The sequence below is a fragment of the Sceloporus occidentalis genome, unplaced genomic scaffold, assembly GCF_023333645.1.
Source record: "Sceloporus occidentalis isolate IW3139 unplaced genomic scaffold, rSceOcc1.0.p SCAF_11, whole genome shotgun sequence".
Classification (NCBI taxonomy): Eukaryota; Metazoa; Chordata; class Lepidosauria; order Squamata; family Phrynosomatidae; genus Sceloporus; species Sceloporus occidentalis.
In genome coordinates, this window is record NW_028316991.1 from 15,188,901 (window position 1) to 15,333,079 (window position 144,179).

Below are 144,179 nucleotides of genomic sequence, written 5' to 3' on the forward strand. Positions count from 1 at the left end.
TGTTGTTTTTTGGTTTTTTTTGCTATTTGACATTTGGTTAGTGAGGACCGAAAGAAAGCATATATTTAAAATATTTTATTGTCTTCTGTTTACACCAAGAAGAACCGATGGCGGAGCCCCTGCTGGCTGGTTTTACGGAACCATTGCAACAAACGTGGGATTGGTTTACACAAATTAAACACTGTTAAGGTAGACAAGGCTTCAGGGACAGATGGTATACAACTAAAGGTACTTAAGGAGCTAAGCCTATTAGCCAACAGATTGGCATAAAGCATATGTGGTGCCCATATTTAAAAGGGATCAAAAGTTCTGCCGGGCAACTACAGGCCAGTGAGCTTGACATCTGTATTATTTGTTTTATATAGCACCATAATATTCTGCAGAGCTGTACAATAGGAAATTATTCAAAGGGTTGTTAAAGGCATACAATCAAGAATACATCTCGAATCAGAATATAATTAGTAGAAGTCAGCATGGTTTTGTGAAAGACAATTCTTGTCAAACCAGAAGAAGAAGTCAGTATCAATATAGATCCAGGCAGTAGATGTACTCTATTTGGACTTTGCCGAGGCATTTGATACGGTTCCACACAAAAGGTTACCGTACAAGTTATCAGAAATAATATTAGGGGCAAATGTATGTACTTGTATTGGAAATTCTCTAAAATATCGAATGCAAAGAGTGTGAATGGTAAATTTTCAAACTGGTTATGGGTATTAATTGGGAGTACCCCAGGGGTCTGTACTGGGTCCACGTCCTTTTAATTAGTTTATAAATGATCTTGCATATTGTATTGAGAGCCATGTTTATTGTTTGCTGATGACACAAAATTAGGTAGAGTAATATAGTAACTCTGATGTTTCTTTTCTACAGAAGGGTTTACACAGAGTAACGTAAAGTTATGTACTATGGGAAAAATAATAATAATGCAACATATACTGTCATTTGTTGTCTCTCTGGGAAAAACTGCTAAGGAGAAGGATTTATGTTTAGTTGTAGAACAGACTTAGCAGCAGTGCACAATGCCAGTCAGCAGCTGTAAAGGCCAATAAGATATTGTCATATTTAAAAAGGGGCATTGAGTCATAGGAGGAGGATATCATCTTGCCTCTTTATATAGGTAAATGGTAAGACCTCACCTTGAATATGGGGTACAATTTGGGGCATCAGGACATTATGGAACTAGAAAAGATGCAAAGGATGGCTCTTTGCAAAAGATAGTTTCAAACTAGACCAAGGTAGTCTGTTGGGCAGACTAGATGGGCTGAAAAGTTTGTGTCTGCCATCACTTTCTACGTTTCTATGTTACAAATTTAATATGGGCATTGGAAGATCTTGGATAACATGTTTTACAAGGTGTTTTTTCAACCCTTTGGGCGACAATGTAGGGTCAGGGCGAGCCCCAGGCAGGCTTTAGTGGGTGGGGAGTGGGAAGGAGGTGGGCAGAACGTAGGCTGGGAGTGGGCACGGTGATGTACCCCTCCCTTGCCATGAGAAATAAGAAACTGGCCCAGAAAAGCAGGGCTTCAACAATAGACTCTGGGTCAAACAAGGTGAGTTTCTAGGTATGAATATAAGTCATTTTAATTATTGATGTTGCTATTCTATAATATTTAAGGAGGCATGAGAAAAGTTTAGGTCATAGTTTTATGAAGGTGTGATAAATGTTCCCAATCTATAGGGCAATTATAATGCAGATCATCAGTACAGGAAGGTATGATGTAAGTTTCCATGTTACATACATAAGGTATGTTTTTCAATGTACATGTATCATTTACTTTAACTTGTAAACACCATTCCATAGGTTCACTTAGTGTATAGAACTAAAACGTGACATATGTGCTTCCAGAAACTAGATTTGCCAGCTACAACATACACAGTTAATACGAAGTGCTGTGCAGAAAAAGCCACAATGTACGAGTGTAATGGAGATTCAAAACTAGGCTGGATGCCATCCAAAAGTGATCAGCAGACAGATGTTTTGAGAACTTAGAAAGGTTACTAGCATGAATGAAAACATATTTGCTTGTTAACTGTAAAACTAAACTCCCTTACAGCAACGCACAAGGGGTATTGTGTTTCTACGGTCTGCAATTGACATGGCTTTGATACAGAATTATTGCTTTTTTATTTTAAAACGAGAGTTGATCTGCAAATACAAATAAAAAATACTAAGAACAGTCGTTTATAATACCAAAAAAAGTGTAATACAATGCATGAAAAGAAGAAAAAAAAATTCATTATATTTAGGCACAAGAGACAACTTAGATGCCATCGTCTCAGTTAGCAGCAATATTTAAGGATAGCTGGTTGAGCCAGCATATGGTTGGTTTACATGGAAAGTATTTGACAAACTTACAATATTTCAAAATCCACAAACCATACCACTAATGTCATAGATGCAGGAAATGATTATATAGAAGCAGGCACAAGCCCATATTTCCTACCTTAATAAATCAGTGTAGTCATGTGTTTTTCCATGAATAATGGTTTACAAAGGCTCTATATTAGCAAATCCATCTATTTAATAGAAAAGATGTGGGTTTTGGAGGGGATAATTTGGGATAAATCTAGGTAAATGACCCAGTTAACATTTCAACCAAAAACACATTTGGAGAAGACTGCCAATCAAGGTAAACGTATACCATCCAGCTCTGACTAGGACATGCGTTCCAAAATGGTCAATGTAGATATCCTACAATAGGCCCGGACTGGGACAAAAAATAGGCCCGGGCATTTCAGACTGAGCAGCCCATTTTTATGAAAAAACATATATGTATATACATATACATAATACTTGGTCATTCAACATGGGAAGCCTGGTGCGACTAATCCTTGAAATAAATATTATAGAGTAAATAACACAATACCTTATCTTTTCCACTAAATTATTTCAGGGCCTTGAATGTTTTGTCCCGTGAAGTCACTACAAATTCAGGAGGGCGTTTTATCTCTGGATAAGTAAAAATGAAATAGTTCCTACTGTAAATTAAGGAATCAGATAACCAAATACACACCAGGACAGGCTTTTCCACACCAACACCAGACACACACACACCAGGCTCTGCCACACCGACACCCAAACACACACCAGGACAGGCTCTGCCACACCGACATCCAAACACACACACACCAGGACAGGCTCTGCCACACCAACCTCCAAACACACACACCAGGACAGTTAAAAAAAGAAATGGTTCAGCACTCAACTTCCAGGAAGCTGGGTGCTAGCAGCTAAAAAAGGGCAAAACAAAAACAGAAAGCATAACAAAAATAGCAACGTTTCGGCCAAACAGGGCCTTTTGAGCTTGACAAAGGCCCTATTTGGCCGAAACGTTGCTTTTTTGTTTTGCTTTCTTTGAATAAAGTAACCTAAGGATTGGAAGCTGACTGGAGTGCTGGGGTTCTTTTCTGTGTTCGTAGACACACCAGGACAGGCTCTGCCACACCAACACACACCCCAGGACAAACACACACCCCTGGACAGGCTCGGCCACACTGACACCCGAACACACACACTAGGACAGGCTCTGCCACACTGACACCCAGACACACACATCAGGACATGCTCTGCCACACTGACACCCAGACACACACACCAGGACAGGCTCTGGACAGGCACACCGACACCCACACACCAGGACAGGCTCTGTCACACCAACACCCATACACACACATACCAGGACAGGCTCTGCCACACCGACACCCACACACACACACCAGGACAGGCTCTGCCACACCGACACCCAAACACACACACACACACAGACACACACACACACACCAGGACAGGCTCTGCCACACCGACACCCAAACACACACACAACAGGACAGGCTCTGCCACACTGACACCCAATCACAAACACCAGGACAGGCTTTGCCACACTGACACCCGCATCCGGAGGGTTTCCACGGACGGTTTCACTCAGCCTGCCTTTGCCACCAAAACAGCCTGCCTGTGGCATCTTTGCCACCAAAACAGCCTTCCTGTGGCATCTTTGCCACCAAAACAGCCTGCCTGTGGCATCTTTGCCCCCCTTACACATCCATGCTACGACAGACACATATTCATTCACTTGTTCACAAATATTTATTCACTAATTCACAGATAATCATTCACTCATTCAGATATTCATTCATACATTGATACTCATTAATTCCCTCATTCAGATACTCATTTACATATACTCATTCACAAACATTCATTCACTAACTCCTTCACAGATACTCATTAATTGCCTCCCTCACCCCCTTACCTGAACTGATGATGTACGCGCCGCTCGCAGACTTCCGCGGATCTTCACAGGGGAAGCAGACGTGCAGCAGGGTCATGTGACGTACGTGACGTACATCACATGGCTCCGTTGGATTCCTGCGTCCCCCTGGCGGTAGAAGAGATGGTGCATGCGCGCGTCTGCCAGGTAAGTAGCGGGCCCGCTGCTAGAGTTGCGGGCCCGGTCGCAGTTGCTGCGGGCTTAAGGGGCAGGTGCCCCTTTTGCCCTGCGTTAAGGACGGCCGCTATTTTAAGGTAGGGGCCTGGAGCTGCAGCTTCATTAGCCCCTAAGTCAATCCGGCCCTGCCAGATGGCCAGTCCGGGCCTGTCCTACAAGAAAGGAGCACGCAACAGATCCCAGTTTGGAGAAAATATTGACTGTGCTTACTACAAACGATGCTCTAAAAAAGGCTACATATCTAATTGAAAGTAAAATGGAAAAATAATTAATAAGTGAATGGTCCCAATTCTGCAAATATGTAAGACTAATGATGATAGAGGGAGGACAGGCATTAGACAGTTCCAGTGTCCACTTTTTCCCTTACCACTGGTCATAGTTCAATCATACTTTTGATTAAATGTATGCATGCAAGTGATTTAGAGTCCTCCCTGGAACTAAATACAATATACATATCTCTGTGCATTATTTGATTGTGAAATAATTTATTTTTTACCCTTTACTCTGCTCAACATTTTATAGTTATGGTTGGTGGAGGAGGCTGTCTCATTCACTCCAATTGCTATTTTTTCATTTATTGTTAATACAAACACCCTCTAAAGTGGGGTGAGCAGACTGGCTGCTTTAATGGTTTAAGTTTTCCACGGTTATGTAGACTCCCATGTTACCTTGCCGCCTTAGACCTGATCTGGGGCAGCACTCACAGCCATGACCTGCGTTGCTGTCCTGATCTGATTAACAAAAATACAAAACATGTTTATAGAGAAGTTTAGGATTAGATTGAATCAGTCAGGATATGAGATATGGTTATTCCCAGTCCAAGCCCAAATGCCTTTGGAAAATATCCCACCCAAACATTACCTATTTATAGCAAATATTTATCGACAAAAACAGGACCATTATCTTTATAACCATTGTGATATTTTGCTACCATCCGTAATGGAAAAAAAAATACTTATTTTCTTTCCTATCACAGCAGTACCTTTGGTTGACCTAGAATATGAAAATAAACATAATAGCTGAATAGTTATTATTTATCTGTAATATTTATGCTGCCTTTTATACACCTCTTAGCTAGCAAGCATGTCCTGGAAAAAAAAAAACATACTAACTAGTAACACATCAAAATCCATACACTGCTAGAAACAACAGACAAGAAGAGGTTTCTCTCTCTAGTGTTCTTATTAACATAGGCAAGATTCAATAGCAAAAGTATGTGCACATCCCTCCTATTTCTTAAATTTAGATATTTCAGCCACATTCATTGCTCACAAGTGTATAAAATCAATTATATTTGCAGCCATGTTCATCTGCAAATGTTGGCAGTAGAATGGGTCATACTAATGAGTTCAAATGAGACAGTGTCACAGAATGGCAGCTTTGCCACAATACAATTACATTTCTGGCCTGCTAGATCTGCCCCAGTCCACTGTAAGTGATATTATTGTGAAGCAGGTCTATGAGTAACAACAACTCAGCCATGAAGCAGATAGATCACTCACACTCACAGAGCAAGGCTGCTGAGTGCTGAAGCATGGAGCACATAAAAATTGCACTCCATTGAACCATCACTCACTAGAGAGTTCCAAACTGCCCCTGGAAGCAACATCAGCACAAGCACTGTGTGTTAGGAGCTTCATGTAATGGTTTTCCAGGGCTGAGCAGCTGCCACAAGCCAAAGATAATTATGTGCAATGACAACTGTTGGCTGGAGTGGTATAAAGCACACCGCCACTGGACTCTGAATTAGAGGGAACATGTTCTCTGGAGTAACAAATCACTAATTCACCAACTAGATGTCTGATCGACATTACTTACCAGAATGCAAAGTGCCTACTGTAATTTTGGTTTGTGCCAGTCAAGTGTAAAGTTAATGCTACAGCATCCACAGACATTTTAGAAAATTGTATGCTTCCAGGTTTGTGGTACCGCCTTGGAGAAGGCCCTTTTCTCTTCCAGCATAACCGTGCCTCCGTGCACAAAGCAAGATCCATAAAGACAGTTGGAAACGTTTGGTGTGTAGAAACTCAATGACCTGCACAGAGCTGAAAAATTAGCCCCATTGAAAACCTTTGGGATAAATTGGAACCATGGCCATGGTTTTGGGCTAATAAAATGAAAGCACTTTGCTTTAGGAGACGACGCAATGCAATCCTCTCCCCGCATACCATTTTCATGCCACTCATTGTCTGATTAAATCAGTCAATCTGTGGCAGGAATACACTCCCACTGAAATTAATGCAAGCGCTTTCTGTGCATGCTCACAAGAGGTCTTATTAAAACCCTACCAGAACCCTTGATAAGCTAACACTGGATTTGACTGCAAGTATACCATGTGGGCACAGGCAGCAGGAGATGAGCTTGGGCAAGGAGCTGAGGGGCAGGGAAAGAGGCAAATGTATTTTGGGGAATCTATATAACCCCATGTATTTGAACCACATGGAAAAGTACCACTGGAACATCCCTTTAAGACTCAACTGTCTCACACAGAAAAAAAAATGTAATTGCTTAATGGAAGATATATCTATCTATATGTAAGAGTAACAAATGCACTGGTTTCAAATGGAAGAGCTCAGCCTGTGATGAGAAGCAGCAAGCGGGAGTTGATTGGATGCGAAGGGATGGTCCCCATATCTCTGTGCTTTAACACAGAAAGAAAGGAAGGGGAATAAATGATCACCCTGTCCATTGTATCCATGGTACCGCAGGCTTTATTATCTGGTAATCCAATCATCCCCATTGACAGATGGGTACTAGATATTAGACTTGTACAATTGGATTCATACGAATTGCAAATTTACAGAATTTCGGTGAATTTGGCGATTCGTACAAAGCCACGAAAATGAGGCCTGACCCCCTATGGTCAAAAACTAAGCAAAAAGCTCAGAATTTTTGTCCGAAATGCGTGGGCACACATTCACTCACACTCTCATTCTTGTTCACTCTCTAAATGTTTCCCTACCTTCTCCGCATCTTCTTTTTCTTAGTCTTTGGTCTTACCTTTTATCTTCTTCCTTCTCTACAATCTGCTGTTTAATTTGCTATCATCATCTGCATCTCCACAGACATAACCCGGTGGGAACCTATGCCAAAATGGTGGCGCTTTCAGGGACATGCTCTCCCCATCATTTTTGGTGAAAGTTGCTGCAGGATTATATCCACGAAGATGCAGCGGAAGATAGAAGATAGCAAAGAGAAGATAAATGATAAGATAATGCAGAATTGGTTGGCAGAGAAGGTAGGGAAACATTTAGAGAGCATGAGAGAGCGCGAATGAGAATAAGAGTATCACAGAGTGAATGAGAGTGAATGTGATCACTGGGCAACAAATTTTGTTTCCAAATTAAAACTTAAAATTTGTGGCCAAACCAAAGGTGCAGGGAACAAAATTTGTTGTTCTAAAACAAATGGGCCAAAAACCAACCGAAAAATTTACCAAGCGCTTTTGGTTCATTTTGCACATGTCCACTGGATATGTCAGAAACCAGACAAGATAATATTCCTCAAGGCTCAACCTTTTTGGTCATGAGTAGAAAGGCATTAATTATTTAGGTCTGCTATAACCAAGTAAATTAAAATTAATAAAACATTGAACGTGTACATTTCAGCAGCTGTTGCTAATATTTAAGTAGCATTTTTCAATTTGTAATGAATTGTAAGGAGTGCTGTCTATTTGCTTTATGCAGATTGTTTCCATTTCTCATCCATAAAATGCTATGTTAATGCAAATTAGCCTTGATCATCTTGCATTCCGATTTCAAATGGCCAGGTAACATGTTAAAAGAAAGTATTCCCAAGTTCCATTCTTGTACATGTTTTCTTTGAATAAAGACAGATTTGAGAGCTGACTAATGGATACCAGAAAACATAACTAATTAGAGAGAATAAGAGGGGGAAAAAAAAGAACACCTTGATACATAGTAAATAAGTTTATTATATGTAGCATCCCAGCACTATGTACAAATTATAACTGCTGTGTTATATGGAATATTAGACAGTATATTAGCTTTAACAGTTTATTATACAACTGTTTTAATAAGATGGGCGCCGAGAACAGACATCACCTAAACCATTTTACTATAAAATTCTGAACAATGTACAATGTAAAATCATAAAAATTAAAAAAGAAACCTGAAATTGTACTTCTATCTTTAAACTTAGTTTTTCTCCTTTACAGAAATATACACATAGTCCTCATTATATAGTGTCTTGCAATGCTTGAAGCAGATCCATGCCAAGATACTGGCTTTATTTCTTAAATATCCATTACCGTTAGTGGAATTGAAGAAAGAAAGAAAAAAAAAAAAAATGAAAGAAAAAAAAAATCTGACATCTACATCATTTCACTGATTCAACTCAGTGTTCCTCAGCCTTTTAAAGTTTCCAGATGAAAAATATTATAAATAAAACAAATAAGCTTGTGTATATATTCACAAGTTATTTGCAACCAATACTGTTAAAGCAGCCATTCTGCAGTTCGTTTGTGTGCAAGAGCAAGTAGCAGCTTTTGTGCACTTAGCGGGGAAAAAATGGGGGGGGGGGACTAAAATGTAACAAATTGTCTCTTTTTACTGGCTGGTTCTGTCAGTAGATAGGAAGACAATATGCTGCTCCTGTGCTCTTTCAAGCAACTTCTTTTTCTTTTTCTTGTTCCTTTTGTCCTTTTTCTTCATGGATCGCTTTCCTGAAACACATTGTAAAATAACAAATGTTAATGAAAAAGTGGAATATGAATATAAAAGCAAATCCAATATTGTCACATTACTCAAGGGCCATTTACATAGGTTGCAAAATAAAAAAGTTGCCACTGTCATTATTCACCAAAACTGATGGCTCTATCATAACCCTTTGTGTATGCGGACATAGACAAAGTCCACCATGTATTGTAAGTTCTGTTCTGATACTCCTACAATACCCAGATAGAAAGTATGATGAAAGATCTATACATAAAAATGAGCATATGTACAGCAGGCGTTTTATGTACAATTATACACAATTCTAATTCACAATTGGGATTGCTCAACAGTTTTTTCCATAGGGCACATATTAGTCTAAAATTATCAATACATACATACATTTTACAGTAGTTTTTTTTGTTTTCCCAGAAGCAGAAATGGTATTGTCATCAAGACATGCGGAGTATAAATACAATAAAAAAAAATATATTATAGGGCAACATGTGCAAATAAGGGAGCTAAAATTCATGAACTATTGTTCATCACACTCCTCCTGGGTTCCACAAGGGGGCACTCTCTCATTCTTACATCTGTGTTCATATTGTCTCATAACACTTAAAAAAATGTATATACTAGTTATGTTACCAAATTTTTGGTGAGACATACATTCATTAGTGATATAGTGATGCATATATATGGCAATGTATATGGCATGGGACTAAGCGAGTGCAATAAACATTTTATCCACAACAAATTTGTAATTTGTATAATAACTTGCCAGAATTGTTCATTCATTAGAAAAGATAAAACCAGAAAGAAGAGGTGTGTCTACACACAATGTACACATGTGGGAGACAACTAAACACACCAAAAAAATTCAACTTCTCCATTTGGTGCTAGCAGTGCAAGATGGAAAAAAAAATAAAGGGAGAGGGACACAATTTCATACATTTAAATTTAGTGAATAGACCCTTTTGTCTAAAATACTTAAGTGGGAAATGACAGGACAACTGCTGCCGTTTGAGCTTGTTGACTTCACAATTCCTTGTGCAGGTCCAGAGCCAGTGAGCTCCAGCTGTAGACAGGTTTGGGTGGTGCTGTATAATGTATATAGTTAAATCAGTGAGAATACTTCATAATGCATAATTCAGTGGGTGATAAGACTTTGGAGTGTCTGTCCAGCCCTTCTTGCTGCCTAGTGTTGGCCCTTCATAATGAATAGTAAAGTGAGGGAGTAGAAACCAAAACTGCCAGCTATCTATTAAACCCCAAAGTTATAAATGACTTAATTATCCAAGGATGGTCATTGTCTCCTTACAAAAAGTTACCTAGGGACACAAGCCAGCATTACAAGCCAGCACCTGGGTATATCAGATTATGCCATAACACTTGGATAGAAATATTGTTTTCCAAGACTGTGGGCAAAAGTTAAGTTATCTGCACCGATAAATTTCAGGGTTTTTTAATTTTTTTTTTATTAAGGACCATTTAAATGAAATGTCATATTTCGATGTATTGATAGGAATATAAATAGGCAAAGACCTTTCTAGCAAATAAGAACATTTTTAAACTTCATCTGGTGACCTGGAGGCGGCCATTGTTGTCAGTCATGTGATATTTTGAGTGACTTCCCTACTCAAACACCACACTGAGCCGATTCTTAGGCAATGCTGATGAAGTCAGTTATCCCACAGACCTTCATAAGTCAGAGTTTCGTGCTGGGTAATTAACAAAGAGCTATTCTATTCATTACCACAGACAGTATGATAAGAATCAGTGTGTTTGTCTAGTAGATTCGGCTAAGATAACAGAGCTAGAACACATATACAAATGACTAATATGAACCATCTGAAAACATTTTGCACAAACTAGAACTATTTAAAAAAAAAAAATAAAAAAAAAAGTTTCCAAAAAAAATAGTAATAAAAATGGTGGGAGCAACCCATTAACTGGCAAGTGGATGATCGATCCTATTTTCAGTGCCAAAAAATTCTAGATTTAAAGAAAAATAAATAAAAAAACATTCTTGTTTCTTATAAAAAAATACAGCAAAACATTTTCTTCCATACAGTTAGATTATATGAATATTTATGTAATATTCTTATTTACTTCTCATTATAAACACACATTCCTGAAAAAGATTTGAGAAAACATGTGCGTTCATAAAGAAATCTCCCTCCCAGCAAATCTTGAAAGCTGATCAATATTCTGCCTTTGTTATCTTATTCTGCGGTTTTCACTTTGGCGTACAAATTCATTTAACCTATCCAAAAATAAAGCGCCTAAAATGAACAATTATAGATATAGTATTTCATGTTGGTACATTAAAGTCACTTATTTATGTAATTTTTTTGGTCATGTACTAAAAAATAATACCTTGACATTTTTTGAGCAATTTGAAAATAAAGTAAATACAAACGATAAGGATTTCTGGCGCCTATGAGATTTGATTTCAGAGTAAGAAATTAGATTAGGCTCCATTAGCAAGTTGTGTGCATTGAAGAGGTTGCAAATAAGCGTATTTTATTTTTCGCTTCCATAAGATTCAGATATAGCTACGGTAAAGAAAAGAAAAAAAAAAAAGAAAAAAAAAAAAAGTCAAATTCAGTGTGCAATAAGTTATGTAACTCACTGCCTCTACTACCCAAAAAGCATCATGGAATAAAGCCTGCAATCCATTAGCATCAGTATAACAAACCATATCCAATTTTAACATAAGGTTCATCATGCACTTTAACACCCATATAAACAGCTGCTTTTAAAAAAAAAACAAAACAAAAACCAAAAAAAACCGTTACATGATCATGAACATAACCAATTCAGCGGCAACGCATGACATACTATACATGTACTGTGACAGCGCATGTGGATTAGTAGAACATTTAAAAAAAATAAAAGATCTCATGCCAACATGGGGAAAGGAATGATGAAGGGGTTTTCCTGACACAAGAAATTCTCATTCTGATGCCTTCATGGACCGCAATGTTTTTGTACCGACGATAAAAGAAAGTATGAAAAGAATCTACAGAAAGATTTCTTAATCTGTCTAAAGTATCAAGCCAAATTCCACTCTTCTGCCAGTATGTAATGCTTAACGCTGATTATTATTTTAGTTGTTGATTTAAAAATCAAGTGTGTGCAGCTGATTTATCATACATTATTCATTTACCAAGCTCCATATTTCATTAAATATGCGTACAGTGTATGAAACCGTGTGTGAACCAGGTGTTACCAAGATCAAAACATAACATGAGGATTCCATTTATGCCCAACTGTATTCAATTGGTAACATAGCTTTATCTAAAAAAAAAAAAAAAGCCCCAGAAGTCTACTGGTTAAGTCCCAGAAGGTGGGGCTATGCATAAATGAGGTGGGGCTAGCTGTGTGTGGGGTGGGGTAAACCCTAGATAGTCGTATGTGGGCAGGAACTCTGGGTCAATCCCAGAAGGCTTCCTGTTATGGCGCTGAGGGGTGGGGAGAAGGCTCTAGAGGGTTTTGACCAAGTTATCCAGAATAGTGTTTGTGTTATTGTACTTAATGATGATTCAATAAGTATGTATATAGCCTCTAACAGAACATCTAACAAATGTAATCTATTACTAAAATGGGAAACTCACCTTTATAGCTGTAGCTATACACCTACAGTTTGTATTTTTAATTTCTCAATTCCATGTAATTTACCATCGACTACATACCCCAAGTAGGTTGAAGTCTACGGCACAATGAAAACACACATATCTTATCAATTTTATGTCCTGAATTTAGCTCCCTACTCTTTACAAATACTTTTTGAATGCTTCAGCGCTTAAGTAAAACAATCTGCTCTTATTATATACAGAGTTTTGGTTTCTAATAAATTACGTATTTTACTCTGGAAACTTTAGCACATGGGTTTATTTAGAGTACTGAGCTGTAGGATTGAGAGAAAAAAAAAAAAAGTGTCAACTCCACTTTAAGTATAATTTTAGTTTTTTTTTTCTTTCTAGATGCCATTAAATAATAATAATCTAGTCCACTTACTGTTATTTTATACATTTGGAAAAGACGCTAATGAAAACAAAAAACTACAGCATACCGGAAGACATCAGAAATGCTTAGAAGCTCCTATTAAAATCACCTCTAACCCCCCACTTTTCTAAAATTTAGCAAATCGCTGTTCAAAGGCAGTAATTTGTTTCCAAATATGCCCTAAATTCACTTTACAGAGTAAATTATGTTATTTAAAATAATTCGGAGATATTTGCATTAATAAAATAATAGGAGTTTGCGCTTACATTTTGGATAAGTTCTCTCCCCGTTCCCCCCACCAAGTCCATTTACTTTTCACTGAAGACCCGCTAATCTAATTTCCATTAGCCTTTTCTAGAAACGATACACTGTAGGAGTTGAGTCATTCCCTACTGCATGCAGATCAATCACCTTCATAAACTAGCCTGCTGTTAAAGCCCGCTGAAACATTTTGGATAGGTAACAAATATTAAGTGCTTTGCTTAGGAAGCATTTATGGAGGCAAACAAAAAAATGGTTTTCATACAGCATCATGCCAACCTAACCCTGTAGCAGTTCTGCTTCCTGCTCAAGCTACCCGTATATCATTCCCAGTGTGAGCCAAAACACATTTAAACCTGAGTGCAAGGGAATTTGGAACAGTTTAAGTGATCTGTCTTGGTCATCTGATAATACGCATGTGTTACTTTGTGTCTGTGCACAAATAAAATCTGAAAAATCCATAAGAAAAAAAAAACAAAAAAACACCAGGTTAATGTGTTCTGATGCTTATCCTCTCCCTAAGAATTTCCAAGAACTGAATATATGCAAATCAAATTCCCGTATCCCATCTTCCAAAAACTCCTCCACTTTCACTTCTGCTTTTCTCAACAGCAGCAATAAAATAATGATTATTAGAACAGAGAGGTCTGTAAAGTGGAAGATGGTCCTACAGGGAAGGGTTTGTGGTTTTACAATAGAGAAGTTTTACTCCTTTTGTGGATTTTAAGGATAAACAAAAAATGCGTAGGATTGTGTTTGCATGAGGCCCTGGGACACCTTCACTGGTTTTGACTCCAATATGCACACCACCTATGGGAACTTCAAAAGTATAAATATAAAACACTTCAATATGAGCTTAAGATGACCTTGTACAACATCCAGCAGACAAACATGCACTGGATCCTTAATGGGGCGAGAAGTCCAGGTACACAGAAAGGGAAGTATCCACAAAATGAGCTCTTTGTGCATTTAATGTTGCTTGTGTTCTAACCACAAAAAGGTGAAACCTTAATTTTCAAAAATAACAGAATACTTAAGAACACATCAAAAACAGTGTTAACCATAAGAAAATCAGTGTTTAGAGTTTATTCACCAAGTTCACCCAACACACATAGGACAGTGCAAATAATGAGCTTGCTATTGTTCATGGAGACTCTAGGAGTCTACAATCTTACAAATTGTGTGCATATGTAAATATTTTTTACAGTCTAGCCCTCAGTCTAGTTATCTTGTTACACATCAATAACATTTGTTTTTGCTACAAACTAATTAGGACGATTAGTACTTAAATAGTTACCTTTTAGCACAAATTAGACATGGTCTACTAAAATGAAGACTGATTTTTTTTACCACATGCCAGAACTCTTGAATCTAAAAAGGTCCTACAAGGTTATGACCTTTTCTTGAACTTCTCAAGACAAGTTCTCAAATATGACATATTATAGGCTATTGGTCACATTTGATTTCAACTTCTCCAAACTTGCAACAGGATATGCTCTTGTCTAAATGACATCCAGCAGAGACAGACCCCAAGGGACATCTGAAGAAAAAGACCAGTTTTGTGCTTCTATTCGCACAGGAGCCTGTCAAAGGATCACTTAAGAAAAAACATCTGCAGTCCTACTCTGAAAAAGCAAAAATTGACAAATTAACCTTTTTGAACTGACCAGTCAGAACATGTTAACAACAACAAACAAGGTCTATAAAACATCCAACAGTTACGAGTTTAATTAAGCTTTGAGCGCCACCATACAGACCATCCAGTTTAAGCGCACGGAGGAAATAGAGTTTAAAAATCTCCTTGTTTTTAAACAAAAAGTAATATTCCATTTTATTCATTTTTCTAAGCTTTTATTTAGGGAAGATGTTTTTTGAGGGGGTTATCTCACAATAAATCAGCTGGCATTCTGCTCTCTACATCATCCATCATATCAAGCCACTCACCAAACCCTGTCGTCTTTACCAGCAACGCATCTCTTGAATTCATACTGCCTGCACACAAGTGACTACTAAAACAGCAAGAAATTCCCCAGTTATACGCGTTTCACCAATGGCACAGTTGGCTTTGTCATGATAGCAAACGTTCATGGGATGAAACAACATTTAAAGGTCCCTAAGTTACTGTTTATTGGTTCCATCAAGGGGGCTCCACTTGGGGCGATCCGTTATCCTTCTAATTAGTGCCCCCCTCGTTCATGCATCCCGCTTTCACCCTCTTCCAACAATCGTTATAGGAGGTAAATATAAATCTAAATGTACATATAAATGTAAACAGTAACACAAATGAAAAAGAATATCCTAGTGAATGTGATCTCCCAATGACATCATCAGTTACCATACTTAGTACCCTCCAACCTTATTAGTGTTCATCAAAAATCTTATGATTTTCTTATCAAGAAAACACACTCATATCCAGTCCCTTCAATTCAGAACAAACTACGGGTCTACTCTGTGGTGTGTCGCTAGAGAAGGGCGTCCAAATTTAGGATGGGCCAGAGTTTCTCTAAGATGGCCTTCACTACAGGCCAAGCCTCATCATACATGCCAACACATACATAATATATTATCATCCTTCCCCCGCAGATATGACTCTTAATAGGGTGTCAGCACGCAGGTCTCATCGGTAGGCTTTTTTAAACCATTTATTAGGATAGCCCTTAAATAGTGGTAAGAGGGGGTCTATGGAAGTGAAGTGATTTTATGCAGCAAGAGTGAAAAAAGGCACAAAAATCTTAATAAATGCAAAAAAAGAACATTTCTCCTTTTTGTATTAGGATAGCCCTTTTTTTGATGCAATATTTTTGCTTTTATGATGAAATTCTGCTCTTTTTGAGTGAATTGGGATGCAATCTTGCCATATGTTGTTTTTAATACATCAGCACTAGATTGTATAATCTTTAAATCCAGGAACACCAACTCATTCTGATCACTGATGTTAATCCTACTCCAAAATTCTTTGAATTGAGACAAATTACAATTTTTTGGAATTGTTCTTGAGAGCCAATCCAGAGCCGGTACCCAGCACTGAACAAAAACAAGAAGATACGAGACACAGAACTGGTCGGCAGAGAAGGTAGGGAGACATTCAGAGAGCAGGAGTGAAAGTGCCCGCTAATTCGGTACTGTTTGCTTAATTTTCTGCGAAATTACATTAAGTTTACAATTCAGAGGAATTTGGATGCACAAGACCAATAAATATACTATATAGTCACCATGGGAATTGTCAGTCACACTGGGTGTAGTTGTAGGCAAAAAAACTTTAAGGCCCATCCAGCTTGGCCAACAATTTCTGCTGTGACCAGTGATATGAATGAGTGCTGGGAGAGCTGGGCATGGAGAAGAGATTGTATGGTTAAAGGAGAATCAGGAATGGGATAGAACAGAGATAATCTTTAAGAAGAGGAATTCTCGCACATTTGCAGTTTTCATAAGCTCCCAAAAACTTTTTTTTCCCCCCAAGAAGCGCACTCACTGTTTCACCTCTCCCTCAACTAACAACTAGATTGCAGGAAAAGGGACCTTTTCTCTTTTTACCATTTTTTTTTACGGTTTGTGATTTTAAAATTCTGTTGTAACAGTGCTACGAAATCCGCTGGCGCTATATAAATAAATAAAATGATAGGGTTGGAAGGAGTTGTAGATGATCGAGAAGAGGGAAAAAGGAAAAAAATGGAGGAGAGAGAAACAATGAGGAGAAAGATTCTTGGGCACATCATTTAACATATGCTATTATAGATAGACATGTTTCCCTCAATACACAACCAACTATGAGCCAGGGGCGGGCTGGGCCGGGGGGCAGGGGGGCAATTGCCCCCCAGGCCGCCCTAAATCCGGGCCGGTGGGCCGGACGGACGACCGGCAGACAGGCATTCAATGCGGCTGCGGCCGCAAAGTTAAAAATTAAGCGGCCGCGAGCAGGATCGAATGCGGCCGTCATGCGTACCTGGCGGGGGAGGGAGGGGGGGGGGCGGTCCGCCCCGGCTGCCGCTCATCTGAGGGCTGCCACCATGCCGGCACGCCTCCAGAAACGGTGCGCGCGGCAACTGTGGCTGTGCGCCGGGACTTGATGTCAAATCCCGGCGCACAACACTGAAGCCACGCCCACCGTCTTCCGCGCTCGTGCACAGGACAGGAAGAAGAAGTAGAAGAAGAAGTAGAAGAAGATGAGGAGGAAGAGGAAAAGTGAGAGTGAAAGAGGAAAAGTGAGAGTGAAAGAAGAAAAGGTAGGAGAGAGTGGATTAGTAAATGTGTGAGAGTGATGGGTGTTATGCTGAATGTAAGTGTGTGAGAATGATGGGTGTTATGCTGAATGTAAGTGTGTGAGAGTGATGGGTGTTATGCTAAATGTAAGTGTGTGAGAGTGATGGGTGTTATGCTAAATGTAAGTGTGTGAGAGTGATGGGTGTTATGCTAAATGTAAGTGTGTGAGAGTGATGGGTGTTATGCTGAATGTAAGTGTGTGAGAGTGATGGGTGTTATGCTGAATGTAAGTGTGTGAGAGTGATGGGTGTTATGCTGAATGTAAGTGTGTGAGAGTGATGGGTGTTATGCTAAATGTAAGTGTGTGAGAGTGATGGGTGTTATGCTGAATGTAAGTGTGTGAGAGTGATGGGTGTTATGCTGAATGTAAGTGTGTGAGAGTGATGGGTGTTATGCTGAATGTAAGTGTGTGAGAGTGATGGGTGTTATGCTGAATGTAAGTGTGTGAGAGTGATGGGTGTTATGCTGAATGTTTGTGAATGAGGGTTTCAGATAGCATGGATGTGTAAGTGTTGGGGGATAGCTTGGCATAGGGAGTCCGTAATCACATTCCTTTCATGCCCAGATTCCAGCATGTTGTGGCTGCCTAGGCATGATAGGAGTGTGATTGCTGTTATAAATTATTTTTTGGTCCAACTTCGGTGTGTTAACACTTTTATTGGACAGAATAATTCAATGACAGTATTAATATATTTATATATATAATTGCAAACAGCAATCACACTCCTATCATGCTAAGTCAGCCAGCACATGCTAGAACCTAGGCATGATAGGATTGTGATTTATGTTGTTATATATATGTGTGTGTGTATATATATATATATATGTGTTAATATTATTGTTGATTTTTTTGTCTAATTTTGGTGTTACTTTTAATAAAGTATTTTAAAGGTTTTTTTTGTTTTTTTTTTCAGTTTTGGCCAAGTGAATGCTGAATTTTTAGTTTCAGTCCAGAATTTTCATTTCGGTGCATCCCTACTATATACTATGCCAGTCACTAAAGTGGTAAGCCTACACCACATCAATGTTTGGCTTAGTATATAGTGATAGGGGTTGTCAGTGTCTGGCTCAATGTATAGGCTCACATTGACGGTGGTGCTGCGTAATATGCTGTGCTAAGCATATAATGATAACAAATATGCTGTACCCCTGTCAATGTTTGCCTAACCATAGAAACTATGCAGTTTTAAAGTGTGTGTGTGGGGGGGGTGTCACATACAGGGTCTGCCACAGGTGCCAAATACTCTCGGTACCCCCCTGCATCATGCGGCTGTCAGACCCAATGGCCATGCCTCAGCTCCTCTTCCCACGTCTTAAAAGTGGTGGGATGAAGAGCTGAGGCATGCGGTGCGTGCACGCCGGCCACTTTAATTTCATTAGGCGCTGGTGGAGTGACTGCCGCACGACGGCCGCTTTCAATGTCGCTCGCAGCCGCTTTGATGGTGCAATGGGCCAGTTGACTAGACTTGCCCCCCAGGCCTTAGGCTGCCAGCCCTCCCCTGCTATGAGCAGTCGTCTTCTGACCACAATCACATTACTTGTGGCAGCTCAACCATTGTATCCTGAAGGAGGAAGTGAAAATGTTCCCCATAGGAGCCCATACCGTTCCAGATGCATTTCAAGTATGCACCTTTACCGTCAGTATTAGTTACCAAAAATGTCACAATGAAAAAAATATTAGGCGTAGGAAAAAATGAGTAGTGTTTTTTTTATGTACATGACCCCTCATTTACATGTATACTGTGTTATGAGTGTAGTTTTTTTATTCTATTAAAAGCAAATAATGCCACACAATGTTCTAATTCTTTTGTAATTAACTTTAACCTTACTTTTACAGAGGTTATGGATACAGGATTAGGTTTGTATTTATAAATATATTATAGCTAAATTCACATTGCAAGAGATATTATCCCAAAATATCAATATTTTACTTCTAGGATTACACAATCTCTTTATGAGTCTCATGATGTAGATTAACCCTTTTGATTAACACAATACATTTTATTTTTTTCTAGCCTTGAATCAGCTGAGCCTGTGCTTCTAAAGGCACACCCCCCCCATGTAATTATTTGTTTTCGCATTAAATCCAAATCAGTTTTACTTCTGGGATAATATCTTGATTCGCTCATTGGCTCTAACTATAGTCTAGTACAGGGGTGTCCAACCTGCGGCCCTCCAGCTTCTGCAGGACTACATCTCCCATAATGCTCCAGCTTCTGCAGGATGTAGTCCTGCAGAAGCTGGAGGGCCGCAGGTTGGACACCCCTAGTCTAGTAAAACACATCTAATAAGTCTAAACTATCGGTGAAGTACAGAGGTATGACAACTGACTCAACAACACAAACAGCAACTTGGCCAGAAGTCAAGATACTGAGGAGCGTCAGAGTCTCCCGTTCAACACTATCAAGATTCTACAACAGAATAAATTCTAGTTGAGTTTGCCGGTGGGTTTGATTTATTCAGAATCTATCCCACTTTTAGCATTGGAGCATTTTTTTTTTTAAAACTTGACCAAATAGAAATTGTAATAGAAAGAGATCAAGTAAACTTGAAATGTGGGAATTGCGTTAGTGCTGTTCCATTACAGCTGAATCGGCCCTCAATAATGAAGCCCACGGTGCTCAGAATGGGCCTTAGTGGGCCGTTGACTGTGTGCCGAGCAGGGATAGGTCCTGACGGCATTTTTTGAATGTGGGGGGAGGGGTTAATGGTGGGCTATTTAGGGGTTTGGCGCCAGTGGAGCAGTCTCCATTTTGTCTCACCTACCACTCACTGTTTGTCCCACCCTCCCTCCCTGTTCCTTTTGTGTGTTGTGTTCTTCTGGTGTGTGTTTGTCACGGTCGTGCGTAAGCTTACCAGGTATCTAGGGGGTTAATGCTGATGGGAGAGCATTGGTTTTGGGAGGTTTCCTGGTAGGTGGAACTGGGAACCTTAGGTTTGGGTTTGGGCATCTCGGTATGTCCTTCCCTGTGTGGTTCCTGGATAACCTGGTAAGCTTGGGATGGTTTACATGAAATGGTTAATGTTGAATTATGTTAATTTATGTTATTTATTGTTCTGTGTGTTGGTCATTGTCCTGTTAACGCACCTATTTTGGTTTTAGGTCTGCGTGGCATGGCCTGCATTTAAATAAATTTCGGCTGTGGCCTTTTACACCCAAAAAATCTAAGGTTGTCGTGTCTTTATTGGGTGAAAGGTTTGTGTGTTCTTGCAGGGGGCCTAGCCCGGGAGTAGAGGCTACTACAGTCACTAAACTGCCAAACAAATTCAGCAGCACCTTTTCCGAATAGAAGGGTTTTTAATCAAATGCTTCATGACAAAGTAGCATATAGTGAAAATCTTACTGTTGCTTTGTTTTTATAGTGGATTTTTTTTTTATTATAAAATGTGGTATAAAACACCATAAATACGACAGCAAGAACGTATTAAACAGTTCTTCCCAAAAAAATTCCAGCTAGCAACCAAGTCATCCAGATACAGGAGCTTATGAATACTATGAGCATTCAAGGACAAGATTCAGTTTTGGTCTACATAGAAAATATTGTTCTGTGTTCGGCATTCACATTAATCATCTTGAACAGGACTCGAGGAATTATATTCTTATGCCAAGTACTGGTACGGCTGTAGGAAATTCAAATAAGTGGGCTACGATATACCGTGTCTAATTAGTTTTTATATATTTTGCGCACCACATTACTGTTTAATTCTTAGAAAAGTAGTTAGCAGTCAATAAACATGTTATTTTACTTTGGCAGATGTGATCTGGAGCATAGACTAATTAGCTGGCTAACATACGGCATTTCTGTGATTTAACTGAGATTATGTCACTCGAAAAACACAGAAGAGGAAAATACATCAAGCCGTAGGAGGTTTAGACAACAATTCATTTCTCCACCTGTGTTTTCAAGTTGCCATTTTAAAAAATACTCCCCACACAGTTCAAGTCAAAAGGTCACCTATATGCCACTGTATGGAGGTCTGCAACCGTTCAAAGTAGAAAGCCAAACACACAAAACAAATAGAAGCTACAGCAGAGAGGTCATGAGTCTACCTAGCAATTCTGATTCACACAGCAACCTGTGTCCACCATGGGGCTATGCAATTAAAGAGGTGCTGCGACATTTGAAAGCAAGCCATTTTTTACTTTCAAGGTCTGATTTTGATGGCTCCGCCATCCGCATTACTCAAGACATAACCAGGGTAGTTCATTAAACCACGATCCCTCAAAAGACACACCATTAGGATCTTGCCATCAGCCTATGTAGTCTTATTATTCCTGAAGCTAGATAGTTTCTGTATAACCCAAAAAAGCAGCAATTTAACATGCAATGTGGCATCAAGATGGCGTCTCTCATATAAATATATATATATAAATAAAACAAAACAAAAAAATAACCTGCATTGATTTAATATTGAAATTAAAGTGGAAAGCAAAAAGGATATTCAAAAAGCAGCAACTAGTTAACTACCATGAGTTGCCTTTTAACACAACTTACCACTAACTCAAAAGAGACGGAATGTGCAAAATAAATAAAATAATGTTAATGGATGTTAATTCTGAGAATCTGAATGACTAGTAATTGCGATACAATCACATAACAAACATCTCAGTGAAACATTAAGATTTATGAAGGAGCCCATGGGTCAACAGAAATTATTTGGGGTCCTCATCATGAAGGAGCCATTCTCCAGACATAAATAACACTGCTTTTAATTGGTTAAAATAATATGACAACTGTATCTTTCAGCATGTATGGAGTTTTAGTATACGTTTGGCATCTGATACAACCAAGTTCACATTCATACAGCACAGTGGAGCTCGGTTGGGATGCCTGGGCTAACATTGTATGGAGACACAAGGAATGGGGCACAAAGTGGCCTGAAATCGACCGGTCACAGATAATCACACCCCATCCACTCAATTAAAGCATGTCCCAGTAGGATTTGTAATTAAATGTGCATAGCCAGAGCGTCAAGGCAGATATACATTTCCCAGATATAACAATGTACCCAGGGCCGGCCTTAGGGGTGTGCGACCTGTGCGGCCGCACAGGGCGCCATGGCAACAGGGGCGCCTGGCCAGGACTTAAATGAAAACATCATTTTTTTTTGTTTTGTTTGTTTTTTTTTAACTTTATTTAAATCCTCCATGTTAAATAAAGTTTTTTTAACTTTATTTAACATGTAGGATGTTAAATAAAGTTAAAACACATCAATTTAAGTCCCGGGCACGGAGAGTGAGAGGCACCGAGCGGTTGCTGAAAACTTCACGCGCAACCGATCGGCGCCCCTGCCCGGGACTTAAATTAAAGCATCAGTTTTTTTGTGTTGTTTTAACTTTATTTAACATCCAGAGCTGCAGAGCGAGAAGACGGACGCCTCCCGCTCCCACCGCAGGACTCAACAAGGTAAGTAAGGAAAACGAGCAGTAGGGAGGGGGGAAGGCAGTGATAAGGGTCGGGGGGCAGTGAGAAGGGGCAGGGGGGGCAGCAGTGAGATGAGGCAGAGGTGGTAGATAGTGAGAAAGGGGAGTTTTGTGCAATTTTTTTCCTTTCCTTGTTTTGGGATGGAGGGGGCGCCACAGGAGTAGTCCGCACAGGGCGCCAGAACACTTAAAGCCGGCTCTGAATGTACCCACATAAGGCTATTATCGTGAGGGGCCGGAAGCATTAAGATCTGATAGAAAATATGGATATCAGAGCAGACTTTGGTTTTTCATTTATTACATTGAATTATACTATAAAGCGATGCTGGAAAGGCTTCATTCAGCATATGTTAAATGTATTCTGCGCCTATTGACTTCTTCTGTCTACTATGTATACATGTCTGCTCTATTTTTAAAGCACTCCTCTATCACATAGCTCCCCAATTAATTATTTAGGCCTATCCGTAAAGTTCTAGTATAACATTTTATTTACATTTGTGTATATACCAAGCCATATGATGAAAATATGCACAATATACGTTAAGGCCTAAATATATTACCAGTCCGCCCAATGTAAGATACACATACATACATATATATATATATATATATATATATACACACACATACACATATATACATATATATATATATATATATATATATACACATATACTTATTTATTATTTTTCTAAAATACTAACAGCCACACAAAACTGCTTTAAAATTACATATTATGATGATCTACAAAAAAAAGTTTAGCTTTCAAATGTTGCTGGTAAACTATATAAATATCTGAAATATACAGATATAAAAACCCTTTCTGTGGAAAGGAAAGAAAACATTGTGATTAGCAAAGCCTGTACTCAAAACCTGGCCTAACATCTCTATTGGGTAATATTTTTCCAGAGATCAATTTCTTTTTATAACCTAGCTGTGACCTTATGTTTTTCTATAGATATTTCTAAGAATAGCACATCTGTTCTTCTTTACTGGAGTAACATGATATTTTGTACCCAATATAAATGTGTAGCCCCCTCAGGTTCATGGACCCTTGCCAAATAACTTCCTATAAGTATGGTTTTTTTCCTCGCAACGAAGTGTGCACGAGACAGAAGGTTTGGCTCTAGAAAGTGATTCTGGAAATTACCCGTCCTTCAATGAGCCTAGCATTTTTAAACCACACCTGGTGACCTTACAGATACTGGAACTAAAACATGCTAAGAGCGTATTCCAATCTTGTTACCGTTATCCCAGTCTACTATGAAGCGGGAGGTTTGGTTTTAAGATACATGGTTTGTACAGCGCAGGTGAATTATATAAGTTGGATATCTGGGGAAAAACTATAGCCCTCAATATGCATGTTTGTAAGCAGGATTAAGTTCTTCTCCAACCCGCCATTTGAAAGACATTGGCTAAACAAGTCCAGACATCTGACTAGTAACACTAGTTATCCAAGATGATAAATGTTCCCTTTATGACAGGAGGTGTGAGAATAACTATTACATCACTTAATTTACCAATACCCCTGTGACTAATTTTCTCAAGACTGTTGGTCTTGGTACCAACCAATGAAAGTTTTTGACATCTCCTGATAGGAACCAAGGAGGCCCTTTAATTAGCACAGGCAAGGTCAAATTAAGGAGCTTGGAGCCCTTATACAAAAAGGCCAAACTATTTTTCCATGTCAACACCAACATTTTATATATATAAAAAAAAAGGTTATTCCAGGTTTCTCTACACTCTTTCATGATGTCACCACATGTTCATATTAAGCATTGGCATCACAAAAAGTCACATATAATCCAAGGCCTGACCATGGCATGCCTACAGCCAACAAAGTGCCATTTGTTGTCACATTGGATGGGACTATTGGCAAGTGGCATATAACGCCTGATCCAGACTGCCCCATGCACATATAAATATAATATAGGGCACAGTATAATATTTCATATATCATACAACACAGAGTGTAAAAAACTAGGCTTCTCTAAACTGATCTAGAGATGCCATCAGCCATCACACTTCAAGACACTTTCTTGTTCCCTGGGAGTTGCACATCCATTGACCGAGCACACAAACCCATATAACATGGAGGGAAAGAAAAGGGAGGGCAGTGAAACAAAGTAAGAAGGCTTAACAGCCAGTGTACACTCCAACCTATAGCCTTGCCACTCTTCCTACATGGGTCACAGTAATCCAGAGTTTATGGGCAACACAGTTTGCAACTGTAGTTGAGCAGCTCAGGCTACTAAAATCAAGTCAAGTCTACCATAGGATGAATTACTCAGGGGCCCTGGAGTAATTTTTCATTGTGCCCCTTGGTCAATATGGCCCTGAGCACTGGTCACCAGAGGAGATCCTAAAAATACACTATTAGGTTTGCTTTAAAAAAAATAAAAAAATCAATGTTTCATATAGTCTTGAGTTTTAGCCTTGGAATTATGTTGAAACCCACATCTACCAAACAAATATACAATCAAAATCTTGATGGCAACGGAAAATCATTTTCTTCAACATTTCATGCGCTTTGTCAGTGTAATCTTTATTACGATACATGATGGTTTTAATGGCTCCAATAAAAACGGGACAGCATTGATACAGAACAAGCAGGTGCTGTTCTAAACGAGGAGGGAGAAGAATCAAAGAACTAGGTATGCTGGAAAAATATTTTGAATAGCAGACTTTGCCAAACACCCATCCCTTCAATGACCCAGCTTTTTGCTATGCCTCTTGGCTGTGCCTGCCGCTAGCAGGCACTTTATCTTCTAATCTTTCAGGGTGGTTTATGGATAAGCTTGCATGTTTTCTTCAATGAATTATATACGTGTCAAGTGTAATCTTGTAAAAAATAGAAGCAGACCACGTGTTGGTGTGGAATTGTAAAAATGTTACTTGACACTAAACTTGGCTACATGCTTTTAATTTGGTCAAAAATGAAAACAAAATCCCGTTTGGTATTTTAATCCTGTATGAGAATAATTAAGGAAGACTGAAATTTAAATACGAGATGGACTAAAAAAATAAAAAAATAAAAAAATCAGAAAACTGGATTAATCTAAAGAAAATACCTTAATTAAAGTATTCAGAGTACTCTTTGGGACTGTCAGAGAAAACTGTCCCTTTAAGATTTTGCCCAATTTGTCCATTTCCTCCCCAATGCCTAACGTTCTAGTATGAAAAACATAACCCTGAAACTACGCGTTGCTTTCTGACTGCAGAACGCTCTCACTATCTGTACATGTTTGTGCTAATGGATTTAATTCTGAAGAAAAATAATAAAGCTTTTAGTGGTTAAGATTAATGAATCCAGAGACATCGGTTAATTCATTAATTATTGCTATCTGCTATTAAGTTTGGCAAAGCGCACATTAAATTTGCGTAATTTTTTTTTTTTCTAGTGGAATCGTTCGTGTTGGTTTTAATAGTTGATCATCATGTAGCGAAGATCATAAAATGATTAGTTGGGGGCTGTACCAGATTTATGGAAAGAAACATTCTTAGACAAATTTCTAATTTATTAGGCACAGTATTCCTTGGCTCTGTACAAGAATACCGGATTCACGTAACTCTAGCATTAGTAGGAAGAATTTAAAAACACAGTCTAAAAGTAAAAAAAAGCCTGAGGCTGGAATTACAAGAGGTAATATTTTCAGTGGAGAAACTTAGAAGAAAAATAATATAAGAACCAAAGAAGCAAAACACGATAGTTGGAGTAACAAGTACAGAACGGCTATTACCTCCAGGGCAGTGTCTCGTTGCCATCTTGCATCTTCTGGATTCTGCAATGGTTGGACAAGGAATTGTATCTTTCGCAGGCTTCTTCACAATTTGTCTCGTTCTTGTTTCCAGACCCCATTTAAATCCGCAGGTTCTGTTATTTCTACTGCATACACCCCATTCACTCCAAGGTCCCACCTCACAGCCATCTAGAGATGAAGAACATTATTATTATGCAAGCATTTCAAGTATTATGGTAACTTAGGTCTTTAGGAACAATTCAAGCATATTTCAAAACTAAACCCAGAAATGATGGTTTACACATGTCTACCGTCTCACCGTCATTGAAATAGATTGAGAAAATAAAACAGACATACTGGGTATAATATATTAGCCACTCAAATTACCTACATTGTCCCAACAACTGGTTTAAAAAAAAATTGTCGGGTTACAGATTTGAATGATTAACCCCACGTTAAGTTGTGAGCCTGTACTTTGTCATGAAGTAGTTAATGGTATTTCTATAACAAAACGCATTTAACTACTAGAATGGAATAAGCAGTGGAGATGGCTACCTTCAGCGGCACACAGATAACCCAAGACTTATACATACCAAATGGTTATTAAAACACCCGTATGTAATATACCTTTCAGAGGAGGACTTTTATACATTTATTTATAAGAACACAAAATAAAATATTGCTTATGAGCCTACCAACCACACACTTTACATACACTTTCTTTGCATTTATTAAATGGCAATAACTTGTCATAACTAAACTAATTTGAAACCAAATAGGACTAATTGTGTTTTATTTTAAAGTACAATTATACTCTATTCGGCAATATAATTTGATTTATATTAATGCCATCATGCAACTAATTCTCTTAATGAGACCCCACTTACCCGGACATGATATTATTCCGGGAATACACAAGCGTATGGTATACGGAAAAAGCCACAGTAAATTCAAATCATTTATGTACTACAAATTATTTTCGGAATATTAAGCAGCTTAGAGGTTTTATAACGGGGCACATATATATATATAAAAAAAAAAATATTGCTCAATCTTTAACAAAAAGTAATTCTCTCTTGCTGTTCAATATATTTGGAACTCCCTACCACCGTATATTCACCAAGCTTCAACTCTGCAAATTCAAAATAAAGGAACACATTTTAATTAATGTAAAATCTACTTATTCTCCCGATTGTATCTGATTCTGTATATCTGCACACTCCTTACTACTAGACTGTAAGCTCTATAGTTTTAGCTATAGACTACCATACTTCTTATATGAATGCACTTTTATGCCGTCATGATCAAGTACCATGCATATCGGTTAGTACTTCAATAAAAACATGTTGGGGGAAAGTTGTCTATGTTTAAGGCGAATGATTAACGCAGGTATGAAGGTACCCATAAGAATGAACTAAGTTAAGTAGCTGCAAGGTTAGCCATCATTAGGAAATGGGACTTGTTTGGGGTGTAGGCCTTTTTCAGAAATTCAGTTGGGAAAGAATAAGGGTGTGAACACCAGGGCTGGGGGTACAGTTTGGGAAATTGACTAAAGTGTCATGTAAGGAAAACATAATTGGCTTCTGTCCATTTTAACTAGACATTGTAGCATGACCTCTCTGCTGTGAACTATTGGGGTTAATTAGCTAAAGTTTAAGTCGACAGTAGGGTGGAGCTGGCCCAGCACAATGTATAGTTTAATAAGCGAGCTGAAATTTCACTAGTTAAAATACACTTTATATAGGGCCATCTAAATTATTCTCGGAACTGAAGCTGGCTGGTGTTGGCCATTCATAAAGTCAAGTGAAGCCAGACAGAAAAACTCAACTCTCCTGCCAACTCCCACTTTGGTGAATAAAGCCCTATAACTTACCCACACACTCCATGGTATCATCCAGCGGTGCAAATCCTTCCGGGCATTCCTCAAAACAACGTCCTTTGTGGGAGTAAAAGCCAGCTTTGCATTTTGTGCAAAAATCTCTACTAAAACAAGAGTCACAATTGTCTATTCTGCACCCTAAACGGAAGAGAAAACATAAACGTGTTACAGGTTACTTAAATACGGCACTTTTAAAACATTTTAGCGCTGGTTTTCCACAAATATAAACGTCTGCAAGTTTGTACAAAGCAAGTCCAGGTCTCATTGGGTGGACCGTTTATACATGAAAGCAGTAACTTTATATAATATCTAGAATCAGACAGGGTCAGCCTTACGGTTTCTAGCACTCCGGGCGAGCTCTCTTGCACGTTCTTGTTGGGTGGGTGTCTTATACCAGCTGAACCACTTTGGAACACACTTTGAAATTTATTCCTGGAAACAGCGCCAGACTGGCGATGAGCAGGCTGCCCTGTCGCTTTAAGGCCAGCCGATGCCTGATGTGAGGCCGGTGGCTGGATACGTGCAGCCATTTTTATGCTAGAGAGGCAGATCAGGCGAGTGTGTGGTGCCAATGGCCAACTGCAAGATGGCAGGTTTGGGCCTGCCAGGAGTCACAACACAGCAGCAGTCTACTTTAATTTCTTCTTTTTTAGTGTAGGGCAAAACCCATATCGCATGACTTTTAAAATACAGTTTCTATGACAGACATTAAAGTTACAAGTCTTGCTAACCCAATGGTTTACCCGACACAATCGTATTACTTGGCTCTAAAAACATCCAAGACTGTATCTTCTTACAGTTCCTCAGATAATCCATAAAAGAGTAATACGTTTGTTTTATACATTTTCCAGTGGTTGTTATATTAAAAGCAAGCAATGCAGGAGAGTCAAACATATGTACAGACTAATATTTACAAATCCTACAGGGCCTGGAAAAGAATAGTTTAATAAAACAAAGAAATGTCATTCTTGTAATGTAATTGTAAAGTATTTTGGAAATCCAGTATACCAGAATGTGTACAAGAAAATATGTATATATGTGTAACTTCTACTTTATTAAACACAAAAAACGTATTTTCCTTTGTTGAGCTTTTTAATAATTTTTTATATATTTTTTTTTTTTTTTAAGGAAAGTTGAAAAATACAGAAACCCATTATGACCAAACGTCAAGGTAACATTAATATATTTCCAGTATTCCTTTGAAAGAAAAAAAATACATTTCAAAAGTAAGTGTTGTAGTGGAAAGAGAAAAAAAAAAAAAAACAGAATTAAATGTATACCTGTATATACAACGGAGACACTTTATAAATCAGGTACATTATGGGAAATGTGCAATTCATTTCTAACACACTACGTTTGGCACTACAAAACTCTCACCAGGCACAAAAATCTCACCAGCCATACGAGGTTGCATTAAGCATTTGGAACTCATTTACAGCATACAATACTAGGTCTTTTGGTCAGTTGTATAAATCACTCCTGTCTTATTGTGTCTGTGAAATATAGAACTTCTGAAATAACCATTTGCAAATCCCCCTGAGGGCCCTTCCAAGTCTGAGTATTTTCTTTACAAAAAAAAATTTTTTTACAAGGTCAACAGCCAAATATATGGGCAAATCCTCAAGCTCGTAACTCATCCTTTGGTCTTGTAAAGTTATTTTAGATCTGAAAACAAAACTTGAATCATCATTCCAGTCCAAATATTAATATGAAGTCATTTGACAGTCAATTATAAGCGCACAGTGGTGCCGCTAAGTATTTTTTTTCAAATCTGTGTTGACCGCAGAGACTAGAATTTATAGGACTTCTAGATAATTGGATTTTAAAGTGGATTTTTGGGAAATAATCCGAAATATATGTTAAGTAAACAATATTAATTTACGGGAAGCATTTTCTGCATAGTAATTTGTATGCATATTCACAGAAAAATGATAAATGTCCGAGTGGTAGAAGAATTCTAGGTCCTTAACATATGAACAAGTGAGGATGAAGAGTTTTAAAAAAGGACCAGTTTCTCCTCTGTTAATGGCAGAGTTGGTGTTTTGCAATATGAGGTCAATTCTTAGAAGGAATCACGTAGATTCAATTGGTGAATTATGCAGTAGGGCCATAAACAGACCATATCGCAAGTTACATCACTTGTCCTTCTAACAGAGGTTCCACATGTCAAAGACAGTGAGAATTCAAGATGTCTCATTGAAAAAAAAAATTCTCTCTGAATATAAAATACAAAGCTGTTTACAGGAATTTAGGTTAACCAACGAAAACCTGGTTTCGTCTCCAGTCGGTCCGGTAAACGTCCTTTATCTGCAGCCCTGGAAGATGTTGTTAGTCATGTGATATTGAACTTCCCAACACACCATACTGGTCGATTTATGGCAATGCCAGCGATGTTTTATCTATCGAATTAAGTCCTATCCTTTGTAGCCTTTCATTAGTCAGACGGTCCCTCTGTGTGACTAAGACTGAGGCTTTCCACCATATGCAACTAGGAACAAAATAAGGACTCGCTGCCTTTCTCTAGTAGCCTGGGCCCATACACAGAAAATATTTTAGAAACCTTTTTTAATGAGATACTAGTAATAAAAAAACATGGGTGGGAGTTCTTTAATATATCTCTACTACGAGGTTGGGTTATGTGCCGCAATGGGCTGGGCTATTTTTTAGTAATTGAGTACATTAAATAGAAGCAGAAGAAAATTTTGCATCATTTATTTGATTAGCTACACATTACCGTAGCTTTTTATAAAATATCACATTAACGGACACCAACCATCAGAAATTATTTGTTAAAGGATAAACTTGCACAGAATTGATAAGAAGTACAGACCATATACAAGAAATTATATAAATGATGTTGTAATGTGAGGTCTTGAACAAAGGTTTGGATTAGCCAGCTATGCCAAAACTGCAGCCACATCAAAGAAAAGCTTTTAAGATGATTGAACCAAAGTGACATAAAGACTTTTTATTAATACACCGTCTGGGATTTCTGGCAAGGCAGTATGATTTTAAAACAATTTATATATGTGTGTACACAGATTAAATTATATATATATTACTCAGCGACATTTTATCTGTTGAACTGCATTTTGCGAAATAGAGAGAGATGAGGTTTGGTTTTTGATGGTCCAGGAATGGTTGATCAGATGGTCACCATACCTGGGAGCTCTCCGGGTTTGACCTGGAGATTGCCGGGTGAGGGCTGCTCCTCTGGTTCAAGACCCGAATCCTCCGGGTCGCGGGAGCGGGGTCTTGACACGCCCCGCTACTCACCCATTTTTCCTTTAAACGGGGGTGTTTCAGTCCTGGCCGCAAGGGAAGCCTCCGGGTAGCCGGAGCCCAGAAATTCCCAGGAATGATGGTCACTTACCTCCCAGCTTCTGTCCCTGACATCCTGATTCACTAGGGGTAGAGCTTGGGAACTTGCAATATACATTCGGTATAGCGAGATTGCCAAAAAAGTAAGACAGACTTGGAGCTCGAGTGGAACAGAGTGGCAAAATCGGGACTGTCTTGCGCAAAGGGGGGCATTTGGGAGACATGTGGTCAAAACACATGGGTCTACTTTATTGTTATGAACAAACAAAAATGCATTACTATATTATTACACAGTAAAATTCTTGGTGGAGAGAAGGGTGGCATTAAAGTGTCATGCCAGACATCTTATGCACTTTAATATATAGGATAGCTGAGTGGTCCCTTTAAGTTTTTGTATGGTCCCCCGTTGTGAAAGCATGGCTGAAAACATCCATTAACGTGCGACACTTTATCTGTTGAACTGCATTTTTCAAAATAGAGAGATGATATTTGGTTTTTGATTTCCAGGAATGGTTTCCGGGAGGGAGGGGGCTTTTGCAAAATAGTAGCAATGCCCAAGGAGTGGGGCATGGGAAGAATACGGTGGAGCTACTATACCCTGCCAGTTCCAATGAGATGTGGCATCAAAATGATACGGCGTGCGGACACCGCCACCGTCATTGTTCATCACTGTAGATGCTGTAGTAGCCTCGCCTGTACACTACACATACAGACACACTTGTGAGTTTATTATTGTCGCCAGGGGTGGCAGGGCAACTTCTCCAAAAGAAGAACATTTCTATTTGTACAAGTTGAAGAATTGATGCTAAAAGCACTTTACTAAGAATTTTTCATTGATGGAGCTGCATGGGACACCGGAGTGTCCCTTTAAAAAAATAATTGGTAAATAAGCTCATTTCAATGAGCCAATTCAAAAAGTTTTTCACGAACGTCACACAGACCTAGTAACCATTAGGACAAACAATAGAGAGATATGTACAGCGACATGCCAGATCTCATGAGAAGATGTAAAAGATCAGAGTCTATGATAGGGATTTAAAATGCAAACAAATAAGGGTTTTATTTCCAGGGCTTCGGTATACATCAATAGCTTGTGAAGATCAGAAAACATTGGTGACAAAAAAACAATTATTGGACACAGTTCATGTAGTCTATGAAAGATGATGCAAACCACTTCAAAAACACATGACTTTGATGGGAAACATTATGCCGAGGCCTATCGGTTCTTTACGTAAATCTAGGGATAAAGAAAGGCTTTGTCAGATCTCTGATGAAACCTTGAAAATGGCATCGATGAAAGCATATAGCTAAAATTGGATATTCAATAACCAGACACATGAATATTCAGTTGCACATAATCAGTCCGAGTGGGGTAAAAATTAAACGAACACGCCAAAAAATATTTGGCAATGTAATCCATCATATATGTTACAGCTGTTTATTATTTGTGAGTTATACAAATGGATGAACACTGATCAAATGGCAGGTTCCACTTCTTTGACATTTTGTATTTTGAGTTAACTTTTAAGTTCTAAAAAAATCCATATTCTTATGGATTTAATTTGTTTTGAAGAATGTTCTAAATAAAATAGGGAACACGAACACAAAAAGCTAAACCGAAAACTTGAATAGGGAAATTGCATAGGAAATCCATGACGATAGGGTAAAGAGAGCCCACGGAATCACAGCGATTGCCGAAATATAACTCACATCATGCCCAGCCTAGAAGTTAAAGGGTAGTGAGAATTGTAATTCGGCAATATCTGGAGTCCTGCCAAATCCCTGGGGTATAGAGACAAAAACCAATGTAACCGAAAACCCCACTCCCTCAAAACTATATTGGAGACAAGTGTGCAGTAATGTGTACTACATAAAAGATATCACATTCAAAGAACAATAAATTTCACATTAGAACATTTCATCACATACTCAAAATATTTTAAGAAGCCATTTCAAGATTTACTGCTCAATGTAAATGTCCCAATGCAATTAATTTGGAAGAAGTCAAAATATATGATGTAGGATCAAAAACAAACATACGGAATAAATCTACTTACTTGAACATCTGTTCATGTCAGGAGCCCGGAGACCATAGTATCCGGGTGGGCAGGAATGCAAACATTCTCCGTACTGTCTCATTCCTTCTCTTCGCAGGAAGAAGAATAATTTGGGCTGACAACGGATACACCCATTGTCTTTTGAGCAAGAAAGGCAGCCTTTGCATATCGGATTAGATCCATAGCTGGCTGTAAAATAAAGAGAATTATACAGTTATTGATACACCTTTGAGACCTGCTTGGACACCACTAGGTTAATATCGCGTACAAACATCTAGTACTATCAGACCTATCTTTATATAGCATTTTTGGCACATTCTCAGATCATATAGATGCGTTTAGTAAAAGAATTAACAAAAAAATCCAGTACTGCACATAAAAACTCAAGATGCAGACAAGCTAGCCACTAAGGAAAAAAACACTACTGTAACCAGTAGCACATTGGGGTATGACAGCAAAAATTAAAAGAAAAACATATAAAAAAACTAACAAGAACATAAAATGTAGATTTGCTGCCAATGTTTTTGTCATCAGATATAACAGAAGTATAAACACATGCAATGGGGCTTTCCAACAAGACTTCATAATGACCCCATAAGCTTGGTGGTCAATATCATGAAATACAGCCTGGCAACAGCTAAAACTGCCCCAACAGTGCCAGTGAATTAGTGTTTATAATCCATCTCTTCAGCTGAAGCATTCTGAACCTTTCCATTCCAGAAAGATTTAACAGATTGTGGGTGAATTGTTATAGAGATACCAGATATTTCACATTGGTCCTAGAGAACATAGTGGCTCCAGTACTAGTGGGCCAGAACAAAGTGTTCAACAAAGGGTTAGAGTAATTTCTGAGAACATCTGTTGTCCCTCCTACAGGTATTATTACTATAAATTATTGTAGCAAAGTAACACTTGTTTTGTAATGATTGTATTGCACGCTCAAGAGCAGGTGAGCCCTCATAATGGAGACCATTACATACGACACATTGAATCAGGCTTGACTGGCTATCTGCCCAGTGGGCCACCGGCTGACATAGCCCTATACTCGCCCAATCTGTCTCTCCAGCTACTATCGGCTAACACTTCAAAATTTTTACTGCAGTTCATTAATGCTTCAGTTCCATTTTTGTTTTTCCGGCCCCAAAAAACTCGCACTCAAAGGGGTTTGGTTTGCACAAAAAAAGAGCTTCACTACTTATATCATCAATGACTATGTGCTTAAGGCACAAATGCATTGGGTACCACACTGTGTACACGTCTACTGCCGACTGAGCAATTGTAGGATGCTATTTGCATAAATAAAGAAGGATTTTTTTTACTGCCATCCGGTGAGCCCGCTGTCCTTTACTTTTTTGCTTCGCTATTTTGTGCTAAAAAAGATACACCGGGCTAATAATTAGTATCATTTAACGTTGTGCAAAACCTCAATGTCCGAGTTTTCTTCAAAAGAATACGGTCCTAGATCCTCATCTAACTCTGGAACAAAAGTTACATTTTTTTAACAGATAATCCCACTGTAGATTAGAACCAAAATTTATGCTTAAATGACTTTAACAGAGAATATGGATTGGATATTGTTTTTAAAAGATCAAAGTCCCCGGTAGATTCAGCCTGACATGCATATGGTGCCATATTAGAACAATCAAAGTTGATACAAATATTCACATATCTGGGACAAATTTAAGTGAATTCCATTACACTGTGAATCTAAGAAGATTAAAAGTGTACACAGGAAAATTATTCTGCCACTTGAATCTGCCAACATAGATATTTAACTTGCAGATTAGTAGGGGTTTCCACCTTCACCAATCCCAAAGTTTAACATAATAAATTGTTGTCGGCAATGTATCTCACATATTTAAACCTTTGAGCCAGGCCAATTTTTGTAGTTTTGCTATACTTACACTTTGGTAACAACCTTAGAAGCTGCGTGTGCGCCTCTTGAAGGAAAAAATAAATGGTAGCACAGCCTCCATAGTTCAGCGGCCAAAAAGTCTTCAAAATGATGTCATATTTCGGCACTCAGCAGTAAGGACAGCGGTGCGAGGGGAGGGCTGGCTGCTTCCAGCCCGGGATGCAAATAAAGCCTATTTGCCCCCTTGCCCCCTACATGCACGCTGACATACATATGTATGTATACTCACCCTAAAACAAACTTACACTAATACAAACATTCATGATAAGCCACTTCTACATACTCTCACTCTAACTAACATACATTAATTCATAAATACTGCCTCTCACCATCATCCCCTTACCTGACTCGCAGTTTGCATTCTGTGCAATCAGCCTCGTTTTTACTACAGGATCATCTAAAAAAAACTCTTGTTAGGTGACCCTGCTGTGGTTGCTTCCCCGGGTCGCTCCAAAATGGTTTACTAAATGCCGGGGCGAGAAGGCAATTGCGGAGGGGGCATCTGGTGACAAAACCGTAGCTTAAGCTTAGGGCAGTACAGACGGTAAATACATGACTGGTTAAAAAGGGACTAAAGGGCAATAGCTGTCATCACAACTTTTATTGTAACTAAACCTCCGTAAATTACCTACAGATCAATTTCTGTTCCTTAAGTTCTCTCGTTTTTCCTTACCTAGCCCTATCAAGAACTTAATATGGGAAGAAAATCAAGTAGACCATGTAAAAATAGCTACATGAAAACATGCATCACAAGATACACACTAATACTTTAAAGAAAACAAAAGAAGATCAACATGTATCAAAATGTACATACACAAAGCCATGGACTACATAGTCATTTGATCAGGTCTCCAATACTGCACCCATCACATCTTCCATCCAAGTTTTAACATGCTATAGGCTGCCTTTAAAAAATAAAAAAAATAAAAAACCTCTAGGAAAAATATATTATTTAGGCAAGCAGCGTTCTTGTGTTTATTTCTATGTGCTCTGTAGGGATTCCATTTTACTGCAATGCATATCAACAAGTGCTGTTTGATGCAAATGCCTCCAGTTACATTTCACAAACCACTGACAAAAGACAGCAATGCTGGCTAATTGTTCTGGGCCGTTTGCAAGTGTGAAAATAAATTCACTGGCAATCAAAACTTGAAATGGTGAAAAAGGGGGTCTGTTCTTCCCCAGATGCTTAGATTACTAGGTTTTGTAATGGATTTTCAAACACCTTTGTTGGCGAAAGTCAATAAACAATAAATGCAGTCATTTTTGGGGGCCGGGGGGGTGTACTTGTGCTCAACAAGCATTGTAGAACACAGTTCGCTTTTTGTAGGGAATAATAATTTATGGTAATACTCGGACACAGATTCCAAATATTAACCATTGAATAGCCCATCACAAAGATAATGGTCCTCATGAAAATCATTACTGAATTAATGCACTCTTATTGAAGCAGTGGTTCAACAGAGACCATCAACCCAACACCAACTGGAGTGAAGAGATCATTAAGTCAGAATAGACTATGAAGCTTGCTCCAGGCTGTGTGCCACCGAGAATCTGTCCATTCTACTTAAATACCCAGGAACCAGACTCTTAGAGTTCCCAAATATCCTTATGAGTCAACCTTTTCTATAATCATTCCTAGAAAAGCTGTGTATTTGACCTCAAGACTAAGTATGAAGGTTTCTTGCCATGCCCCTGGGGCAGCGTCTCTATCACAGCTATTAACCTTACAAAATTCTAGCTCACATTGCAAAGAAGAGGAAGAAAAAAAAAAGTTTAGACACTGAAGAAATGCACTAAACATTTATCTGTGGCTTTCTTTGTAAGGAACCTATAAAATATATTCTTACTGCCCTAGGCCTGACCCAACAGTGCCAGGATCAGAAGATAGCCCCACTGCACAGTGACACGCCAAGGTGAGCTGCCCTGGGCAAAATACATTTAAATATCTTGATTCTGTACTGTTAAGGAGCAGAAAAAGTATATTAGAAAAAACAAAAAGGGGTTGTAATTTTTGACCTGGTACCTTCTCCCCAACTTGTGGAAGATTACCGCTATGGAACAACAAAGCCCTGTCCCTCGGAAAAACAAGACAGTTGCGAGGTATATGTAAACCTCACATTAGCAAAAAAGCTATTTTCTATTTTGAGAAAATAGGTGAAACCATTTGCCTGGATGTACACAAAATTCTACACACTTCTATCACATGCATTATAAAATGCAGAGCCAATGAGCAAGAGTAAACAAGGTCTTCCTAAATACTAATGATGCAAATACACCTGTAATTCTGGAAAAAAAAGCCAAAGGCCTTCTGGAAAATCATGCATTATAATACTACATATTATATATTTACCATATAAATCATAGAAAGGCCTTCAGCTAAAAGTGCAGAAATACCTTTGAAATGAAACCAGAGCTTCCTTCTTTTATGGTGACATTACAAATGATGTCATGCATTAAAAGGAAAAAACACCTCCAGCTGAATCCCATTTGGAGATATACTGTTTCTCTTTCGTTTCTTATCAGTACAGATATTGATTTTCATTTCAAATAAAAGGAGTTGAGGTGGTGGTTGAGATAGATCTGATTAGCTATTCATACTGCAGCCGGTAGGTAAACCACTTCCATGTAGTCAACAATGTAGCAAAATATTACAACTACCGCTTTTTCTTACTTCATTTTGCATTGCGGACACTCAATGAAACCGTTTTCCCCATAGCTTTTAACAAGTTGCATCTCACTGAAGGACTCGATATTCCCCTCATATACCGGTAGTTAAATACGAAATTGCATTGATTTAGTCTGATTTCCAAAACAGGTTGTTGTAAGACGAACTTCTCAAGGTATGCATTTGCAAAAAGACAAAGGAGAACAAACAAACCAGTATTTGACTAGTCAGCGAAGTGAATCTTTTGATATCATTGCAAGTTGCCCACAACTTATGCTTTGATCAATCAACTCTGGCATAGTAGGGCAGCGTATGCATGGTCTTAAGATGGTTATAGTACATAATGAGTAGGGTGCCAAAAGGCGCTAGCTTGGAATGCCCACTGCCTTTATCTTCACTTGAGCTTCTACCCCGATAAAACCTGAAGTCATTTTTTCCTGGCTGTAAATAATCTAAAGTAAAAGATTTGGGGATATGAGTACTTATTGGGACAGTCTAATGTCTAATGTCCCATGTAGCTCAACAAAGAATGCATATTAAAGTACTTTGTAAGCACAACCGTTTTGTTTATCTACATGACTAATGAATGCATTTTAGGAGACAACACTTCCTACGTGGTGCCATTGAATGTATCGCCTACTAGAGAAGAGGGATTCTGCAGAATCCCCCCCCCTTGCATACGCAAGCAGGACTCATGAAAATGTAAAGTGTCTGGAGTATCCCTTTTAACTAAAGAAAACCAACAACCCATTCAACATATGTTACCATTCAACAAAACAGTGTTTTAACACTTAAAACTATTTGCACTGAGAAAGAGATACTAGGGTGTAAGTCCTTACAGATCAATTGATCAAAATGCTGTCAATGCACAAAAACATCCACTGACCTCATGGAGGTGGCAAGTTTTCCTTGAAAACTATCCAAGGAAGGGGGGAAAAGGGTATAGGGTTTTTAATACTATATCAAAGCGTCTAAGGCATAAGCAGAAATCAAAGACAAACAAACATTATTGGCATCTGGCTAGTTGATAAAAAAACATAGCCACCTGCCAGCAACTAGTCAACCCAACAGGCATTGCTGGCCGGAAAATCTAAGGTGCCAACACTTAAGCTGAAAAGTGTTAAAAAGGCTTTCTGCTTTTTCACAGCATCATTCAATAAAAAAACAAAACAAAAAAAACAAAACTAAAAGCAACAGTAGAGAAAGTAATTGCAAAAAGTCGTCAATGAGTGTTCAGCGCCAATATAAAAAAGCCCCAAACATTATTTGTTCCTCCGTGTTTTATGTAGGAAAATTTTATAAAAATGGTTCTTATAGTACTAATTAGATATTTTAGGCGTACTGCATTAGAGAAATAAAAAAAACCTATAATTTTCCAAGACATCTGCAAATTATTAACGCTAAAGACTGCAAAACATGGAGCCCAGTTTAAAATAGTAAGTTCAAAAGAAAAGATGGTCCTCCTATCCATGTTTGCAAAATAGATCAGACCACGAAGTAAGCAAAATAAATGAAATAAGTAGCTACTATTTTACCAGCTGCCGATGTAGTATATAGCAGAGCATAATCTAGTCTCCACATGTCAAACCTGGTAACTGCCAAGTCATATCTTCTGTAGGTCCTGAGTTCTCGGAGTTCATTCAGGCATCGCTTACCAACACTGATGCGTTAATCTCACGGGGTCAACTATTCAATAATTTACGGTGAGAAAAAAAAAAAAAAATGGTTCAAGTTAGTTGCTTGTACAGACCGTTTGCCATTTTGTTTTTCTCCATGCTGCATTTAGTTATCGAGATCATTCCAAAGAGAAGCCCAAACACCAAAGAGGAATAGCAACATGGCTGAAGCGCTCGAGGCCAGAGGAGATTGCCAAAGTAGTGGACTGTTTAGGCAGAAGAGTGGAAAGTATTTAAGGAAGGAGGGGGGCAGGAATAGAACCCCAGTTGTGTCCTAGATTACAAGCCACATTGAAGAGGGACATGGCGACCTGGCCCACCAGGACAGGCGTAACCATATCTATGTAGCATTAAGTTGGTTCTTGATTTATAAAACACCAACCAATCTATAAGCTGTGACTTTTTCAATATACAGAACCAATAATGTCAGCTACTAGTAAGCAAGAGTATATAATAAACAAAATGTCACCCCCCCTAAGCACTAGTTACAATAAGATTCTTACTTGTCTAAGCTGCAGAATATATGTAACATACAGAAAATGCAAGACCATATACCAGTAATAAGGGTAAGGCAACCAATCAAGTAAATAAACTGCATGAGACGGAGCCATCGTTTTATCCTTGTAAGTTTCTTATTATACACACCCCAAGTCCTCAACGCACTTCCTATTGGAAGAGTATGCAGGATCCTTGAGGAGCGGGCACTAATTGAGGCAAATGTAATGTGGGAAGAATTTTTGTAATACAATTTTAAAAATATTATGTTATCCTCAAGCCTCCAAATATACAAGATACTAGTAGTGTATTTGAGTTGATGTCCTTTTTTGTGTTTATTTTTTCTGTTTTTTTGCAGAACAGCCACTGTTTGTAAACGCTTAAGCCTCTTCACTCTACAACAATTAGGTTAAACAAAAAAGAAAAGGAGCGGGTGCCATACAGTATGCAAGCCGTTGTTAGTGCAGCTGACTTTTTAGTGTTAAATACCACACATTAAGTAAAAGCATCCTTGCATCTGTTAATTTGCAATCACATGCCTTTTTGACATTGGTTGGGATTAAGTATGCTTCTTGGCCAGCGGTGAGAATATCCTTGGTTGAGCTGAACATTTTCTGGGAACTGCGTAGGTCAGGCTTAGAAGTTTAAGCTTTATGTAAGTTTCACCAAATATTTTCATGTGTCCCATTAAATTAGGCGTTTAAAAAAAAAAAGTTTTTGGTTTTACAATTTAAATACCATTTGATAAGCATACACTTTTTATCATCAATATAGTAGGTATAATAGGAGGGAAAAGGGGTCTCTAAAGTAAGCCTTTCACCTTGCAAACTGTATATTAATTTATATTTTTATTTTATTTATATTAATATAAAAGGGCCAATTGTTAACATCTATTTGTGTATACTGGGGTTGCTGTTTAAGGGGCTCAAGAATTTGAGAGACCCTTTTACTGGGGTTCAACACAAGTGGTTTAACCCCAGCAAATGCAAGATGAGCATTAGTCCATCTTCAACCCTATAACATGGTTAATATTGTATCCCCACTCCACTGAGTTCCATATATTTAGTGATGGCCATCAAGTAGAAATGGTCCATGCCATCAAGTAGAGATGGTCCATGCCATCAAGTAGAGAAATTTGAAGGGGAGAGTGAGTAGGAACACAAAAGAATCACAAGAGCAGAAGAACAAAATAAAATGGAGTTAAACAATATAAGGAATCTGAATTTATTTGGGACTATGATGAAGTTAGAAAATCTCGCCTTCCATTCCCACACTCTCCACATCAAAAGCACAGAAAGCCTAGGACAACTAGACATTGTCTGAAAGTATATCTTCCCTTAAGGAGTAAGAAGGCAATGATCAAGACCTGAGGACAGAAGACTGTACCCTGAAAACCAGGGGATCCATTCACGGCACCGGTTGATGCAAACATCTCAGTTTGACAAGAAACTCCATTATACAAAAAACAGATTTATGAGGACTTCAGTGTACAATTAAGAAATAAATATGCTTTGAAGTTTGACAGATCCTCATGTATCAAAAGCTTTAAAAAATAATAAATCAAAACAAATTAGAAGCCGCAACTTCACTGAATAATAGTCCAGCAAGAAAGAGGCATTAACAAAGAAGACTACTTAAGTGTGTTGCAAACATGTTGAAAGTGTTCATTAACTTTTACATTCTAGTGCTTCTGGGGCAAATTCTTCTTCACACTTCAAACAATCAGAGATTCTTTAATGTAAAGAGCGTTTTTTAGCCTTATTTTAGGACTGCGTCACCATTTAGATGTCTGATTCATCGTAGAGGTCAATTCTTGTGATTGCTGGCAACAAGAGGAATGTTTAAAATTTTAGAGTTTTATTTAAAATGAACACCATAGCTTTATAAGAAATACTTCACATCAACGAGAGACTTAAGGTCCGATATATTTGTCAAATGTTACATGGCTAGGAAGTGATGTATCTTAACAAAAAAAAGGATACACAGAATTTTCCATATTTTATGTTCTTTGTAGAATAGAAAGTAGGAATTATAAACACACCGAGTGTGCTCATGATTTGTGTGACGGTCACTAGAGCAGTTGCCGTAGGTTGATAAAACCATATAGTTTCCAAAAAAAAATAAAAAAATAAATATAAACACAAAGGTCTCTAATTAGCCATAATGCCATTGTCCAAGTTCTTAAAAAAACAGAGGATTTGTAGCATGTCCAATAAATCTTAAAAGCCCTTGTATTCAATATTAGCAGCTATTAACAATCCTGTAGTTGTGCTGATGCTACTCTCTCACCTTGGGGAAACCATTTAGATATTATTCAGTTTGTCCTCCGAAAACATTAAATTTAGATTCACAAGTTTGAAAAATGTGTGAATACTTGCCTTCTTATATTAAAGAATACGGGGGCTCCAAGTCTGAGCAGGTTAGAGTGAACCTTCATAAAAGACACTGTTGATAATGATGACGGCTCAAACTAGAATCATCGTAAGCCTTACTACAATCTTACTAGATCTACAAAGATAACCTCAAAGTCAACCAAATATTTAGCCTCTTAGAGCTGTTAGTCCAGTTCTAACCTAGCAGATAGATGCATATTGTAGTAACAATAATATCCATTAATACAAAAACAAAAAAGTTTGGATTTACTTTATATAGAACAATCATAATTTCTTAATGTTCTAAATGCATTTTTCACAAATTCTCATATCACCGTTTGTTTTTTGCACGTGCTAGGATTTAATTATTTTTTTGTTTGCCTTCTTATCCAAATGCGGCTATTTCTTTAACTTTCACAATTTTTCCTTTATGTCCAATATTACAAGATATAGATATACAGATTATTGCTTTACATTTCAGAGTTAGCACTGAATGCATTGCTTTATCTACCAATTTTACGATGCATAAGAGGAAACACCAAATAAAATGATTTTAAAAGTATGATATATATGGGTTAAAAGCAAAGCATTCCCCGTGTATTAAACAGGGACTCTGCACAGCAGTAAAAGGTTAATAAAAACCCAACCCAAACTCAATAGAGTAAATGATGGCCAATATTTATTCGCGTTTAATACATAGCAAATTTAAAGAACATGTGTGGTAGACTCGTTTTCCACCATTTGTGTTCTGTGATTCAAACCAAACATTCGCCAGGTGAGCCTACAGTGGAGAAAAAAAAAAGTTGGCAATGACTAAATTAATTTAAAAAAAAAATAAAAAATCATGCTCCCTTTCCACTATTTAGGGGGGGGGGTCTCCTACTGCTCACCAGAGGTTACGAGAGGACCAGCCAGCCACCATAATTCTACGTTTCAGTACAGCGTTTAAATTGCCTTTGTATCCACTGATTTGTATTAGGTGGAAGCCAACGGATTCTGAAGTTATCAGTAGACTGACCACCCAATTGTAAGAGCGACACCGGTCACACGTAAGGACATCGATGTCTTATCAAGATAAACTATACGATGAATGGCTAGACTGAAACGGCAGTTCATTTTTTTCAGGAGGTATAATAGGGTCATTCACAGTTTGACCACAAAACAAGAGCACACTTAATGCATGCCAGCTGTAATCTCTCAGAACTAGTTTAATAAAACCTCTGCCATGCCACAAAAATAGTAAACCAAAACGCTGTAGCAACATGGCTCAGATCTATTTAAGTCCGTTTTATAGACACCCTTCTAACATTATTTCGTTAATGAATGCCTGCCAAGAACATTGTGGAAGGAACTGAATGGTCTGTAGTCAAAATCTTTTCAAATTAAAATGAGTTGCCCACGGTTGGTTTTCTACCTCTTAAGGCAAGAAATGTTTTACATCCAGGCCAAACCTTGACACTAGTTAAACAAAGGAGTTCATTGATCTTTTTCAATGATTTCCTTCCTGTTTAAAAAGAAACATTACAATATAAACACTTGCTGCTTTCTAGCAAGTTCTGGTGTGTATGGATTAATAGAAAAATATGTTCATTGTACTCGTTTTGGAATTGAAAAAAAATATATGCTAAAAAGGTAATTACACACACACACACACACTAAAATGGAAATAAATATTAAATACAAACAATTGAAATGTAATATTGCTAATATAAAAACTTATTTTTTATATGTTTTTGGTTAGTTTGCAAACATAATAAAACTTTACATTATACAATATTCATTTAGACTTTTCTTCTTTCCATAACGGTTATGAAAAAAAATAAATTATTATTATTATTAATAATAAATATGTATTAACAACTTTAGTGGGTTGGGGCTGGAAACTTACCCTGGCACATTCTGCTTGAATAGAAGTGACTAAAGCTACAATTCTGATATTGTCAGTGCAGAGTATGGCGTCAGCCCCAGACTAAGTGACAGAGAATTTGCCCATTCACCGAGGCTGTAAGATTGGCATAAAAACCCCTGAGGTCCGAGGTCAAACCCAGAGAATTCCCAGTTATACACTTCTGCGGCTAATTTTATGAGGCTCATGTAGTGGGCTAAAAAAGGTAAAAAGGGATAGCTCTTGCCAGACACATTCTATAGATGGTTCCAAATAAAAAAAGTAAAATTATCCAATGATGAATAACAAAACAACTATATAAACTGGGACTGGGCAACTGGTTATTTTCTTTACAAATATCAAGATAAACAGCACATGGTAACTATTACAACAGTAAAGTCAGTAAGTCAGTAGGTAGCATATTAAGTAGACGGTCACTTAGAAAAACCAGCAAAATCAAGTTTGTCTGCTCCCTGAATGAAACAATACAAAAACAGAATCTTGGGTTCATAATTATGTTTTTTTTTGTGTGTGTGTTTAACTAAGTAACGCAATAACAAAATGGAAGTTTTAACAAGATCTTTCAATCAGAGCTTAATTTTCCCCTAACCACAGAATTTGTTTGGCCACAGACCGCTGGTAACATAAGAGAAGCTGAAAAAATGGATTATCTAGCCCCTATACAATAAATGCAAAGAGAAGATCGAAGAGATCGACATGATCCGGTCATTGTCTAAATGTCACCTTAGGTCATTGTTGCGTTAGATACATAAGTTAAGGTGCAAAGTGATGCTTTTATTCCTAAATATAATGCTGACTAGATAGTATGGAACGCTTAAGGCGCCATTATCGTTACATATTTCACGGTGTGTGCGTCCGCATTATATTTTGGAATAAAAGCACTGCTTTGCGCCTATTCTGGACTCTATGGAAGTTCTTTCCTCATCCAGTTTTCCCGTTTGCCAATATCCAGGATAAGACAATGTCAGGAGCAAAGTCATCAGATGACGCTTAGGAATGTTGGATTTATTTCTGTTAGAAAACCTGTAAATGGCGGTGCTACCACAGAAGCAGCATATGAGGTTTCTTTTACCACAGTCGTCTTGTCATATTGCATTTAATAGCGGAATAATTTGTGTGCTTTTACTTGCCCCCCCCATCTCCCTACAATAATAATATGATATACTGGACAAATTCCAGGCCGTAGTTTAGTATTCATAATTACTAGCTATATACTACAGAAACTTCTAATGAGGTGTCATTAGCCACCTGCTTTCACAACTGAGACTGTTTCACACGAGAAGTGCAATGGGTGAAATGATTATTGAAAATTGGCTTTGGGTCATAAGCTTTACTTCAGAGAGATCTAGAATACAACCAGTTCTGTGAATAAAGCTCTCATCCCCTTGGGGGGAGGGGAAAAAATGCAAACCTTTTTAGAAGACGTTTTATAACCGAAACAGACATGCGCCACTAGCATTAGTTTGGATGTGTCCAATTAACTGTGCATCTCCCCAACATTTCAGGTGTCAAAATTAAGACCAGAGACATGGCCACCCGCCAGCCTTCCGTTGGAGCTACAATGGAGGTCTGTGCTGCAATTTCGAAGACCTACTTTGATTTTATACAACTCCCTGGGTCATTCAGAGGAGATAAGAGCATCCCCTTAATACGCCAACGATCCCTACTGCCCCACAAAACCAGGACCAAGGTGAACATGGAGCAATCACTTCAGGGCCCCAGAGCGGTAGAGCCCCTAATTTGTAGTATCCCAAGCTGCTCCACTGCGGTCATAACCTACAGCTTATAAAAACATGAAATGTTATGGAATAGTTTTACAAAATCAGAATTTTATATTATTGGAAAGTTTGTTCAAAATGAAACTTAACATCTGTCAGCTATTAAACTACTATTGGACATTGCTTTAATGGAAATTAAGGATTCCTTTTGGAATGTAAATGTCTTCAATTTCTGAATCAACTGATAACTGAGGACTTAACGGCTTAAATATTACAATTCTGAAAAGTCAAAAAGTGCAAAATGTACAATTATATAACAGAGGTTTACAACTCATCTTAGTATGTTAACAGAGAAGCTTAAGAGTTAAGGACTTGTTTATAATGTCTTTAATTAATGGCTGAAGGGAAAGCGATCGGATCAATTTGTCACCTGTGTGTACCTGGATTAAATGATGTGTGTGTTTTTTTAATGCACATCTATCATGAGCTATAACGATTCCATAAAAATAAGAATGAAATTACATTTTTCTTTTTCTAAGTGTGCATACCACTCACTGACTTGCTAAATCGGTCCTTTCGTTTAGAAGTGTTGGGCATTATAGTGTTAGAATGTAGGCCAGTAGATCATTTAAACTGTAAAAATGTATCAAACACTGATGTGCGGCGGTGAACAGAGTTGCATAAAGAAAAATGGCAGACAACAATCCTTTATAAAGGACTTCTTGTTTACTCATCATAGCCCGTAGTTCCACATTTTAAATTTGTTACAAATAATAATGGTTTATCCATGAAAAAGTACTTTGTAATAGTTTATTTTAGTTGATGAGCAACGAGACTTTAGTTCAAGTAGATACATGGCAACACTCAAGTTTGAACATTCAGTAAGACTTTAAAGCACTTCCAATATTTCTAATTTCAGTAACGCGCAAAGCAAGACAAGAACCCCCATAAATAAAATTAAACAAAGATAGAAAAATACAGAAAAAAAGAAGCACATACTAGAAGCCCATCTGGTCACTGCACAAATGTGAGATATGGAGCCCTTGCTTAGCCCAAGCTTTGTCAGGACTAATCCTTCTCAGGTGACGCTGCTTGTATACCACCACATTCAGTTGATCTCCTCAAATATTTTCCTTCCTCTCGTCCTTAAGCCTTCCAGAGAGATTTAAGTAGCACAAGCTAATGTATTTTATCCACTGAACATCAGATTACACCATGGCTCACTTGTTTTAGGAATGAATGAAGGACCAGGGGGGGGGGGGGCTTTACAATTATACAAACCTTACTTAGCTTTCACTTATAAGAAAATAAAAAGGGATATGATCCTTGGGTCATTAACAATCAGCAGTGCATATAGATTTTAATCTATACCATAATTTCTGGGAAATGTCCATTCTGTTGAGCAAGTCAAACGCTCTTAGGCTAAATACGTTATATTCTCAGTTTCTGCCATATTATATACATAGACACATGAAGAATAAAGACCAAATCATTATAGAAATATTCAGTTTAGGTTTTCTAGCATAATTACACAACCTAAAAATGTAGAAAAGGAAAGGGGTTCAGACAAACTATTAAATTAGAAATTCTGGGAAGTCAGCAGCAGTAGGACAGGTCCAAGAAATAACCAGAGCTTAGTATTGAACATGGACAACTTGTTTAACCCCCCCCTACCCCCCCAATAATAGGGTAATGAAATCATACCACAACGCAACATACTACTTCCTGTAACACATTGCAGTGTAAAACACGGGATGTGGGAAACTGCAAGAACACATGGCGGGAACACACTTTTCCCACAGCAGAATGTTGCCTTTTTTTCGACATTTAACATGTAAATGTTTTTGTCCACCTGTAGATAAGGGTGCCTGCATTAGCCATGTACGTTTTACATGTTTATACGTTACCAACAAGCTAAACGGCTGGTAACCCTACTGTGGGTATCAGTATAGGAAAGTAGTCAAGGTCATCCATTAGGAAGGACACCACAAAGGATGTAAAAAAAAAAAAATCAAAAAGTGTTAAATATATAGTATACGTTTTGGCAAATTAAGAAGGGAGGCCAGATCAAAGCTGCACAAATATCTTTAATATAGAGGAGAAATGGACATTACTTCTCCAAGCGGAATATCCTTCCAGCGGATGCTAATAGTATGAAGAGATTCTTATTGTACTACATAATGTACAGTTCCAAGATGTCTGACAGGACTACCCAACGATAGTATTTCCCTCTTATAATAATAGGTCGCATAGCAGAGGGGGAAAAAAAAGGTTCTCACTGTGTGTGTGTGGGGGGGGGGGGGGGAGTAGATATTAAATCACTAGGGTCCTAAATGGGAAAGTTGATCACTGACGGGAGACAAACAGTTTAGTCTATTAGGGTCATAAAAACAAATTTATGAACCACAGTATATAAATCAGACATTATTGCTTAGTGGTGACTTCACCGAGGCACGGACGAAACAGGCTAGGAAAATAAACAGAAAACTGGAAACTTTTTATATTTGATAGGTCAAACAATTTTACAAAAAATAAATAAATAAATTTACAAAAACGGAGTTTGAAGATACCTAAAATAATTTGTCCCCAGAGTTGTAAACAAGGCAATTTTTGGGAGGAGGTCACCCATTCATATAGTTTATATCTTCCAAATGTGACCTCTTTGGTGTCCAAATAAATTTGTCTTCTTTTCTACCCCTAAAAAGTATTTTAATCAACTCTCACAATAGTTATTGTGCATGTTTCCATTCTACAGCCATAAAAAGCATAATGAGAAAATGTATTTACAAATTAAAAATTAAATTGTAGCTTTAGTAGAAAAATAGTTTAGGTAGTGCCCAATTAACCCCCCCCCCCAAAAAAAAAATTTTAAACCGAAAAGAAACTTAAATCTATTCAGCCCATCTATTCTGACAATTATTCCTGCTGTAATCCAAAAAGATATGTTAACGTCGGCTTGCAATCTCAACCCAATTGCTCATTTTACCCTTACTGAACAAATAAAAAAAATAAAAAAAAATATTAATATTAAATCAGTAACATACAGTCACTACATAAACAATTGCAATATTAAATGGAACTTTATGTAAAAGCTTTTAATAGGAGTAAGAAGAAAAAAAAGTTTCATTGAAATTAGTCAAAAGAGCTCAAAGACAAACCTGCCATGGAAACTCAATTAGACTCGGGCAGTAAAAACTCGAGATCTGTTTATGTTGGACTTGGGCTACAATCCATAACAAGCCTCTCAACCATTTTGACGCAAAACCAGTTAAAGTTTAGATCGGTTTACCCTTCCTACAAAAGCTGTACAGAGTGATGTTAAAAAGCATTTTTACTATGTCCCGAAGAGTCAGACTAAACAACAGTAATAAAAAAACAAACTGATTAGAAAAGCTCAGTCAAAATTTACAGATCCCTTAGCTGTTCAGATTCATATCTGTGTCATCTTACTTGCGCTGAAAGTAACTGACTCATTTCCCATGAATGCTAGATGCAAGTAATGACTAATTTAATTTCCAGTGAAGCCAATGGACATACACCATTAAGTATCTTTATTACCATAGCGTATCGTCATTTTATTTGCAAAGCCCTTACGTCTTCTGCATACTCATGACAACATGTACTTCAAGGCAAAAAAAACAAAACAAACAAAACTAAAAAGATTATACAGAAAAAATAAAACAAATTAGACAGGGCTTCGTTATGACTTTTCCCCCCAGAAACAACGAGTCAATTACTAAATCATTCATTACAATTAGAATATCCATTTTTCTTTTTTCACTTTTCTTGGACTAAACTTTTTTCGGTATTAATAACAATTTATAAAGTGAAAAAAAAAAAAATCTCACCTGAAATAATGTGAAAAAATAAATTAACTTTCCACAAATACTGCAGCTGCCCAAAAAACACTGTTTGAAATGGCAATCAACAAATGTTGGGGCGCATGTACATAGGGAAAAAATTAAAAATAAAGCAATATTGTAAATAACAATGTGGTGTATGATGTGAATATTACTAACAAGCATGTAGTTAATCAGGCCCATCAGTGAGTTCTGTTTAAAAGAATCTTTTAATGGCTTCTTTAAAATCTGTGAGACAAAAACAGTGCAGTATCTCCTTATGTAGCTGATAAATAATCAAAATGCACTTACAGGAAGCTGAGGCATAACACAAAGTTTATGCAAAGCCGCTTAGTTCAAAAGAGTCCACAACGAAGGTCCAGGAGTTTTAATTTTGTTCATATTCTCAACACGTTTCGCCAATATTCAAAAGGATGAATACTACTTGTAGCAAGTGTTTGTAGCCATGCCTCCAACTTTCTTGGTTGAGTATCATCCCTTTAGTTTTCTCTTCTAAAGACACGGCCAGGATTGCCCACTGACGGGCGGTCCCGTTAACGTTGATGGGCTGCACCCTATAAAACCCCTGAGCTCCTTCATGTCGGCGCTCAGATTTTCTGAGACACTCTGTATGATACAATGTGTCCCCAGGTGTGAGCTGTGTTTGCCCCTCTCTTCTGCCCATTTACTGACCTCAGGTTGCCTATTGACCTTGCTTTTGGAACGCTGCCTGCCTACTGCCTACTGCCCATTTGACTTAGCCTCTCTCACCGCACCCGACATAGGCAGGGAGTAGGGCATGACCTGGAGATTGCAGGCCATGACCTGGAGAAGCGGCAGTATGAGTATGAGTGAGAAAAAGTCAGTGACAACACAAAAGGCATAATCCCTAGTTAGTAGGTGAAAATGCGGTATTGCTAAGACGAATAAAGGATATAATGTAAGAGATGGTAAAATAATCACTTCTCAGAGGCAGAGACAGGCAGTAGGAAATGAAATTATGATAGAGAAGACCTGAATATACAGCTTTGCCAAGAGAGGAGGTGTAAAAAGAACAGCGGACAGCCAACAGCTGATCTTTAAAAAGGTTCAACATCAAAAATTGTAAATGAAGAAAAAAAGTGCAATATACATTAATATACAAAAGGTGTTTTCTGTTCACTCTGACATCAGCCCTTCAAACCCATCAATAAACCTTGCATTACATCATTGAACACAAGGACAGCATGTCCTATGCATGCTCCGTCTCACAGCAGGGTAGACACATTTTAATAAAATCTTGTAGCTGAGCCATAGCGTGCATCTGAAAGCAAATAAATCCGTGCTCTATGAACCACTGCAGTGCTATATCGTTATTACATTGTAAAGATTTGTTTACATCTTGGGCGAATTTTCCTTAAAGCAGAAGAAATGTGTTGTTACCGAATTGCCATGGGTTACGGACATCTCATCGCCAATATCGGCTGCAAGGTCATCAAAAATAGCTTAATTAAAAAACGTTATACAACATGCAAAACCACTTTTAGTAAAAATTGCCTGTATATACAATTAACTCCTTACAGACTTTGGGTTTGTTCATCCCGGTCTGCTTTAAAACGAATTATACTTCTCACAAACCATCTAATGCCTCCTCAAAATTCACAAGCTGAACAAACACGTAATCTACATAGAATCCAAACCTGGTTGCCGTAACCAAGTCGTTGCCGACTTCCAAAGGACTTCTAAATGGAGGAAGCTCCGGTATATGTATCAAGTTGGTCTTTGGGGTCTTTTCTACTAATACACAGTATTAAAGGAAAGTCAACTCTGCACTCGGCCCAGGCTGATTCTATTCTAGAATACTTTTGTTTCAGCCTAAAACTTTGTTTTATACTTTTTTTTAGTATGAAACGCCCAAGTGTATGGATTGTTCGATTTACAAAAATACACTTCATGAAGGGACCTGTTGCAGTCACAGCTTTAAGCCCAATTACATTCTATAATTACAACAACCTATAATTTGAGCCCTTTGCTTGGTAATCAGTGTTTTGGAGACAATTAGAAGTTTCCTCTTTTCTTCTCCCCTCCACCATTACAAAAGACCGGCTCCACCAATCAACAACTGGGGAGAGATAACTTAAGGGGGGGGGGGGGGGGGTGATGAATAATTCTGCAGATCATGGGGGGGGGGGCTACCTTTCTCGGTGGTATATACATAAGGTGAATTTTATGGCAAATATATTTTTCAGTTTAATCTGTAAACATCTTTATAAGTTATTTTTATCGTATAGAACTGCAAAATATTGGACAGCTGCACTCTAAAGTGTAAATCAAATTCCAGAATATCCCGAATTCTCTCCAGTCTCTGATCATTCGTTTGGTTCTCCAAAAAGATGATGATAGTTGCTTTTAATACCACCATACCTGGGAACTCTCGGGGTTCAGCATAGCTTCCTTAGGTCAATACAGGGAAATTCCAGATGACAGGAGCAGGGTTGCGGCACATCCCACCTCCCCATTACAAATGGTACGTGACCCATGATGGTCGGCAGTACAGCCCACCGAGAGCGCCGAGACATCAGCGGTACATCCTACCCTCATCCCGCAAGAGAGGGCTTCAGGTAGCCGGAGCCAGAAAGTGCCCAGGTATGAATACCACCCCAGTTGCAAAAAAAGCAAGTATTATCACTGGCCTGAATGTAAGCTCTTTTTCCAAAAAAGTTATCAATATTAAAATGCGCCTACAGTATGTTTGGAACATTTTCTATCTGAGTATGACCAATATTTCGGGCAGCATGGTAATTTAATTCAATGTTACCGCTTGCAGAATCATCCAGGTAGTGACATAACAGTGGAAAATGTGAACAGCATTCCTGTACGTTTCCTAAAATACATCATATACATTAAATGCAGACTTTGATGTGCCATTAAGTAGTCATTGTGTATAGATTTATCCTCCTTACACTATACGCAGAGTCCAATAAAAGCCTCTGAAGTCAAATGGACTTTTCAGAAACACTCTAACATGAGGTAACATATGAAATCTAAGTCTTCTCTGAAAAATCCATATAGATTATTGTATGCGGTGCAATAACAGAGCTTGGTTTACAGGCACTTCAGCAAAACGTCTAAATGAGAGAGTAAGAAAGCAGTTCCCATGCAGTAAACCTTTGTGTTTGTGATTACCCGGTCCTTGGAGTGACAAGTTCACGATCGTACAATAAGCAGTCTTTGCATCGCTCCACCAGAAAAAGGATTTCTAGAAGAAACCAACCTTTGGAGTAACTGCGGACATCTAACAAGGATAAGACTTAAAGCATTGATGCATCTACCCAAGGTTCCCGGCCAGGCTGGGCATCTGACACATCGGGAAAATGACAATAGGCATTAAATGCCAGGACTGTCCCTAAAGTGCCAAAGCCACCCAGTCATCACCAGCCTGACCCTGCTAAAGGTTCAATTTGCAAGGAAAAAGAACCTTGAGACCACAACATTCTTTCCTTGGCGCATCAGTGATTCTGGTCCAAAATATCTCCCTGAAGAATATTTCTTACAAATCACAATCAATCTACTATAGTTAAGAGGTATAATACGGTTTATAGAATGATGCAACATAAACATTTACATTCTATTCATGAAGATCATATTTTAGCCTCTGTTTTTCCAAAAGAGAAAATAAAAAGAAAAATTCTTCCGGGTAGGCTATAAAATGATGAAAATTGCATTGGTGGCATCAAATAGTTGTATAGATTGCAAAATAGGACATTACATTTTAAACGCCAATATTTCAGATGCTTTTATTATCCGAACCTGGTGAAAATGCTGCAGCACTCCTCCCCCTCCACTGTTCATGTTTCAGCTGTGAGAGACAGCCAGTCAGTGGTAGGAAAACAGTGCCATTGAAATCGATGGGAGAATTCTCCCATTAGACCTCGCGCTAGAGCTAAACCACGGCAAGTATCGTGTGCAGGCGAGAAAAACAACATGGGAGCCTCATCTCGGACCTAGAACGGGCAGTATCGAGCGCATGCATACCGTGAGTAGGAGATGCACTTAGCCGAGGACCTTCTGTAAGCCGAGGACAGGGAAGAGTACCAAAAAAAAAACCCAAAAAAAGAGAAGATTCTGCTGAACCCCTCTATGTATTTGCATGAAATAATGATGAGATATAAGACTACCTCGTAGCTTTTTAATGTTTTGTTTCAAAAGGCAGCGCTAGTTACTTCATGGGAACCAACCCAGCCCTGCGGATATTGATGTAACAACGGCGATCTATACAGTGTACCATTTCAACCGATCTGTGGGTCTGTAGGAGCCAGACATCGGACACAAAACATCACCGGGTTAGAATCCTCATCACTCTCATCCAGCAGGAGCAGTCAGATTGTATCCTGGTCTAAAATGTATGGGGATATAGCCAATAAAAGAGGGATCTTCAGTGTACTTACTTATAATACACATTGATCCACAATACAAATACAAAACAAAAACAAAAAACACATCAAGTTTAATTTGCTTTTGTTATAAAATTCAATGACTTTCACACGGTTTATTGCAAACTTGGAGCGAATCTGTATAACTTAGACTGGTTATAAACAAACACTAGATAAGGGGGGGGGGACACACGCTTCTGCATCTTGTTAAATTGGTTTTTGAAGCAAAACATTAAATGAAGTTAAATGATCGATCTGATTTCCATTTCAGCCTGCATGCAATTGATTTCTACCGAGTAAAACAGTTGCCCTGCGCCAAAAGAGTTTTATTTCATTAAGAAAATTCTATTATGCCGCAACTGAGCTCATGTAATGGAGAGATCAGAACGCCAAAGACATTTTTGTGGCACATGCCCCAAAGTGATTAACCATAAACACATGGGATCTGGAAAGTTGTAGAATTCTAAGAATTATTTTATTCCTCGGTCACAATCAATAATATTAAAAAATTTAAAAAAAGGCTCTTAAACGATCAAGAGAAGCACGAGGTTTAATACGGATATGGTTAGTGATGTTATGGGTACTTTTGGCCAACTTAACCTCTAACCGTTTAAGGCATTCTACTAAAATCTGGTATCTCTTTATCCTCATCACCACAAACACAAACGCTAGGCAACGGTTTGTGAGAAGACATCAACATTTCTGGGTCACCAGAAAAAACAAGATTTAACATAATTGGGATCTTTCTATTAACCCTGTAAACTCAAGTAGCTTCTGAACCTGAATCAAGTTTAGTATAACTTCCCACTATTTCCATAAGCCCTATATAGCGTTTTTTTGTAAGAACGGCTATAACTGAGGGCCTTTAAGTTGCTGGTTTGGTAAATGGGCCTAGTAGGTGAAGTGGAGGCCATCGCGTGCATAACATTGATTTGATTCAAGCAAATATATAGCTGTACAGCAAATAAAAAGCCAACTTTTATCTTACACCAGGACTGAGCTTGAAACAAAAATTCTCCATATTTTTCAAACAAACCTATTTTTCGAGGGTGTTTCTGGTACAATATCATAATTGTTCACCTAAAGAGACTACATATAAGCTACCCAAGTACAACTCTGCATGACAAAAGCCGTAGATACAAACTAAAAAGGAGTCAGTGGCATCGAAGAATCCACAATGAGTTTGTGTTCGGTTGACAATGCTCAAATGTAACATTCATGCAAGGGAAAACATTGTTTCTAGGTGATTTTGTAGAAGACTTTTAATCTATTTTTTTTCCAGAAGTCTTTGACAACCTGCAGGTAATAATGTACAGCGCTACAGAATATGATGGTGCTATATACAATAAATAATAATAAAAATCTTGCTCTTTAATGAGTCTCCTCTTGTGGGCTTATTTGATTTGCGTTAATTGAAAGGTAGACCACGTACAGCACTCAGGTTCACATCTATTCTCGTCGGTTTACAGACTGTAACGGGGAGGTCTTCACGGTCACTAAATCCACCTATCCTTAAGTCGCCGACAACGTAACAGGTGTATTTCGTACCAAAAATTTTGTGAAAAAAAAAAAAGTCCACAGCATCTGCCCATATTAAAAAGAGGTGCAAAATAACATTTCTAGCATAAATATTGAGCCTTTGTTTGCTGGTAATGAGATGTCCAGCACAGAACCAATTCAGCTCATGTTGTAGTTAATCTACTTGTTCAATGTGGTAGGGGAGATCAATTAAAAGCAGCTTAAGTTATTGTAATGGGACAATTCACACAATTGGGAGCTAGATCTCTATTCAGCTCTTGAGCTCACAATACCCTTGCTAAGCTGGGTTGTAAAGCAGAAAGTACAACTATCATTCTGCACGGTCTAGCCAGAACTTTAAGTAGTTCCACATTTAATTAAAGACATAGTAAACCCTTTGTTGGGGCAGATTTTCAGGTCACTTTTAAGTAATGCAATCAAATTTGAGCTAGGAGGGAAAAAAAAAAAAAAAGAATTCTCCAAAACATCTGTTTGACCGACTTCAAAATGAAACCTGCTTTATAATCTAACGTATAAGTTACTCAAAACTTTACAAGACGCTAAATGTTTAAACCATTTTGCTGGTGCATTTTATGAGAGGCCGTGCAAGCTTTATTGTTCTCCAGAAAATATAGTTTAAAAAAAATAAAAAAAATAACACAGGTAGTAATGATCTTGCTAGTAAAAAGCTGTAGAATTAGACGCTGTTTAAGTAACATATTGAACATCCATTACAAAAAAAAAAAAAAAAAAAAGGTTTACAACAGAAAAACAAAATAAAATTTTCAAACATTAAAATTATAAAAAAAATACACTTGAAGATATTTTCCCAGAGATACATTACATGAAAATGTTTGGCTAGAATATGAAAAATAAATAAAAACTATACTGCTTTATAAAAAACATTCCTTAAGCAACCACTAAACACAAAAGCTACAATTGATTTAAATCAGCCTTAGATCGCTTTTAATTTTTTGTCCTTATTTATTTTAAAATGATGTTCTATTACCAAAATGCAAAATGTTTTGTTAAACTCGCTTGTGCATAATATTTTATTTAAAAAAAAGAAATAATTCTGTGGCAGCCATTTCTTATTAAATAGATCTTGAGTCAAAGTCAACACAAGACAATTCTTTCTACTACTGAAACTTAAAAAAAAAAAAAAAAAAAAAAAAAAGGTAGTCAAAGAGCAGTTAACATTATATAAAGAAAAGAAAAATAAAATTAGCAGAAAGGTGACTCTTAAAAGAAAAAAGGAGCTCCATTGACCATAATGCAAATTACACTTTACCAATATATCCCTTATTACTGTGATACAAGAAATTTATTCCAGAACCATATCCATATGGTAAAAGTGTGGCTCCTTTGCAGGATTTATGGCTGTAGAAAAACTTTCATATACCTATACCCCGCAACCCTTGTGAACGTCTAGAACAGGGACATTAGGGAATAATACTGAGATACTGTCCCAGCAAAATAGCTTATACTGCAACACAAGAAAAAAATGGCAACTGTCTAAATAGAATATTCAACACACGGAGTTACCACACCTTTAGCGTAAAGTTTATACCTTAAAAAACGTGTAGGATGGGGGGGAGCACCCAAGAAAATGTTTTAAGTCCCAATCTTGGCCACAGGCACTTATCAAATCAGGATTTTATGGAAAGACTGTGACCCCCTTAACCTAGGCTTAGTCAAACCATAACATATCTGAGTTTAAGTGCTAGATCATTAGGCACAGACAAATGACATTTGGGCATTACATGAGATTACGCTATAGGTACAAGCAACCACATGTACAATCACAGGATCAATAATTGGTTACGCGATCTGACTCTCCAGTGTGTTGCATTTTATTGTCCTTGGATTGTAGCCAGGAAGGTTGTAGCTATAAGTTACCATCATGCTAGCTTGAGAAGCTACAAAATTGGGAACACATTTTCTTGGAATCATCAAAATACTTCCAACTAAGACAAGAAAATGCAAGTTTGTATTGGAACGCTGGAGGACACGTGCGTTTAGTGCGCTTTGGTTTAAAAAGAATCCAACCAGGGCTAAAATAATAATAAAAAAATATTAGCCAACAGATCTCTAGTGTTTGCTAATCAATTTTATTGTGCGCTCAGAAAAGGCTTATAATAAAGAATATAAACAAGGTGGGGTGGGAATAAGGGATGTGGGGATGTACAGGAATTTGTATTGCAACCAATAATCCAATCAGCAGTTGAAAGATCACTTTTTTGCATAACCTCTACTGTATATAAGAGTCCAACAATGCAGTTCAGCGAGTAAACCTTGCAGATCATACATGATCTACAAACAAAAATCAGTTCAAACGGACCGACGTAAAACACTGCCCCTAGAGGCCAACACGCTAACTTACAAAATCAAAAAACTTGTCTAAGCTATGCTGCAGGGGCAAAGGCAAGAGAATATCAGTCATGTTGTCTGTTGTGTTATCATTTACCATAGACTACACACATTTATTACAACCATAATATATAAATCATCGATGTATATGGAGCCATCATATTCTGCAACACTTATAAAATAAGTTTATAGAACCACAAAACAGCTGAATTCACAGCATCCGAGCAGAATCACCTTTTTTCCAATTTCAAGACACGCAACGCTTACATGGGGCCTTTTTATCTTAGCAGGATTTGTATAAAGACAGCTATATGAACAAAAAAAGGGAAAACCCTTTAGACGGTAAGAGCAGGACCCTCTTCACCTCATCTCTTTGTCCTAGTCTGACAATTCTAGTGTTGCCATAACCTTTGAATGCATGGACTGTACGAAGCGCTGTGTAAATTGTTTGCACTACATAAAATAATAAAATGCGTCAGGTACATCTTAAAAGAACTAAGTCTTTGGACTGCATGGTGGAAACAGCAACATTTAAAATGCTGAAATATTAAAAAAAAAAAAAAAAAAAATCCTTTTTCTGAGAAAATCTACTAGTGATACAAACAGGATGAGAGCAAGAAGCTTGTCATCTCTTACACATCATGAAGAATGCATACCGTGCTTTGTTCATTTCTCCTTGCGCTCCTACTTTGTGGCTTCAGAAGCTACTTCAGAGCTATTGGTTGGTACATGACTAAAAGCAGAGCCAAGGAACATTAACTCTTCACTTTCAGGGCATATATTTTGGATTTATTAATTATTCAGTTCCTGTTGACCTCTGCTCACATCTTATTTGAAAGATAATTAAACACAATTAAGCCAACCAACACTCCTTATGTATTTGACTACTAATCTCATAACAAAAAACATTCAATGCCATAATCCTGTGGAACAGTCACAATAATTAGCACAAGGGTATGTTACAGTCTTGGAAGCAGAAGCAACCACTACAACCTATTTCTCACCCACTCAACTCGACTATACACCAAAATAAATAGAATTGCTTATATTTAAAGAGAAAATAATCAACAAGTGACTATCATTTTACATGTAGATATGTGTGAGGTTTCATCACACTATTTTCCACAGCTAAACATAGTTCCAACAATCCAAATCCTACTTGCACAATATATACTTGCACAAATATATATACACACACACACACGTTCTGGTGCAATCACTATATCAACCAAGCCGATACAGTTCTACACTGGAACTGGTAATTAGGTATTAACCCCCATGGTTTATCTTTAAAAACAAAACCCAAAAAAAAACAACTTCAGCATTAAAATAAAATTAGACAAACCTGAAATCTTGGCAATTAATTGTCAAAACTGGGTGTATAGTTAGTTTTAAAAAAAAAAAAATGTAATTTGTATAACCCTCTCACAATCAAAGTGTTAAAAATGCATTGTACGCCACACGATTTAGCCAATATATATATAAATATATATATATATATATATATATATATTTTTTTTTTTTTTTTTTTTTTTTTTTTAAAACACTTTGCTCTGGCATCATATTACCACAAGGGTTAACTCTTCTGGTTGCCAAAATATGATTTTCACAAGAACATTGATGTTCCTCACTGAATATCTAGGTTCCATAGCGGCTTCTTTATGATATGCATTTTACACTTAAAACATTGTATATCTGCCAAGACAGCCCTTGGTTTATGATAATGGATTATGCCAACCCCCCTGGTTTTATTGTGTACAGTCACGGGGAGCTCAAAACATATGAGCCGTATGTTCTCAAGGAGAACATGGTTAAATGAACACCCACATCGAATTAGTATTCTCCATGGTGGCTTTAACCAAGCAGACATACTTGGGTGTCTTCGACAGAAACGTGACTGCAATTCTTTCATTGATATTCCGTCATTTTTGTATTTTTAGAAAATGATCAGCAAGTGCATGGTAGCCTCTGAGCAGATAACACCCACAGGCATTTCTTGCAAGATGAAGTCATTTTTAGAGGAGAAAGACAGAAATGGGGTTGTGGAGAAGGCCGATGATGAGCAAACATGCTGCAGAGACCACACAATTAAGCGTCATGCCTAATGTACAAACCACGCTGACCCTCCAATCATTTGCGTGACCCCCATTTCGTGACAACCAGGAAAAACCCAGGATCTCACAAAAAAAAAACAATTAGCATATATCAGCTTGAACAAGTTATGTTAAAGATGAATATAGACCCAATTTAGAAAAAAAAACAAAACAAAAAAAAAACAAAACATTTTTATTCCATGGGGACCGCCAACACATTATATAAAACAAAAGTTATCCATAAGTACCATTATAGATCCCACTTTAAAATTATGGGAGAACAGAAGTGAGTCAGTGATTCAGAAGGGCAATACTTGATCGCCAGTAGGCAACCATATAATCCAACCAATCTACTGTTACACGTGGAAAGTAGTAGTATGTATGGCTGGCCACATAGTATAGTAGACACGTTCTTCATACTGTGAATGTTACGGCAGCTGAATTTGCGATTCCCATACACTATTATTCTGAAGACATCATTGAAATGAGAATATAAATGTTATATTTTAAGTGGAATACTGTGATTGGTCCATTTTTACCTTAAAAAAGGAACACTCCAGCCTGATTGTTCTATTATATGTTTATTGGAGCCCATTTTGCATGGACTCCAATACATTTTACTGCATGAAAATTGGTGTAGGCATTATTTAGTTATTGGAATTAGAAAGGGAGACATTTGTCTGATTTAACCCCTCCCCAGCTGCCTCTCATAAAAGCAGGCAGCATACAGCAGTATGCTTCTTGTAAAACTCATTCTAGTAAATGTGAGCTGAGCTTCATAAAAAAGTAGATCAGTAGCAGCACATTAATGCTGATGTTTTGCCACATACAGTACATTAGTTGCTGCTTCAGTAGGGTTGTTACTGGGCATGTGCAAGAAGTTTGCATACCAATGCCTCTTGGTTTCAGTAGAGGCAGCCACAGGGAAAAAAAAAAAAGAGACAGAAGTGTAATTTTTCCCAACTGCAGGAACTAAAAGAATGCCTGCTCCAAACTGCACACAGTACATATAAATGTCCATATAAAATTAACTCCTAACATCCATTAAAAATATAAAAAATACATTTTTTGGGTAAAACACTGTTCCTTTATAGATGTCCTGTGTGCTCTTTATAAATAAAAGCCATTACATTTGAGCAATCAAGAGTTATATTCCATAATGAAGATTTCAGGATTACTCTATCACTATGGATTCATGTTCAGCCTTCTAAAGATCAATAACCCCAAAGTACCCTGCAATGATCACATGGTATTATAATCTGATCGAGATTATATATACACACACACATATATATATATATATTACACACACGAGAAAGATGCTGCTATCATTTGAGATCTGCCTTATGTAGTCATCATCCAAATATACATTTGACGTATAAGGACTATCAATATTATAGGGCCAATAGTACCTGGTATCTGCTAGAGCCAGCTACTCATTAATAACCAAGCAACGTAGGAGTACAACTCCCATCACACTCAACTGGTGGCTGGGTGGGTACTATAGGAGTTAAAGTTCACAAGCACCGGTTGCTTACATCGACGCAGTTGCAAACTAACATGCAAATAGATATGCACTATATTTATCAATCAGGGTACCATGAAAAGCCCTCTTACCTCTTTTACTTCTCCTCCATCGGTTGCTCTGGCAGTGGCTGTAATCCACACAGTTCAGGATGATAAGAGCGAACGAAAACAATTTAAACTGCATTGTAACTATGCCAATTGATAATTGACACACCAAAAAATATATATAATGTATATTGTGTGTATTGGTCGCCAAATTCAGTATTCAGCTCCTTTAAAGGTCAGCACCAGGACAGTTCTTTGACATCATCAGGCGCAGAGCTTCTCAGAAATGAAGAATCTGGATTTAGAAATAAAAGGAGGAAAGTTGTAATCTTCAAAGTGTGGGCTAAAGGATGACAACCAGCTGAGCCACGATCAGGACACAGATCCACGCATTTCAATGGGATTTATTCAGTTAAGGTCATTAACACTTTGTAAACAGATTGCTGTCTAGTGCTAAATAGTCTTAAAGAAATAACAGGATGTAATTAAAATAGAACTCAGGTAAACTGATTAGCCCTTGAAATTACACCTGTCTTCTAAACCCTTTGCTCCATTAAATTGCATTAAGCGCTTGGAAGGGGACGGGGTGGTGGCAATAAAATAAATCGGATATTTTATGTATGCACATAGAAAAAACGCCATTATTAGCATATTAAATCGCTCTCAGCCCGAACATTACCAGGGGACCTTGCAATATATTGCTGTGCAAGACGTTGCAATCCTCACGGGTGCTTTAGGGGTTAAGTGCCAGAAAAGGGGGAGAGTAGATCGTACTGATCGGTCTTGGCAGTCAAGGAGTTAAAATATGAGTTTACCTTGAGTAGTAACTCAGCCGGGCTGAGTGTTTTCCGTTCAATAAGCCGCAGCCATCGATCTGCTCAAGGCACCCATCAGCTTGCACTCTAATGGCAACAAACACGTGAAGATTGTCCCCCCGATCGGTCCCACTCCCGGTCACTCCACCGCGACTCCGAATGCTTGGTGTGATCAGAACTAAAAATAAGCCCCCGCTTGATCGATCAAAGCGATTATCGGTTCTGCTGGAATCCTCACGAGGCTCTCTTTCCGAACTTCTCCATCTGGAGTCGCCGCCAAAGCCGAGGTAGCGGAGCTTGTCCCAGAACTTCTCGAGATCCTGCTGCTTTATACACTCAGATCACGCGTGACGTGGGGTCCCCCCTTGCAGCCCCTCTAGGACTACCCCGGTGCTGGCTGTGCTCGGGTCCTGGTGGCAGCTGTCCCCCGTGGAGATGTAGTGGAGCCCGTGGCAGGTTTGATGCTCTTGTAGTATGTAGGTGGTGCTGTGGTCCTCTCCACTCCAGCCAGTGAGTCTCCAACACAGCCTCCCCGAGGTCCTAAATAAGTCGAAGTCCTGTCTGCACTGATCCTCCTCCTTCCCTCCTTCCAATCCCATCACACATTCTCATCCAGCAGCCTTTCTCACCTAGATCATCTCCTAACCCAAGAACCTGGTGGGCTTTGTTACATCACTGTGATCTCCACCCCCCTGGCACCGAACTGGTTAATGTGCAGAATTTGTACGTTAACTTGGGTCCTTAACACAATCTGCAAAAATAAAAAGTGGTCCTAGGTCGGTACTTAACCCTTTTCAGTGTTAGTGGAGTAAGCTAACCCTTCTGGCACTGAAAGAGTGGCAGACTTAACCCTTCATATACTGTATAACAATTAAAATACCACTTTTTTTTTTTTTTAAACACGTGGGCTATGAAACTTTTTAAATCCCTATTTGGAGATCCATGTAAATAACAGGACAGGAATGCATTACTAAACTTCATATTTCAATAAACATCGCGATTTGCTGCAGTTTCCAATTTAAATAGAATTTTTGGAAGATTTCAGAAGAGACCAAAAAAAAAAAAAAGAAAAGAAATGTAAACAGATTTGTTGTGAAATTAAACTGTATGACAAAAATTTGGATGTTTAATCAGATTTTTGTTTAAAGGGGTTTCCAATTTACTAGATTTCTAAGAAACTAATGCTGAAATATTATTACATGAGCCATACTGGAGTTAGAAGAAACATTCTTTGAGTTATTACATATCTTCCTTCTATTAAGAGAGATTACAGTTTTACTATAACTGATGTAGTCAGCATTTCTGAAATCCCATGCAGAATTGATTAAGTGATAACACATAAAACTACATCCCAAAACCTTAGCCAGTATATTAACACTTTGCAAAGTTTTAAAATAAGTATTTTTAATGAGATCCCTTAGTGTATCTTTACAGCTAGGCTGGCTGAAGTGGTAGTGGGTAATTGGAATACCATCCTGGCAGAAGTGGTTGAGTTTCACATATTTAATGTTTGGACTTTAAATGCTTTATAATAAAGGAATAATTTTGCTGATTATTAAAGTGGTTGATGTGGCACAGGTCCTGCTATCCACTTTCTTTGTAAAATGGTGATTTTACAATAGATTTACTAAACAATCACAGAGGGGAAATTCACAGACCAAAAAAATATCCAAAGGGCTTTTATATATATATATCAATTTATTTTTGCATTTGAAGAAGACATCTGGAAACATTTTGAGAACTAATTATATATTTTATATATGAATATATTGTTGCATTATTAAAATGTTTTATTTGCCACATACTAAGAAAATATACGATTAATACATTGTAAAGCAAGCAAAGATAAACATTTTTGTAAAAAAAAAAAAAGTTAATATTCCCCTTAGTGATGTGTTCATTTCTTATTTTAATATAAAACTTCTATTCCAATTATTTAGCCCCCACCCCCAGCTCATAATCATATGCCCCAAAGTCTTACTGGAATCTTTTGACTCACCTGTATTCAAGCAAGGAGTTAAATTAAAATCTAGTGTCTCCAAATCAGTGTAGATGGTATGCCAGATATAGTGCCCACAGAATAATAATTGATCATTATTCTCTACTATATCACTATTCTCTTATGAAAATAGGCAGACTATATGGGTTAATTGGCTGCCAAACCCTTTTCAATGTAATGGTTTTCATATGCTTTATATTGCTTAGTAAGCTACAATACCACTGGAAGGAATGATATATATATATATACATACATATACATATATATATATATATATATTAACCTGAAGTGCTCAGATCCCATATAATAATAGTATCATTACATAGTCTTCTCTACCATGTTAACCACTAGAGGGTCTATACGCAAGGCAATAATGAGGCAGACTGAGGTTAAGCTGTTGGACCCTTTGCATGCATGGAAGCAATCTGCTTTAATTGTGTTCCCCAAGTCTGCAGCTTGGGATGTGTCAGAGTTACATGATTATAAAGGAACACCATATGAGATCTGTGTCTGCCTCATTCTTTTTTTCTCTCTCTATAATTGTACTCCGCTAAATGTTGTATTCCTTGTGCCTGAAATAACATTCTGCCTGCTGGACAATTCTATTCAATGTGACTCAGCTCAATGCCTAGTAATAATAATGCACTTAGTTTAAAGCACAGTGACACCCTCTCATCACTTCATTTGTTGGGTTCAATTAAGTTTTTCTTATTTTTATTTTAAATATTTTATTCTTTTATAGGCAGACCAAGCAAAATTAACTCTTTCAGTGCAAGATCGGTCAGTAACAGACAATATCAGCTTATAATAATATAATTGCATAGAAATACAGAAAAATGGTTCAGCGCTGGAAGTAGTCTTTGAACAGAGGTGGAGGCAGCAAACCGTGCTGGAAATCTCTCCTATCTGGCTTGAAGGTAGAATCTTTGGGATGTGGCGGTCGCGACTAAGGGTATGATGGCTGTAAGGGTCTTCCAATAATAACCAGGGGATGGAGATATGTAAAATGAAGAAAAAATGAAAAATAGTGCAGAACGTCTTATGGAGCCAAGGTGAATAATAACACTTATACTATATAGAGCTAAATATAGAATATATATATAATATGTTTCGCCCCAAAAATTGCTTTTTCAAAGTGTAATAGGCATTCTAAAGAAGAGGGAATATCACGAATATTTTGGGGGAAAAAGAAATGGAATGTGTCTTTTATCTGAAATCTCAGATTATTTAATATTGGAGTACATTTTTCTTCCAGTCTAAAAAAAGAGGGCAGATGTAAAACTCCCTGAAAATGATTTCAAGTTCAATGATTCCTGGTGAAGGTCATCAACTTATTTTTTGGGGAAAAAAAAGTTCTTGGGAAAATACTAATAGCGAATTCACCAGGCAGAGTACTTGGGGTCGAGGTGGTCCACGGTTTACCTGAGCTGTTGTTCATGTCACTAACACGTCATGTCTTGTGTCCGACCGACCTGCAAGCCCTTTATTTTTAAGATTTAAGTTTACAATCTGCATCCAAACCGGGATATCTGCTGAGATGTGCCAATGATAAGGAGCCATTGGGGCCAGAATGTCATTTAAGGGGAACTCCTACCATTATTATTATCCGTATCACACTACAAATAGGTCTTTAAAATGATTGTACTATTTTGAAAAACGTTCTAATTTCTAGATAACACAATATTTTCGGTTATCTCGGCCCAATCCACTAGACAAAGACCCTTACTCTTTTATTATACTGCTTTGTGGTAAAATAGAAAGGCTCAGTGTTAATCACCCAGCTGGACACTCATGCTAATAAAAAGCCTGTAGAAGAAAGAATTAAGCAGGACTTCATTAGCACTGCCATAAAGCGTAACCCCAGTGTGGTATTTGAGCAGCAAATCACCCAAAATATCACATGCCTCTAGGTTTACAGATAAAGGAAGTTTAATAGATCAAAATGAAACAAAAACCAAGTTTTCTTCAATGCTAAACTGATTTATTTTTAATGGAACTTCTAAGAGGAGCATTCATCATACCAATCTTAAAAATAGGACATTATTATTATTATTATTATTTATTGTTTTATATAGCGCCAACCATTTCCATAGGTCCAGAATATGGAAGATTCTGAGATTTTGAATTTCTGAATCCCAGCTTGGTCGTCTCATGACAGTGGGCCCATTTACATGCTCCTCGTCAGCCCTGTCATGACTCGTATGTGCCGGTGGTATGTTAGCTCGGTATATAGGCTATGATACAGAATGAAAACCTATCATGGGAATGAATAAACCCACATTAAATTAAATTTCAGTAAAATAGAACACTTGCTTCCCCTCCAAAAACATTACCTCTAGGTTAATCAGGCAGCGTAACAATAAACATATTGTATCTTCTCACAAAGCAGAAGACTGGCACATCGTTCGAATGTCATAATAGTACATGAGATACATTAGCTGCAGGCTTAATATTTCTGGCCCTAATCACAGTCGCAGAGCAGTCGGCAGTGAGAAGCTATTTTAATGACATGCTCCCAGTCCTAAGTAACAGTGATACGCATTTAACGTCCGGGTCGGCTTTACTATAACAATTGCAGAGGAAATTGTAGATTTAAAGATGCCAAAACTGCACGGTTCCCGTCTCGCAAATAATTTGCATTACAGCGATGCTTTATTACAATTGAATTTCATTTTAATTACACATTTTGTATAAATAATCAGCTAAATGAATCTCCTTCGTCAGATTTAAACCTGAATACAGACCTTATGAAACTCTGCTGAATATACTACAGCGCTATAACTGACGGCAGCGATACATTTATCCCAACGGCAAGATATGATATGGAAGTGAAAAGCCATACAGCACCGACAACAGGGTTATGACGATCATGTGTTAAGGTAATAACAGTTTTGGTTAACTTAATGACAGTAAGAATATATATATATATTTATTAGGTTTTAGATTTATTTCTTCTTTTTTCGCTTTTCCTATGGTATTTTTCAGGGCCATTTTTCCTTTATATATTTTATTGAGATACTACTTTGCATTATTTCAGAGTCATGAGTGCTACCAACTGGTTTGGACTGGCGATGACAAACCAGCCCTGGCAGTTTAATGGCAGCGGCCACCTGATGATGTAAACATGGCTGATGGCTATATAACCGTGGCCGCACGTTAAGTTTTTAAGCTCACGTAGCGTGCAACTGGGGATATCCAGCCGGCAGCCACATACTGCTGCGCCCGATCAGGGAATATGCAATTTACAAGACAAATATTATCCAATCAACAGGGTCTAGTTTGCCTTAGTATGCACCGTGTTAGTAAAATGTTTGTTCTGCACATTGTAAAGTGAAACATATCCATAATGCTTGTTAAAACCAAAGTCTTCCATCCGAGAAGGGACTATCTCATTGAAATAACAGCCTGCCCTGGTCACACATAATAACTTTGATCCTCCAACAGGTGAGCTACTTTAACATCACTAAAGTATTGGTGAATGTGCCCTTAAGAAATAAACAAATATGTTAACGAGCACTCCAGCCCTCTTTTCATGTTAAATATATATTGGAGTCAACTTGGCATAGACTGCACTTTACTGCATGCAAATAGGTAAAGACATTCTTTAGTTATTGGAGTTAGGAATGAGACCTGTTTGTCAGGTGACTCCTCCCCCAACTGCCCCTACGTCAAGCCGGGAGCATACCACAGTATGCTTCTTGCACATGCTCAGTAGAACTCCCCTTCGATCACATCTGTGCTTGTAATGAAGTCAATGGTGGGAGTATCAGCAGCCAATCACATGAATGATATCTAAGTGTTTTGCCGTCATTCATGTGAATAACTGCTGCTTCAGTTACATGCTACCGAGCATGGGGAATACATGTATATACTAACACGTGTAGGTTTCAGTAGGGTCAGACAGAGGAGGATAAATATGAGACAGCATGCTATTTTAACTGCAATAACTAAACAATGCATGCACCGATTTGAATGCAGTAATGGACTCCAACATATATATTAAAAAACAGAAATTCTATTTTGGGCCACTAGACTGTTCCATTAGCAACAATCTAACTAATGAGTCTATGGAATGTAATGACCCTTCATATTGAAGATCCTAGACTTCAATGGACATCGTTTTAGACAAATCCATTTACTTCCTCTTTTGTCTTCTATAAAGATAATTTATAAGACATCCTTAGGCGTTTTCCTGATTGGGTTGTATCTGGACCTGATGCGGTATGGAGAAAATGCTCATATTTCTTCTTCCACCTTACTAAAGAAAATGAATCTGTCAGATCTTCTCTGTCAACTCTTACAAAATCATAAACATCCTTATCATCTTAGCCTTCATCTTCCCTGATCTGGTAATGCTTGTCTAGAGCAGCTAATCTTTGTTATTATTCCCCACTGATAACTACTATATGAAAGGGTTTTCCTGTAGCTTGTATAGGTTTGTTTTATTGTTAGAAAATTTTCTTAGTCTGTCAATTCTAGTTTTTTCATACCCTTTGGCTCTTTATCAATAAAAAATAATAATAATAATAATAATAATAATGTATCTAAAGTTGATTCCCCCCCCAAAAAAATTCTCCAGTGTATAGTTAAGCAAACTGATTAATGGTTGCATATTAAAATAAGCAATGCATCTATGTATCTGAAGCCTACATTTTCCACATAAATGAGATCAGCTATATTAAAATCCTGTTCTTTGGCCTTGGAGGATTATTACCATACTTGGTAATTCTCCATGCTGGGGAGCAGCATGTGGCCACACCCATTCCCCACCCACATTCCACCTATTCATCGCCCACTTTTCCCCATTCCCCGCCCATATTACTTTCATTATTCACCATTATTACCTTGGTGGAATTACCAGCTCCATGAATTGGTCAGTTGGGGTATAATGTCCTTCTCTGAAGTTTGGCTGCTTAGCAATGTCCATACTGAAGTCATACTGAATAATGAAGGAAAAGTTGGAACTATAAAAAAAATGTGTTATTACCATGACTAGTAGCTGTGGTCTCATGAGTTCCATTGGAGATTCAAAGGATCCACTTTTGATTTAAATTGAATGCAAAGCACAGCTAATGTGCAGGATTAGTATTATGTTTGCCAGATTAAACCAGTACAATTAAGGAAACAAAATCAAAATAAACTTTAATTAACATTAAAGATATCATACATTATCTCCATTGAAAAGATGATTACATTGCAAAAATAAATTAACCTCTTATTGTTTAGTTAGATAATCAGAAACCTATGGGCTTGGCTCTCGTATATGCCTAAGGTAGCTCGGTCAGATATTCCAAGTAATGACTGTGCCTGGATTCAACAAGTCCCCAGTATAATATATACACAAATAGTAAAAACTTAAACCTTAATAGCAACATGGGTGGGCAATCAAAAGGTTACTGGTTGCTGTATGAACATGTAAGTACTCATATGCTACATGAAGCTGAGTTTGCAAGAGAATAACTACCCCTTTTATGCTAAGAAAATCCCCAAACAGTTAAAAGTACATGGTGCACATAGAAACCAAACAGGAATCTTAATTAAAGATTCCTTAAATGTATTTCAAGTTGCCAATTACACTAATCACTCCAGGGCACATAGAATTACACACTCTGTTACCAGTTTACAAACTATTTTGCAACCACTACTCCTAAATGGCTTTTTACAGTAAAGATGATGGTTAGGTATCGTTGGAGTTGGAGTTTAATGGCTTGATAATAACAAGTGGCTGCCATGTTTCCCAGACCTTTGATGAAAGAGCATTTGATGTGAATTCCTTTTTTATTTAAATATTCCAGATTTATTAGAGTTTGAGTCCTCTGCTCTTCCTTTACCAAAGGCATAGCCAGGACATTTCCTGTGAATATCCCTCAGATTGCAATGAACCCTACTACCAGACCAAGTATGAAGGATTGTGTTTGCTGACCGCGCATGACCCTCCAGTGCTAGAGATTGTCCATACCCTCGAAGGTCCATGGAGCAGCAGATTAATTTATGATGCAGCACAACAATGGCTTATATTACATACGAGCAACAGACAGCGACCTTTTACATTGGGTGCTGCCCTAGGAGTGACCCAAGGCATTGTCCCAAGCTGCCTGACGTCCTCATTACAGATCACCAGGATATGATGTCATATCCTAAAGACGCGCAGGAGTCTGGGCCTGCTCAGCACTGCCCTACATAATGTTAATGGGCTGGTTGGGGAGATACCCTTTGTAACCAGCCTGTCGAGTAGAGGTCCTGATCGACCAAGGGGGAGATCAAACGCGTAGTTGGGCTTCCTAGGCCAGAGGACGTTACTACCTAACGGAAGTAATTCTACTTAATAACGTAACAATGAAGAAACCATCATACATGTGCTTTGCGTAGGTCTCAGAATTAGGACTGGAATAATCTAAAATGTGACAGGTCCTCTTTAAACTAAAGGCTCAGTTTTTTGCTCTGCTGTGTCCACGATATGCCCTTCATAGATGTTAAAGCCGTTGATTTATTCAGCACAATTTTTTTTTATGTACAAAAGCAAAGAATAGTCCGTTGTGTCCTCTCTGTTCACTGTTCTATAATATATTATGCCACTTTATAAAAACATATGCATTTCCAAAACAGGAGCCAAGGATGACTTCATGTTCCTCAGATGTCAATACTCAAAAATAATAAGGATCAAAATAAAACCAGGGCGAGTTCTTCGCTTCCATGATGGCAGCCTGTGCACTTACATAATGATAAGTGTACTGTTGCGTTTCGATTTAGTAAGATGAGATAATGCTGATGGAAGCAGAATATATTTAAGCGATTATGTAATAATGTAGATGCATACGATCATGTTTCTATATAAACATTGCATAATGCTATCTGATTCTGGGTTTATTAAAACATGCAGTGCTCAGTTTGTTTAGACTATGTATACCTGTGCTGGTCATGTATTATATTATTATATGTCACGGGAATAAAAAACAATTTTTTTTTATTAGGATCGTCAACCAAATTATTTATGCTTTGCTTCTATAAAGAACTTGAGTGGTGTTACCACCTTTCAAAACTCTCCTGAAATAATAGTTCCAAGTGAGTTATTAAGGCTTTCCTGGCCTGAAATATTGTTACCATATAGAATCATGTTGTATTCCCCGAAATATTTCTCAATGCTAGTTAACGCCATACAACAAGAATATGAGATGCTCACCAAGAACAGACAGACGCTTCATGGCCTGCCATACGTTGAGTCTTCGCTTGGAATCATCTCCAATTTTAGCCCCCTTGTGCCATATTACAGAGGAAATATCTTTCTCTACATATTAGTCGGATCCCCACACATAAGAGCAGTCCAGAGCTTAGTTCTTAGTCTGCATCCCACTACCCTGATAACACAGTCCTGGTCCTTGTAAAACATGTGGCCACGCTGCTAAGCAGTTCTCAAGTAGTTTCAGTAAACCCTTCAAATAAATGCTTTGGCTTTATGGACTAAATGGCTTTCTTTCAGGAATAACTTTCGGTAGAGAATATTCACGGAGATACAGTATCAGTGCACCAGGGAACTCTCCGGGTTCTGCCCGGAGCCTCCAGGAGAAGCGCTTCTTCTGGGGTCACATGCCCCACTCCTCACCAATTGCCCCCTTAAACAGCGCCGTGTCTCATGGCGTGAGTGGGACCACTACCAACATCAGCTGACTGCCCACTGACATCCGCAAGACCTCCTGCCCACATCCCGCAAGGGGGGGGCTACATGTAGCTGGAGCCATCAAATTCCCAGGTATGAGTATCAGAATTTAAGAAATTGGAGATGGCCTCAGATGGCAAAATAATTTCAGCATAATATGTGTATGTATATTGAGTGGCAGCAAAAACTACAAAATTCTTGTATAAATCATCTCTGGATGTGTAAGGTATTAGACGTGTTTTTTTTTTCAAAGTTATCTAGAATGTAGAGGGCAGATTCCAGACGGCAAAGTCAAGTAGGATGTTAGACCAGAGAAAACAAATGAGCTGATTGTATAAAGTCCATTACGGGAAAACGTTTAAGAACATGCTCAAGACACATCTATCTTCCAAGGTAATCTGTTAGGGAGAGTCTGACTGTCAGGGATTCACGGCTCCCTCATTCCATATTCTCTATGCCCACCTAACATTATTTGTTATATTAACTAATAGTAATGCAAATAGAGCTGTCAGGGAGTGCAGACACTTTATTATATCAACCATTTCGGTTCAATAGATAATATATAGAAAACTCATAACCTGGAGAATCGAAGGTCTGTTATGTTGTAAATGCTGCTTAAAGTCCTTATTGCTGTTGATATACTGAGGGCCATCTGTGAAAATGCACGTAGCAAAAAAAACTCCTTCCCTAAATCTATAAATTAGAGAAGACATCTCTCACATATAGGATATAGTTCTTAATAAATTAGTGACATGCTAGAGTTGTAGTGACTGATACTGTAGAATGTACCATATAGCGGCTATGGCTAACACTAAGTCGAGAGGAGTCTTTATTCTAATCTATAAGGTCTGGCTGTTTGAATTAATTAATAAGCGTATATTTCAAGTAGTTAAATTTAACGAGCAACGTCTAACAATTGCAAATCTTTTTGCTCCCAACAAAACCCAACTAGCTTTTTGAGGAGCAGCCTTGAGAAACTGGAAAACACGAGACAATGTTGTTTACTTTTACGCAGGGATTTTAATATTTTTGCTGATGTTGACATCATGGTGTTGACATCATGGTTGGAAACGTCTAATGAAAAGCCAATATCTGCTATTTCAGATCTTGTTAATGGAGTTTGACCTATGGGCACGTACGACATGGTAGCAAGAAGGATTTAACTTTTTATTCATCAGAACACAATATTAATACTGAATTGATTATATTTTAGTGGACTAGAGCTTATTAGAGAACTTACTTTACTCTTGGGGGGGGGGGGTGTTCTAGTACATGCCCAGACCAAGCCCCAGTGCCGGCATCCTTTAGTTCCAAATTCTTATTAGGAGGTGAGGGTAGATGGAGACTGAATAAATCCCTTCTCAGCAACCCAGACATTGTTCCTAGGATGAAAAAGCATCTTAAGGAGTATTTCAGCCTCAATAACTCAATAACAAGGACAAGCATCAGTATTGTGCCCATAAGGCAGTGACTGGAGGCTTCTTCATCCAACTGGGTGCAAGACTGAAAATCTAGAAAAGTCCCACAAAATTATAACAAATGAAAGAAACAGCCCAGCAGCTGCTGAAGGCAAGGCATGAGTTGCTTTTACTACAAAAACTCAAACAAACATACTATACTAACCGTAACAAAGCTGGCAGATTGCTAGCGAGGGGCTTTAGGAAACGGACGTGCAGGGGAGGGTTCTTTACATAATGTCATCAGAGGGGGTCAGGAACCCATGGGACATATCCCAAGCATTTGCCTTATCATCGATCATTTTAAGGAAGATAGTAATGCTTACCAGCTATATAGGGCTGACATTAGCAACTCTCTAGATCAAGTAGAGCTCCCACAGGTGATTTGTTAAACAGAGATTTGTTAAACCCAATTTCTGAAGTAGAAGTTAAACAGCTGATAAAAACTCTGAAATCTTTTAAATCCCCAGCTCCGATGCCTTTTCGAATGCTTATTACAAAGTCTTTGGGGACTTGTTGCTCCCGCACCTAGTCAAAACACTAGTCTCATTCTCTCCTCGGGAGACTTGCCTGCAGGAATGCTAGAGGCTTACATTGTTACTTTACCAAAGCCAGGCAAGCCCCCCACATGTCCTGCCAATTTTAGACCAACCCCTCTCTCTCTCTCCTAAATGTTTATTTGAAACTATACACCAAAATCCTGGCTAATAGACTGAATGTTTTTCTTCCTTGATTCACAAGGACCAAGTTGGATTTATTCCTGGGAGACAGGCACCTGATAGAACTAGGAATGTTTTAGGTCTTATCTTGGCTCTGTGGAGTCAGGGTGGACAAGCGGTCTTAGCGTCCCTAGATGTTGAAAAAGCTTTTGACAGAATTATTTGGGACTTTATGAGAGAAACTTTAAAGCACTAGAACCTATCCAAGCAATTTTTGAAGGCAGTCAACGTTTTCTACACAAGACCCTGGGTGGAGAGTGTGTTACTCTAGTTTTGCTTCTCCCTGGTTTCAACTCTCCAGTGGCACCAGACAGGACTGGCCCCATACCCTTTGATTCTTGTGTTGGATATAGATACCATAGCCATTAGCTTGTACAAGCTAGGGCTGTTTTCAGATGATGTTTTGGTTGCAACTACACACCCAGAAAGCTCACTCTGTGCTCTTAATAAAACTATGGACGAGTAAGGTGGAGTCTCATATTACAAAAACAACATGTTGGCTTCATAGGAAAAGCCTATCTTGGTTTGGATGCTGTAACCAAAGATAAGGAGTCACTGCCTTGTGAATACCTGTAGAGGGGGTATAACACCGCAGAGCTAATACCTCTTCTGTGGAGCTGGACAGGGAGCGCAGAAACAGGAAGACACACAGGACTGGAACAAAGTCTGCAGATGGGTGGCACGGGGCTGACACACGCAGAGGAGACAGGAACATGGATATAGATGTGTGGCATCAGAGTGGAACACGCAGAGGAGACTGGAGCAAGTGATACATATGTACAATAATATAGCTGGATCCAGGTGGCAGATATGAGGTGGACCAGGGTCAGATGTCAGTGTGGTCAGTAGGCAAGCCAGGGTCAGCCACAGAGAATCTATCCCAATTGCTTGATCTGAAAGCAAGCTGGGTCAGGAACAGAAAATGTATCCAAATAGTGTTGTCAGGATGCAAGCCGGGTCAGCAACAGAAAATTAGCCAGAGAACCAAGGGTAAATATTCAAACGTAGTCAGCAATGGAACCAAGATCAGAACCCAGCCTCTAGCATGGAGGTCGATGCCTCTGCCAGCACTGCAAGACTTTATTTTGTGACCTGAATAAATATTGAAGTTTTAAATCTGGAGTTCTGTGGATTGTCCTGATGTGCGCTGCATTACAAGCACCAGAAAAAGGTTCTGGTCCAATGATGCCATTGGCCCCTAGAATTATAAGACCCTGTTTGGTACTTTGCACCAGAATTTCTATGGATGACCTCTATTGTATCCTTCTGAGAGAAGTATGTTTTAAGGACAATATTACCTTTTTGGGACCCTTAGCTTGCATGAAGCATTTCCAAGAACCAATTTCAATTACTCCACTTTTTTTTTTATTTAGTGCAGCTCCAGGAGTTAATCCCAGAGGTTCACACACCTGCTTTAAAAAATTGTGAGGGTTCTGCATTTCTTACTGGTATGTAAAAAACTTACCGTAAATTAGTTGTGCTAATAAACATTCAGCCTAATAACTCTCCAGCCTTTGTCATTCCAATGAGTCAGTTTGGTTCATAGCTGTTAACGCTTTTAATAGAACAGGCTAATCAGGAACAGAAGACACCCTCTAGGTATTCCCAACCCTATGGGATCTTCTTGTGAAAAAGTCAAACTGTTAGTTTATTATGTTGCAAATTTTTGTTGGTTTTGGTCACATACAGAATACAAAGTTAACCAAATACACAAATGATACGTACATTTATCATGCTTGTAAATATGACTCACAGGGTATATTAAACATGGACCATACTAAATCTTTACAGACTTCCAGGGCAGGGGAGGGAAATGAGTAAATTTTGTTTTGTTTAATTTATCTTCCTTGGTATAATGAAGCCCTTTGGCCCTTTCTATAGCACACTGGTGTTTCTACAGGAAAGACTATGCTTTGTACCTAAGCCATTAGTCTATCTGTATGCCGGCAATCTGCTCTAGCTCTGGCTAGTGCTTGTTAGATCCAAGGAGTGGAATGGACCATACCAATAATTATATAAGTAATCTTTATTGTAGTCACAATTGCAGAAGCAGTGTTCAGAATAGAAAATAAATATATGTTAATCTTTATAGGTAAGTGTTTTGTTTTTTGTTTCTTCTATTTAGTTATTTGTACACTCGGTAGGCATTCATGTCACATACTCCTTGCTAATGCACTATGATCATGGCACTGTTTTATATCGCTAGATCTAATCGGCATTGCCATTAGAAGACTGCATTGATTGCCGTAGACTAATGGTCTCCCTCTGACCAACATGATTTTCAAGAAAACCATGTATAGATATGGTGGTTAACCACAAAACATGGAGTGCTTATAAAACTCTGTGAATGGGAGTAGCATATCTTTAGTAAGTTATAATTCTTCCACCCACAAAGATAAGCTGTTGAAAATAACCTATTATTTCTGTGTTTGTATATAAAAAGTAAAACACAAAACATCTCTGGATCAAGTTAAGGATTGCAAGTCTTCATGGAATCTTTGTGCACAAGGGCATAGTCATGCTGGAACCGGAAAGGGCCTTCCAAAAACTGGTCTTAAATGTCTTTATAACATGCTAATATGTTATAATATGCTAATATTCTGTAGCATTAACACTCAACACGGAAACTAAGGGGGGTAAACCCTAATAAACAACCCCAGACCATTATCCCTTCTCTGCTAAACGTTATAGCAATCCCTAGTCATTCCTTTAGGTAGTGTTCTCCTGGAATCTGCCAAACCCAGATTCGTCCATCGGACTTCCAGATAATGGAGTGTGATTCATGGCTCCAGAGAACAAGTTTCCCCTGCTTCAGAGTCCAGGCGTTGTGTATCCAGACATCTTTGGCTTGTGTGCAGTTTTTCACCCATGGAACCCCATTTCGTGAAGCTCCTGACACACAGTCCTTGCGCTAATGTTGCTTCCAGTGGCAGGTTAGAACGTTGTAGTGAGTGATTCTACAGGGGATTTTGAGTGCTACACGCTTTGGCACTCAACAACTGTGCTTTGCGAGTGGTTTACTTATTCGTGGCTGAGTTGTTACTCCTAGGAGCTTCCACTTTGCAATAATAACTCTTACAGTGGGCAGGACCAGATCTAGCAGGACAGAAATTTCACGAACTGACTTGTGGCAGAGGTAGCATCCTATGGCAGTGCCACGTTTAAATTTACTAAGCTCTTCAGTACGACCCATTCTACTGAAAATGTCCTTGGAGATGGCTTTCTATGTGCTTGACTTTATAAACCAGTTAGCAATGGCTGAAACACTTAAACACAATAATTAGGAGGGGCTTCCACATACTTTTGGTCATATAGTGTATATAATATGGACCTTCATAAACTATAGTGAACTCGCTGAGTGGACCTCATTTGTATAAGGTATATTTAAATCAGCGAGTCTTTGAAAGTCCCATCACAGATTGAACTATGCATTATGCAGGGCCAGCTCAGCACTTCTCACAGAGAAATTTGCCAGGAATTGCCCTTATAATGCATTGCGACTTCTGGGATTTATTATAACCACAACTATGCTGCCAATTCCCACTTTGGTTAATAAACTCCAGTGAATTCCACCTACATACAGTTTGAATATTGATAGACCTCATCAGTACAGGGCAGAGAGATCCATGGAAGTACATCTGAGAATGGAAGCAAGCCACAGATCCAGTATCAGTTACATGTATGTATGGAGCGGCCCCAGATTCTGTAGCAGTATGGTTATGCTTATGGTTATCAAAGCCACATAGTACAAAAAGCAAAAGAATACACAAGTCAATATGATGGCATGTAAATCAGTAACATTGTCCAATGTCATGACAAATCACTGAAGGATGTGGCAAAACCATCAGGTGATCATGTTCATCTTGAATATGAATGACATTGATTCTTGGCATGGAAGTCCTCAGTAGAAGGCACTTACACCCCCCCCCCATTTCCCTGACAATATTATGCTATTGTGCCTATGCTCCCTCAAGCACAATGTGTCTTCGCACTGAGATCTTCAGGTTACTTTGTTGCTATAAATGTTCTTGCTTATCTTTATTTTCAAACGTGTCTCCTTTAAATACACCCGTTCCCAAGTCCATTAGGAGGAAGATCACATGCGTGTCTGCCACAAAAGTTTTATTACTAGAAGTAGCGTTCGAAACAGACATCAGAGCACTCTAAACATTGACTTGGATGTTAATCACTGTAAATACATTCTTTAAGGATTTTCTACTAGTACCCCCTGGAGTTGGCCTTTTACTTAAAAGGACATGTTCCTAGGTCTTCAATTAGTGTCATGCACTAAAAAGCAGCTTTTATTCATCGGAAGACATCCTCCATAAATTAGGTTTCTTACGAAACAGTATTTCATTAGAAGTGGAGACACCGTCCGTCCAGTTTTCAGCGGTACTGAAATGTGACTATAACTATAGTTTTAAGTTTTTTATAGTTTATCCTTAGCATATTACACCTAATCAAGCAATAAATCAATTTTGCTTAGGTCATATACATTTAGTAAACTCTGTTCTCCGTTTCAACAACCTCTTTGTTTCAGTGTAGTAAAATATATATTAAAAAAATATATATATTCTAACACGAATTCCAAAACTTCAGATGGACAATCCACATCAACCAATGGGAAGTCTATTTTAGTTAACATCATATAAACATACCAAAAACAAATTTCTCTTATATTCTAATTTCCTTATATTTACTAGTTACAAAAATATTAGAACCCAGAATGTACGCATGTGGCTTCTAGAGAATTTTTAACAGAAAATGTAGTCACGCTAAGAATATGAAATGCTAGTTTGTCAGTTGTAATACTGTGTAATCCGGATATTAGTTAATTATATCAATAGCTAAATATGAATGGATTTATTAAATGATACAATAACGTAGAGAATGATCTAGGCATATTGCGCAAAAGCTGAAGCGTTGACCACACTTACATCATCAGGTGGTCGCTTGATGTAAATGGCCAGTCCAACCCTGCTGCCAAGGGCTTAAGTGCATAGCACCTAAAAGTCACCAATGCTACAGCATAAAAAGACATTGTAGACAATTGTGTGCTACCAACTTTTTGGCGCTGGTTTGGGGAAGGCCCTTTCCTGTCCCGGCATGACTGCGCCCAGTGCACAAAGCAAGGTCCATAAAGACATGGTTTCAGGAGTTTGCTGTGGAGTGTGCCGAGTGGCTGCACAGAGCCGTGAACTCAACCCCACTGAACACCTTTAAGACGAACTGGAACACCAACTACGAGCCAGTCGTCCTTTTCCAATATCACTAAACCACACAACTTTTGACTGAAGGGGCGTAAATTCCCACAGACACACTCCAACATCTTGTTCAAAGCTTTCCCAGAAGAGTGGAGGCAACTCCATATTAACACCCATGGTTTTGGAGTGGGATGTCATACAGGTGTATACCTTTGGCCATAAAGTGTATGCGTGGTATGTCAGTGTTGCAGTCACAAGAGGAGCGCCCCCCCCCCCCCCGATCATGAGTGTGCACAGTGGCTTTAACCTTTTTAGCAAGTGAACCAGAAATGCACATCACAGTTGTGGGGGATGGGGGGACTACTCCCAATCACCCACAAACAATATATTCCCTGAAAACACATTTCCCAATCTTAAAGCAATAGGGGTTTTTTTATTTTATCTCCACAGCCCATTACAAAAACTCTTATCAGCCTTCTGTTGCAACACAACTGGCGTCTCAGATAACGTTGTATGCACTCTATTGCTCTCTGTGTGTCAGAGAAGGAAAAGTTTCATACGGTACCTAACAGCGGTAGAGGGACAGGTGTTAAAGAAATTATATGTACTGCTACACGCCATGACGTTAAATCCATATAAATACCTAAAACTACTTTCCCGCAGACCTCTGTTTCAGACCTTTTCAGACTGACATCGCATTATTTTTTTTAACTTGCTAAGTGACACATACAAAATAACAGTTTCACTGCTTGTTCATATAGCAGGTTCCAACAGTAGGCTAATGAACATCTTCACAACTTTTTATAGCTATGTAAGTTTCACTATTATCAGTGTTTGTACCATGTTCTAGTCTGGCTACCAACAGCTTAAAAGTCTTAGTCCACTGGTTTTGTGGAATACCCAATAACAGAATTCACATAGGTCTCAGAGAAAGAACGAGACAAAGCCGTGATGCGCATTAGCGAAGGTTCCTAATGCTTTCTGGGTAAATTTGCAATATAGGGATACTTAATAATAATGTCATCTGTTGTAACTTAATATGGCAAACACGTTCATTTGGCAGGGAATGAAGTAGTTTAAATTGCCTTAATTAACAAAGATCTTCCCTCTAGTTTGGAAGGATTCTCACATAACCATTTAAAATCCATCAATAGATATTAATAGGCATTTTGCATTGACCTTTAGTATGCTTGCAAATAGTTTTTCCACTGAAAGCTTTAAAAAAAAAAACCCTCTCAGAAATGAAGAAATTAAGTCTTTTGCTTGTATTGCCAATAGTAAAACTCTTTCAAAAGCCTTCATTTTCACCCTTCCCATTGGTCCATTTTATATAAAATTGCTGTTAACTTTACAATACCCCATTCTGGTGACAAGTATTCAAACGGGCCAATGAGAGGAGTTAAAAAAAGACCAAAAAAATTAAGAAAACCGACGCAAACAATTCCACACAATACATACAGTCTGCATGTTACGTTTCATATGTGTGGATTTATATCCAACAATTGAGAGTTTCATTATTAAACGCTTTTCAGAGAAATCTCCATTATATATATATATACCGTATTTGCTCGATTATAAGACGAACCTGATTATAAGACAACCCCCCAAAATCTGAATATTAATTTAGGAAAAAAAGAAAAAGCCTGAATAGCTTTTACGGTATATATATATATATATATATATATATATATATATACACACACATCTACTATCTATATATCTATATAAAAACATGTTTTCAAAATAACCATTTCTAACTTTCAAAATATGAATTTTTATTAAATGGGTGACCTGGTCTTGTACTGTCTTACGTACGTAGCTTATATTTTTATGATGCATTGCAACTGAATTTTTACAACGCGTCTATAAAATAAAACTCTGGGCATATAGAAGGCTCTACCTGAATATTTAAGGATCTAGACAGACAATTCGCTTTGCATCCCTGATGAACCACAACCACAGTTATTAGCAAACAATAAGACTTTTTTTTTTCTTCTTTACAGTAAGGGTAGTAAATGCCTGGAATAGACTTCCAACGCAAAGCGATACATGGGATATGGAAAAGGAATTTTAAGGTGGTGTAAAGCTATTTTAAAGAATAATTTATTGCAATAGGGCAAACTAAACAAGCCAGTTTGCTTTTTTTCTCTATCACAAGCTATACACCCGGGTTCTTGACCTGTTGGGTATGCTTCCCCTGGGGTGGTTTGGACGGACACCAGAGAAGGTACGAGTAGCCTCTCAACTATAGATTATTTAATGCAAACTCACCCTGGCCAAGAATGCATTTTTGGCCACACGGGAGGCGAAGGTCATTAGATTTTTCATAAATGAGGTGTGACACCAAGAATGTTAACCCCTGCTATACACATTCATATTTTACACGCCTTTCCCCTTGATAGCCTTCTATTTTACATATACTTAACTAGAAAACAATTTGTCTGTGAATTCATAAACAGGGAAAAACAAGCATTGAGGCTTGTCTGGTGGACGCAGATTAGTGTTCAATGCTTCTGCTACCTTTACCCCACCAGAACTTTTGCTATGTGTATTTCTTGTGTTTCTTCAAGTCTCGAGTATTAAGCCAGTATCACAACCTCGTGCCGCCGAGTCCCGTTAAGGATGAAACAGCTGTCCACAAGCACCTCTGGCAAATGTACCTCTTTCCCGAGTCGTGTCTAAAGGCTGCAGTACAGCAGACATCTGCTCTCAAGGGATCCATGTATAAAGTGGATATAGAGGCGAAAGGTGATCATTGTTAACCTCATTTGTATGCGCCTACCCAGAATCCCTTATCGTTCTGGCTTGTCTGTGGGTCTAGATTAGTAATAATGCTTCTGCTACCCACATAAAGATAAGTCACAACCATCACATCATTTGGATAGCATAGTAGGGCAACAATTATTTGGCTCATGCATAAAAAAAAAAACAAAAAAACAAACAGTAATCTTTTTAAAAGGAATTGTAGCCAATTTTATTCCAAATGAGCTCTTTTTACAATTATTCTGGAACATTTGCAGTTATGTAGGATCTGGTTTTAAATAATTAATAGAATCCTGTGTCCTGAGCTGCCCAGTTTGGTGCCTGAAAAGGAAAAACAACGAGATTGTAAAACAAAAATACAATATTTTAACAGACTTGTAGACATTAATAAATAGGTAGAACACACTAAATTTTGTTGGTGTAAGGCATAAGCACGAATAGGCAGTTTCCACTAGTTAGAGGGGATTTAAGAGCGTGTCTTCGGTAAAATGCACCTAAAAGAAATTTTCAATGAAGAGAATACTAAAAATATACAGTGAAACATCACCAAAAGGTCAGGTGACTGCTAATAGGTCAGGTGACTGGGGTATAATTTTATCGTGCGCGCACTAGTGGGTGGGTGGTCATTATTTTGAAGTCTAGTTATCTTCTAACCATGTACATCAAAAAGTAAATCATTCACCAAGAAGATGAAGGAGCAAGATCACCAATTTAGGTTTATTTAACCCTTTAAAGTAAAGCGGGGCAATGAGTTCACCTAAGGACCAATAGTAGGCTTACCTCATTTCGGGTGCTCTGGTTCATTTTCTTTTCAATATTCATTGCCAGCATTTGACTGCGGAACGAAAGACTTTTTGTCTTTTCGATAACTTGCTGATAGGGAGACACTGCATTGTTTCCCATTACGACATGACCCTAAAAGTATAAAAATACAACATTCAATACCTGTATTTGAGCAGGGAACAGAATGTCCAAAGCAATCAATACGGTCTTCAGAAACGCAAGAACATTATATAAATAGCATTAAGTAGTATTAGATCATGGGCAGGTATTCCTGGTCTTCAAGCAGTGCTATCAGTATAGAAGAGGTGCTGCGCCTCTCCCAAAGATCACGCTCAGGATGTCTTCTCAATGCTTCTTTACCTCTATGTTCACCCGTTACCCAGAGCTACGACTATTCTATTGAGCAAACAAATCACGGCACTTGAAGTCATATCAGGCCAGGGGAACCTGTCCGCGAATGGATAACACTGATGAGGAACTATAACAAAATGTCTAAGCTTTATGGATGGCGTTCAACACTAACACTTCAGACCAACAAACCACAAGAAACTTACAAGCTTAGAATCTATCTTCGCATCCAGTCTTGCATTTCGAATTAAGTTGACAATCCACCTTTCAGCTTCTTCAGGACTCATGTTCAGCTTATCAGCCAACATGCTGATTTGGGGAAGGAAAAAAACCCAGAAGAACAGCATTTATAGTGGCACTTATGGATTTTCAGTTTCAGACATTCATCATAATACAGGTATCAGAACCACCTAGAATTTAGTATCATGGTTAGTTTATCCAGTACTCTTTGAAATGTACATGTTTTTTTTGTAAAGTTCTTTAAAACTAAGCCTACGTAAAGCAATATCTATATAAAAACCACATGAAACACGAGTCCTGTATCCTTACCGGAGCAATTACTATGCATTAATACTTAATACCCCACTGACCCTCAGTTGGTCAAGTAACCTTCCTACGGTATTGGGGTCATGACATTTTAAATTTTCAATGACGACTTGCTTTATCTAGTCCATTAAAATTGCACACATTGTTAAACTTTTGTCTGTATGAGTTTCTTTATGTCCAAATCAATCTCAACTAGTACCAGGTCTTAACCAGAAGACCTAGGACCAGAACACGCAAATGAATGACATTATAAATCCTTTAAGATCAAAAAGCTCGGTTTGTGAAGACTACCGCCGAGACCGAAGACGTGTTTCCCATTAACTCAATTAGTAGTGTGGAAGGACTCAGCGGGATGTTTACTTTGAAGCCCTGTGTCACAACACTTGTTCTCAAAACTTCACAAGGCTTTTAAAACATATACATTTACTACATAAAGAGCAAATGTACGGAAGGTCACAACATCTCATCCTTACTCAAGTAATCTTCACACAAAAATCAGACCGAGAGTAAACAAGTTTCCCGACGAGTAATCCATCCGACCAGTCTCCTGACTCACCCAATATTTCATTAAGCTCCCAATATGCAAATGAACAAACAAAAAGTCATAGATCGGGGCCTCTCTGCTGCCGTCTTACAGCATAAAGCCAACCGTGACTAATGCCGTGTCCTGGGAAGACGGTCACGTTAGACACGCGAGGGCCTAACCTTTAAAGTGGCTGGCGGGGGAAACCCCACTCTGAATCATTCTTGGTTTAAAGGAACGATGGGGTCTCCTAACTAATTTAATATTGGAGACTTTTCTGTCTCTTTACATTGGTTTTCAACGTCTCCCTCTAACTCCCCAACACATTCTTGTGCTCTTTTGGGGGCCCAGTTCTAATTTTGTCGTATCCTTTGAATGCACGGACCAAGAAACGCGGCGCTATATAAATAAAAATGGAGATAACGTGCATCGTCTAACAAGGCTGGAATAGACCAGAGAACAATTATAACAAGGCGGTAAAGGGCTGCTATCGCACACAAAACGAATAGCCCCGGACTGACCGTTCGTTTAAGGAAGCAACAAGACGTACTTTAGCTTCCAGCGCCGGTCAAAGAGCGCGACTAATGATTCCACTTTAGGAAAGCTCAAGTCCCGTTTGTTTTAGAGTCGGGATCCTTCTCTTACTCATCCTAGCAGCAACACAATATATTCCACACAATTATCCAATCTGTGCCTTTCAATCTAGAGATTCACTTACAGGATTTAAAGAACCAGAAAGACTTGTAGACAATTGCCCTCGCAGTCAAAAATGTTCAACTGGATAACATCGCGACGACACTTTTTATTGTCCCTTTTTTACGATTGAGTAACTAGCCGAAGAAAATAAACGTTCGCTGCTGTCCTTGCGCGTGAAATAAAGCTTATTACAACCGTATGACTTATTACGTTAAAAACAAGCAAATCGGTTTTGATTTGTTACTTTAGCAGTAAGCTTGGACGGCCATTAGATCCGTCTCTTCGAACAACACCTACAAAATGAGAACCGTCAGCGGACTGTGCACAGAGCCGATATGTGTCATTAAATAGAACTGCGACCGGAGGCCAAGTTACCTGCTACATTAATACAGCCAGGGCAAAGGCACGAGAGAAGCTTGCGGTTAAGCTTTGCATTTATTGAAAATGGATTAGAGGTCCGCTAACGTTTCATTGCTTCGTCAACATACTGCTCTCCTAATGGACTGTGCCTGAAACGTATCCTGAATATTCGCTCTCGTGTGACGTTCTTTCCATGACATATTTATAGGCCTACAAAGGATTGGTTCACACAAGTAACAAAGAGCAGAAGCACAGAAAAGTAAAGAAATAGGGTGGTACAAGAGAAAATAATGTTTGTTATAAAGGGGGACCAGGCATCCAGCGGGACCCCAAAACCCAACACACTGCGGACTTTACTTCCAGCAGATTGAAATGCATGTAATCTCCAGAGCATCGGAAAAAGTGACTAGTTACATGTGTCTGTAAATAATAGAAACTTTTTTTCCAAGACACAGAGAATTAAGACAAGATGAGGCTTTTTTTTTTTTTTTGAAGGCTAGAGAACCTAAACATCTAATTTTGTCCGGACAGATATTAATTTTAAATGGGGTAGACAAAAGAGAAAAAAAATTGACATATCTTCAAATTCCTTAACACACTTTAGAAAATGTGGCGTGACCGCACTCTTAAAGAAATATACCGTATGTATCCGAGGAACAGGGGAAAATACCCACAGTAACACGCTTTAACAAAAGGATAGAAACGGGGAATAAAAGTACTATGAAGCCTTTTTAAGCCTCACAGTTTTGATGAAGAATCAGACCACCTCTACAAATTAAGCCAATATTCTCTCTTTGCTGAAACAAAACTTGGCCAGCTTCCGGATACAGTCTGTCGGCTGTCAGAGCTTTAAACATGGTATATACATACAAAAAAAATATATATTGATTATAAAAAAAAAAAAAAAAAAAAAAAAAAGGCGATTTTTTTCCCCACGAGAATCTCTTAATTCACCTTAAAATTAGCAAAAAGAATCCTTACCTAATGCTGATACACTGGTGGATACGGCAGAAAGTCTCAAATATAAAAAGCCTGGCATTCTCGATGAAATCTTCCAGACACGCCACAAGGAAAAAGTCATTCACCAGAACCTATAACCAAGAGAAAAAAAAATAAAAAAAATGAATGACATGACTACTGCAATATGACAAATTTTTTTTTAGGGGTGTTAATCTTAAAAGCTGTCTTCAAATGGATCTATTCACTAAAATGGAGAGTTCTGCATTCAATTTCCCCACTTCACTATTCATGAAGAAGAGCCAACACTACCAGGCCTGAACTGCTCTTTGTATAATGTGATAAAGGCTGGAACACAACCCTCCCTTTAGTGAAAAAAACCCCTGAAGACCCCCCCCCCCAAACCCCATCATCCTCTCTACAAAGATTGCATATGAACAAATCTATATTTCAAACAAATGATGTAACGTTCTATATACAATAACCAGCCAATCCAAGTGTGGATAAAAACATGTATTCTTAAGGAACTCAGATTTGGAATAAGTGGTTCCCTTTTACATTCAAAGGCCGCTGGATCGGAGGATCTGGAGTCTAAGGCTTATTCATCCCAAGGATCGTGATTTAGTGCCAGATGCTGCAATAAAACATTACTGACTTTGCTACTGCTTTTCTGCGGGGTTAAAGACATTAATATTAAAATGCAAATGACTTGCAGATGTAAGGTACATGTTTGCTCGTGAAACCATCAGTGGCATTTATACTGCTTTTGTTCCTCAAGACAGGAGGAAGTCCTCAAACACCACAACTCACAGAATGTATATTAAATGACCAAGAGACGTTAATACCCCAGAAAAAACACCTGATCATCTCCAGGTTCAAGGTATACCGAGACCCCTACCGCCAACGTTTAAGGGGGTCCGGTAATATACATAAAACAAGGTTAAAACAGTGATAACACCATATTCCAGCACTGAATGTCGTGTTTATTATTTAGCATCAGTAGGACTCTGCTGAGGTGTGGATGGTAAGGAAGCACTGTGTGCCTGCAGAAGGCAGAAATAGCACGGCCTCAAACTGGTCCCTTAAGGGGTTAAACAGCGTAGAGCTGCAGTTTAAGTGCTTGACACAAGGCAATAAGCCAACCTTGGATGCAAACACAAGAAAGTTGGTTTGTTCACAGGTGATGTTTTAGAACTGGCTCCTAACACACACACACCCATACACACACACATCCAGTCATGCATCAATACACAGACACACACACACGCGCTTATACTTTAAATGTTGCGATTCCATGGACTCTGTGGAATACTTATTTTTATCATAGTATAAAATATATTATATGTGAGTATTAGCAGACTAACAGGCAGGTTTTCCTATTTTATTATTTTTTACTTCTTATTCATTGTTGTAATGATCACCCAGATTGCACAGGGGCTTTACTCGCAGCAGTGTGCTTTTAGCTTGGCTCCTCTGCATAATACAGATGTGTTGCCCCTTATGTTCTTAACTCTCCAAGCAACTAGATCTAGCAGTAGGATTTCAGCAGCTTGCACCAAGAACGGCGGCCGGAAATCCTACATATTTCAAAGTCACAAGAAGCCATCAATATACTTGGGTGCCAGAACCCTGAGATGGTCTCGGTTCAAGTTCCAAGTTCCGCGTATAAGCGACAGACATTAATAGACTACCGTGTGTATATCTGTACGAGTCAGAGAGAGGACCAACACTACTAACTTCACTTTACTGCTTTGACTTCAATGCGTTCGGCTTAATTACTGCAAATTGCATAACTTCCTTCATGTACACGATTTATATTGAGATTTTACTGAGCGAAAAACCTCTGCAAAAAATACGGGGGCAAAATTTACTTCCTTCCAAACCCTGTCATCCTCATTACGCGGTCTCGTAATTAATGGCAGACGAGGAAGGTATTTAGCATATCACATGAAAGGGCGTCTCATATTGGCTAATCAGTATACACAACTTCTATATTTACGCACTCGCCGCCGACTAATTAAAAAAGGGCACATTTTCTTTCAAACGCGACCTTAAAGAGGAATTGTGCTTCGCAGCTTTTACGATAGTTTTTTCGGTTGACCTCATGGAAGCTGAAGTCTGGGGGCAGAACAAATTAGGTTCCCCATCCCACCCTTAGTTACTTGAACCATCCGCTTCCAATAAAAGGTGGTTTAATTACATAGATACAATATAATAATATAACACTAGGTGATATAAATGATCACCTAGTTTAAAATCAAATCTTTTCAGGACTTACCGATTCACACTCCCTTAATTTCTTCTGGGCGCCATCAAAGTCAAAGTTAACATATAAACACTCCACAAACTCAGTAATGGGGTCTTTGTACGTGTAAGATTCCTGTAGACAAAAACAAATTTTATTCATAATATTTACTTAATCATTATAATTTAATTTATAACATGTTACAAAAACTAATTTGTCTGCCGCAGACCCACCAATGCATTCTAATTTAACATTTTCCGGTGGGGATTTCTCGTGTCACTCAACCTCGGATTTCACATACGCTGTTAGCAGTCAGTGGGTCCTATGGATTATGGAAGTAAAATACAAGTAGTAGTAGTAACCTTTAAGTAAAACTATAGGGGGGAAAACTGAAATTAATATTTCTCCCTGATTACGAACAGATGAATAACAGAAGCCTAATTCCAGGCCAGAGACACTACGACGTCCAGAAGGTCCCGTGCTGGATCCCTGAGCCTCTTTGCTACCCTGTGCATCTCTTTTGGAGGATTCCTGAATGTTACCAGTATAAGTCTTGCGGAGCTCTACTTTAAATAAGTTAAATACTTCTTGGACATTCCGGTCACCTCCCGATCACACAACCTAAATCCAAAGAGCGCCTCTAGGCGGCCACCCTGTTTTTTTCCCCCCACGTCTGATGGTTCTCCTCCATACCTGCTGGATAACTTTGACCAAATCTTTCAGGACTTGCCTCCTTTTCCTCACATCTTTGTTTGTAATGACTGCTGTCGTCAGGTATCGGAGGATATGGGGGCACATGGTCTGAATGGCATTCAGGTATCTAAAAAAAAATAAAAATTAGCAAAACAAATATGCAGTTTTTGTATAGCTATGTTCAGATTCAAAACAATTTACATTATTCAAAAATAAAATTAAATCTATCAATACAATCTAAATACATTTACAGTATCAGCCAATAATCTTCCAGTATAAATTTGGCAATGAATGATTCTGCTCTCTGCTAGCAAGCCTTAAGCGCCTCGTATATACGTCATAAATAAAAAACAATATTACATTCGGCAATGACAAAAAATGCTACTGGGACCTTAAAGCAAACGGAATATTTTAACAGGACTGCACACTAAAACATATGAACGAAAGCAGACATCACTAGCGGCATCGTCCACCTGTATATAAACAGCTTTACAGGGAACGTTTAACTCGTTTCCAGGGGCATTCTAGGCTGCAGCGTACAACCGCATCTCCCACCCTTGTCATCAATGGATTATATGACATTCTGAAAGGGCGAATTGCCGCAGCTTGTGCTTTGTTTCCCCCCCCCACCGAGGAATTAAAATGACAATTTTCATGTGCAGGCACGTTTAAGTACGCATTTATCCCAGAAATAAAAGCCAAATGTAACCCTGACGCGTTTCGGTAGCTTGCGGACATCTGCGTGTATGTTTTCTTTTCTCGCTGTAGCAGACAAAGCTGCTGATGGCAAACAGATGTTTTCTGAGCCGAATGCTTCGAAAGCACAGCTTCAGCTGCGGTGGACATGTTCGAAGCTTTGTGTGTGTATTGTAATGCTGTAACTAAAAATATCAATACCAAAAGAAACCCCCCCCCCCCCCAAAAAAGGGAAAACGTCCGAGGAAATGACTCATGTCTTAATTAAGTCTCCTGAAGTACAACAATACGGTCTTAATTCTGATCTTTAAGTCCACCTCCAATTCGGTTAAAATAGAAAATTCTATTATACATTGTGGCTAGTCCACTCGCAAACCAAACGTAACCATAATCCAAGCCACGACGATCAGAGAAAACAATAAGGGATAATCTCGGCAATAAGGAAACTCATGTCAGTAGCCGGTTCATAGCAAAGCAGTTTAAGAAACCGGCACCTTCATCCAAAGGGAACGAGCCAAGTGTCTACCGCGTAGCATTCAAAGCCACCAGAGAGAAACCAAGTACTTCAAAGCAGATAGCGGTATTCCACATGGCACGGGCCGGCGTTCAGCACGTGATCGGCTGATCCGGACACACTTCGAAAACCGTTACTATGAAAGCAGCAGTAGCTCCGCTACCCATGTACCGGCATCTGATGTCCCTTATAATCAGGCTCTGTTAATCAAGGCACTAAGCCACAGCCTGAAGGCAAGAGGATATACACACGTCACGTTTCTAATCATTTACACGGCCAGAAGAAAAGGCCTGCTGAGTTCTGAAGGAGCAGATGCTCTTTAGAGCGTTTACAGCCATTCACCTAGTTATTTAACAATGTGCCGCGGTTTCAGCACGGCCCGCCATGACAAAAGACACAAAGAAAAAAACAGATCAAGTACGAAACAATGCAATAGGTTAATAAATACTTAAAGAATTTAATTGCAAATGAGAGCAAATTTATAGGGTCTAAAATAAAGTAATAAATAGTAATTTATGTTTTTTTATTTTATTATTTTTTTCCCTTTTGGAAACTGTCATAAATACGCGTTACCAGCGATTACTTCTCCGAACGTCTACCGGCTAAAATCAGAGAAAGGCAAACCTTTGTGCAATAGAGCCGCTTAGAAAGCAGTAAAACGGACTTACTGGGGCTGGTAAAGGAATAGGTCGATAATGTTGTCTCGTCCTTTAGGGTGATTGAAGAAAACAAACAGAGACCAATGTATGAGCCATGTTCTGTGCTGCAGGGACTGGAGAGGAGAGCTCACAGACTGGGGAGAAAAAATACAGAAGAACTAAATTATAAATAATGCATAAACATCCCGGAAACAAGCAAGCATTTCTATGCTACAATCTCAGCAGGTAGCAAAACGTGCATTGCAGTCCCTCTGGTGCGGACCGTAGATCTCCTGCAACGATCCAATCTGACGCATCTGACCGTCACTCCCATCATGCTCTGACAGCAGAGGGTCGTTCCAGTTATCCTATTGCTCTGCATAAGCGCAGGTGCCAAGTGAGCAAATATTAGCCATGGAACAATTATGGAGTGTTTACGAAATGCAGTGTAAATATAGTCTCCCAGGTTTATAGAAATCACTAGCTTGCTGGAAATGTAGCGTATTTGGTCAAATGCTCCATGAGACTGTTTATAAAGTGCATAAAAACCACAAAAAAAAAAGCCTCGATTGGCAGGTTTTGTGCCATGAGAAAGCCAAACGCCTTCTAATGTTGCGGCCGATCCAGGTAAAGCTTACAGCCGAGAGGAGCTGCGTATCTTCAGTGCAAAGAAAGCCTTGAGATCGAAACAGTCGGCAAGGAAGGACAGACCACAAGCCTTTTTTGGGGTTAAACAAGTGGAAAAGTTTTAGATGTTGCGTTATATTTACAGTTCACCGATTTCCTCATCTTCCTCTTCTAACGCACCATTAGCACAGAGCAGACTTAAGACAACCGGACAAGACACAGATTGCCGTAAGTATGCCTATTTCCGACTTATGACGTTCTAACAGCAAGCAAGCATATATTCCTTTCGATTGGGTTAAAACCGCCGGGTCTTTGGTGGAAGATCTACTCCAATAACGGGAATCACAAATAAAAACGAAGTGGACCCGTCCTGGTGCTTTATCTACCCTAGATGTGCTAGACAAGTTTGTCAGGTACATCCTATTTGCACAGGGAGGCAAGAAAAAGGAAAAAAAAAAAAAAGTTTAAATTCTTGGCAAGATATTTGACAAAGCCGCTTACGTTATTATCTATGGTTTCTTTTAGCCGAGTCAGATCCTCCATGGCTGCGTCCCAATTCTGCATCAGAATTTCTGAGGCCAGCTTCCCCCAGAGAGAGCTGAGCGCGTTTCGGTCCGTAGAAGGAACCTGGTACAGAAAGAAAGCCAATTGTGAACAGGAACGTTGGAAAAACGGGGTTACCTGCGATACAGAAGCTTTCAAATTATTAAAGAAAAATAAGGAGATTCCCATTTGGTCTCCGACAGCTCTGGCGTTGGACCCAATATGGTTTTTTTTCTTCTTCGTAGAGAAATGACCAATGTCCGTAACTTGGATACACACTCGGTTATATTCAAATAATAAAAAAAAATCTCCCCGTACAGTTGAGATCACGAGCAAAAGTTTACGAAATATTTGAAATGCGACACGCTCTTCCTTTACTACTATTGACACGTCTGAAACAAAATAAAAATTGGTTGATTTATTTTACTGGCCCAAAGCACGTTACCAGAGGCTGCGTAAACATTTTTATACTATATATAAACGAAAAGCATGCGATGTATACACAATGCATAATCAATGAGCGTCTTCTGCTGCTCGTTCCCCTCATTATTTATAGTTATTACACTGTTTACGCAGCGACGGATTATGAAAACAAGCCAAACGAGCCAAAATAGCTGTCCGCTTCCGCGGTAATCTGGAAATCGTAGCGATCCAGAGTTATGTCGGCGGACGGCAATGCCCGCGCATGACTGATGGAACAAATCACTTCTACAGGCTTTAAGGATATCATACAAAAATAAGAGCTCTGAATGGCGTTGAGAGCAGACCCCCGCTTACAAACCTGCCTTCATTGAGCAGAAGATGACGAACCCCCCCAAAATCAACAAAGCCACCCACCCTGCTAAGTCTGGAGAACCGGTCTCGTTATTTTATCTAGTGCAGTTCACGTCTTCTGAAAACGAGGGTAATGCCGGGGTCACAAAGCTGTAATTTATACAACACCGAACTACACCAGGTCATTCAGAGTGTCAAATTCTAATCTCCCAGTGGGCTCACAATGGGCCTTTCATAGCTTCCGTGTCTGCAGTCACCCCTTTAACCCCCGAAGCACCAGGCGGAGAGCAAGCAGCGATCCGCAACATGCTACTCCCTCCTTTGGCACTCAAGGGTGCAGTGAGACCGCGTCGGTGTCGCTCCAAGGAAGGACTTTTTAACGGAGAACATTCTGAATGTCGCATTTACGGATTTCGAGTGAATCCGAAAGACGCACATTCAAAGGGTTCGATAAAACGACAACTGCAGATACATCCTACAGCACGATCAGTATTAACACTAGCGGCTAAGCACGATAACAAATACAAAACATATGTAAGGTTTTGGGAGCAGCGCAGTCTTCAGGAGTAATAGACTGTAACATACCGTGCAGGCAGAATGTTTCACGCCGAGCGACATCATGGACATCTTTTAAAATCTACCAACTCACATAAACACTTAAAGACCCAATATTTAAGACTCATCAAATTCAACACAAAACATGGGAAAGGGCGTAAAAAGTTTCACACATCGTATCCGTTTTGTTACCGGGGGTAAAATGGTACGGGGCGCTCCAATTGCTAATTTCGGATTTCTTGCAGCAAATTATCACGTAAACCATTTTTTTTTTTTTTAAGCAGAGGTTCATGTGAACTCGCTTGGCCCCTCTCCATGTCATTACAGTTGGCTCCGCATACTAACCTTTCGGTCTGCGGACATGGTAGAATAGTTTCAATATCTGGATTTTCCGAGGGGGTTACCTTAAGTTTCCATTTGCTAGCAAAACGGCACCTTCACTCGCTGGCCGGCAACAATAAATTGACTGTGCTGGGGCCCGAGCCCGACATTAAATCTTCATTCTCAAAATTCACTCCCGGCATTAGCAAATGATATGAATAAGCGAGCTCTTTTCAGGGACGTGTAATTAAAGCGCAGCCCTAGTTTTATGAACCTCATTTAAGCTGTTTACATTTCCTAAGTAAATGACTCTTACGCTCTTAAACCCCTGGTAATATCCAAGGAAGGCTTGATGGAAGCGACAGATAAGATATAAGGCAAGGCCAGCTACGCAACATTACCAACGATTACCTTCAATTTGCCGGTCTGGTTTTCACCGCTTGGTTTCCGAGAGCGAGATTTAGATTACAAACATTGATTCAGTCCACCTGTCGGCCAAACTAGAACGGGCTCCATAAAAGTGCATCCGGGACGGAAAAATTCTTTAAGCAGTTCGTAGACTTTGACTTTCATTAAAGTTTGCAGCTAAAACTTTTCCTCGTTTTTTTGTGGAGACGAGGGGGGGGGAGGGGGGAATCGAATCGGTCCAGAGAGGTCTTGTAAATTCTTATTATTTCGGACTACTCTGATAACCAAGTATTTTAACGTGAGAGGAAAACAAACAAGTATTTTTATAAAATAAAGTACAGGAATTCACGTGTTTGGGATCCATGAGCCGGCTGAAAAATGTTGGAGCCAGTTGTTCGCCCAATGTTAGAACATTTTGATATACACTCGTAACATATTAATGTACACACACATACTTACACACAATAACTGACACACACTAACATACTTACACACATAGTAAGATACAGAAACACACACACACTTTTTTTTTTTGTAAGTCTGCTTGTTTGCTCAGGAAGGGGAAATCAAGAGCTCTCCTGCGCACCAGCTCCTCCAACTCCCGCGAGGGCCGTACACGCTGGTTACATCTGAGGGCCGGGAAATGAAATGGAACGGCCTGCTGGAATGTGCCCCGGGGGCGAGGGGATAACGGGGCCAACGTTCAGGTACAACGGCGCTGGTGAGGTACAATTTCAGGTCACCTTGGCAACCTGTGGTTTGTCAAACCACATGCATATGAAAATTCAAAACGTATTATCCAACAGGGCTTGTCCTGTCAGAATAATCGGGCAATGGTCACAAACAAGGAACAGTTTCCATAAAAAAAATGTAAAAAATTCTGCTCTCCAAAACCTTTGCTGGAAGTACTTGCAAGACAGGAATTTATAAAAACGCTTTTAATTTAAATAAGGAATTAAGCAACCCCAGAGAAATATATAGTTTTGTCATCTAATTCAGTCATGTAATTTTCTATGGCTCTGACCTAGGATGGAGCTGAACCCCCATGTGGTCTCCATCCTAAGGAGCGCCAGCATATGACATCATACCGTAGCACTCAGTGACGTAAAAGGTGTATAGCGCCTTTCACTGCAGTGTATAGAGAGCGCCAGCTCAGTTCAGAGATCTCCATGTGGCCGTCTATTCGCCAAAAAGGGAGATCTTTGCGCAAGCGTGGGTTTTGCAGTCCCCCTGGACTTTGTGCAGAATATGTCACTGCTTAGAGATCCTTCGACAAAACGGTTTAATGAGGTCACTCTCGGCCTACAGTCACAATTACAAGCCTCAACGACAGTTACAAAAACTTTGCACCCATGCATTCGCTAGGAATTTGACATGTGGAATGTAATATATGTTCGTTAAAGGAGGAGATCTCTGCTTTTACATGACATCGCATTGCTTAATTTTTTCAGTATTGCAGTTAACTTCAAGGACACCAAGTTGAAACTAATTGTATCAACCGAGGAAGTGAGTGAACTAAATGACATCACTATGACCTGATCAGTACAAAGATATAACAGTAACAGCATTAACAATCATACGGTCTCCTGATTTGAATGTACAAAACAAGTAGTAAAAAAAAATAAAAAACAAAACAAAAAAAAAAAAACAAACTTACCAGAACTCTAAAAAAGTAGAGGTACTCTGCTGCTCCAGAATAGTTCCCGCATTCATACTGAAACTTGGCGTATCTGTAAAGCGTGTCCAAGTATTCTTGTCTGAACTGTAAGGTAAGAAACAGAACACAGTTGGTAATCTTCAGAGTTTCAAAAACAAGACCGAAAAGGCTTAACGAGGTTGATAAAGCGAACAGCAATTTCAAGGATTTTACAGTCAAGGGATCAGTGATTATTAAAAAATCTAGTGCTAGGCTAAAATCGATGAAAAGGAGGCAGAGTTTTCTTCCACTCTATTGGCACATAATAAAGCTCATATAGAACAACAGAAGTGTTGAGGAGTTTGCCATGACACATGTTTGAGTCAAAAATAAAAATCATACCCCATGTTTGTCGGCTAGATGTTCAAACAGCATTCGTCCATCCCTGTTGGGTGAAAAAAAAACCAAAGCACATTAAAAAAATTTGAGTGACAGAACTATATCCACAGGTTCTAAAAAGAACGTCTTCAACCCAACAAAATACACATTTTCAGCTCGACATCAGAATTCAGCACCGGAAAACAGACGTTATAGAACCATTCGGTCCATCTAGTCTGGCATCTAGCCGCGAACGAGCAGGAATCTGCCAATATCTGCATTTTTTCACACTTAAAAACACTAATATATCTAGTATGATGACTATGGTTAAGGGAAATAGACTACTTTGGGAAAGGGTCGAAGGTCATAACATGAAATCATGGTGGGCATCTGCTAGGATGGCAGCCAACTTGCACACGGCGTAATGTGTACAGCTCGGCCTACATCCGTCCAATAACCCGAACAAGGTCTAGGTCCAGGCTATAAAATTCAGACCTGCTGCGCTCACTTCTCAGAAAACGGAGCTCCGGGCCAAAGCCTCAATTCCTTTGCTCGACTCATTTTGATTTCCCGCCATATCTAATTATCTTTAGCGTACACTAAAAGCCTCCAATCTCATTACTAAACTTCACAAGCCGCAATCCAGAAAGCCTTCCAGCTTCTAAGAAGCTTTAGTAGACTCAGATCAGAAAGTAGGATGACTTGCATTATACGGAAACGCTGTCCGCTTCTGAGCATTAAAAGAATTATTCTAAAAATGTCAGCATTATGGGATGAAGGAGAGTTGTGTCTCTTGACTTCGCTTGTGATGCAGGAGAAGCTAGGCTGGCCCCATATAATGCATAGTTACATTACAGAGATTATTTTTCCTTTGATTTATACAGAATATAGAGCTACTTGGGTGTCCCTGCGAAAGGAAGAGTTTTATAGTATATGCGCTCTCATTTACTCCCCTGCCGACGGCATAAAGGGGCATTTGCTGGTTGTAATTGTGAGCTCTGCCAGATGATGTGTGTGAATGAGCACCCAGCACCCCTGGAATAAAAAAGGAGGGGGGTAAAAAAAAAAAAAAAAAAAAGTCTGGTCCTTCAAATAAATCCAGATATGGCAATCTGGCAGACCTGTAACATATTTATATGTGGATATAGTAAACACACATATATATATATATATTTTAGGCTACGATTAGACAAAAATGGAAAAGATTTACCAAAATTTCCAGGGATGTCTTCAACCTTCAAAGGGATCTTTTCTATTTAGCATAAGTCCTCTTTAACATAATTAAAAGTTAACCATGGATAACTATTTAAGAACACATGATATTTGAGGTGTTCCCGGAAACATGTAACAGCTGTATATTGCACAATGTCCCACACACAGCAGATATTAAGCCTTTTAATGCTGGAGGCTCTCAACCATGAAAGGCAGACAAATCTTACAGAGCCTTTTAAAACGGTTACTGAAAGAGTACTACAAAACATTTGGGGATAATTACACAGAAGGAACAATTTCCTCATTATCATTAAGGGCAAATCATTATGCTCCAGCCATTTTAAGACAATTACAGAAGCCTAGAGAGTCAGCACTACAGGTGGAACAGACTTGTTGACTGTAAGGGGCCCCGGTTTTATACAGGACCAGCGACCTACAGCTTTTCACAAGCTAATGGTAATTAAATTGATTTTAGGATTATTTTCAAGTATAACATAAAACGAAAATAAAGGAGGGGGAAAAAAAAAAAAAAAGGATAGGGGATGCTGTGAGGACCAGATTTCGATCTCACAAAATGCAAAACAAAGTTATGCCAGGTTATATATATATATATCAATCACACACAGGTCCCGAGGATCACAGAAATCTGTCAAAAATAGCACAGGTCACCTCACTGCAGAAATAATTATTTCAAATAAAGAGTCTAGTTATAATTGATAAAATTACTTGGCCAACATAGAAAAGGTCCCAAAATCTTATTGTTGGCCCAATAAAAAAAAAAGCGATGAACTTCTTCTAAAGACTTCACTATCTTCTGGGCCAATACAGTTACATCAAGCTAATCCTCCTCCCTTTATCCTAAAATATTAGTGAGAGCCGTGCAGACCCTGTGATCAGTAAAATAAATGCCCTCCTTCAGGTGTTAAACATTCTGCAGTAAAACCTAAAGTTTCAACACATCTCATAAAAAGTTAAAACGTTTCCAAACACAAAGGAACAAAAGAACGATCCGCGTGTCTGACCACAAAATGTTTTACCTGGTAGACTGCATTTGACGAGTGGTCTCCGGATCTTCAAACATCTTCACAATCAGCTCGGTTTCGGCTTGAAGCTGCTTCAGCTGGGCAACAACTGTGGTCCTCTTCTCTCGCAGGGCTACACAGGACATACAAGGTGGAACAAATAATTATTAATCATAAATAATAATTAATCAAATAATAATAATACAGTATCCGGCTAATCTAACATATCAAACAAAAACACATTGACGTGTCCGCACAGATAAAGCTATTTTTGTTTTAATAATACATTTTTTTTTTTAAAAAGGATTCACTATAAAGAGCAAACTGCCTGCCGATGGATTTTTTACTTTTTTTTTTTTTTTTTTTTTTAAAGAGTCGTGGATTTCAAAATAATTTGGCGAGCAGAGATTAAGAATGTAACAGTTTAAAAGGTGCCCCCAAATTAACCATTGCATGTGTACAACAAAAGGAAACTCGTCTTGGAAGTGTCTCTCGCTGGCGGCCTTTTTGACCCAAAAAGCTCAATGGGAAGAACACAGAAACCGTACGTACTATTCCACTGTAAAGGAGTCCTGTTGGAAAGACCAAACCCCAATATATATATATATATATTTAAATCAGTATCTGGCCTACAGGCATCTAGCATGAATCGTTAATTTTATTACAGGTAGTGGTTTGAATCAAAAGAAAATTGACAGTAACTCGAGCATAAGATTCCGAGAAGTGAAAATGCTGCCATTGATTAAAAAAAAAAAAAAAATAAAAAACCCAATCTTGGGTCTAAAAGGGAGAGAGGTGGAAATCCTTATAATTACTGAACTTTAAGGATTATCAATATTACATGAAATAAAAGGTACACTACTCGCTCGGAGCCATTTGTTTCCGAGAATGCTATAAACTTTACTTCTCTTACTTTAGAACCGACATCCCCTTTGAGTGTCAAGAGATAACCCCACATTCTCAGCGAATAAAAGCGATGCTACAGTTTCCTACAGATCGATGTTCCCGGGACAGTAACACAAGCTCCTAGTTTTCCCAAATCTATACCATAATCCACCCATCTACGTCATGAAGATGAATTGTTATATTTAATCCATCACTACTGTCCTCAACGCTGAACATCCAGCATACGCGGACCTGCAGAGAACGTAAACCACCCCCCCCCCAAACATTTACCGAGAGGAATTTCCTTGTCGGGATAAAGATTCTTATACACATCCATCGCGAAGTCCACCATGTTGGTATCGCTAAGCAGATCCAGCTTCCCTTGAAGAAGTTCATTCTCATTGTAAATCTGCAAAAAGATAGATCATAACGGTTACATGCATAATATATCAGTTTAAAACCATTGTACGGACCCTTCTCTGTGGAACTTTACGTTTTCACACCTAAAAAAAGGAACATCAGAAACGTAATTCCCAAATCCTTCTCAGAAATATATTTTTTTAATGTCATAAAATGCTGAACAGGTGTACTGAGTATCTGCACCAGTGTGGCCCAAATGCTTTTATCCTTACAAGCTGGGTTTATGGCTGATCCCAGTTGGACTGCCTTATGCCATCAGTATGCTACCTTATGACATCATAGCCTTTTTACTAAGAGGAAGGAACCTGAAGAACTGTTGTCAGGTAAGCAATTAAGGACCAATGATAACGCCATCATGAATGCACAGGCATTATCCAACACATTTTGTTGCCAGCGCTCCAGATGGAAAATTAGTGTAATAGTCCGACCGAACCACAAAGGGCATAATATCAGTCTGGGTGCTGCGGCTCTTTTAAAGGAGCAGCCATGACGCCAATGCTTTAAAGCAAAGCACGCGTTTATCTGCAGGCTTTCTATATCTGTTAAGGAAATAAGACTTCTTTGGGTTTACAAAGTCCCCCAGATGTGTGTACTGAAAGCAGGAAGTGTACTTCAGAACACTTCCTGCACAAGCCCTGTAGCGCTCCCGTTAAATAATTCAATAATGGCGGCAGCCAATTGTACGCACGCTTGTGGAAAGGTAAACTGGGATAAGTGCATCAGAAGCGCCAGTCCCACCGGTACAGCATTAGCACTGCCACAGGGATTGGGATTAATTTTATTATTGTTTTATATAGCGCCATCAAATTCCGTAGCGCTGTACAAAGGATCAGGAAAAGGGGAGGCCAGGGGTCTACATGAAACATGTGCTGCGGCTCCTTTAAAACACAAACAGGCCGTGTCTCCGAATATAAAACTCTACGTTACCGGGGCCCTCGTATATTCTCTCGGGCAGTCCAGGCTGCGAGCTCGCCTCAGGCCCAAGATCCCTCAGCCCATGTGTGTCTTATCTCAGGCAGCTACATCAGCCCAACGAGCAGCAGGCCGCAGCTCTCCCGCCAAACCCAGGCTCGTCTCCAGCTGTACTAAGCTGATCATCACACCCGCACCAGCTTCCCGCCTTACCTCTTTGACGGATAAAAACTCGAGAAGAGGGAAGACCAGATGGCGGTCCAGAAAATGTGCGATCTTGGTGGTCAGATCGTATTCCGCCATGGTTGCCGGCGTGAAGAGAAGGGATTCAGAATCGACAAAACTTTATTAAACGAACAAGAAACCGTGACAACGTTAGGGAAAAGAGAAATGGGGAACTCTGGGAAACCGGAATGTCGCATCATCCTGGGGGCGGGGCTAGATGAGCGGCTTTGCATGAGGGTATTTGCCATACGGTATTATACACCGTATTTGGAACGATCTCTGTGACGGTGGATGTGAACGTTAACTCTTAATACGCTTAGCGAGTTAGGGAGGGCCAGCTCAGACCCCACAAGGGCGCCAACGTCTGGCGTTACAGCTGCTGTGAATTTTGGGGTCTGAGCGGGGCTCTGAGGGCGGTTAACGCTGCCTCGTCTATAGTTACATCTTAGATGTTGGTGGAGATAGGTTTATCGAGGTATAGATTTCTACACTGTTAGCCATAGAAAGAGAAGAAGCCGATTTGCTAAAGATGATCCCTTTATGGGCTAACAGACGTGTAATGGAGCGACAGCTTCCAAGACTATCTAGGTCTCTTCTTCAAGCATATTGACCTAGGTTTTCCTGAAAGCTAGCAATCCATCATACATCAGTTAGCCGATAACTTAAGCTATGTAAAGCTCATCGTAAGATACTGGGCACTATTCACTAAACAGCAAGTCTGCAGGTTCAATGTTTCCGCTCCCTGATATCAATCTGCTTTGTCAGGAGTGCTGAGCCTTAGAATCAGTCTTTGAAAACACTATATTGTCTAAAATGTCTTCCTGTGCTGAAGGGGAAATACCAAGACATTGTGGGCAATGCTTTGCTTCCAACTACGTGGAAGAACGTTTTCTATTCCAGCGTGACTGCACCCCAGAGCACAAAGCAAGATCTGTAAAGACATGTTTGGATGGGTTTGGTGTGGAAGAATTTGGCCGGCTGCACAGAGCCCTGACCTCACCTCAATCGAACACATTTGGGATGAACTGGATTGCGAGCCGGACCTTCTCATCCAACGTCAGTGCCTGACCTAACGCTGTACTGGATGAATGGGCAAACATTCCCACAGAAACTCTCCAAAATCTTGTGGAAATCCTTCTCAGGAGAGTGGAAGCCGTTATAGCTGCAAAGGGGGGACCAACTACATAGGAATGTCTATGTATTTAGAATGTGATGTCATCAAAGTAATGGTCAGGTGTCCCAATACTTTTGTCCATATAGGTATATGTTACCCATTAACAAGAGATTCCAAATCATGCGAGTGGTTTAAACTTTTTTCCAGTTGAACCAGGAAAGTGCAGTTCATGCTTTTGGGGGTAAAACTGCCTAAGCACCCAAACAACCCATGAAAACTTTATCTTGCCTAATAAACAGGTCACCTGGGGATTTCTAAGACACTGCAGCCATAAATCTATAGGAACGCAGGATTTGGAGCTATCTTTTCACATTCCGTGATCACTAGAGTCTCTTTTTTGTTGCATATATGGCTTGGTCTTTCCCTGGGCCTGTACTCATCTCAGATTCCCTGTGTTAGGGTGCAGTTCCAATAATTGACAAAATAACTGATTATATGCAGGGTTAGGTTGGAGTAAGGTTGCTGTCCATGATGGGAGTGGTCATCAAGATGCTGACATAATGATCGGATCACTCATATTGGTCAGGAGGTCTGATCATCATCATCAGTACACTCATGATAACCTTTGCAGAGCTAACTAACAACAAATAACCTTCAAGCATCCTTGCCTTCCAGGTCGATGGTGTTAAAAATTATTTTTCCTTTCATTTTTATTTAACTATATCCATAGGAGCACACCATTGGTTTTTACCCCCCCCCCCCCCCATGCCTCCATGAGAGCAACCGTTCAGCAGGGGGATGTCAGGGCTGGAAAACAAAGAAACCCTTTGCCTGCAGATGCCCATGGTAAACAGGTGATCGCAGGGTTAACACTGCATGATCACTCTCATAGGAGCAATTGTGCACCTTCCTTCAATGCAGGCAGTGTTTGAAGTGGCTATAAAAGCTGCTAATGGTGCTGCACTCTGCTAGTCCCCTTTTGACTTTGCTTCTTACAGGGGAAGGACATGCCTGGTTCAACTGAGCTTGAATTATGGATGCAGATGATTTCCATTATGATATACTAGTCTTCTGATGGTGTGGTTACTCTATGTCAGTACAAAACCTAGTTGTCTAGGCCGCAGGAAGATAGGAACTGAAGTGCAGGGATAATACCCCCATCCAGATCCACTCCTCGCAACTTAACATTATTGCGCCCTTGCACAAAGGTGCACTCATGCCTTTTTTAAAAACTTTTTACGAACGGGCTATGTAAAATATGTGTCCAGTGGCCATGTATTTCAACTCGATGAGAAGCATCTGCTTTTTGCAGTCAGGGATTTTATATAGAGTGACAGTTATATTAGATATCAGTAACATTTTATCTGCCTTTATTAATGTAACATATAGTTACTGCTAACACATATATTTGTTCTTCTATTAATCTTTACAATGTATTAAAACTGGATTATGTCATTTAACAATAGTTTGGGTAATGGGATATGCGTCCATCTACCAAGCTGGTACTGCTGCTGCTTTGCTAATAAATCATATGTTCTCAAGATTTGGAGTAGCCAAAAGAATTCAATCTGATCAAGGTCGTCGCGTTATGAGTGAAGTGATGGGTAAAATCTGGAAGATTTCAATCACTAGACTTAAGAAGTTAAGAATAAAGTAAAGATCGGGATGTGAAACTTCCATTGGTTATAATGGCTATTAGAGATACACCCAGTACAGTTACCAAGATGTCTCCTTTAGCACTTCTGATCACAGAAATGCCCTATTCAGATCCATGCAAGTCTTAACAGGTTGGTAGTGGGTCAGGGGCTGAAGGGCTTTCTGCTTCCTTTATAGGCCTTTATGCTTTTGTCAAGCTTTGCAGTGACATACTACAGTCAGGTGTTTTTGTTACCATAAACAGTGATCCGGTACTCATTCTGGTAAATAATATAGCATCTCATAGCATACACTTTGCTGGCTATGGATTCTTAATATCTGTGACGGCCCAGGGTTAATAGGTGCCGTCTGTGGTAGTTATTGTCTGAACTCTGTATGTCCAGGTATATGTGTGATTATTGTTATGCTTTTGTCCTCCCCTCATGTGTTAGGCTGTCCATGTGCCACTTGTCCTGCCCACGGGCCACTTGTCCTGCCCACGGACTTTAACCCCTCGTAGCCCAGACACCATCGGCCCGACCACAGCACTATTGTATGGAGGTACCCCACAGGTGGTGGGGATACGGACCAGGGGAGGTTCAGAGAAGGAGCCTCCTGCAGATTCCCGGCCCCTGGGGCTGCCAGGAGAGCGGAGATCCGCCAGCGCAGTTATCGCACACACGCCGGCTATCTCGCGGTCCGTCCCGGGGAAAATTTGAACGGCTGCCGCTCGGGGTCCCTTTGACCGATCGCTTCGGTTTTTGGACAGGATATCCTCAGGACCCTGAGCTATCCATCGGTACCACGTGATCGCCGCCACTCCTTCGGGATCACCATGAAAACGACGGTGTAAATCTGTACAGACATTGCGGGCCTCGGTGGCCTAAGCGTGGCGCCAGGCTGTCTGGGCTGGGCCGGAGGATGTGTACATGATTTATAGTTTATCACCTAACCTGTTTATAAGCCTGTGTGCTTCCCAAATGAAGAGTTCCTCTTTTACCTCACTACGAGTCCTATCTTGGTATTTATTGAGGTAAGCATCGGTGCAGCCCTTATCAGGGCGGTAGAGAGCTGTATTGCTATACTTCCGTATACTACTTTGCCGCCAAGGTTCCTGAAGAGCTGTGTCCTCTGCTATGATCACTTTTCAGGACAATAGCCACCCTGTGTAGCTCAGCTTCGGCTAGCCACAGAGGCAGAACATCTCTGTTCCAGCAGCGTCCTCCCTTCTCGTTGTAACGCTGGTTCTGGCTGGCAGTGAAGGGGTTAATCGCTGGTGTCTCGGTGACCATGGGGTGGAGGAAGCGACGTTTGGCGGGTGTACCCAGTATTTTGGTAATTCTGTTGGAGGAGAGGATAAACCTTTTTTTATTATAAACCTCAAGGATCATTCTGCAACAATCCACATATCCCTCTGATTAAGCAACTAAATTGATGTTTAAGGCACCTGATGATAAAAAAGAAATTCCAACAATTAGCACAGATTTGTCCACTCAGTTGGAGGAACCCTATGAGATAGGACCCAACGAGGTATTCCCTGGTATCTTTGATATTTAGGAACGGGTGTCTTTGTCTGATGGATGCGCTAATGAGACCCTAGTATTGTTAAGCAATATAGACTTCCTTTGGTTTCTTATGAACTGCTTGGGGAGCTTTCATGGTTTTGTGTGAAAATGTGCTGGATTAGAGACAGGCCAACCTCACACTTATTAATGTCTCCTTATTTACATGTGTGCAGTAACAAAGAAAGAATACATATTTGTTTCACACAGTATTTATTCATAGGCATAACTGCTTACTGTCGTAGTTTACTGACGGTTCTCCGGGTCAACACCCAAATCCTATAAGTTGCGGGAGCTGGGTCTTGACATGCCCCATTACCCTGACGTCACAGGGCCACTCATCGACGTCATCGGGACGCCCACCGACATCAGCGGACAATTCTGTCCGCGTCCTGCACGGGCAGGCTCCGGGTTGCCGGAGCGCAGAAGTTCCCAGTTATGGATATCACATATATATGACTATGGCATTATACAGAGCCAGCCAAGTTCTTCCTGCAGCAGAAGCTTACTGGGGCTGGGCCTTCCAAAGGTATAGTGAAGTCAAGGAAATTAAACTACAAGTCTACTGCACACTTCCCTGCCAAATCTTCCTTTACTGAATAGATTGTAAGGACTGATGTTTAAATACACTAACACTGAATAATCGAAATAGTCAACAATCCTTGCACAAAAAAAAGAAATCTGAAGCATATTTTATTCCAAAAACAGTCTTGCTTGATAGTAGAGGCAAAGTGCCATTTTATTTGAGTTGAAAATTCTATAAAAGATGGACTTCTGCTTTCCTGCGTTAAGATCATACTAGTGTACACTAAAAGAGACTGGAAGTATGGAATCAATCACATTGGTATATAAACAAAAAAAGGTGTGATGCCTGCATGCTGGGGCAATTAATTTAAAACTGAAATCTAATGAAATTTAAAAATATGCCAGTAATTTTAGACTTCTGAAATACTGGCAAGATCATAATGAAAATGGTCAGTCAGAGAGTACAGGCAACATTTGGAAACTATTATATGCTTGTACTTTTGAGTAGTATTCTCTCTTGCTTAGCCATCGTGAACACTCATTTTGATGGAACTTTAAAACAATTTAATCTGATCTATGTAGACATACAGATTAACCGGTCACATCTGTAAATTGCTCCTCCATATGACTTTTTAAGTCAAGTGATTTATTTCATGGCTGCTTTGGAGAGTATAAATTTAGGAAGGTTTAAGACTACAATGGTCCCTCCTGACAGTACAGTCTAATATAGGAGTGACATATTTGTATACTTTATAAAAAAGGAAAGTTATATCCGAAAGTATTTAACGTTATTTGGGAAGAACAAAAAAAGGCTTTGCATTATTTTTTAATGCCGTAACATTTTATGGCATATCAGTAAAATATATCTGTTGTTGGCAAATTTCACCAATGGAGACATATTAAAGACCAGCAATTAATGGTGACAATTAGCGCTGATGTCAGTAATATATATAGAAGGAAATAATGCATAGAGATACCTAAATTAGTAGCTGTAAGGAATAAAAAACAGGGTCCAGCTACATTTTAATATACAACCATCAGCCATAACATTATGACCACCTGCCTAATATCGGGTAGGTCCCCCTTTTACCTCCATAACAGCCTTGACCCATCGAGTCATGGACTCCTCTAGACCTCCAAACTTGTGCTGTGGTATCTGGCACCAAGAGGTTAGCAGATTCCACTTAGGGGCGCTCGCATAGACCGAACATAAAGAATAAAAAAACAGAAACACAAAAACTGTGATAGTGTAGAACTCAGTCAACTCAAGCAGATCTGATAAGAAGCCAACCATTACACTCACAATATGAATGTGGTTTTCAAATTTTCACAACACTCCTCAGGGTCTTCATAAGCTCACATATGGAGAAAGACAAAAAAAAGACAAAGAGCGAAAAAACATGGGATGTAATCTTCTTGCAAGTGACAATCAGATGTGGTGAATGCACTTACGATCAGATGGGTATACTGGGAGTGTATACAGCTCCGGTGTGGATCCCGGAATGCTCGTTGTCTGGTGTCTCTCTGCAGCTCCAAGATATAGTATCTCCGGTTCCTAAGGTGACTCCACCGGTGTTCTCCAGGGAACCCCCCCCCCCGTGACGGGAGGGTTCCAGGTAAAGTGCAGCGTGCCCAGGAAAATGTATAGAGCTGCAGCTGTGTAGCCGACAAGGAAGGGAAGTACCCCATTTTTTCAATGGCCCTGTCAAAAGTGGCAGTAGCATTTTTCACATATTTTGCAATCCTGCCTACGATTTAATCCTCATAATGGATGCTGCCACCAAAAAACAAAAAACATTATATTCAACAACACCCCAAAAGTACAGTATTACCTCACAAGGTAATGATTATTTTTTATTGCCATTATGATTGGTGGATGGCAAAGGTTTTTTTTAATATAACATTCAATTTCTACTTGGGGGTATGAGGTGCTTGGTATTTTTTTTAGGTTTCTTGATCTATCACTTTTTTTTTAATTCCTGGCATGTTTCCATACATAAAAAGTTTTTGCTCTGCTCTTTCAGCAAATATTGCAGTATGACTAGACCATATAGTTTTCTTGAAACTAGGGGAACTTGGTGGTTATGTCATAATGACCTCACTGGCATGTCATTGAGTGTTTATATGAAAGAGAGGCTTATCATGCACAACCTAACTGGGGACAGTATATTATTGAGAAGACCTCTGGAGAACATATTCCCCTCTTAGGACATCTGTTTTCTTCTCTCAGGAGAAGACCTTCCATGTCCACAGACCTTTCTTGACATCCCCCAATTTTTTCTGTCCTCAATTTATTGCTCTTTCAAGGGTAGCAAACAACTATGGTGGACCTGTATTTCCCATGAGCCGCATTCACTAATCTCCCCTTTTTGGTGGGTAATTAGTGGTAGCCAGGAAGTCATCTGTTAGCATTACACAAATTGATATGTAAAATGTTTTAATTCATATTAATATCAGACTTAATGGCTGTAAAGACCCATGCAGTGTGTTGCATATCCAAAATGTCATTGGTTAAACTAATGAACTATGTGTTAGAATATTTGAAGAACATGGATTTCTCATTTTTCACTCCAATTTTAGTTAAAAAATGTATATTGAACATTTATTTTACTAGGTTGATACAAGTGGATACAATTAAAATTTGCACCAAAAGAAAATGTGCTTTTCATTGACACATACTAACTTTCTGTTCACATGTTATATTAAATAAAGCAGAAATGAAATATTATATCCTGAGATCTATTTATATACCGTCAACTAACCACTCACATTTTGTACTTTGAAGAATTTGATATGAGTCACATGACTTGCATTCAGATGGCCCCCAAGGTAGAATATTTTTCTTTTTCCATTAATGCCTATTTGCTGTAGTCCATCAATGCCTATTTTCCGTAGACTGTGATGTAACTTTAATTTACTAGAGCTATGAGTATAAGGTGACTAAAGGTAAGAAAAGTCTTATCATCATTGCAACCAACAAAATGAACACATCAACAGGAGGATTATGGTGGTTGCTATGTTGATAAAACAACATTTTAAACGTTGTGCCAGAATCACTTTTTAATATGTAACCCCCAGTTGTAAGTTGGCACATTTTGGCCTGAGTGGCAAGCAAAGCTCCTTTCCTACTCTCACACATGCTTTTACACTCATACTCTCTCTTTCACGTTGCAGGGTGATGTAACGCAACTTTTGCATGACCTCTGCTGCGCTCTCGGCTCCTCTAGTGGCCCGGCCCAAGTCGGCTCTGTTTGAAGAATTGTGATTGGCCAAGGGGCATTTGTCGTCCTTCCCTTTGGGGCAAGCCCAACCCCGACGACTTGCTTCGCTTTTATGAAATAATGAATGTTGGATTGGCTTCTCTCAATTGAGTAAACTTTTGTGCTACCTCATTATTCCTGAAGTGATCTATATATGTATTAAATTCAACAGATTTCCAAAAATAAGTAACAGAAAACCAAAAAAGTTGAAGGCACAAAAACAATGATTTCAACATAAGGGTAACAAATCAATCCTTAATGTAAGTCCTTGCATTAGTAAAAGGAAATAACAAATTTAGGAGAACAGTGATTTTGTTTTTATAATTATTTAGGCACATTTTAGCCCAGTCTCCTTCTACTCTGGAAGAAACGTTCCACCAAGCCACTTTGCTCCATCTTTTTAGGAAGGAAGGCATAGTAGGCTGGTAAAATAAAAAAAAAGGCATTTGTTGGATACTGCAAACAAATAAGAACTTAAGACAAAGGTCTCAATTTGGGGCTGTCTCACAAAATCATACACAACTAGTGGTCATCCCAACATTGCAAGAGGGACAGTGATTCTAGAGTGTGTGGTTAAAGGCATGATTAGGGACATGGCTTCATGAAGACTTTTTACAACATCTTTTGTTTCTCTTTATATTATTGGGAGGGATATCAAGAGAAAAGACAGGGGCAGAGGCAATTGGGTCCAAAAGAGGCACTGTTATGAATATAAATTAAGAAAAGTAGCTAAATCATTCTCTTAAGTGACCTCCCTTATTGCAGGGCTAGTTAGAGTGGGCTTCAAACAGGTTTGAGCCCAACAACTGGTTGAGCCAACACATGCTGTGCCCTCTCCTTCTCCTCTATACAAGAACTTTCCTGTATGCGAGAAGCAAGTTAAGCCCAAGATCGGGATCCATCATTTTGTGCCTGGCTTCCTTGCCTATATATATATATATATATATATTCCCTACAAGTAGCCTGACACAGAGGGACCCATTTGATGCTAAGCACTGGGTAATAAATGCATTGGATCTGGTAAATCTAATTTAAGACACATTTGGGAGAAACAACTTCGCTTAATTACGAGGAAATGTAAAACTGAGGGAATCATACTTCCCTTAATCTTTCTATATTGCCGGATTGTATGTCATGTCAACTCCTAAAGTTAAGTAAAACAATTTGCAGCCTGATTTCACAAACTTGACTTGAATGTGTTTCTTTGATGTTAAATGTTAATGTGTGTTCAAATGCCAGCCAAAATGTGACAGTATAAAATTCAATGAATGCATTTAAATAAATAAAACCAGACATACTCATTATAGAAAAAGAATTATTGCACTCAGCTACTAACCTTTCTCGTAAGTACGCATATATGTGTGTTTTTGAAATAAAATAGTTACCCTTGCTGGATCAATACACCTTTTTGAATGTATGTGCTTAAACGCATCTATGTTTTAACTTTTAAAAAATGGTTTAACCAAATTGAGAATCACATTTAAATGAAAAATACAATAGTCCAAACTTGCTCAGATGGTACAAATTCCCACTATTTGCACCACTGTACATTGCTTACAAAAACCTTTGGATTAAATATGGCTTGGAACACAAGCCATCTAGCTGCAAGTTGATTATAATAGACATTGCTTCCCCAAGACATTGGGCTGCCTGGGTCCAAGCATGAAATTCTGCCACCCATAAACACCAAACTCACGCTCTCTTACACACTCACTCAGTGGCAAAATCAGCCAGACCATGGAGGCAGAGGGTAGTTGTAGCTTATCCATAAGTTAAGTGCTTTATTTATTTCTATATTTTTTAAAAATGCATGTTTATAAGGATTTTTGGTGAGGATGTGTAGGACATTATGCGTTCCCTTATGCTGTCCCTTATGCTGTCCCTTTAAGCCATCACCAATTATTTAACTCCCGGCGTGATACTGAAATATATTTTGCAGTTGACTTCTATAGAAACTAGTATTGTACTTTGTAATGGGACATATTGTGTTATCTGCATGATATATGAATCCTACTACCTATGTAAATAAATATAGTTCATATGTGCATTTTTTTGTTTGAGAGAGTTCAAAGATTATGGATATACATGGAATGTGTATTGCTTATTACTCTAGAGGGGAATCCGCTACAAAATATTTCAGAGCAGTCTGACCCAACTAAACACAAAAAAGTTGGAGTCATGTGATGTTGTGTAGATATAACAGCAGCTACCCCAACGTTAGATATCAATGAATATCGTTCAAGCGTAAAGAGAAGGTAAAGGGGATAATCATCAATAGGATATATATATATCATATGTGGGGCGATCACATGACCTTTTTACCTATTTTAGGGGCATTTAAATTTCAAGAGAGAAGTCGCAAATCACCAGAACTTTTTAAAGGTCAGATGTATGGACACCTTTAATGAAAGCTAGATGGTAAGCCTGGTGGCTACACGTCCATGGTTTACACTGGACCTATGACTTCAGTCAAACTAGCCGCAAATACACTGTTTCTTTTAGAGTTTTAGAGCAATATCTTAGTTACCCCTGCTTCATCCTATTTCTTTTTTGCATTTTTTTTTTAAATACGAGCTTCCAATCCTCCAAAGAATGTGAGAAACATAAGCTGAAAGGACTGTTCTGGTCAATGGCATGCAGCTAAGTGTTAGCCAGTACTGTGTCACACCCCAGTATTGCATTTCTTGTAGGCAATGTGTTATATACCTAGTGGCTTAATCATGGAAATTGTTTCAGATTATAATATTTAAATGGTTTCATAATAATTGTTTGGATCTGAATCAAATAGCACTCACTGGCCAAATCCATTTATTATTTAATAGCAACCTTGGAGTTTTTCCACTTGCATGAGATCATTGTGCTTGGTAAAGAAATGACCGTATAATAATGGGAAGTCAAGAGATGGAGAGAAAAAAGAAGGGTGAGGCCACAGGAGCCGAATTATAGGTGGAATAATAATGGCCACTCTGAGTACTACAACTCCCATCATGCCTGGCCCAAGACATTGTGCTGCCGAGGACCAAGAATGAAATGCCCCCCCCATGGGCAGCCCGACCTCTCATTGCCCGGAACCATCAGTGCACGAGCCAAAACTATACGGATAAATGGCTACGGGCTGCTGCACAGGAGAAAGCCAATTGGGAGGCCAGAGTAATGCCTTCTGTGCATGTGACTTGTGTATGCATCAGAAGGGAGGGGCCATGCAAATACATGAAACAGGAGGCAGGCACTTGTAGCTATTGCCATAGTAGCAGCCTGAAAGGGGGGGCTTTATGCTCTATATTGGGCTCTGTGTAACCCAGTGCCACTCCTCACTAAGTGATGCCAGGGTCCAATGGAGCCCAATCTGAACCAGGCCTATTAGTCTTGTGTATGCTACAAGAAGGCCATGAATCCATGCACACTGGAAAATACTGTTTCAAAGCATCTATCTGAAACTTAAATATTGGAGTCTCCATCCATCTATACGGCCATATATTGCTTATTTGGCTAAGTATTTAACCACTAAATACACTCTTCCCCTCCTTCCAGTTGTTTTTACTTGTGTGTTATTTGCATTAAAACTGTTTTTTTGTGTTGTGTAGCATTTTCTACTTTTGATGACCCGTAGCAATAGATCGTGAGGATATGGGGAAGATCTTGTCTTTTCTCTTTTCCATTTTTTTATATTTTATTTTACTTTATTGTTTATGCATGTATGTGTTTTATTAATTTTTTTGGCATATTACCTATAATAGGGTTTTCTACAGTTTTTTCAGTTTTATTTCATTATCTAGGTAACTTTTGATATATATGTATAACATAAATGTCATGTTACCGGGCCGAAACAGTGTTTTTTTACATTTAACAAAATTTCATAATATGGATGAAGGTGTTCAACACCATCTGTAGCAGGGACCAAATAAGCCTGGTTTTGCTGAGATAAGAATTATATTAGCTATTTCATGAAGGCATAAGCAATACAGTTTGTTGCAAAGGGGATAAAGCAACTATTGGGAGAGTAATATAAGGGCAATGATGAGAAACAGGCAATCACATAATGAAAGATTCCAGCAGACAATACGTTTAATGCTTAGTTAAAATCAATTCACAAAGCATTTCACACTTAAGCACCGTGCTGTATGAGTTTATGGGACATAAAGTGAATATTTATGGATCCTGGAGATTGAGAATAAAATGCACGAAGAGCCAGCTTTTTAATGGGATTCTGTAAAATGCAAAAACCCTTTTCTTAAAATACTAAAACTCTACAGTTCCACTGGGAGAAATTTTGTTATATGTTCATAATCACAGAAAGGGTGGTCTGGTATGAGGCTTACAGTTTTAATGAGAAACACAGGTGGACTAGGTTACATATTCTAAAGAAGGTTTTTTTTTTTTTTTTTTTTTTTTTTTTTTTTTTTTAACTCCAATCATTCAAATCCATATGGGTTTCTGGCTTATTTTAAGAAAAGCTTTAGATTCCTGTGGACACACGAACAACTACAGAGACCTTTCCTTTTCCCTAGGTATATGACTTTTGAGGTTTAGGTTATTTAAACATATTGACCTCATAGGTAGACATTAAATCCAAACCGTATTTTTTACATTTAATCTATTATGAGGCACTTTGGTGTAAATTTTTCACATATGAACAGTAATAAGCAGAGAGGAAGAAATGCTCATTTTGTAAAATACGCATCTCTTTCATGTTAAATATAGCAGTCACAAAGAGGACATGTGTCTAAGTTCACATAACATTTTGATATTTTTAGATGGACCTACTTTTTTAGTTGGTCATTAGCAGTTTGTAGACGTCATTGTCATCATAAAGTCCTCTCTTTTGTAACCAGGTAGTTCTTGCTTTCCTCAAGGATAGGGAAATAAACACGGAAATGATAACAAAATGTTAAGAATACAATGTATAAAAGTAAATTTTCCTAAGGGGAAACACAGAGATCAAGAAAAACCTTTATTGATTTGCCGTTACCCTTCTAAAAATGTTTGACATATAATAAGTACGTCTGCCAGCTTATTCCATTTACTTTCAATAAGTGTTATATTTAGGGAAAGTGCACCTAGTCTACTTACATGTGCAGCTTGTTCTTCTTAATCTGAATTTCTAGATTTGCCTGGTACTGCCAGACATGACACAAAATTCTGTAGTTTTTTTGTTCAATGCTGTTAATTCTAAGACGTAGGTGCTTGTACTGCTCATTCTGACTCTTTCAGTAATGTGTGTGCTTCTTGTTAACTTGCACCCAAGACTTAGCCTCCTCTAAGTTCATCATTGGACCTTATGCTACCTTTACCTTACATGCGCACTGAGTTACTAATGGGATCAGGGGCTACTACATGAAGCTGCTGTATGTGTCTTACTTGCAGTTCTATATATCACCACCAGAGTTACAAGGACCTCAGTTCCTTTTATATGTTTTTTATGCATTCAATAGATTTTCTGTAAATATGTTTTGGACAGGACTGGTGCACTGTGCGCGTGTTTCCTGCTAAATGTATTTTGAGTTGCTTTAATGGGCCACTTGGCTGATTACTCACTTTCTTACATCACAGATATGTGTATGTGTTTTGGATATGTTTCTTGACTTGGATAAGATCTGGTGAGATGTGCTGGCTCTCCGGATCTACAGGTTTCAAGCATATAGCAAATATTCTGCAACATATATTTCCTATATGCTTTTTTATCTTTCTCCCGGGATTCTCCACTTAATCAGAAATGGATTGTCTGCAAATGGTGTATATTGGCATATAATTATGCATTTCAGTATTAGAATACCAGGAGAAACGTGTATGTCTAACCAACGAAAATCTATGTAATTTAACTGAATCCTTGAGGGATTTGACTCACATCTGTGACCTATTCACCTGCTGCTTGATAATTCTTAACAAAAAGTACAATAACCCATCATGAAAACTTTGCAAGTAAATGAGAATTAATATTTATTGCCATATCGTATATATAAAATTAACAAAGAAGACTAATGTATTATAACATAATTAAGACTGTTATTCTGTTAGAACAAAGCAAAATAGTGTTAAAAAAAATATGCATAGGATACTGTATCTTCAAAATCAAGGAAATGTCAGCTTGATTTCAAAGTGGCGTTGTTTCAGGAGAACGAAAACCAAAATTGCCCAAAACTGATAAGTTGTTGAAAAGTGAACCAGGGAAATAGTGTTTGTCCAAAAGCTAGTGCACATTAAAGAAGGCTGTGTAAATTGTGGTTAGAAGGATTGTGTGTTAGAATTAACCCCTAAAAGGGTTTTTTTGTTCTAACATGACAAATAATCAGATGAACCAGGTGGATGATCAGTGGATAACTTTATGAAAGTTCAGATCTTTTTTAATCAAAAAGTAGTTGATTAAGCTAGCATTGTGTGTGACACTTGTGGCATTTTGCCCACCTACTTGTGCACCTTCAGTTAACCTAAGTAGGCTTTCCATACCATGATTGATTCAATAGATGCCAGCCTAAGCTGGATACTAAGCCCACATTGAACAATACTGGCCTATATCAGCAAGCATGCATTCCTCATATGCCCCATATACAGTGGGACTCATATTTACATTGGTTTAGGTTCCAGGAAAAGATGATGTAAGCTGAAATGAAATTATGTCCTACTATTACACAGAATAAAACTATACAAATATTCCTGGAGCGATGTTCCTGAGCTCACCTATGTTTTTGGCCCATTCGTTTTCAGGCAACAACTTCGTTCCCCATCAATTCGGTTCGGCTGAAAATTCTAGGGCATTTTTTATGCAGGAACGAAATTTGTTGCCCGGTGCCCACATTCACTGTTACTCACTCTCTCATGCTCTCTAAATGTTTCCCTACGTTATCTGTTGACCACTTACGCATCTTCCCAATCTTGGGAAAGGATGTCATTGAAAGTGCCATAATTTTAACCTAATGACTAATAGCTTTGTACGAATTGCTGAATTTACCAAAATTCAGTAAATATGCAATTCCTGCGAATCCGAATGCCCAAGGCTAACATGTTGGAAGTCTATGATGTAACCCAAGATCAGGTCTAAAATGGAAATATGATTGTGGACAATCAGTGTACATCTTTTTAGAACGCAGTAATTTGATTCTTGATATTTGCTGTATATCCAAATACCCCAATAATTACTAAGATCAGATTCCGTATCATAAGAACTGTAAATGTTATACTCAACCAAAAAAAAGAGCACCATTTAATAAATCTCAAGAAGAAGCTGTTCTAGATTTTGAAAGTGTTGTGGTTTGTTAGTTTCTTTAAGTGATAGATCTGTCATTCTTCCTATATCCTATATTTTACAGTTTAGTAGAGGAAAATAAACAAACGTAGTAATGTTTACATTTTACAATATGCAATATATATATTAGAAATCCACTGCATATTTGTATTATGGGAGCAGTCAACTTAACTTCCTTTTTTTAGGATCTGCATGATTATTGCTTCCCATTAAGGTGTTGCTTCCATATTGTTAAGTTGCTTTTGTGTATTTGTTTGAAAGGTTGGACAAGGATAAATAAGATAACCATCAGTACAGAAGATAAATTCGATATGGCCATGTCGCAACCTTTTGCCATAAATATCATGATGTAAAATTGCACCTTAAGTATATCCAAAACAATTGTACTGACCAAAAATATAAGCTATAGGTTGTTTTGACAACTGAGTTGAGTCGAGAATTAAATTATGTATATATTTCATTTTCACACCTGTCTGGTATTCGAAGAGTTAATGTCATGCTCCCAAAGGTAACTGCTTCCTTAGTGCCACAAGTATTTAATTTATTGCTTACAAACCTGAGCCAATCAAAATGAAATCTGATCTTTCCATAAACAATAGGCTTCAATAAGGGTATAAATCCATTAGTGGGTCTTACTGCCAAAAATATGCAAAATGTGAGCAAGATCTCTCTTGACATAAGGATTCCTTTACACACAGCATATGAATGTATTATATTTTACCAACTTAGTCATGCTTTGATTAAAAAAAAAAAACTAAAAACTTTTATTTTCAATGTATTTTTCTAACAAAGTGCAATCTGGGAGTATTTAAAAAAAGTAAATATTTAAAATGTATAATGAGCCATGGTATTCCCTTTACATTTTGAAATGAAGTCCTTTATTTGTTATAAAGCAGACTAGCTCACGGCATGTGTTGAGTTGTGGGAGACTTCCAATCCAACATGTTATCCTGTGCATAACATAAAGAGTGGTATATAATTTCATGTATAACTACACTTGGAATGTAAGTAAGGACTATGTGGCTGACATTTCAGCGCTTAAGAAGTACTCAAATGCTTCATGTTTGAACCTTCTTACATTTGAGTCTTTTTCGTAGAAAGATTTGATTTCACAGCAAACTTGCCAAAAGTGATTTCAAATAATTACAACAATCATCTTAAATATTTTATCCAAGGGTGACTAAACACATAAGGTTCATTCTTGTTAATACATTTTCTGAAGAGGAAAATGTTCAAAATGATCCTTATCTTAATAATGTCCTTGTATTCTAAACACTGACTTGGACTTGATAAATATACATAAGCATGTCTTATAGTGATGTCCTCTCTCTGATCCTTTAACCGATTGGAGGATCAGGGAGAGAACATCATCGGGTGCGCAACCATATTGCCCTCGGTTCAAGTTAGGGCAAAATGACGGCACTTTTTTGAATTTTGTTCCCACATTAAAAACGTCTCCGAATTTTCAGCCGAATGGAGTGGGCAAGGAGCAGAATTTGTTACAAGAAAACGCGTCCGGTGATGTTCTCTCCCTGATTCTCCAATCGGTTAAAGGATCAGGGAGAGGCCATCACCGTAAGTGCCACTATATTGACCAGAGTTCAAATTAGGGCAAAATTACGGCACTTACGAATTTTGTTCCAAAATTAAAAATGCCCCCCAAATTTTCAGCCGTTTTTTTGTGATGTCCACTCCCTTGATTGGAGGATCAGGGAGAGGACATCACCGCAAGCACCCACAAGGACATCAGTTCCCACCAGGTTATGTACGTGGAGAAAGAAGATAGCAGAATGAAAAGAGAAGAGAGAAGATAAAAGATACAAGATAAGGAAGAAGACACAGAAACGAAAGATAGGGAAACATTCAGAGAGCATGAGAGAGTGAACAAGAATGAGATGTCATGATCTCTCCCTCGGTGTCGGGTGCTCGCGGGCAGAGGACCGCTCGCAAGCAGCCGTTACCAGGGGTGACGGGTGTCTCCCTCGATGCGGGCGGTCAGGTCCCCGATCGCCAGCATCAAGGTTTTAAGGCGGCATCTGGGGAAATTGCTGCTGTCCGGCATCACTTTTATGACGGTCTTTCGGAGAGATTGAAAGATGAACTTTCTACTAGAGATCAACCTAATGATTTGGAGGACTTTATATCTTTGGCCTTACAATTAGATAACAGGATCAGAGAAAGACGATCCCAAAAGGCCAAAAATTTTGAACAAGTGTTTTACCGTTCTCCTTCGTATGTCCCACCCTCTGGAAATGCCACTTTAAATACCTCAGTGGAAGAACCCTTTGCAACTAGGAGCCGCCAAACTTACTCCGGCAGAGAAGACCCGGCGTAGAACTGAGGGGCTCTGTTTGTACTGTGGACTGAGGGGCCACTTCGTTCGTTCGTGTAGAAAGAGACCAGAAAACGTCCGCACCCAGTTCAAGTAAAGGAGCATTGTCTGGGTGAAGCTACTTGTGCTCCTTCTAAAGACTGTTTGCTTGTTCCTGTGTTCTTAGAATGGAATAATATAAAAATTTCCACTTCAGCCATGATTGACTCTGGGGCCGCTGGCTCCTTTATTGACCAAGCTTTTGCTCGTCTTCACAAGATTCCGCTCCTCCAGGTGACTCCTCCTATTGCTATTACGGCTATTGATGGCAGGCCTCTACCCCTCATTCCTGAACTATTCGATAGACTGAGGGGTTCCGTCGTTTTCACGAAACTAGACCTAAGAGGCAAACTTGATTCGGATACGCTGTGATGCCATTTGGGCTCTGCAATGCTCCGGTGGTCTTTCAAGAATTTATTAATGACGTTTTCAGAGACATTTCGTTACAATTCGTCATTGTCTATTTGGATGATATATTGATTCACTCTCCTGATTTGCCCTCCCATTGCAATCATGTTCGCATTGTGCTGCAGCGGTTACATCAAAATCGTTTGTACACTAAATTGGAGAAATGCGTTTTCGAGGTCCCTAAAGTGTCATTTTTGGGCTACATCATATCGAACTCTGATTTTGAAATGGATCCACAAAGGCTCTCGGCCATTTCTGAGTGGCCTCAGCCGCAGGCCTTGAAACCACTCCAAAGATTTTTAGGATTTGCCAATTACTACAGAAAGTTCATTCATAACTTCTCTACAATTGTCGCGCCGCTCACCTGTATGACTAAGAAAAGGGCCGACTGTCGTATTTGGTCTGAAGAGGCGATCCAAGCATTTTCTATGTTGAAACAAGCATTTGCTTCTGCGCCAGTTTTGAGACATCCTGATGTTATGAAACCGTTTGTGATAGAAGTTAATGCCTCTGAAGTGGGGGTCAGAGCTGTATTATCTCAAAGAAAGAAATTTACTGATAAACTTTATCCCTGTGCATACTTTTCTAAGAAGTTCTCTACGGCTGAATATCCTTATGATGTTGGGAATCGAGAACTTTTGGGCATTATCATGTCCATTCAGGAATGGAGACACCTACTTGAGGGTGCCAGGAACCCTATTACAATTCTAACGGATCACAAGAACTTGGAATATTTGAGTAGAGCTAAACGACTCAACCCTCGGCAAGCCAGATGGTCACTTTTTCTCTCCAGATTCCAATTTATAATTTCTTTACGCCCTGGTTCTAAGAACATTAAAGCGGATGCTCTTTCTAGGCAATTTGATACTGTTTCTAATTCCAAACAGACTTCTGAACCCATCCTGGCTCCTTCTCAGATCGTCGCTTCCATCACTACTCAGGTGGCATCGCTGTTAGTTTCTCGCATTCTTCAGCTGCAGTCCAAAGCTCCGGTTCACAGTAGATGGCCAGCGAATACCTTATTTGTTCCCGCTGCCAATAGGGAAGAAGTGCTGAGTTGGGCCCACTCGTCTTTGCCTTCGGGACACCCTTGTGCACGACGTACTAAAGAAATGATTGGATGTCAGTTTTGGTGGCCTACCATGGATAAGGACTGTAAGGAGTTTGTAGCTGTCTGTATTCCTTGCACCACTGCTAAAAGTACCCATTCCAAACCTATGGGGTTACTCCAACCTTTGCCTGTTCCGTCACGCCCATGGAGTCACCTGGCAATGGATTTTATTGTGGAGCTGCCACAGGGGCGTACCTAGAGTATTTGGCACCCGGGGCGGATCCTGTAAGTGGCACCCCCCCCCAAATGTAAAGACATCTACAAAATTATGTTAAGAATATTTATTGCACCAATTTGTAAACTGTATGTCAACTGTAAAAAACAAGAAATCTGAAAAAATAAATGAATAACTTATAAGTAAAATAAATACGTTTAAATAACATTTACCGAACATATAACAGTGCTTTCTTTAATAACCCTCCAGCGTCCACATTGCCCACATAGAACCTGACCAGCACCCAAATTACACACACATAGGACGTGCCATCTCTGCCCCCAAACAGCCCAGCATGAGTCAGCATTGTTCCCAAACAGCCGAGTGTACGCCATCTTTGTCCCATGAACACGCTACCTGTGCCATCTTTGTCCCATAAACAGCCTGCTTATACCATCTTTGCCTTTTTGACAAATCAACTATACACCTATGATTAACACAAACACTTTTACAGTGACTCACTAATTCACTTTCATTCACACAATTCATTCACACAAGCATTTATTCTTTCACACAAGTTATTTACACATATTCATTGATGCATTCTCACAAATTAATTAATTCTCTCACTCATTCACACAATTCATCCACACATTAATCCATTCATTTTCGCTCTCTCATTCTGACTCTTTATTTCAATATTCTTGCTACCCTCCTTTCCCTATCTACCCCTTCTCACTCCCTTCTCCCTATCTACCCCCTATCCCCCCGTCTCACTCCCTTCTCCCTATCTACCCCCTCCTAACTATCTACCCTCTCCCCCCTTTGAAGTTCAATTACCTTTCAGGAGTCCTGCGGTGGGGGTGCAAGGCTCTGCCACTGTATGGAACAGTATAGAGTGATGGGAGTTATGATGTACTTTAGAGCATAATTATATAATGAAAAAGACATTGGAAATGGTACAGCATATCACCCATCACTCTCACACATTTACCAATCCACACTTACCAATCCATACTAACCAATCCAGATTCCACACATACCAATCCACACATACCAATCCACAGATTCCACACATACCAATCCATAGATTCCACACATACCAATCCACAGATTCCACACATACCAATCCACACTTACAATCCACACTTACAATCCACATTTACCAATCCACAGATTCCACGCATACCAATCCACGCATACCAATCCACACATACCAATCCACAGATTCCACACATACCAATCCACACATACCAATCCACATATTCCACACATACCAATCCACACATACCAATCCACAGATTCCACACATACCAATCCACTCTCACTGTCACTCTCACTGAATGATTTCCTACCTTTCCTCTTTCCTTCTTACAGCAGTCAGCTCCTTTTCTTCCTCTTCGCCCCTCTTCTTCTGTCTTCTTCCGGTTCAGAGGGCACGGACGGCGGTGGGCGCGGCTTCAGTGTTGTGCGCCGGGATCTGACAAAAAACCCCGGCGCACAGCAGCAGTTGCCGCGTGGATCGCGAGGGAGCGGTATCGGAGGTCTTTAACAGACCTCCGGCTCCCTTGAGTGATTTTAAGCCGGTTCAAGGGAACCGGCTTAAAATCACTCAAGGGAGCCGGAGGTCTGTTAAAGACCTCCGATACCGCTCCCTTGCGAGCCTTCTCCTCCAGCGGCGGACATTACTGTCCGTCTCTGGAGGGGTGCCGGCAAGTTGCCACCCCCCTGATGAGCGGCACCCGGTGCGGACCGCGCCCCCCGCTAGGTACGCTACTGAGCTGCCACCATCCCAAGGCTACACTGTTATTTTAGTTGTGGTAGATCGATTCTCTAAGATGTCCCATTTTGTTCCTCTTAAAAAGTTACCTTCCGCTCCTGAATTTGTACCAGTTTTTGTCAGGGAGATTATTCGTCTTCATGGCATTCCTCAGCAAATCGTATCGGATAGGGGGGTCCAATTTACAGCTTTGTTTTGGAAGACCTTCTGTAACGCCATACGTATATCCCTTGCATTTTCTTCGGCATACCATCCCCAGACTGATGGCATTACGGAGAGAACCAATCAATCCTTTGAACAATTCCTGAGATTATTTGTGGGGGACCATCAAGATGAGTGGTCTCAGTTACTACCCTGGGCTGAATTTGCCAGAAATAATTCGATTCATGAAGCCTCCAACGTTTCTCCATTTTTCTGTAATTATGGTTACCACCCTACTGTGTTACCTGACTCTTTTGAATCTTCCTCTGTCCCTGCGGTTGATCATTATGTTTCTAAATTGCCTCCCTTGTGGTGATAGAGTATGGCTATCCACAAGAAACATTAAACTTAAGGTCCCTTCCATGGAGCTGGCTCCTAGATACATTGGTCCGTTTCGTATTCGCCGTAAGATTAACCCAGTTACAACTTCCCCCTTCTCTCCGGATTCCTCGTTCATTTCATGTTTCTTTACTTAAACCTCTGGTATGTAATAGATTCACTAAATATACTCCCAGTCCTCATTCCATTGTTGTAGACTCTCAGGAAGAGTATTAGATCCAAGCCATTATCGACGCTAAAAGAATTCATAATTCACTACGTTACCTGTTTCATTGGAAAGGGTATGGTCCTGAGGAGAGATCTTGGATTTCTCATAGAGATCTTCATGCTCTGACGTTGCTCAAACGTTTCTATAAGAAATTTCCTGATAAACCCGGGAATTGTCCTCTCGAGAGGGGGGTAATGTCACGATCTCTGCCTCGGTGTCGGGTGCTCGCGGGCAGAGGACCGCTTGCGAGCAGCCGTTACCAGGGGTGACGGGTGTCTCCCCGATCGCCGGCATCGAGGTTTTAAGGCGGCGCCTGGGGACATTGCGATGCCCGACGGAGCATTGATCCCCAGTATTCTGTACTTACCCGCTCTCGGTCCAGCAGTGCTCCTCCTGTCTGTATCAATGGGGACGCGGCTGGACAGGTCCGGAGGCAGAGTTCTGGGAGACTGCGTGGTCCAGGGGGCGGAGCTTGTAAGGGTGCCAGATTTAAAAACCCAGGAAATGCTTTAGTCTGTACCCTGTTGTGGTCTATGTATCCAGAGTTATTGCTACTGCTCGTTACTATAGTTTTTGACCTCTGCCTGCCTGACGATTCTTTGCCTAGCGATTCTGTACCTTCTCCTGCTTACCATTTTTTTGGCTTGTCTGACTACCCACTCTGTTACCGACTTGGCTCGTCTGATTACCCGCTCTGTTACCGACCCGGCTATCCTGAGTACATTGCCTGAGTTAACCCCGGCTCTGCTGCATTTGCCTTCTGGTTCCTGCTGTCGGGGCTCCTGCACCTTGCACTCCAACTCGGCTCTTAATTTATCTACCTGCATCTGGCCTCCTCACTGTTGGAATCGTCCCAGTCTCCACTCCCTGTCACTAAGGGTCTCCCTTGGTGTGGGCTTCGGAGCAGAAGAACTTCTGCGGTGAGTGCCTTGGTGTTCGTGGTCGTGACATGAGAATGTTAAAGAGTGTGAGTGAACGTGATCCCCAAATCTTTGGATTAAGAACTTTTTGCTTCATTATTGTTTTTTTTTGTTTTTGCATGGATTCTGCGGGAAGATATAAAAAGTCCTGAAAGTTTATGTCACTCTACATCTTTCTGTTGGCCCAATAAAATGTTTTACCCTTCCACTAGAGAGTCCATATTCTCTTGGACCAATACGACTATATCTATTTTATTTAAAAAAAAGAAAACCTAGCTAGCTGAACCAGCGACCCTGCATATGGTAGGCACCTAAGCGCTACACCATCAGGTGGCTTTTGGGTCACTGGACTCTCTGCCTCCCCATGGACATAAGATGCTTACCTGCTCCTACCTCACCTGTTGCTTATTCCTGTAAAGAAGAGCCTGTATAACACGGGCATGCTAATAGCTTCTTTTGTAGTTCCTGGCCTTGCTTGTTGATCCTGTAAATGACTATATCACGGATTTCAATATACAATATGTGGTAGGCTTGCATAGGTATGAGGGAGACTAGCTAAGGCAGGGTTATAATAGTCCAGGCAGGAGATAAGGAGGCCATGGACAAGAGCCTTAGTTGCATCTTGTGTTAGAAAGAGACAAATAGGACAATGTTTTTGAGAAGGAGACGACAGTTTTTTGAGAGACTGGATGCGAGGGATGAATTAAACATCTGAGTCAAGGGTGACACCAAGACAATGTTAACATTGGAGGGAGGGAACATGAAAAGTTTGGTTTTGAGTTTTAGAAAACGTGGAAATATCTAGTTAGACAGAGGGAGGAAGATCAGGAGAGGATAGGTAGGTCGGGGTGTCATTGATGTGCAGGTGGTATTGAAAGCCAAAGGTTGAAATCAGTTTGTCAAGTAAGGTAGTGTAAAGTGAAAACAGAAGGGGTCCTAGAACTGAGCCTTGGAGTATGCCGATTGAGAGGGGAAGGGTAGGAGAAGTGTTACTGGAGAGGGAGATGCTAAAGGTACGATCAGAAAGGTAGGATGTCAACCAGGACAGCATAGTGTCACTAGTTTCAATGTAAGCACAATAACTGGCATAAAAATATGGCAAACACTGCTCCTGGGCTAAATTATATGACACTGAACACTGAAAGTATCTTACACAGAAAAATGAAAACAGACAAAACTTGACCTGTATTGAAAAATCATAAAATAGCAATATCCAAAGAAAAGGATGTATACTTGTTTAAAACTCAGCTATAATGGTTGATGCATATTAGGTTGAAAAAGCACAGAGGAATATGCATTCAAACATCAGCAAACATAAGAATTCACACTATTGGCTCTACCACATTGGCTATAATGAGCTTCTGTTGTAGTAATGTCAGTTATAATTCATCCTTTGATATTATTTAATGCATACTGCTCTAGAGCTGTGATTATGATATATGGTATCTAAATACGTACATGCATTTGAAGAAATGTTTTTTGTTCTGGGAGCTGAATTGCATGCCCTTAATTTTCAGTAAAAAATAGATTTTACACAGGTCACCGAACTGAGTCTTAAAAGTTCTAGCCCTGTCCTGTGCATGATTTGTAAAGAGGCCTCTTTCAACTATTTACCGACGGCACAGTGCTTGGGGTGAGCAGGAAGGAACACAGGCCAGAAACAATTTCAGTTTTAAACCTACTCCTATGAATGATTTAGTCTTGTACTTACGCAGCGATTACATTTTCCAGTATAATTTCTGAATTTTCCCCTAATATTCTTCGCTTGAAGACAGAGACAAAATTTTTGACATAAAAAGGAGCTTGTTAAAACGTAAATAAATCTTTCACTTGACCTTAGGATTCATAAACAGAAATCGAGTGAACACTGGATATTTTGGTAAAAATCCAAAAATGTCTTTGTGCATAATTGCAGTTTCAAAGGCATTTATTGTAGCAGTTATAAAAATGAGAGATGGATCAAATTATCACTTTGCACTGCATTTGACGTATTGTTTATAAAAAATCACCATTACTAGTTCTGTTTCAGAAACTAAGTTCTATGCTTGTTTAAGAAGCAAAAAAGGCTTTGCAGAGGTCAGTCCCTCAGATGGATGTGTACTGAAGGAGCGCTCATAGGAAGTTATGTATTAAAAGTGCCAAATTCTTAAAGTTGGCTTGTCACCATAGCAACCAACAAAATGTTCCTATTGATTGGACCATTTTATTGGTTTCTAATGTGATAAAATGCAGGAAGTCGTGGTGTCAGAGTGCCTTTAAAACTAAATAAGTGGTTTATAAATGAAATCTGCCTACATCCATCCACTATAACCATACCTGAGAACTTCTTAGCTCCGGCTACCCGGAGCCTTCCCTTGCGGGACGCGGCCAGGACTGCCCACTGACGTCAGCGGGGAACATCTACATTTAAAGGGCAAATTGGCCGGGAGAGGGCCGTATCAAGACCCCACTCCCACAACCCGGAGGATTCGGGAGTTGACCCGGAAAACCAGTGCTTCACCCGAAGATCTCCAGGAGAGTTTCCAGGTATGATTAAAACACATTAGACTGGCTTCATGTCAAAGGGGGGTATGAGCCATGTGGTTCTGTAGAGTGTATCACTTTGAAACACTCTGCAGCTCAAGGGAAGTCTCAGGAGCCATATATTCTGGCCTAGGCAGAATAGATAGGTAGGTTCAGGGGGCAGTAGTCCCCCTGCCACAAAACCAGGGGTAGATCACCCTCTTGATGTGCCGCTGCTCAATGGGCCAGTTACAAAGGAGATCTCTGATCTCCCCAAGTGGTCTATTTACATTATGGAAGACTAAACTTGCAGTCCACAGTGCTACAGCGGCCATGTCACTGCCCTGATTCAGGCCTAGCGCAGGCCCCAGGGTAAATAAACCTTTGGGTCTCAGCGGCTAATAGATCTTTCATACATGAAAAGCCATGTCCTATACATGTACAGGACTATTCAAAGATAGGTTGTAGCATCTGGAGTCTTAGATCCTCTGTGAGTTCTGTACTACATTCATGATACTTTCCCTTTAAATAAATATATATATCCCAGCATTCATAAGTACATTAAAGGTTTAATTTTTCTGACTATACTTTTCTATTGCTAGTGCGCATAGTAATAATCTTTTTTTTACCTCATTTTTTAAATATCACAAACTTGAATGTAAATATGTACATCTTCATTTTGCCTTGGCTTTCCTGGCTGCTAACAGAACACAGGAATGGTATGAATTTGATGAAATGAAAACCATTGCTATTCGAGAGAAAAATATCTCCACATGATTCACACCGATGTTTGTTTGGCTGTCAAAGGAATCTGCTTTGCTAATACTTTAGTCTGCCAAAGGGACATGTGGTAGCTGGACGGTATGTTGTTCATTACGCACTTTTTGGAACCAGGGGATTAATTTCTATGGGATTAAATTTGAGGGAAGACGAACATAAGAAAAATATATTAAAAATGGACAAAAACAAGTTTTATTTAGCAAAATGTGTGGTGTGTAAAGTCTTAGATCATTCATAAAGAGAAAATCCTGTCACAGACGGAATTAAAGGAAAAGTAATGTAAACAATTATTTCCATTAATTATATATTGAAGCCCCTGCCTCCCTTGCAGATATACCAAAGTATAGAAATAATTTTACCCCCTACCCTCTGATGCACAGTGCAAGCTTGGTCTTGGATCCACAGCACACCAATAAACAGATTAGCAAACGAGACAAATTTATAGAAAGGACATTTGTAAGTGCTGTCAAATACAAAATATTTTTAAGATGCCTTTTTGGGCAATGAATAACATTCCCTAACCATTTGGTTCAGGGACATTTTTAATTTGGGAACAAAATTTATTGCCGGAGGCCCACATTCACTCTCACTTACTCATTCTTTCACACTCTCATTCTCGTTCACTCTCTCATGCTCTATAAATGTTTCCCTACCTTCTCTGCGGACCAGTTACCTTCTCTGCGGATCTTTTACTTCATCTTCTATATTTTATCTTCTCCCTTCTCGTCGCTATTGTATATTCAATCTTCTATCTTTGTCCACAGCTCAGTGGATATCACTCAGCAGGAGCTTCCACCAATCGATCGAAGAGAGGAAGTCACCAGAAGTGCCACCATTTTGCCCTATGGTGAACTTAGGCAATATGGCGGCTCTTCCGGTGACATTCTTTCCCTCATCCTTTCAGAGAGAAAGTGAGTGTGTGACTGAATGTGAGCCCACGTATTTCTGAGATTTTTGCTTCATTTTCATCTGATTCGTGGGTGGTCTGGTCTAGTTTTAATGGTTTTGTAGGAATCGCCAAATTTACCAAAATTCTAGTGGTCACCTTTTTGTGTCCATGTGTTCTTTGATGATCTACTTGTACAACATACAATGGTACAAAATATAATTCCTCAGGTCATGAATAATTAATGCAATCTAAACTGCAAGGTTACATTTATTTTTTGCTGAAAACTCATTTCAGAAAATTGCAATGACTAATCCTCCTTACTTGATGAGCTCCAGGCCTCTGCACATAAGGATGTTGCAGGGTTGCTTATTTCCAGTGAATGCTGCAAATTCAGCAGTGTTGGAACCTTGACCTTGAGTTGTTACAGGGGCGTACCTAGAGTATTTGGTACCTGGGGTGGATCCTGTATGTGCACCCCACTTTAAAATGTAAAAACACTCTATAAAAAAAAAAAATGAATGTTGGCAAGAATATTTATTTAACAAATTTGTAAACTGTATCTCAACTGGAAAAAACAAGAAATCTGAAGAAATAAATATATAACATTTACTGAACAAATATGGTACAGCATAACTCCTGAAACAGCCTACCTGTGCAACTGCTACTGTCCCGTTCTACCCAGGCTGTGGAGCTGCATATCTCAATATTGCTATAGTTTCTGTTTTGCTTTAATCTGTTCCTGGATTTCCTTATGCTCTGCTCTGATCTTCCATTGCTTGCTTCTAGTACTGCTCTTTGCTTCAGCTCTGTTTCCTTCATAGGTATGCCCCACCCGTTATGTTTGTCTCAGTCTGCAGTCTAAAGGTATGTCTTATTGCTATGTGTTTGGATTTCATGTTTGGTTAGTTTCGTACCTCTGTAATCAGGGATTAGCGTTAGGACCCACCGTCATTGGAGTAGTTTGGCGTAGTGGTGGGCTAAGCATACTATGGCCATAAGATGTGACGGAATCTCCAATAGTTATCATATAGTCCTAGGCTAGTTCCTGTATGTATGTGTGTCAGTCTGTGATGTAACCTGTGGGGTGTCCACACCTGTCCTGTCCTGTTCATGTCTGATCTTGAGTATTCCTTGTCTTGTTCCATGTGGTGCCCTGCATCATGTATATCTTGTCTGTTATGTTTCTTGCCTGGTCTCCCTATCCCTTGCTCGCTATGTTTCAGCTATTACTCTGCTTAGCTTCCACACTCCCAGCCTGCAGCATCCCACACATGAGTCTAGTGCTATGTCTCATGCCTGTTCCAGGGCGCCTGCAGGATTTATCTTCGTTCAGGACAACATCCGCTGCTATATCAGGGTGCTGGTATGTGGCTGGACAACCCTAGATGCTCAACACCCGGGTGAGTGCAGTCACCCTGCACCAGGCCCTGTCCTGTGACTCCGCTACTGCATACCGAACGCCTGACCTCGATCTTTGGGCGCGCTGGGTCATGACAGTCGTCTGTATGGACCCAGTTCCTGACAGCTACTCCTACTCCAGAGTTTGCCTGTGCCAGCTCTGCCCTGAAGCAGCCAGCCAGATCTCTCTAACCAGCCCAACATTAAAGTTGCCATTCAAACGCATTGGACACACTGGGCAGTTGCACAGGGGCCCAGCGTTCTAGGGGCTCCGTGGTGAATCACATTGCTGCCAGCAATGTCATTCACCACGAAGCCCCTAAAAAACAGTAGCGTATCTATAGGGGAGGGGGCGAGCAAAGAGGCGGCCTCCACTGGGCTGGTCTTTGGGGGAGTGCCGCGGCAACTGCTCAATTGTGCTCTCCCCAGCCAGCCCTGCTTGTCGGGGCTGATCACGGCTGGTTGGGGAGATCACAATCCCCCTCGAACCGGCCCAACATTAGGGAGAAATAGCCGGCGCATAGTTATGAGGGAGCACTAAAGCAGAAGCCTAGAGTAACAGACCTCGCACTCTCACCACAAGATGGAAGCTAGAAGATAATGGAAGATGAGAAAAGTAGGAGATTGGGAGAAAGGGATGTAAGGCCTGTGTATATGTGTGTGTTTATAAGCTAGCGTGCGTGTGTAAGGGCAGTGTGTGTGTAAGAGCAGTGTAGATATTTGTGTGTAAGCTAGTGTGTGTGTAAAGGCAGGGGAGTGTAAGGGCAGTCTTTGTGTATATGCATGTTTATGGGCACGTATGTAAGGGCAGTGTATATCTATACGTGTGTTTATTGGCACGTGTGTGTGTAAGGGCAGTGTATGTGTATATATGTGTGTGTGTGTGTAAGCTGGTGTGTATGGGCAGTGTATGTGTATTGGCAGTGTGTGTGTGTAAGAGCATTATAGGTATTTGTATGTTTGTAAGCTGGTGTGTGTGTGTGTGTGTGTATGTGTGTGTGTAAAGGCAGGGTTGTGTAAGGGCAGTATATGCATATATGCGTGTTAATGGGCAGATATGTGTAAAGGGAGCGTGTATGTATAAATGTGTATGTAAAGGCAGTGTAAATAAAATAACCTCTGTAAAAAAAAATAGCTGGGGAGCACAATTTTCCATTCTTGCCTCAGGCACAAAAGGAGCTAGCTATGGTTCTACTTGCACCAATTATGTATTGTTTGTTTATAAACTTTATAAAGTTCTCCCAATCTACTACCAAACCCTGTCTTATCTTGCACTGCTTTAGAACAGCAGGGCTTTACTATACAGAATGCTAAAGAGCCTTTTTTCCCAATATTTGAATTATTGTTAGGAATTACCATTTTTTGTTTTAAAAGATTAACAAATATTAAAAAAGTATAGACTAACCACAAAGCTACCCTATATGAACGGGGGGCATTTTTCTGTATTTTTGCATTAAATATAAATATTTATTTTTCTAACATTGCTTGGGGAAAATGTGTGGTTTTAAGTTATTTTTGGTTATTATCAAAACCACATTCGTGTAGGTTAGCTTTGTTCCTGAAAGGGGCACCTATACCTGACATTATGGTGTAAATCGGGCAGGTACACAGTGCCCAATGGATAAGCATTATTTCATTGGAGCACCTTTAGTCCCTTTGTAAAATTTTTCTCATTAAGGGTTTGCAGCCGTCTGTGAGTATATCTGTGACAATGTTAATACATTTTATATATGCAGGTAATACTTTCTACACTGTGAACCATAACAAATACTTTTTGTATTACCTATTTTTTTATTGTTTAGAAACAAAGGCTATATGACCATATAAGATCAATATCATAAAGGGTATTTATTTGTTTAAATGACCTTTGATCGCTTTTAATATTTAATACAGAAATTGCAAATTAGTTCCGTATGCCTTTAAGCATAAACCGAAATGAAATATTTCTTAACAAAGGTCATCATTCTTTCCCAATTAGTTAGATAAGTTTATGACAATGTTATCCTTAATTCTTGCACAAGTTATTGCATGTTAGAAATGGTTCTGGTTCTGGCAAGAACAAAAGATTGTGATTAAAAATGCAGTGAAGCAGTTCTTACTGTTAAATCCATTCATTTTGAAATAAAAAGGAACATTTCATACTTAAAGAATTTGTATTAACATTATTTCAATGTTTCATTTTTTGCAGATCAGTGATTCATTTTCGTATCGTCAAACAATTTCATTTTGGAATAAAAAGGAACATTTTAAACTCATATTGTAGAAGTTGTATTAACATTACTTCAATGTTAAATTATTGTATAGTCAAAAACAACCCTAAAACTGTTTTTTTGCGATTACAAAGGCAATTATTAGGTTGAAAAAGAGGAAACTGAAATCCTCACATGGAGGTGAAACAATGCCACATCAATATTGTTCTAAAGGGGAACTAAAGTACATTCAAATGCTTCAATGTTTTTCTCTCCTAGAAAGAAGATTAAACCCTTCCAATACAAGTGTTGGGGCTTAGGCTCCCTGCAGAACAGGGTAGACTGGGGCAACTAATTTACAGTGCTGTGCAATTCTTTAGGCAGGTGTGAAAAAAATGGTGTAAAGGAAGAATGCTTTCAAAAATAGTTGATTTTTATCATTTAACAAAATGCAAAGTGAGTAAACAGAAGAAAAATCTAAATCAAATCTGAATGTAATGCCAGACAGACTTTATGATGTTGCAATCAGGGCTCTGTGGGGGCCACACCACCATTTCTAGGTCTCCTTGTTCTTCTTTAAACTGAAGATAGTTCTTAATGACTTTGGCTGTATGTTTAAGACCATTGTCATATTGCATAAATTTAAGTGGCAATCAAATGCCTTCCTGATGTATTGCATGATTGATAAGTATTGGCCTGTACTTCACTGTACTGACAATCAATTCTGACCAAACACCCAACTCCATTTGCAGAAATGCAGGCCCAAACTTTCAAAGGACTTCCATTATGCTTCACTGTTGCCTGCAAACACTCATTCTTGTACAGCAAAAGACATTCTTGTTTTGTGAATAGTCTTGGCCTTTTTTTCACATTGGATGTATGGATTTTTGCCCTCAAGTTTTCTATGCAGGCAGCTTCTTACCAGACTTCCCCAGACAGTAAACACACGTACCAGGGTCTCACTGTGTTCTGCCAATGCTGAGCTGATGACACTGCCGGACATCCTCCGTATACAAAGGGAAGCAAGCATGATGGTCTTTTGTTTGCTACACTTTGCTACACCAAGTTTCTTAGGCCGAACACTGTGCCTAGGGTCCTAAATGTTTTTGTGCTTCTTCAAAAGAGCTTGGACAGAACATATGGAAACTCCTGTCTGCCTTGATATTTCGGCCTAGGAGAGAACTTGCTGATGCAGTATAACTACCTTGTCTTGTTGCTGTGCTCAGTCTTGCCATGGTGTATGACTTTTGATATTAAACCTCACATTGTTAGTGAGTTTTGCTGTTCCTCTCCCAGTTTTATTCCTCTCACACAGCTGTTTCATTTAATGATTGTGCTTCAACCTACATATTAAATTGCTGAGCGTTAGTACCAGCTAGGTGTCTGGTTAAACAATTACACCAAACTATATGCCTATAAAATCCATGATTTTGTGCAATTGTACCTATATTAATTTGCTGTTTTAAAAGCAAAGGGTGGTCACAACAAATATTGATTTAGATTTTTCTTCTGTTCACATCACGTTTTCCTTTATAAATGCAAATATTAAAAGTGCAGCTTAACATTAAAGATACATTTGCCTTTTTTTGAAAAAGCCAAATTTATTTTAAGTAGCTTGTAGAAGTACCTTAAGTGTGGTCAGCCTCAACTCAGTTTAGACCACCTGACAAATCAATTAACTTTTGACCAGGAAGGATTAGTCTTAGTTTTTAGCGTTACTTAAATCTACAATCTAATATTCTAATTAGATATTGGAGGGAGGCAAAATTATGCATTCTTTCTTTTATCCATCTGTCACTGAAAGGGAAGGAGCCCAAAAAAATGAATAAAAACCTGACTTTGTAAATGACCTAAATGTGAAATACTTAGCATAATAAATTACTTCCAAAGTCTCAGACCTGTATTAATTTAATCTATAAATCACCACTCTGGAAATGCACCAGAAAATATCTGTTAACTAACAGCCAGTCATTGTTATTTAACATTATTTAACATACCATTTAAACAAGCATATTTCAAAGGTAATAAGATCACAATACTTGGCACCTAATGCCTATTATAGAATGTGATGTTCACATTAACTACTTAATGTCTCTTTTGCAAGATCTAGTATATAAAATAAGAATTAACAAACACCTTAATTTAACTACCCTACTACAAGTGACTTTCAAATAAAACCACAGAGATAAAAGAAGCTTAGAAAAGTGTCAGGACTTACCTGCATGGTCGTCCCACGCCGTTCCTGTCCCGCTGCCCTCAGAGGTCTGCTGCTGCAGGACCCACTCCAAAGACCTCCTCTAGCCGCCACCACTCTTCTGTGGTAGTGGGCACCGGCTCCTTACCCGCTACCTCGCAAACCGCGAGTCTCCCTGGCTGAACGTGCAATCACGTGATCGCTACCTGCCCGTGCATGGTGACGCGCAAATATATGACCTCAGGTGACCTTGTTCTCGCTCCTGTCTGCCTATTTAAACGCTGCACCTTCATTTTCTCACTACCCTTGGTTGGTGTAAGCGAGTACCTTTGCTCCTGCTTGAGTTTGATTTGTTTAAACCTTTGTGACCCAGCTTGCCCTTGACTTTGCTTATTGGTTCCTGATTTGGCTCTGTTCCTATTCCTATTGACCCGGTTTGTTTGACTTGGCATCTGTCACGTCTGGAGGATAACCTTGCAGTGTTTGCAGATGGAACCCTATGGCAAGGACCGAAAAAAGGGTTCAGGTATTACCAAAGCGTCACAACAGGAGGAGTAGAGAAGCCATAGTCAAGGACAAAACTGAGGTTGAGGCTGGTAGCAGGTAGCAAAGTCAAAAGGATAGCTGAGTTCCGTAAGTAATCCGTAAGTGGGAGGCAGGAACAGGAATCAGGAACTTGGGAGTGGTGTAATAACGCTGGGATATCTCTGCACAAAGGCTCAATAACCTAGCACTGAATGTAGTGTGTTGAAGAAGGTTTAAATACTTCCTGGTATCCAGGGCATGCCTCCGTTGCCAGGGGGATAGGAGGAGGAGCTGTGATCTAAAGTCTCCTATTGGATCAGGTGAAACTGGAGCACAGGTGTTGATATCCCTTTAATTTGATTTTGCATCCGCCATATTGGAGAGGACCCCTGCGTGAGACCTTGAGGCAGGTAGGACCTGGTCACCGGGTCGCAGACCTGAAGACCGTGACAGCATCTGGATTCTGATTTAGCTCTGATTTGGTCCTCTGTTTCTGACAAAAAACAAAAACTGTCTGCGCTTCTTACCCTAATAAAGTTGGCAACAAATATATAAACATAATATAAATGAGAGGTTTTGGTTATATGAATTGGCCAAAGCATAATTAAGCTCACCCGCCACGTCAAGGCACACTCTCAATAGGGTGAGAACCTACGCTCACTTCCTACATAGTGGGCACACAAAGCAGTTTATACTGCTACCAAAACCTTATTAATGTGTTGGGGGAGGTGCAATTAAACCTCCTCCCTATTCAGGGCCGGCCGAAGACTTAACGCCGCCTGGGGCGAAGTTTAAAATGCCGCCCCCCGCCGACGCCGGGGGGGGGGGGGCGGCATTATCTACCCCCCCGGTACTTACCCTTAAACCGTCCTGCGGCGAGTCTCCCTCTGCTGCCACGGTGCCGGCTTGTAATGCTGAGCGCCGGAAATTCGCGTCACTTCCGGCGCTCTGCATTACAAGCCGGCACCGAGACCGAACAGGGAAACTCGCCGCAGAGGAGAGAGGGGCGCCGAGCGGGTAAGCGAAAATCACTCGGTGCCCCTCTCTCTCTCCTCCGCTTCAAAAAAAAAAAAACGCTTGGGGCGGCAAAGTGCCGCCCCTTCTGAAGTGCCGCCTGGGGCAATTGCCCCAGTCGGCCCCATTGTAGGGCCGGCCCTGTCCCTATTAACCCCTGGACAGCAAGCTGCAACCAGACTAATGAGGAGCCAACAACCTCAAATATGTGCAAACAGGGAAAAGAAAAAATGTCGGTGCGCTAAGCTAAGCTAGCTTGCTGACCTCTCATTTATATTATGTTTATATATTTGTTGCCAACTTTATTAGGGTAAGAAGCGCAGACAGTTTTTGTTTTTTGTATACATTGTACAGCCAATACACTGTTTTTGCAGCATGCTTACACCTGTTTGGTAGGCCTCGTATTATACATTTGTATTATTTGAGCCTGTGACTAGCTTAGCGCACCGACATTTTTTCTTTTCTCTGTTTCTGATCCAGGTTTCTTGACTATGTCTCCTGCGCCCTCCTGCCTTCAGTATATATTATATTGTCGACTGAGGCCTGGCCTACCCTGCTTTACGGGATCCTCGTGTACATCCATTATAAAAAGCATGTAGAACTTATAAAACATGATTCTTCTAATGCAACAATACCCTAATGTTAGAGCAGCAAATAATAAAATCTTTAAACAGAGACGGAAAATGGCAGCTGATGTCTTATTGGCTTGGTGGTGTTTTAATAAAAATTAAAAAAAATCAGTTTATGGTGACTGACCAAGAAAATGCATAAATGACAAAAAATGCAGTAAAGCTAATTTGAAATAAAGCAACAAAAGTCAAAGTATTTTTCCCCATACATCCAACAGCTTTAATACAATCTTAAATACACCACAACTCACATTATATTGCCTCTCCTTTTTGTAAAATTCTATGTATAGAGCCACATATTAATTCCTTTACAATGTATACAAATAAAGCATGTGTTAGCTCAATACCAATATACGTTCTACATCCACATATTCTTGGTTCTCATACTTGCCTATGCTGTGTTTTACTATTTAAATATACATATTCAGCTTTACTCATTGTTATAATTCCAAGATTTATTCTCTGTCTGTTCACAGAGGTTATTCTTCTGTTGTGAATATTATCCTTTTCAGACTTGGACATGTGCAGCTCTCAAAACAGATGTGATATATTTAGGTTTCATAAAAGAACATTCCTGGATTTACAAAACCAGCTTAGTAAGGTTGTATTTCTAAACCTAACTGCAAGGTTTAATGCTGCATTCATTTTCCATTACCTGCTTTTCTCCATGTATTTATCATGTACTTGTACAGTGTGTTACAAAATAGCCTCTTGATTCCCTGCCCTGTTACTGTTCCAGACTAACTTTAGCATGTGGGGTGTTTATGCCTTCCCAATTACCAGCTCGACCTCTCCATGGATAATATTACATGTTTCTGTTCTGCCAGTTATCTTCATGTTTTATTTTACATTCCAGTGCATATTTGTATATCCCTTTATGAGCCTCTCTATATTTTTTCATGGGAAAAATGAGAATATAAGCTATTGCCAACATCAGAAACTGCAGATTGCCTCTCCAGGTTGATAGTTATGCGTATAAGGGGTTATTGTGGACTTGGGGATAATTGGGTAGCTATGGTGGCTTGGAGTATCAACTACACAAGTTTTTGGACAGGAGCTATTCAGTTCCAGAGCTTTTCCATATCAGTCTTGAATTGTACCCAAAAATCCATAGCTCACAAAGACTTAATTAACTCTTCTGTGTGAGAATTTGCACTTGATAACTGAATGTGAGATAATCTTTGTGGACCCTCATGTACCTAAATCCATATATTGTCTGGATTTGAAAAGCATCGATGTGTATACACCAACAATGCCTTACATGACCCCATATGAGGCAGAAACAGTCTATCACCGCTGGAGGACAGTCAGCAGTCAGGATCTTCAAAACATATCATCAGATGTTTGTGCTTATTTTCTGTATTTAGTTTGAAGGTATAGGCTTATACTTTTATCACATTGTTAAATGCATGGTATCAGTGAGGGTTCCAAATTTAACAGGTTTCAGGTTCTCATTAGGAGTTGGTATGATATCAGAGAGCGAGTATAGATGTGAGATGGTCGTCTAGAGTTTGTTTAAAAAAATATTATTGTTATTGCAGATACAGATGGTATTATTTATAGCACAAGAAATATTTCCAGAAATTGTATTTGACCTCCCCAATGTTATCACTGGTGAATCAGGTTGGACCATACCATTTAAATAGAAACTGTGCTTTGTTATTAAACTACCTAAATACATTGTTGCCACGTCCAAAAGAATTATAATAGCTTTAAAGAAGAACTTGAGTGCTAGTGGATCTTTTTTTCAGTTTTCTAACTGAGCAGGTTATTATTGTTTGTTTTTATAGCAACGTCAAATTCTGCAGCTCTGTAAAATGGGTAAACAATGGGAAACCAGGTAGTACATAACATTACAATTTGACTTACAGAAACAAGAGGTAAGGAGGGCCCTGCTCAGACAAGCTTACAATCTAGAAGTAAGCATTTATTGCACAAGAGGTAACAGTACCACTCTTAAGCATGGACCAGCCCCGCTAGTATATGTGTTCTGTGAAAGCATGAAAGGGATTAAGAAAGGCGAGCTAAGGGAAGATAGGAAGAAGGGTGTTAACCCATAAGTTCGCAGTTGTCCACAAAGAAGTGGGTCTTGAAGGAAGTGGGTCAGAAGATAAGGGCAGCCCTAATCAGAGCACTCGACAGACATTGGATGAGTGGAGAGACTGTGTACGAATACATTTAAAGGTGAGATGTACAGTGAGTATGGGAATCACTATGAAGAACTTTGAAAGTTAGAGTCAGGTTTTTAAAATGAATTCTGAAGTGCACAGAAAGCCAGTGAAGAGAATGACAGAGAGGAGAGGTCTTAGTAAACTCATGGTTGAGGAGGATACTTCTGGTAGCAGCATTCATGGTGGATTGTAGATGTTGGTACAGGTATGAGGGAGACCAGCTGAGACAGAGTTACAATAGTTAAGACAGGAGATAACAAGGGCATGAACAAGTGTTAGGAAGAGACGAATGCAGGGAATGTTGTTAAGATGGAAATGGCCGTTTTTGAAGTAGAATGGTGTTGATGGGTGAATGAAAGGGTCACACTGAGCGTGAGGGGACAGGGTGATGATTGCACCAATGACATTAAGGGAAACTGTTAAAGAAATGTTAGCATTGGAGGAAGGGAAGATGACAAGATCAGTTTTGGAGAGATTGCGTTTTAGGAAATGTGCAGACATCCAGTTAGAACCAGAGGCAAGGAAGTTAAGTCACATGATCTAAGAGGGAGGGAGAGAGATCTGGGTGTCATTTGCATGCATGTGGTATCGAAAGCTGAAGGTTGAGATTAGTTTGCCAAGTGAGGTGGTGTAAAGTGAGAACAGAAAGAGTCCTTGGGGTACACTAACTGAGAGGGGAACACAGTGTCAAAAGCAACAGGTTTACTCCTATACATTTTGACAAACCTAGTGCCTGTCAGGCTATTCCCTTTTGTGTTCCCTGTGTACTGAGCTCCCCCCTGTTCTCTAATCCGACCTTGCTGCCTACCTTGTGACCCTGCATTTTTCCCGATTAACCCTTTGCTTGCTGCATACCTCTGTGACCTTGTATTGTACCAGACTACTCTTTTGATTGCCGCCTACCTTTCTATACACAAATAAAAAGCAACTATTTCTACAGCTATTTGAAAAACTAAACAAAAACCCCACAAGCGTAAGTACTAATAAATGACTGCACAAGTAAAGAGGATCGTAATTTGCAATATATTGTCTGCAGTAAGTAGTAAGCAGTCCAAATCTGGTATTTAACACCTGAAATAGGAATATATATATATATATATCTCCAAAAATGATTCAAAGTGCTCAGGGGTCTTGTATCAAAAATCAAAAAAATATTTTATTCACATAAAAAAATGATATATATTATATATATAACATCTTTTATCAATAATCCTATTCGTTCATGGAATGCACACTTTGAAACTGGCAAGTGCAAATGAGATGAAATAAGTTTGGCTTCCAGCCATGTAAACTTGCTCACTGGTGTTTATATATGCTAAAGTACAGTGATAACATGAGAGCAGTGTTGGTGTTCAGATTCCCTTGCTATTTAAATTCCAGATCTGTCAGCAATCAGTATGATCCTAATTATAACAAGTACAGGGTTCCAGGATAGCAGACAATGCGGCAAAACATATTCAGTTTTGACATTAAGTGTAATGTAATTGGATAAGACCTTAATCCTATCTTGAATTATATTGAACACACAATATATTATCATTTATATTTGTATAGCTTCTAAAAAAGATCTGTCTTTACTATAAGGCTTATTGCGTGAGGCTTAGAGCAATATGCAAATCACATACAACATAAGTTGTGGTGGGGTAAAGGTAAGGGGATAGCAGAGGCATTATTAAACACAATACATGTTAAACACTTTACATGCTGCTCTTACCCAGTATCCCATTAAGGATGAAACAGCTGGCTTTTGCTCCAAGGGGTTTATGTATAAAGTAGATATGGAGGCAAAATGGTGATCATTGGTAACCTAATTTGCATTTGCATACCCCAAATCCCTTGCAGTGGTGGCAGTGTTACAAAATTTCTGTGGGAACAGCGAGTTTCTGGGCAGGTCTGGTGGTTGCAAATTAGGGTTTAATAATGCCTCCACTACCCCCATAGCTGTCATTGTGAATTTCCAGGTGAAAACAGGCCGATTTTTTTTTTTTTTTTTAAACTTCATATAAGATAGTTCCTATTTACTGTTTTTTCTACAAAGTTTCAGCACTCCTTTGATACCTGCATCTGATTATTAAATGAGGCCATCAGTAGGCAATGTGACTTTATAAAGAAGTATATGTGCTCAAAAGAAGTACATTCATCTGGAAAATTCTCTTAAAGATATTCACATGTGTGACTGATTGCTGTTGCATATTTTGAATATTCACTGTTCACTCGGTTCTGCAGAACCTGAAAATGTGATGCTTGAGGGTAGCAGGTATCTCATCTACTACACACTTCATAGAGGAGTCCAAACACAAATCATAAAATAAAATGTAGAATGTATTCCTCCCAGTTAAAAACAATAATCCACGCGGACAAAAAAATATAAGTGGAAATATCAGCTCACCCCTGGTGATCCTGATCAATTACAATGATTGAATCCATCCATTCCCACCCAATTCAATGGCCCACATACACTTGAACTGGTCTTACCTGTAGTCGAAAAATATTCAACTCCCTATATAAACCTTAGATAGTGATTGTGGACTCTCGACTGTGTCGTATACAAAAGCAACATTGAAGTCAACAGAAAAAAAAAGAAGTCACTTTTTAAATGGGATGCATGGAGTATTAGCACAGTTTAAATGCATACGCACAACAGAAGGCTGATATAAACACCTTGCTAATGCAAGAAACCCTCTCGATACCAACACATAGATTGTAAGAAAGGTATATAGACGTATTACCACGGTGTGACTTCTTATGCAATCATATGTTTCGAATTACATTGCTTATTTGACTCATAAATGTAAGTGTCTTTTTTTTTTAGTAAAATAAACATCAGCAAACATACTGTAAACAGTACTGTGTATATGTCACGTGGTATCCAACCCATGTGAAACATTCATGTAATAAAAAGCAATACAATCAGCTAGTTAAACTGCCACTTATTACAAGTTTATTAGGGAGCGGCACACATTTAGGTTGTTGCGCTCCCTTTATTATAAAAAAAATAACTTATTGCAGCATGATGGCAACACTCCTTCCACATCTATAAAACACAAAACAAAAAAATGATATCTTTATAGGTCTTGTCCAAATAATTTTCAAACTGTGTATAATTTACATTTTACAGTCAGAATATTTGCTTTCTACAGTAAAACAGTCTTTTGGAAATGTTTACTTTATTTTATCTTTAATGGTCCATTTTGGATCACCCAAGACTGTCAACATCAAGTATTAATCATCCATTTACTCTGTTGAGAATTTTAATAATGTGTTAAGTACACAGCTTTAATATCAGATAAAAAGAGAAAACGTGTATTCCAAAACATCTGTTCTCCACATGTGTAGTAATGGAGGAAACATTTTAAGGGGACAGCGCACCCCAGAAAGGATTCTCATTTGATAAACGTATGTGTCTGTGTGTGATATTAGTGCATGAAAGACTTTTTAGAGGGAGATCCCATACCATCATAAATGGTTAAAAAAATACCCATGCTTTCTATCTAGAATTGAGAAATTTATAGTGTTCAGATGTGTTCTATAAAATATACCAACAATGAATACTCCAAAAAATATTCCACCAATCTCATCCACTCTAATGAAAGACATTTACGCTGAGGGTTCCTGAGCGGATATACTCTGTGCCATATACTCCAATCATCTGTATTACTTTTATTAAGTAACATCCCTTCACAATGCTCAGTGTTACAGTGATTGGTACTAAAATGTGCAATGCCTCTGAAAATTCTCTAGATAACTTAACATTGCAAGGTTGTGATGCATAGAAGGTACATTTTACATATTTTGCGTTCTGCAAATCATTTTTGGCTGACGGATCAGATAGACTTCTTACAATGTCTCTAATATTGTTGAAATAATAAAAAAAAAAAGATATGTTGTAGAAAAGATGTGTTGTAGAAAGCTATAAATAACTAAAATGAAACACATTATCCGGACGTTCTTTCCCATGGAAGCCCCTAGTTCTGTTGAGGTTAATGTAAAGCATATGGTTGTGCTGAAGTGGTACACACAACAGAAATTTGCCCTATCCCAGTAATGGATGGGCATATTTTTTTCATCAATTTATATTAACAGTAGTGCAAACTCGGCAAAGGGGCGCTTTCCTAAAAAGCTATGAATTGAAATGTAATAAACAAACCCGACAAAGGTGCCAGCAAAACACCCAACCTCTAGATCTGCCCCAACCTTTCCTATTGATGAACACAACATCTGGAAAACCAGCTGTGCTTTTATTGAAGATTAAAACATAAGGACCCCTTTTTTTTTTATAAAGTTTTTCCCCTCGGTTTGTGTGGAAATTAATTGAACAATAAGACCGAATCTGAAAAAAGAACAACCAAAATTTGTCTTTTCTAGCAGACTGAACGCATACTGTAAAACATGAGATGTGACTAAAGCACCTCCATCATTTTAAGCGGTTATGATTTGGAAAAAAACATTTAACCTGAAAGGTACAGAGAATGTGGTGTGATAAGGGATTTATAACCACTGTAGGACTACTTCATACATGGCAGTGGGCTAAAGCTGTATCATGAAATGTCAATGCTTTCTCAATGAACACTTGTTGAATGGTTGTGTGGCAGTGGTCTCTTCAATTTCTTTGTTCATGACCAGATATAGTTACTAGCTTCTTGCCTTGCATCTATCGTGCCAAATATACTTCCACAACCACACAATGTGAACTGTGCATCCACAAAACAATGCGATTGTCACTAGAGATACTTTATGTAAGGAAGCGCCATGAATGGGGACGTAATAGAACCTTGTTTCATGTAAAAGCACTATACTGACCACCGTTTAAATGCATCGTCCCATAATCTAACCATGATGCATCATGGGAGTTACATTTCAACAAAACTGGTAGCCTTGTCAGTGTCAAATGAGGGGAGTG

General features: G+C 39.1%; 2 protein-coding genes across 3 annotated transcripts; both read right to left on the bottom strand.

The window, feature by feature from the left end:
- Positions 1 to 9,019: 9,019 nt before the first annotated feature.
- On the bottom strand, positions 9,020 to 62,771 carry RSPO2 (R-spondin 2). Of its 2 annotated transcripts, XM_089477416.1 has the most exons (5): positions 62,678 to 62,771; positions 34,079 to 34,267; positions 28,695 to 28,838; positions 26,822 to 27,010; positions 9,020 to 9,135 (listed from the first exon to the last, which is right to left on the bottom strand). In XM_089477416.1, exons 1-5 carry the CDS (start codon positions 62,769 to 62,771, stop codon positions 9,020 to 9,022), a joined length of 732 nt encoding a protein of 243 aa, XP_089333542.1. The 2 variants fall into 2 exon arrangements, with proteins under 2 accessions (XP_089333542.1, XP_089333543.1); XM_089477417.1 differs by lacking the exon at positions 34,079 to 34,267.
- A 20,754-nt stretch (positions 62,772 to 83,525) lies between these two features.
- Positions 83,526 to 102,238, bottom strand: LOC149305625 (eukaryotic translation initiation factor 3 subunit E-B). Its single transcript, XM_089477310.1, has 13 exons — positions 102,149 to 102,238; positions 100,895 to 101,012; positions 99,734 to 99,851; positions 97,509 to 97,551; positions 97,128 to 97,232; positions 93,371 to 93,496; positions 92,273 to 92,397; positions 90,395 to 90,521; positions 89,735 to 89,836; positions 87,481 to 87,590; positions 84,581 to 84,683; positions 84,024 to 84,158; positions 83,526 to 83,564 (listed from the first exon to the last, which is right to left on the bottom strand). Exons 1-13 carry the CDS (start codon positions 102,236 to 102,238, stop codon positions 83,526 to 83,528), a joined length of 1,341 nt encoding a protein of 446 aa, XP_089333436.1.
- Positions 102,239 to 144,179: the final 41,941 nt, after the last annotated feature.

Excerpts from the sequence above, each read along its gene's own strand:
- RSPO2 (XM_089477416.1), bottom strand. The coding sequence starts at position 62,771 with ATGCAGTTTAAATTGTTTTCGTTCGCTCTTATCATCCTGAACTGTGTG. Across the intron at positions 34,268-62,677 it reads ATGGAGGAGAAGTAAAAGAG|CCAGCTATGGATCTAATCCG; the intron begins GTAAGAGGGCTT and ends TTTATTTTACAG. Across the intron at positions 27,011-28,694 it reads TGATACCATGGAGTGTGTGG|ATGGCTGTGAGGTGGGACCT; the intron begins GTAAGTTATAGG and ends CTTCATCTCTAG.
- LOC149305625 (XM_089477310.1), bottom strand. The coding sequence starts at position 102,238 with ATGGCGGAATACGATCTGACCACCAAGATCGCACATTTTCTGGACCGC. Across the intron at positions 90,522-92,272 it reads CTATTCCTTTACCAGCCCCA|ATACCTGAATGCCATTCAGA; the intron begins GTAAGTCCGTTT and ends ATTTTTTTTTAG. Across the intron at positions 84,684-87,480 it reads CACCAGTGTATCAGCATTAG|CATGTTGGCTGATAAGCTGA; the intron begins GTAAGGATTCTT and ends TCCCCAAATCAG.